Below are 144,179 nucleotides of genomic sequence, written 5' to 3'. Positions count from 1 at the left end.
TTATGTCACAGACTTCTTTCCCCAAGGATGAATGCTAAAGAGCTTCTCTGGCCCTTGCTGATAAAATCTTTAAAAAAACAACAGGAAAAAAACCCCCCAAATGCCCAGCTATTCCATCTGAGTTGGTGAATATCCTGAGAGAGAGACCACGTCAGTACGTAAATTCCAGAAACAACAAATACTGTTCTGTGGAAAGAGCAAAATGTTAAGTCTGCAGGCCTACATTTCACAATCACATTTTAGGATTTACTCATAAGTCAGCAGTTTGAAGCCTAGAATACACGCATATATTCTAAAACCCATCAACAGCACTTAGTTTCCAGTTTAGCCTCTGAAAGCCTGTTTAGCCCATTATATACAAAAACATGGTGGTATTCCAGCTATCCTAATTGCATTTCAATGGGGAGAGTCAAGCCAAAATTCCAAAACACAGCAATAAGAAATATTTCCCCTTCTCAGCTCAAATGGTCCATGCTGGTCCCAGGAAAGCAGAAGGGACAAGGTAGGTGCTATTGCACCCAGTGGCTTTACTAAACCCAACTCCTCAGGGTTGGTTCATCCTTCTCTAGCTGTCCTGACCTGGGGAACAAGGGCACTTGCCCTACAGGGTTGGAGGGCAAACGGCCCTGGAGGCATGGACTGAAGAAGAGCCCAATAATGTTCTGGTTAAAGTAATAGGCTTTGGCCTCATTTTCAAACCATTCTTGCCTGAAATTCTAAATAAAGCTAAAGGTGCTTGTGTCATTGCAGGATGGGAGCTGAAACAGTCTGGGTCTAATATTGTTCAGCACATTCTGAGAGGGCAGAGGCCCTAACTGCTCTCCTGCCACATCTCTGCACAGCAGTGACCAGGCATCCTGAGGGCTAAACATGGTTCTTCACATAAAACAAACAAAAGTCAAAGCTGTACATCTGTGCCTATGAACACAGTAGTCTGGAATGGCACGAACCAACCAGTTAACAGTGGTCTCCTCTGGGAAAAGGAATGGGATGGGAGAACAGAGCAGTAGTTTTAAGTTTCACTGCTTGAATTTCTTTTGAGAAGTACGTTTCTTAAAAATACGCTTTATATATGATTTACATGTGTCATTTAAAAACTAAACTATGACAAGCCATTTTAAAAGTACTTCAAAATCACCATTTCTCTGAATATATGATGTGATCATAGAAAAAAATCAGAAAATAAAAATAAACTTGGATAGGTTCAAAATAGAATGAGTCAAGGAGGATATTATACATTTATACCAGCAGATTCAGCAAACTATAACTCATGGGCCAAATCCAGTCCAACAGACAGGTCTACAAGGTAAAACTAGTTTTCGCATTCTTAAAGGATTATTTAAAAAAAACAAAGAAGAATGTGAAAGAGACACATGTGGTCCACGAAGCTTAAAATTTACTATTTTCCCTCTACAGAAAAAGTCTAAGGATGCCTAATGCCTGATTTACACCAAGACTATTGTGTCTTTTCAAAAATAGTTTCTGGGCTTCCCTGGTAGCACAGTGGTTAAGAATCCGCCTGCCAATTCAGGCGACACGGGTTCGAGCACTGGTCGAGGAAGATGCCACATGCCGCGGAGCAACTAAGCCCATGCGCCACAACTACCGAGCCTGCACTCTAGAGCCCCTGAGCCACAACTACTGAGCCCGCGTGCTACAACTACTGAAGCCCGCGCGCCTAGAGCCTGTGCTCCACAACAAGAGAAGCCACCACAATGAGAAGCCTGCGCACTGCAACGAAGAGTAGTTCCCGCTCACCGCAACTAGAGAAAGCCCACGCGCAGCAATGAAGACCCAATGCAGCCAAAAATAAATAAATAAAAACAAACATAGTTTTAAATTCCTCTTGGAAATGCCTTCAAAATCACAATATGCCTTTTAAACACAATAAAAAATGAGTCATAATACTTAATAGCCTAACTTTTTCCCCCCTAAACCCACAACAGTATAAGTTAGCGTATTCAGCTACCACAATCACCAGATTTAGTTCAGAAGACTAGTGATTTCCTAAAATCAAACACAACCTCAGGATGGGGAAGGAACATTCTCCCTCCTAGCATCCAGAAACCTAACCTCTAATGTGCTGCTAAGACGTACAAGGACACATGGAAAAATCAAACTCAGAAGAACTCTCTGAGTAGGTAAAAATAATTTTAAAAATCTAGCAGTGAAGCTAATTTAACAGATGACAGTTTAATAAATTATTTCCTAAATGAAGGAAGGAAAAACGTCACGTTTATTCTGAATGAAATTTGTATTCCTATCTTACACTCTAATGTAGAGCCCTGAAAAAGGGAGAATGTTTCATTTTGACTACCAAAGACCCTAAGAAATGTACTAAGAATCAAATGCATCCAAATGTAAATAGATGTAAAGTTAGAACTGAAAAAATAACTTATCCTGTAAACATGGGTAGAACTTTCTACATTAAACCAATGGTTCTATATAATGACAATTCACAAAGAAATCTTCATAATCATACTTAGAATTCTCAGTCCCTACTAGGTACTTTAACAGTATGTTATTTGCAGGTTAAGTTCCGCCTTGAAAATTTAAAGAACGTAAAACATAGGCTGATTTGTTTAATAATCTTCTATCCTACTTAATTTGAAATGAAAACAATTCAGAACGTGGCATGCAAAAATTTTTTACAAGGACAGGGTATCAATGGAAAGAGGACGAAGACCATCATTTCAGTGATTTGAGAAAAAACTAAGACAAACATTCTCACTTACCTCTGGAATACATTTTCCTACCCAAGTATGACACAGAAGATACTCTACCTCAATGTCCTGGAGACTGAATTCCTTCTGATCTGTAAAGTTTGCAGCCCCGGCACTAAGTTCCATCAGCATCTTGGCGATCTCAGGCTTTATGGCTGAAGTCAGCCGACTGGCTGCTTCCATGACGTGCTCCTGCACATCTTTGAGTTGCATGGCTGCCTTGGAATAGTGAGAGTTCCTGAACACAGTGCTGAAGAGATCTGTGAGGAAAGTACTGGCACGGCAGAAGACGTTGAGGGCGTCCAGGTATTTGGAGATGCCCTGCTGGATGTCAGCAATGGGAGTGGAGTGGGGCACGGCATGGTGGCAGCTGCCTGCAGCAGTCAGACTGCCCAGGGGGGCGGTGGTGGCCGTAGATGCCAAGGGAGCACTCAGTGCTCGGCCGAGCTCAGGCATTGGGTACTGCTGGTGCTGCTGCACCTTCTGCTTGGACCCGCCAAGCAGGAAGCGCCGCTTGTAGTCCATTTTACTGTCCTGGGCACTGCAGCAATACATGCGGGAAGGGGAACTGTCCCAGTGACCGTGAGAGGGTCGGGGTCCTGATTCCTTTTTTTCCCCCCTAAAACTGTAGCTAGGTATAAAAATGGTGGAGTTCTGCAAATCTAAGTTTTAAAAAAGGCATTTCCATGAGGCAGGTGACCATGTGATCCAATGTAGTTGTGAAAAGGACAATAGGTTTATATAATTAATATTTTCAGTGTAGGCAGGACCTCTGACAAAAAATAAAAGTGTGTCCAAAATGCTATATAAGAAATGTTAGCATTCTACTCTCTTAATAAAAAGATATGTTTGCTGAGAAAAATGTTTACCTAGAATTGCTTCGCAAGAATATTTTGATACTTGTATTTACAATGGCAGAAAAATAACTTAACTTTAAAAAATGTAATATAATGTAATATAATGTATCTTCAATATACCAGAAAAGGTAGAACCCAAAAACCCACAAGCTGATCAACAGCAATTTAAAAAGCAGTACAGAATTACTTCACACTAAGTCTTCAGTAAGGAAGATCAAATCTCTGCAGAATTTTGACAGAGCCTGCCTGCCAAATCCATTTACCTGTAAAATGTCTTCTCAATGCGAAAAATTTCCTGTAATCTTTTCTGAAAACAAGTTTTTTTTTTTTAAATGGCATTTATTATAAGTCCTCTCCTTCTTTCCTTTTGTTTGCTGAGGTAGCAGTTTCCGTATAACATTAATAAGAGGTGCTTCCAGACTGGGTTGGCCCTCAATTGTAAAGTCTGAAGCAAGAATGCACAGATGTATTTGTAAGGCTTCTAAGTCATTTCCTGTAAGGGGGAAAAATAAGATAGAGTTAGGAAAGTTACAAGACAGTGAGTAATTCTGGAACATTAACTCCTGAAATGCTGTTATCCACAAAGGTGGGCTCCAAAGGAATAAGAAACTATACAAAAACCTTATAAAAGCCGGTACAACAGTGAGAGTGGAACCATGATATGATGACTGTTAGAAAATTCCTCAAGTTGTAGTACAAAAATAATGTAACAAAAAGTTTGATTCCCCACTAACCACTCCAAAACTTAGGCTGACAAGTGACACATCAAGCAGGGCCTGGACTCACGTTTGTGTTTCCTCCTCAAAGAGCTCACATATCCACAAGAGGATTAGAAGAGTACACAGATTAGGTGAGGGCTGTTGACAAGGAGAGCACTTACAAAACCTTAAGGGGGATTTGGAAAGGGAGCAATGAGCAAAGACTGAGAGAAATCAGGAAGGTTGTTATGAAGAAAATGTTACTCGGAGGTAGGCCTTGATTGTAGGGTAGGTTTTTTGTTTTGTTTTGTTTTGTTTTTTTTTTTGCTTTACTTGGGCCTCTCACTGTTGTGGCCTCCCCCATTGTGGAGCACAGGCTCTGGACGCGCAGGCTCAGCGGCCATGGCTCATGGGCCCAGCCGCTCCGCGGCATGTGGGATCTTCCCGGACCGGGGCACAAACCCGTGTTCCCTGCATCGGCAGGCGGACTCTCAACCACTGCGCCACCAGGGAAGCCCTAGGGTAGGTTTTGATAAGCACAAAAGGGATGGCTGGGGCTCACCAGATGAAAGGACCACCACAGCAAAGGCCCTGAAGCAGGATGGCTTAAAGACTGTTCAGGATACCCAGCTGGGCTGAAGTGCAGCATACAGAAAGACAGAGCCTGGAGAGGTTAAGTGGCTGGCAGGTTTGTAGACAGGATGCCTCTCATCCTCACCCAGGTACCAACTTTCCCTCCAGATGTTCGAAAGGAAGCCTCGGAGGGTGTGCAGCTTCTTACACCCTGGGGAAGCTTCTATAGAACCCCTGGCTCTGGATAGGTCCAAAGAGCAAGGTCTGAACACCTCTGGTTGCAGTTTCTGAACGTACAATAGTAATGTGATTCTTCCTACACAGCTACAACTACGTTTACACTTGCCTGAACTATCTATTCTTCCAAACATAACAACAGTTCAAACATGTTTTACTAAACGATACATGTAGTCTATATTAAACTTCAATATACATGATGCCTGTATACAGTTTGGTCTACTTATTGATAACTAGGCTTTCTTTCCATTTTCCTTTTTTGATAGATAAAAATAAATATAAGTCATACCTTATCACTCATCATGGCCAAATACCATGCCTCCTTTACAGTTCTACAACTGCATTAGGAACACAGGAAGGCAGTCAGGTTATAAGAGCAAGAGATGAGGAAAGTGCTATGGATACAAACACATATTCTAAAAGTATAGCAATCCTAACCCAGCTAGCATATAAATCCAACTAAACCAGCCACCATTTGTAGCTGTGTTCAAGAGAATCTTTTTTTTTTTTTTTGCGGTAGGCGGGCCTCTCACTGTTGTGGCCTCTCCCCTTGCGGAGCACAGGCTCCGGACGCGCAGGCTCAGCGGCCATGGCTCACGGGCCTAGCCGCTCTGTGGCATGTGGGATCTTCCCAGACCGGGGCACGAACCCGTGTCCCCTGCATCGGCAGGCGGACTCTCAACCACTGCGCCACCAGGGAAGCCCTCAAGAGAATCTTGATTCTTAAAAACTCTCATAAGCTTTTCAAGAAACAAGATATCAAACAACTATATGTAAGAAATCTGTTCCCAAATGTTCATTTTTCAGATTCCTTACAATAAGGCAATCATATCTATTCCTAGCCAAGTGCTCCACTGTTATCAATGTGGCTGTACAAATTCCGATGTACAAAAGCAGCACTCAGCAGGAGTGCTGAAGGACGGAAGTCTGCTCATCACCTTGAATTGGCCACAGTGAGTGTCTTGAGCAACCCTGAGGAGAACCTTCCTTTGTTCTGTGTTGTACACTGGTGCCCCTGGCTCTGAGAGTTCACCCTCATTCCTCTGCCAGATGATCCTAGAAGGTCAAGTAAGACCCATATACTTACTAATTTTTTTTTTTTTTTTTGCGGTACGCGGGCCTCTCACTATTGTGGCCTCTCCCGCTGCGGATCACAGGCTCCGGACGCACAGGCTCAGCGGCCATGGCTTACGGGCCCAGCCGTTCCGCGGCATGTGGGATCTTCCTGGACCGGGGCACGAACCCGTGTCCCCTGCAACGGCAGGCGGACTCTCAACCACTGCGCCACCAGGGAAGCCCCCTATTTACTAATTTTTTAAAAGTCACCATAAACATTAAACTTTTTTCTGCTTTACATGCTTCCAAAGTTTATGTAAATGAAACTTGTAATACTACTTCATCAAATTCATCTACAAATTCAATGCAATCTCTAGCAAAACTTGAACTACCTTTTTTACGGAAATAGGCAAGCTGATCCTAAAATGCATATGGAAATGCAAGGGACCCAAGACGACCAAACGAATACTGAAAAAAATATGTTGGAGGACTCACACTTCCTAATTTGAAAACGTACTGTAAAGCTATAGTAATAAAGACAGCAGAGCACTGGCATAAGAAATGACACATATGTATCAGTAGAATGCAGTTGAGAGTTTAGAATAAACCCATACCTCTATTGTCAACGGATTTTAGACAAGGGTGCCAAAACCATTCAGTTGGGAGAGAATAGTCTTTTCAATAAATGGTGATGGGACAACTAGATATCCACATGCAAAAAAAAAGAATATGAACCTGTATCTTACATCATAAACAAAAATTAACTCAAAATGGATCAAAGACCTCAATGTAAGAGCTAAAACCATAAAGATTTTATAAGAAAATACAGGGACTTCCCTGGTGGCGCAGTGGTTAAGAATCCACCTGCCAATGCAGGGAACACAGGTTCGAGCCCTGGTCTCGGAAGATCCCACATGCCATGGAGCAACTAAGCCCATGTGCCACAACTACTGAGCGTGCGTTCTAGACTCGTGAGCCACAACTACTGAGACCTTGTGCCACAACTACTGAAGCCCGCGCAACTAGAGCCTGTGCTCCACAACAAGAGAAGCCACTGCAATGAGAAGCACGCACACAGCAACGAAGAGCAGCCCCTGCTCGCCGCAACTAGAGAAAGCCAGCGCACAGCAACAAAGACCCAACACAGCCAAAAATAAATAAATAAAATAAATAAACTTTAATAAAAAAGAAAGAAAATACAGGTGTAAATCTTTGTGATCTTAGATTAGGTAATGGTTTCTTGGACATGATATCTCTTTTTTTTGTTTGTTTTTGTTGGAACAGACACATATTTTTTAAGGTTTCAATAATTATCTCTTCTCGCCTAGTGTTTTCAAAATTGGTTGGCCAGTCAAATTTTGACCAAGCTGAAAGGTTGTCTCAGGGTCTCTATACAATTTAAGGTCTTCTGTAACTTACAGGATTTATATTTCCAGTGATACTACTTTGTTTCTAGCTACCTGAAATGAGTTTTTACTTACATTTGAGAACCATGAAAACTTAAGAACAATAAAAAGGCTATCACCTTACACAAACACAATCTGATTAGGTAAATCCCAGTCCAGTTCTGAGGTCAGCTATAGGGTTAGGTGGGTGTGGACAGTATCTGGGCCCCACAGTTTGACCAGTATCCCTAGGGAGTTGTCACCATAGTAAATTGTTTTAAATAAGTTTCTTTTTTTTTTTTTTAAACCAAGTCCATCAGGTGACACAAACTCAAGTTGATAAAAGTCTTGGCCCTCAGATCCAATCTCTGTCTCTGATGGTGCAGAGGTCGGGAAATTGCACCCTGTGTCCTCAGGCTGACTCCAGACCCTCACGCCATCCTGTTCCTGAGATGGCTTCCTTTGCTGCCACTACGATCACTGCTGCTACTTCAAGGACACAGCTCCAGCAGCTTTATCACTAGGCACAATGAGATCTTCTTCACCTTTTAGTGTCCTGGACAGGGGCGTTATCCTCTGTCTTGGGGACCTCACTGCTAGTGTCCGGCTGGGCATGGCCAGTGCCAGGGTCACAGCCTGGCTCGAGGACGGCCCCCTCCATCTTGCTTTTCCTTGCCGGTCCCCTGCTCAGGACTGTGGTCGCCCTCCCCTCCTCCAGGATGGGCTTTGGGGGATCTCCCCCACAGCTCCCTCCTCCAGCCCCTCTGTGTCTTGGCTCCTCTGTCCAGGCTCCTCCTCTTCACTGGCCACCCTCTCCTTCACCTCTGTAGGCTCTTCCGTCTGCTCTTCAGCCGGTTTCTCCTCCGTGGGGCTCCCACACCCGTCCTCTGCCTCTGGGCTGGAGGCTCGGGCTGGACGCTGGCTGGCCCCCTCCTCAGAGTTCTCCATGGCCGTTTTGTGCTGCTGGGCTACCCCCGAGGCCCTTCCCTTCTCCTCTTGCTTCTCTGTCCTGCTGGGCGTCCTCCTCAGAGGAGAGGATCCTGGAGTCTTGCTCTTGGCTGGGAACACCTCGTCCCCATTCTCTTCCTTGGCACCATTCTCCTGGGAGGACTCCACGGCCCTGAGCTCCCCCAGGTCCCCACAATCTGACTGGGACCTTCTGAATAGCCTGGAGGGAGGGCACCTTTTTATGGAGCCCCTCGTCTGCACCTTACTGTAAGAGGGCAGATGACTGCCTTCAGGAGGCTGGTCAAAGCTGATGGGCACCTCCTCTGGCTTGCTGGCCCGAGACCACACGCCAGGGCTGCTGGGGGTAGAAAGCTGGCTGTGAAATGCTGATACCATGGCCTTGAGTCGGGGACTCTTGGGTGAGACCCCAGGCAGCAGGGTCGCTGGATCAAAGGCTAGACTGGCCTGGAGCTTCTTGGTCAGAGGCGAGCTCTTCACTTTCACTTTAGAAGGGGGGTTTGCTGGCTCAGTTCTACCCTGGCTCAGTTCTACCCTGGGGAGGAACAGAGAGAGGGAGCAGGGAAGTTTCCTTCTTGTTGGTTTACTGGCTGGTGTCTCCTTTGCAGCGGCTGCCTGCTCCCTGAATCGCTCGGCCAGCTGGGCCACCGAGGGGGGAGCCAAGTCATCCACACTGGTGTTGGTCTCTGCTGGCCTTCCTCCATGTCCTCCAGGTGCCAACTCTGCGGTGGCCACACGCACTCACTCTGGCCAGGGCTCGTGATGATCCCTGCTCTCTGCTCGGCTCCCGTCGGGCCGGGTTTGGCTGCAGCAGGCACAGCGCAAGTGGGCAGCTGTGTGCCCGGCTTGCTGGCTGCAGAATGCCCCGGCCGCCCGGGCCCTGTGCTAGGGGAGGAGGGAGGAGGGAGGGGGAGCTGGATATGACATCTTAAAGCACAAACAACAAAAGAAAAAATAGATAAACTGGACTTCATCAAAACTAAAAATGTTGGTGCATCAAAGGTCACTATAAAGGTGAAAAGAAAACCCACAGTATGGGCAAAAATACTGGAAAATCATATATCTCGTTAAGGGTCTAGTATCCAGAATACAAAAAGAACTCTTAAAATTCAACAATAAAATGACAAATAACCTATTAAAAGGTGGGCAAATGATACTAAAAGACATTTCTTGAAAGATATACAACTGGCCAATAAGCAAATGAAAGGATGCTCCACATGGATAGTCACTAGGGAAACACAAATAAACCACAGTAAGATACTACTTCATACATGCTGGCATGGCTACAGTAAAAACAAACAAAAAACAAAACAGAAAATAAGTGTGGGTGAGAATGTGGAGAAGCTGGAACTCTCATAAATTGCTGGTGAGAACGTGAGAACGTGAAATGATGCTTCTACTGTGAAAAGCAGTTTGGCAGTTCCGAAAAATGTTAAACAGGGAGTTGCCATTAAGACCAAGCAATTCCACTCTTAAGCATATACCCAAAAAAACTGAAAACATATTTATATAAAAACTTGCACATGAATGTCCATAGCATCATTATTCATAATAGCCCCAAAGTGGAACAACCCAAGTCTATCAACTGCTGAATGAATAAACAAAATGTGGTATAGCCATACAACGGCACATTATTCAGCCATAAAAAAGGATGAAGTGGGACTTCCCTGGTGGCACAGTGGTTAAGAATCCACCTGCCAATGCAGGGGACACGGGTTCGAGCCCTAGTCCAGGAGGATCCCACATGCCGCAGAGCAACTAAGCCCGTGTGCCACAACTACTGAAGCCCGCGCACCTAGAGCCCGTGCTCTGCAACGGGAGAGGCCACCGCAATGAGAGGCCCATGCACCACAACGAAGAGTGGCTCCTGCTTGCCGCAACTAGAGAAAGCCCGCGCACAACAACAAATACCCAACGCAGCCAAAAATAAATAAACAAATAAACAAATTTATTTTTAAAAAAAAAGAAAAAAAGAATGAAGTATTGATAAATGCTACAGTGTGGCTGAACCTTGAAGACATTATGGTAAGAGAAAGAAGCCAGAAACAGAAGGTCATATACTGTGAGATTCCACTGATATGAAACATCCAGATAAAGCAAATCTAGAGACAGATAAAAGTAGATCAGTGGTTGCCAGGAGTTGAGGAAAGGAAGGGAATGGGGAGTGACTATTAATTAATACAGAGTTTCTTTTTGAGGTGATGAAGACATTCTAGAATTAGATGGTGGTGATGGTCGCACAATTTTGTTAATGTACTAAGACTCACTGAATTTCACACTTTAAAATGGTGAATTTTATGGTATGAGAATTATATATCAATTAAAAAGGAGAGAAATAGGGAAAAATATATACTACTGGCCTCCAGAAATGTCTATTTAGAATAGACGAACATCTGCTACATCTGAAAAATGATTTACGGGGTAGATGGTCAACTCTGGGGGTGGCTACCCACTAACCACGGTGGCGATTATCTGGGTATTTACCTGGAGATAATAAAATCAAGCATAGTTACTATAATTTGTGTACTTTCCTATGTGTTATTCTTCAGTGAAAGTTTAAGGAAGAAACAAAGGATTAACTAGAACAAAAAGGAGGGAAGCTTGGGTAAGGAAAGTTTCATTCCAAGTGGAACAGCATGAGGGAGGGGAAACCCAGAAGGCAGTACCGCAGAGACTACCAAATGGCTGGTTTCAATCAAATCTCCTTCCTCCTTTACAATAAGCCAGCGGGGCCAAGAATATGTGCACCGCACTACTCTGAAATGTACATGCTTACATGACTAACTGGGGTATAATAAAAAGTTCTAGATGAAAAGCCTTGGCAAACTTTAAGATTCAGATCTAATCCAAACTATAATTTCAGTACTAAGAAGAAAGCAGCAGATTCATGAAAATAAAAACCTAAAAAGAAAGGGGAGGGAAGTAATGTCATAAAAAATGGCAGAGTAAGAACCTCCAAAAATTCTCTCCTCCATAAAAACAGTGAGAAAACTGGCCAAATTGGTCAGAATCAACTTTTTTTTTTTTTTTTTTTTTTTTACGGTACGCGGGCCTCTCACTGTTGTGGCCTCTCCCGTTGCGGAGCACAGGCTCCGGACGCGCAGGCTCAGCAGCCATGGCTCATGGGCCCAGCCGCTCCGCGGCATGTGGGATCTTCCTGGACCGGGGCACGAACCCATGTCCCCTGCATCGGCAGGTGGACTCTCAACCACTGCGCCACCAGGGAAGCCCATCAACTTTTTTTTTTAACATCTTTATTGGAGTATAATTGCTTTACAATGGTGTGTTAGTTTTTGCTTTATAACAGACTGAATCAGATATACATATACATATATCCCCATATCTCTTCCCTCTTGTGTCTCCCTCCCTCCCACCCTCCCTATCCCAGCCCTCTAGGTGGTCACAAAGCACCGAGCTGATATCCCTGTGCTATGCGGCTGCTTCCCACTAGCTATCGATTTTACATTTGGTAGTGTATATATGTCCATGCCACTGTCTCACTTTGTCCCAGCTTACCCTTCCCCCTCCCCGTGTCCTCAAGTCCATTCTCTAGTAGGTCTGCGTCTTTATTCTCATCCTGCCACTAGATTCTTCATGACCTTTTTTTTTTTTTTTAGATTCCATATATACGTCTTAGCATACAGTATTTGTTTTTCTCTTTCTGACTTACTTCACTCTGTAGGACAGACTCTAGGTCCATCCACCTCACTACAAATAACTCAATTTCGTTTCTTTTTATGGCTGAGTAATATTCCATGGTATACATGTGCCACACCTTCTTTATCCATTCATCCGATGATGGACACTTAGGTTGCTTCCATGTCCTGGCTATTGTAAATAGTGCTGCAATGAACATTGTGGTACATGACTCAGAATCAACTTTTTAAAGACTCTAGAAATTAACAGGACTGAAGCAAACTGGGGAGCATTTATTCAAGAAAAACAGCTGAATCTCAGTAAGAATACAGTAGTACCCCCATCCATGGGGGATATGTTCCAAGACCCCCAGTGGATGCCTGAAACCTCAGGCAGCATATACAGTGTGGATACACTGGACAAAGGGATGATACATGTTCCAGGCGGGATGGAATGGGACAGCATGATATTTTATCATGCAACTCGGAATGGTGTGCAATTTAAAACTTATTTCGGGAATTTTCCACTTAATGTTTTCAGGCTGCACTTAACTGCAGGTAACTAAAACGGCTGAAAGTGAAACTGTGGATAAGGGGGGGACTACTATAGTCAGCTTTGTAGCATTTTAACTTGATCTAGTTCCATCCCCTGCTCTCTAACTCTGTGGTAACCTTGAAAAATAACAGCTGCATTTGCAGTGAAAACCAGAAGGCAGGCAGCAGAACTGGAGGGAGCAGAACTAGGCTAGAGCTCCTTCAGAGTTTCATTCCTAGAAAATTATCATTATCTGACTTATCTGCAGGTACCCTGGAAGATCCCACTTGCAAGGATCTCTATTTGATCTGACTTGGAACTCACTTGGAGAGGGAAGAGAATCTGATTTCCAGTTGCCACATTATATCATAAAAAATGTTCAGTTTTCATTTAAAACTTAACAAGACATGCAAAGAAACAAGAAAGTATGGCCCTTACACAGGAAAGCAAACAAATAAACAAACAAGAGAAACAAATGATGAGGAAGCCCAGATGTTGGACCTACTAGACAGAGACTAAAATCAGCTATTTTCAGTATGTTCAAAGAACTAAAGGAAACCATATCTAAAGAACTAAAGGAAGTCAACTATACTTCTATTTTTTTAAAAAAGTAAAATCATTAAAAAGAAAAAAAAAGAACTAAAGGAACATATGAGAATGATGTCTCAGCAAATCCAGAATACTACTAAAAGAGAGAAATCTTTTTAAAACAGAACCAAATAGAAATTCTGGAGTTGAAAAATACAACTAACATAAAAAAAATTAACTAAAGGCTCAACAGCAGATTTGAACAGGAATCAGTGAAACTGAAGATTAACCAATTGAGATTATCCAGTCTGGGGAACAGGAAGAAAAAGGAAAAGAGTCTCAGAGACCCGTGGGACACCATCAAGCATACCAGCATCATATAATGGGATTCTCAGAAGAGGAGAGGGAGAAAGGCACAGAAAAAAAAATTTGAAGAAATAAAGGCCCCAAATTTCTCAAATTTGATAAAAAGCACATGAATCTACACATCTATGAAGCTCAACAAACTCCAAGTAGGATAAACTCAAAAAAATCAACCTAGGCATATTATAATCAAATTGCCTAAAGCCAAAGCAAGAATCTTGAAAGCAACAAGAGAAAAGCAATTCATCATGTATAGTTGATTCTCATTATTTACAGGCAGTTATAAAAAGTTGCCAGGTACACTGAATTAGCAAATACTGAATCAGTACTCCTAGATTCTGTGAGCCTCTAGTCAAAACATTTTCACCAACCAATCAATATATAACCTTGTTTTATGTGTGTTTCTGTTTAAAAACACCTTAGTTACTGTTGATTCATTAACACTGAACTCACAGGTCATGGCACTATAACTCATGCCTGAATGACACTCATCTAACACGTCTTTTCTCTGTTAGGTACATCACGGCCTTCTTGGGCTTAGGAACACTAGAGAGCACTTCAGCAATACACTTAGGGGCCATTTTAAACAGTGAAACTGCCAACAAAAAGTATAAAAATGCAAAAAATGTGGCACTAAATAGACTATGAAAGGAATACTTGTTTATAGTCTGAGAGCTGAAATAAGAAGGCAGAGCGTCACCCTGTTCATCCCCAGCTGGGGGTGTGCATGTTGTGCAATTCAAATTTTTTGCCACTCTGCACATGTCTACAACTGACCACAAGAGCTCCACAAGTATTGATTTTGTGTTGCAAATAAATTTTAGCCATAAGCTAATCTACAAATACAAGATCTGAGAACCTTGAGGATCAACTATATATAACACTACTTGAAACACTTGTGTTCCCAACATAATGGGGTACTCCTCTTTTTAAAAATATAATATACAAAAACATCAACCTATGAAACAAATAATTAGAGGGTTACTGACCATCTTACAAGATACAGAGATTCCTTTAAGTACTGAACCCATGGTATATTTAATGTAACAATTCAGCAATTCCAGTATGTACAATCTTTCAGGATTTCACTGTGATTTTTAAAGGCTCAAGCCTCTATATTTAAGGTACAATCTATCTGCCAATTTAGAAGTATATAATTTATAAAGACAAATTTATGCTTTAAGAGAACAATTACATTTGGTGAATCACATTCACTCCTTTTTTTCCCCTTCTAGAATGCATTATTTAAAAAATAAAAAATAACATTTGTAAAAGCTAAACAAGTTGAGGAGTTATATTATTATTCATTAAACTTTTTATTTTAGTGCTAAGCTCATGGTGAAATTTTTTATAAAAATGCCAATGGATATTACAAATGCTTAAAGAAAAACCTAACACGGTAAAATATACATTAATATCTCTTCACTGACTAGCTTGCATACAGTTGCTTCATCAAAGATTATTACTTCAATCGAAAAGACAAACAATAACAAGTGTTGGTGAGAATGTGGAAAAACTGGAACCCTCATACATTGATAGTAGGATTGTAAAATAGTATAGCACTTTGGGAAACGGTTTGGCAGCTCCTTAAAATAAGTATAGTGTTAGCACATGACCCAGCAATTCCACTCTAATGAATATATTCAAGAGAAATGAAAAATATAAATCCACATAAAAATCTATACATCAACATTCACAGCAGAATTATTCAAAATAGTCAAAAAATAGAAACCCAAATGTATATCAACTGATGAATGAATAAACAAAATGTGGTATAGCTATACCATGGAACATTAAATATATATATTATGTACATATAAAGGAATGAAGTACTGATACATGCTGAAACATGGATGAACTTTGAAAACATTGTGCTAAGTGTGAAAGAAGCCAGACACAAGAAGCCACATATTATACGCTCCCACTGATATGTAATACCCAGAACAGGCAGATCCATAGAAACAGAAAGTAGATTTGTGGAATGGAGAATCACTGCTAATGGATACAGGGTTTCTTTTTGCGGCAATGACAAGGTTCTGAAGCTAGATAATGGTGATTGTTGCACAACTCTAAATATACTAAAACACATACGGTATGTGAATTATATCTCAATAAAGCTGTTATTTTCCCTATGTAACTTCATTGCCATTTTCCTTATGTAACTTCTCATTTAATAGCAAAAGGTACATAATAAAAAATAAGTTTTCGGGACTTCCCTGGTGGCGCAGTGGTTAAGAATCCGCCTGCCAATGCAGGGGACACGGGTTTGAGTTCTGGTCTGGGAAGATCCCACAGGCCGTGGAGCAACTAAGCCCGTGTGCCACAACTACTGAGCCTGCACTCTACAGCCCACGAGCCACAACTACTGAATCCGCGTGCCACAACTACTGAAGCCTGTGCGCCTGGAGCCCATGCTCTGCAACAAGAGAAGCCACCGCAAGGAGAAGCCCGCTCAGAGCAACGAAGAGTAGCCCCCACTCGCTGCAACTAGAGAAAGCCCGTGCGCAGCAATGAAGACCCAACGCAGCCAAAAATAAATAAATTAATTAAATAATTAATTTAAAAAATAATAAGTTTTCCAGAGATACCTTTAATGCCAGACTTAGTTTCCTTTTCATACTTCAATTAGAAATCTGGATTTAAATGCTGCTATCCCAAATCTGGGAATGTGAGTACTGAAAAGGCCCTTAAAGATCATTTAATTTAAGCCCTTTAATTTACAGATGAGGGAAAAAAAATCTCAGGATACTAAATGTCGTGCACTAGGCCACACAGCGCCCATACCTTGACTCTCAAAACTCTAAATGTATACACAAATATTCTGTTCAGCACTATCCAGGCTGACACATTAAGCTACGCTATAGGAATAAATCCTGAAAGGAGTGGCCTAAACTAAGATTTATTTTTTGCTCACATAAAGTTCAAGGCAGCCCTTCAACTTGTAGGGACATCATTGGAACTTTTGTTTTCCACAGTCACCTTAGCACAAGAAAAGAAACTCATATCGACTCTTTACTGCTTCCCACTGTAAGTGACACATCACTTCCCATCACAGCCCTTTGGCCAGAATTAGTCACACGTGCTAATGTAACCACCAGGTAAACTGGGAAATGTAGGGGGACACATGGAATATTGGCTAAGCAATACAGTCGGCCACAGCTGCCCATCCAGCCCAGCTGTGGGTTGCACAGTTTTTACAAGATGGCGAAAGCAATTCTGATTCCACACAGGAGAGGCTGTTTTGCAATGCGGAGTCCCTACAGTTGCTTTCCAGAGGCCAGGTGATGCTCACATAGGCTGCTCCAGGACATGGTTCTTTGCTGTGTGTATGTATGCAGGGTGGGGGAGTGGAAGGAGGTAGGGAGGGAAAGGTCACAGATTCCTTTGAGAAGCTGATGACAAAACACTCCACAGTCTTAACACTATCCAAAACACCAAAGTTTTCATTCAGTTTTGGATTTAGAGCCCCAGGTGAAGAACCACCTGCCGTCCACACTCGCCGTGTTTCCCTTCCCTACAGAGGAACGCTACACAGAGCTGGAGGCAGCAGGTGACTTCATCAAAACTGAGCCTCTCTTCCTGCACTTAGTGTTGGTCCAGCAATAACCAAATAGGGGAGGCCAAAGGCTCAAGCTAACGCAGTCAGGGGGCACCAAAGAGAAATATATATTGGACCCTCTGTGGGGTTTTTTTTGCTTTTTTGCTTTATTTTTTAGCTTAATTTTTTGTTTATTTGTGTTTTGTTTGTTCGTTTTTTGGCTGTGCCATGTTACTTGTGGGATCTTAGTTCCCCGACCAGGGATCGAACCCATGCCCCCTGAAGTGGAAGCACACAGTCCTAACCACTGGACTCCCAGGGCATTCCCATATTGAACCCTTTGTAACCATATCACTTACTACCTGTGCACCTGTATCCTCAAGGTGTGGTCCTCAGGCCGTGAGCATCAGAACTGATTGCTAAACACCAAAGGTGCACCTGTATTAGGATAAGTCTGTCTATAGGCCATATCAGTGTACAGGGTGTGGTTATAGTGCCCACTGAGCATGTTATTAAGAATGGAAAATTTTAAGCAATTTTTTATGAGATGCCATATTAACATTAACCTTGTTAAGACTAGGATGAAAAGAAAGAAGCCAACCAAAGCTTAAGGACTTCCTTCCCTGACATTAGAATCAGAACATCCCTTTAATGGAATGACTATTAAAATGCTGATTCCTAGAATACAATCCAAATCTAACGAATCAATCTTTGGAGGCAGGAGCAGAGAATATGCATTTTTTACAAGATCCTCAGGTGATTCTAGATGCATGCTATAATTTGAGAGTCAAACTGGTCAGCTAAAAACCTGCTGAAAGCCAGATGACGACACCTGAGCATGGACATCTGAAGTTGCTGACTATATAAACACCACTTAAGGCAACTCAGGTATTTCACCAATATTCCTATTCATCAAGAATCCAGAAAGGGACTTCCACCTCCATGTGATAAATGACTCCATTTCTTAGAACCAAGGGGCTGGTTGGAAAATTCAATGAAAACTTCTGTTTGTATCATAATTGCTTCTAACAAGACCACTCAGGTCCAATAGTCAAGCCTGGGGTTCTTCTCCAGGCAGGAAGAACAAACAAGCCCCTGAAGAAAACAAAAATTGGTTTTTACTTATTCTTAATAGATCTGGTGTTCCTGTGCTGATCTTTGCTGTAATCAAAACTAGATAGTGTTGAATTCAAGGAAATATTATGGAATTGAAATACCATTCAAGTTCTATCATTTTCAAATACGCTTTTGCCAAGAAACAATATGCAAAGAAGGTGGTGACATCCATCTAAGGAGTCATCTTCATGGCAGTGATCATAATATCCCCTGACAAAATACTGATGGAAGCTTGGTGATGGGTACACATGAGATTGATCACATTATCTGCTCTACTGTTGTATATGATCAAAGAGTTCTGTAATGAAAAGTTTAAAATGCACCCAAACATGTATATAAGCACCTGGATATATCTTTTATTTTTTTAATAAAATTATTCTCAATGCTTGTCTTATTGTTTTTTGAAAGCTTTTCCTCCATATTTATCTCCCTGAAGGGCTAAAATATGTTCAATCCATTTAAGGACATTTCTGCTGTGTATTTTCTTAAAAAGAATTTTCACTGGGAAAATATTCACCATTTATGAATCCACTATTCATGCTACATGGAAATAAATATGCATTGTGAAAGATCTCAGAAGTTAGTTGTAGCCAAGACTTGTAAGATTTAAGTACGGTATTCATAAGTTTTCATGCTGCCTAAGATTCTCAAACACATGGCAGAAAAGGACATTTTAGTAGATATCACATCTTTTCAACACTACAATAATTTGCAAAAATTCTCAATAGATTAAAATTGAACTCAGACCTGATTACATCATTTAAAGCATTCCTTTCTGCATCAAAGCCAACAGGAATTTGTACTTCAAACAATAACAAAGAACATGCTTGAAAGTAGACAAAAATTAAGTATAAAAGGGTTTTCTTATACCCATAACTGATAAAATTTTTTAAAAGTGGTCATCCTGAGAAAATTTGAAGAGCTTCCCATTAGAGATGCAGTGGAAAAGAGAGTGGCCCTGGTGGCTGACTAACTGGGTGAGATTCTGGCTCTGCCACTTACCAGCTATGGGACTTGGGCAAGTTCTTTAACCTCTGTGTGCCTCAGTTTCATCGTCTGTAAAATAGGGATAATAACAGTAACTACTGTTATTGAGTTACACGAGTTTATACATACAAAGCATGTAGAATAATGTTTGGCACATATTAAGCACTAATTGTTTGATGACCTTATTATTATTATCATTCCAGTAAGTGAAAGTAAGCAGGCCTTATTATCTTGCTTGTCTGGAAAAACGTTACTGACAAATAAGAAAGGTCTTGTAAAGTCACCCAATCCCTAAACTGAGTGGAAATCTATGTATTCTAGGGTGGGTGGCATCGCATGTTTCAGTGATGTGACAGTGACTATTTGTGAACACAGAGAACAATTTTAAATCCATTTCAGTCATTTAAGCCAACAGAGAAAAAGGAGTGAAAAGCAGTCCTGTTGTCAGACATGGTATGGCACAAAGTAGCTTCATTTCAAGATGACAGGCTAAATAAACAGGCACATGTACTTACCTCCCCACCTTCCTCAAATCCCAAAGACAACATAAAGATATTCACAAGGAAACCACAACATAACAGTAATTTAAATGGCCGAGGGATATAGTCTATCTGAATGCTGGCCACTTTCTAGAAGACAGAAAGGAAGTGGAGGAAATTGTATGACAAGATAGACCAGAGCAGAGCTAGACACTTCTCAGAACATGTAAAGCCAAAGGCGGGCAGAGAAGCAGAGCCCTTTTCCTGGAGGAGCTGGATAAATGCCCAGCTTTGCGTCAGCAGGTACAGTCAGGAGTGGGAAATAGGTTCACCTACCTGATCTCCTCCATACTTCTCACTCCTGGTCACTGAATTAGCCAACTCCTATTAAGGCAAGAGGACTGTTGGAAAAACAGGAACCTCTTGTCAATAACCTATGTAATCAACCTGGTTCTTCACTGATAAGCATCACCAGATAATGAAAGAAAACCAAGAGGACATAAAGGAAAACTAAGATGAAAAGCAGATCAGACTCCAGAAGAAACATATATTTTAGGTCCCAGAAAAACTGGTATCTAAAGAAATTCTAACTGGCATCCTTAGAGAGATATGAGAAGATAATGCAACCTTAAAACAAAAGCAAGCAAATCATAAATGAAGCAGAAATCAAGGAAGAACTCTTGGAAATAAGAGAGATGATTGCCAAGATGAAAAACAAGGGAATAAATAAAATAGGAGTGGAGTAGCGTGTAGGGGATACACACACACACCCCCACACACACTTGCTTATATTTTTAAAAATAAGCAATGGAAGAGTAAACCAAAAACCAATAAAAATGTTTACCTATGAGGTACAGAGAAGAATAAAGGCAAGGAAGGAAGCCATACTTCTCTCAGTCTACCTGGCTTTATATAGTTTTATCTTTAGAACCATGTAAATATATTATATAATTATAAAACAAAGGTAAATAAAAAATAAAACAATCCTAAAAATAAAAAACAGACAAGTGAACCTAAACTATTTATCAAATTGGTGGCATAACCACACAGAGAAGGATTTTTCAAGTTAAAACAGTGTCTTGACTGTACCTCTCTGGTGTTATTGTCAATAAAGGAGAAGAGACACAAACATAAAATCAAAGAAATAAAAATCCTGTAATCCTTCTATTGAATTTGAATCATGAGTTATCTTTTTCTTTCTAAAAAGTACACATTTACTTTATTGAAAAGATCTAAATTCACATCCCAGTTGCAATTAATGCCCTTAATGCTACTTCCTCCCACCAAATAGGATGAGAATTCCTTATAGAAATGGCTGATTCTAGATCTGGGGTCAAAAACAAAAAGATAAGCCCAGGAATTCTTATCAGGCCAGAAATAAGGGAACCCATCTAATACTACCCAGCCCATGTCATAGGACCCAGAGTCAACCTGAAGAGTAAGTTTTTATAATAGTGGCCAATAATGGTAGAATTTCAGAATCAAAAGAATAACTCTTCTGGTGCAAAATTCATTAAGTATATAAAAATTAATGAGCTCAGACTTGGCAATGATTTCTTGCATATGATACCAAAAGCAAAGGCAACAAAAGAAAAAACAGACAAATTTTACTTCATCAAAATTAAAACTTCTGTACATCAAAGGACACAACTGATAGAGTGAAAAGACAACCCAAAGAATGGGAGAAAATATCTGTAAGCCATATATCTGAAAAGGAATTAATCTCCAGAATATATAAAGAACTCATATAACTCAAAAACATATAACCAAACAATCTAATTATCAAATGGGCAAAGGACTTGAATAGACATTTGTCCAAAGAAATAGACAAATAGCCAACAAACACATGAAAGAATGCTCAACATCACCAATCATTAGGGAAATGCAAAGCAAAACCACAATGAGATACCACTTCATATGCATATATGACTATTATAAAAAGAAAAAAACAACACACAGAAAACAACATGCTGGCAAGGATGTGGAGAAATTGAAACCCTGTTCATTGCTGGTGGAAATGTAAAATGGTACGGTCACTATGGAAAACAGCATGGCAGTTCCTCAAAAAATTAAACATATAGTTAATTACCATATGATCCAGCAATTCCACTCCTGGGTACATACACAAAATAACTGAAAGCAGGGACTCAAACAGATATTTGTACGCCTATGTTCATAGCAGCATTATTCATAATACCAAGGCCAAAACAAGCCAAATATCCATCAACGGATGAATGGATAAACAAAATGTGGTATAACCACATAATGGAATATTATCCAGCCTTAAAAGGACGGAAATTCTGATATATGCTTCAATATAAATGAAACTATGTTTATCCATGTGGCAAGTGACCTCTCTACTTGTCAGGCCATAGATCTGCAGAAACCTGGCAGTGGTTGCAATATCTGTGGCCTTAAGACAGGTGCTGTAGGGAAGAAGGTGGAGACCATGGTCTCTACTTCCAAAGTCACAGCTAAATAACAGGATCATCAAGCACCCTGTTTCTTAAGCTCAGGCCTGATATGGGTGAAGAGTGCTGGTTATTTTTCTGGGGAGCCTGTCCTTTATCTTTTACCATCTGTTTACAGCATCTTTCAACACACGTACACACACACACACACACACACGCTTTTCCCTCATTTCTCTAGTCAAGTATGTTCATCTGTTTTTTTACAGTGTCAGGTTTTACAAGTTAATCTACCTTGCCCAAACTGATGATCAAATATAGTTGAACCCTTTGAAGAAGATATACAAATGGCCAATAAGCACATGAAAAGATGCTCAACATCATTAGCTATCAGGGAAATGCAAATCAAAGCCATGAGATACCACTTCACAACTACTAGGATGACTATAATAAAAAGACAGACAATAACAAGTGTTGGCAAGAATGTGGAGAAATCAGAATCTGTGGGAATGTAAAAGGGTGCAAATACTTTGGAAAACAGTCTGGCAGTACCTCAAAAGGTTAAATGTAGGACTTCCCTGGTGGCGCAGTGGTTAAAAATCTGCCTGCCCATGCAGGGAACACGGGTTCGAGCCCCGGTCCGGGAAGATCCCACATGCCGCGGAGTGGCTGGGCCTGTGAGCCATGGCCGCTGAGCCTATGCGTCCGGAGCCTGTGCTCTGCAACAGGAGAGGCCACAACAGTGAGAGGCCCGCGTACCACAAAAAAAAAAAAAAAAAAAAAAGTGGAAACAACCCAAATGTCTAACAACTTAGTGGTAGAGCCATACAATGGAATAATATTCTTCAATCATAAATGGAATGAAGTACGGGAATTCCCTGGCGGTCCAGTGGTTAGAACTCGGCACTTTCACTGCCAGGGCCTGGATTCAATACCTGGTTGGGTAACTAAGATCGTGCAAGCCATGCTGCAGGGCCAAAACAACGGATGAAGTACTGATACACACAACAACATGGATGAGCCTTGAAAACATTATGCCCAGTGAAAGAAACCAGACGCAAAATTCACATATTGTATGATCCCATTAACATGCAATGTCCAGAATAGGCAAATCCACTGAAACAGAAAGATTAATGGTTGCCTATGGCTGGGGCAAATGGGAAGAATGAGGAATGACTGCTAATGGGTACAGGGTTTCTTTTTGGAGTGATGAAAACGTTCTGAAATTCTGGTGGTAGTTACATAACTCTACGAATACATTAAAAATCACTGAGTTATACACTTTAAATGGGTGAACTGTACGGTGTGTGACTTACATTTTAATAAAGCTGTTATTTAAAAAATAAAGTGAACCACTCCATAAACAACTCCTTCTTCAGAGGAAAAAAATACAGAAAATTCTCTGTCCTCTCTAGACAGCAACAGTGTAAATCTAAATACCCACCCTTAATAATCTGGGGACACTACAGGAAATTAGGGAGGTTAGTAAAGTTATTGCCCATGAAGTTCAAAGCCCAACCACTTCCATGGTGCTTTTTCGGTCAGTTCAGAATGACACAAGCCATATTTAGAAATGCACTCCAAAAAAATGCTTTGAAGATTTTTATTCTCAACATTCACGAATTTAAAGTATCTATCCAGACAGGAGAAAATGCCTGAATGATTCAGTTCTTAGTTCTCTCTCTCATTAGGGCTCTACTTTTTTTGGCTCCCCTTGTGTTACCACATTAAAAAGAATGATATGAAAAGATGCTAGTTCTCCTTCCTTTCCTCCTGTTCCTCTGGCCATTCTTAGTTGCCTCTTTGAGCCACTCCCCATCGGACAGACCTGAAGTGCTGTGGTTCCTCAGAGCTCTATGCTGTGCCCTGTTTCTAAGATCAACATATTCTCACTGGGATGATCCCCAAATCCATCTCTCTGGCCCGATCTTTCTCTTGTACTCCAGATCCCAAATAGTCAACTGCCTAATGGACAGGTCACCAAATCAAATGTCCAAAACCAACCCTCCCCAGTCTTTCCATATTCCTTCCCTGTCTTGGTGAATGGCATCACCATTCACCTACTTGAACAAGCCAGACATCTGGAGTTACCCTCTACTCCTTACTCTCCTTTATAGCCAATGAATCATTCAGTCATACCCTTTCTGCCTCCTTAACATCTTGCAAGTCTTTTTCCTTCTATTTTCACTGCCAATCCAAAGTTCAAACCTTCTTTACCTCCTGTCTGAATTACAGAGGAGCCTCCTGAGTGATCTTCTAAATGCCTGGACTGCTCCTCTCTGGCTGCTGTGTGATTAATCATGCCACTCTCCTGCTTAAAATCGATTATGGCTCTCCATTACCTTCCCAACTTTCTCCCAACCTCCCCCCACCTCCCTCACCCCATTTCTGCCTAGTTCTTGCTTGTGCCATCTTTCCTCTCACCACCTACACATTCAGCTCCCTCTGCATGGAAAGCTCTCCTGGCTTACTCTTCTCACTCTTCCGGGATGTCTAACTGAGATGTCAGCTCCTCTGGGAAGCCACCTTGACAAAGACTGAGGTAGAAGCGCCTCTGTGTGCAACCATAAGAGCCTGTCTTTAGCCCTGTCTTAGCATTGTCTTTGTTGTATTGTAACGTACTGCATCACAACTGCGAGTTTCCCCTGTGTTTCTCTGCCACCTCCAACCACCAAGATCACCGAGCTCATTCCAGATATTAGAGAGTGCCAAGCACAGATGTCTGTTGAATGATTAGTTCACCCTCAGTATTTATTTAATGGTTATTTCTATACAGCATTCACACGGTCAGCCTTGCTATCCACAGAGACAGTAGCTAAGTGCTAGATAAAAGGTTCTGCTTTAAAAAAAAAAAAAAAAAAGCTGATGACATGCCATGTTCACGCAAGTATTCCTCAACAAAACTACCATTCATTAAGTGACTACAATGTGTCAAGCATTATACCTGGAGCTTTGGATACATAATCTCATTTAATGCTCACTAGAACTGTAAAATAAAAACAACTGACATTAACTGAATGGGTACTGAGTGCCAGGCACTGTGCTATGCACCTTACATTTGTTACCTAATTTAATGCTCACAAGGATCCTGTGAGGCAGTTAAAGAGCTTGAGTGAGTTCTTCAAGTTCCTGCCACGTAGTCCCCAACAGAGCTGGGTTTGGGGCCTGGGAGCCTGCCACTAGCAGCGGAGGTCTCCATCACTGCATTATTCCACCTCCGTCAATGATCTAGACCAGGACATTCTGTTTATTACCCTTAGGAGATGGCTTCAAGCTATAGGATTCTTGGCAGAAATTGGCAGGAAGTTGAGCTCAAGCAATGAAAAGAAAGGAAAGTGGTCTCTCTTTAGGAGATCATAGCCATATGCATTGCTAATGACCCAAATTCACCTCTCCAGTCAAGACCCCTCTCTCTTGGGACTTCAAATGTTAGTCATCCTTCCATTTCCGGGTCTTCCTCCTGCATTTACTGCCTTGGTTAAAGGCACTACCAACCCTGCAACTAAACGTAAGGTATTATCCCAGATGGTCCCTATCCTGTTCCCTTTCCTTACAATCCCTTACATTCAGTCCTGCCAGTCCTGTTCACCACAGTTCATGGTTCAATCCTGTTCACCTGGTCTCACCTGGTCTATCACAACTGCTGCATAAATGTTGGCTACTGTTACTGTTACATCCTAAATGCCTCTTGCTCTCTCCGTTATGCCAGCACTGTTCAGCTTCCAAAGAACTAGCCTTCAGGAGCAAGCATGTAAGGCCAAGAGAGAATATCTTCTATGAGGACCAAAAGCCAAGCTTCCAGATGCTCAGGTCCCAGATCTTTCAATGAAAGCATAATAGATAGACAACAGCAAAATCTAAGTAGCATGCTAAAAATGTATGAGAATGTCAGATACTGGAATAGAAACTAATAAATAGCTCCAATCCCAAGGAACCATTCTATTTTATTCCATTTCACAAAATTAGTAAGTCAGCATTCAATCTTTTAACACAGTGGCTCTCAACAAGTGAAGATGATGCCACACACACAGACACACACACACGGACATCTGCCCAGGGGACATTTAGCAATGTCTGGAAACATTTTTTGGTTGTCACAACTGGGAGAGTGCTAGTGGGTAAGGCCAGGAATGTTGCTAAATATCCTGCAATGCACAGGACAACCCCCCTGTCCACCTAAAGACAAAGAATTATCCACCCAAAAGGTCAATAATAGCGCTATTGAGCAACTCTGCTAAACAAGTTCCTTCTATATTCAAGTACCTAATACATAAAAAAGTTACTTCTTTCTGGGAAGATGATACAAACTTTCCCCATAAGTTAAGCTACAACAGGTCCATTTGAGGTATCACTGGAAAAGAGGCAGATAAATGCTAAATACCTGGTTGAAAAAACAAATGCCGTGAGTTGGGAGGAAGGAGAGCACCATAGAGGCTGAGGCCTGGTCAGAGACCTCAGAGAGCAGATGGGCTGCTCACTTCACACGCCAAGCCTGCCAGTCAAGGCCCGCCCACATCCAGAATCACCTCTCCAGCCTTACTTGCAACAGGTCCCTTCAACCCACCTTTCGTTCCTGCCACACTGTCCACCCACAACAGCTACTTCTCCACAGCGCCACTGTGTTCTATTGTTACTGCTGGAACAACCTCTCACCTACCTCAAAGAAGCTCTGCCCTCCAGCTGAGCGACACCCAATTCCCCCCAACCCCAGGCTGACAAGGACAGGTGGTCATCTCAACCCAATCACCCAATCATAAGAGCGTGTTCCTACGATTCCTGAAGAAGGAGGCAGTGCAAAGACAAAGGTGTAAAATGCTTTGAATGGCTTAGGCCCTAAGGCCTTGTCCTCTGCCACCTAACATCAGAGCTTAGCAGCAGCCAGCCAGGAGCCGCCTCACTTCCCGTAGTTGCTCAGTAAAAATAGGAAGTGGGGGGAGAAATTCACAAAGCAGAAACAAAAGTAATCACTGCCTAGCTTCCTGAACACAAATCACTGAGCAGGGAGGGTATCATTAAAACATCAAAACGGAAAGGGAGGCATGGAGAGCCAAGGCCAGAGGAAAGGAAGTGACACTTCTGGGTCCACCAAGCCCAGACTACTTCTGTGCCCAGGAGACTGCTCCCAAAGAAAACTATGTGCAAAACTGGACACTAGTTTATATAGAAAGTTTTCAAGGAACACTAACGCATTTTAATTTAAAGAATCATGCAACAATTCCTGAAACATTAAAGTTCTATCAGAGTAAAAAAATGTCAATGAAAAAGTTTTAAGGAAGTCAAGATTAAACTACATTTTTCCTAGTCAAGAAGTGGCTACTAAAACTGCTATTAAAACAAAACAAAAGGAAAATTACTAAATAACTGACTGGTTGACAAAATCTGCAGCCCATGCTTTCCTATACTGAGGTATGAAAACTCAAGTAGATAGAAAAAACCCTACTAAATAAAAATTCTATTCATAGAATTCTAAAAAATTCTAATCATAGCTGGAATCTATCATAGTTAAAATAAAGATGCAAAAAATAAATAAATAAAAATAAAAAGAATAAAAATAAAGATGCTTCTCTACACTTGTGCCCACAAGCATGGCTCAACCCTGTAAGTCGTGCCTGAAAGCTCCAGGCACCAGGATGCAGAGGTTAACAGTCTGATGTCAAGGAGCTTCTGGTCTAATGGAGGAACCAAGTGCTTCCACGTGGTGACACCTGACTGCCCCTTGTACTGACACTTGCTCTAAAACAATTTATCATCACAAAATATGACACTCCTCTATAAAAACAAAGCAAGTTGTCATCAGCAGATTTGAAGAGCTTTTATATTTGGTAATCTACAAATAACTGATAATTTCAGTTAAGCAGAAGAAATAAAGTTTCTAACCACAAAGTCAACAGAGTTGAAATTTAGTTTCAAAATAACACAGGTTAAAAACAAAATAGGCCAGGGAATTCCCTGGCGGTCCAGTGGTTAGGACTCTGTGCTTTCACTGCCAAGGGTGTCAGTTCGATTCCTGGTCAGGGAACTAAGATCCTGCAAGCTGAGCAGTGTGGCCAAAAAAAAAAAAAAAAAAAGAACAATAAAAACAAAACAAAAAACAACAACAAATTAAAAGTTAAATATTAGAACTTTTGAATTTTATTTGAGAAACACTCTAAGCCAAAAAAATCTTTGTTAAACAGAAATCTTCAAAAGAAAAGGAAAAAGGGGGGGTGGTCAGAGCCTTGCCAAGAAAAGGTTTATCTACAAGCAACTATCATACACCACCAAAAGGTGAACAAAGTTGGCTCCTAAACATCTGAAAAAATTTACTCAAGTGAAACAAAGTTTTCATCTGTAAATTGAAATGGTCTCGGACCAATAAAAATTTGCATATCAGGGCCTTCCCTGGTGGTCCAGTGGTTAAGACTCCTTGCTTCCCAATGCAGGGGACTTGGATCTCTGATCAGGGAACTAAGACCCCACATGCGAGTGGCGCAGCCAAAAAAAATAATAATGATAATTTAAAAATTTGCATATCAAAATGCACCCAAGCACTACGAAAACATTTGTGATAAACTGTGCTGCTGAAGGAAATTCGAGTATAAATCAAGGAGTTAGAATAACTTACTTTAAAGTAAATCATTACTTTAAAGTAAAAATCACACTGATTTATTTTTCAAATCCAATTTGTTAAAAAAATTTTTTTTTAATCTACACCTATTAAAAACCTGCAGTTTATTTTTTATTTATTTTTTTGTTTATTTTTTTTTGCAGTTTATTTTTGTTCCAGTGTATTACAGCATGATAAGGCCTTGATCTACTCAGCTCTGTTTAAGTCTAGTTTTAGCTCAGTTTACCAAAAAGTTTCCAAACTTGTAAAAAAAAAAAAAAAAAAAAAAACAAAGCATGCTGAACTAGCGAAAACTAATGTATCCATTAGAAAGTTATTTAAGAACTCAAAGTTGTATAGTGTTACTCATTCTTAACAGCTTGCACTGTGGAACCTATTCCAAAACTAACTTCAAATGGGGAAAAACAAGTATTTATCAAGAAGCTTATATACAAACAGGTAAATCAAACCATAATATGGAAATTATTTCTCTTACTACAGAGAGGAACTATATAAACTTTAGATAAATACACTTCAGCTTCAGGACCATTTCTGAAAATTTAAGGTACCCATGAAAATTTCATCAGTGGGTATTATAGAAGCTCCCTCCTCCAGGCTGGGAACACTGACTCCAATTTTGCACACCCAGCAAGCCTTTCCATCTCTCAAAAAGAACAGCAAATCAGGGCTTCCCTGGTGGCGCAGTGGTTGGGAGTCCGCCTGCCGATGCAGGGGAGACGGGTTCGTGCCCCGGTCTGGGAAGATCCCACATGCCGCGGAGCGGCTGGGCCCTTGAGCCATGGCCGCTGGGCCTGTGCGTCCGGAGCCTGTGCTCCGCAACGGGAGAGGCCACAACAGTGAGAGGCCCACATACCACAAAAAAAAAAAAAAAAAAGAACAGCAAATCAGAGTTACAGCTAGGGAGCTCATTCTTCTCCACAAACATTTCAGCAGGTCAAATATTTAGCAATGAGAACATTCAAGGAGCCTCCTGCCCATCTCACCCCCACCTCCCACCACTTCCTGAGGCAGGGAAGACAGCCCTAGAGAGCAGGCCGGCAGTGGCTCATGTTCCTACCTTGTGGGTAAGATGAAATCTCTCAATGTTGAGAGGTTATGCAGTAGTTATGGGTATGGGTTTGGGAGACAGATTGACCCTAGATATGAAATCCTGCTCTCAGTAACCATCAGTTGAATGAATGGCACTTACTAACTCTATGACCTCAGGCAAGTTACCTGAACTCTTGTGACTCAGTTTCTTCAGTACTGCGGTGAGGATTAAATCCATAAAGGACAGCACTCAATAAATGGAACTACTGCTCTGAAAACAGGCCAGGAACCAGTCAGAAGGCGGCATTTTATCTTTTTTTAAAATTCTTCATTCTGGCCTACTATCAGTAAAAATACTAACTCCCTCTCCCCACCCCCACCCCAAATACCACAGTTACAACAACTTTCAAAAATATTTCTTACCTTCTTGCAGCCCTGGCCCCAACTCCCAAAGTCCTGGCAACAAACTAAAAGGAGTGCTGCCCTGTGTACTCAAGACGGGAAGGAGGTCATGGCTCCTCCCATTTCCCTGCCTACCACTCCCTCTTGCAGCCCCAAACTAGAAAAAGAACAGGGACAGTGCTAAGGAATGAATCACTTCGCTTTACAAAGCACATTACAAAGTGACTTAAGGACAAGGACAGGCACGGTACATCCTTTCCTACCTGGAGACCCAGAGACAAGATAGGTCCTTGTGAGCTGGTGAGAGGAACCACTTTCACCTCTCCCTGCCTAGGTTACCAGCCTACAGCACTCAAGTCTGGGAGCCAAGCCAGCCTTCCTCTACCTGTTCTCAGGCACATACATCCCCCTCTGGGACCTGGGAGTGGGTTAGGGGAAGACTCAGGTATTCCCAGGTTCCCCAGTCATACGACCATCTCACTAGCACCTAATCCCAAAATCATTTTCAATAAGAAAATTCAATTTTTTTTTCAGGTAATATCTAGCTCTAATTCCACACTCAAAAACTTTCACATTATGATTCTTTGCAACTACCAATTTGGAAAAGCACGTATCTGACAGTGGCCTAGACACAAGGAATATAGTCAAAATGGCTTAAAAAAAAAATCAATACCATCTAGGAATGAACCCTAGAAACAGACTCAGTAAATGTAGAGGCCTGCATCCAGGACGAACACTGGCAGCACTGACTATAAGCACCAACCTGGAAGTAACCCACATGTCCTGTATGAAGGGGTTCATTAAAAAAATTACACAGGAACATCTCACAACCACTTGAAGGTTCAAGGTAGAGCTAGCACATTTCATCAAGCCTAAACTCTCATCGCTATAAATCCCATCATTACTTTATATACGCTAAGAAAAACTCTGCCAGCTAACGATGACCTGCCATGGCACGACATATCCCAGTTTCAGGCTCCCTCAAGGCTCTTTCCCGTCTCATTTCTCTGCCTCAGTCCATCTGGGACACACATCACACCTGGAACAAGCCTCTTTGCATCCTTTTCTCTCCTTTCACTTTTTCTAGAAGTTACCCATATTTAAGATCCACTGTTTCGATGACACCATCTTAGGCCCCTTTAGTTCCTATGGAGCCTTTCCTGAGCTCCTGCAGCCTCCACTGCCATTGCTCATCATTAGCTCTGTGTGTCTTCCCTTTCCAGATGAATTGTAAGCACACAGAGAGAGAGACTGGACACATCTTCACATTCACTTTGGTGTAAAACACAGGGCCATAACACTACCACCACCAACAAAAACCCACACCTGTCAGGAACTGTTCTAAGGACTTCACAAATATTAACTCCTTTAAGCCTCACTATAACCCCAGGAGGTAGGTACTATTACTTCACCCATTTTCAGACAGGGTAAATTGAGGTAAAGAGAGGCTATATGATTTAGAGGTTAGTGACTAGTTAAGAGGTAGAGGCAGGACTTGAACCCAAGCAGTCTGGATATAGTCCTTGCCCTTAAACTCTATGCTACATTCCCTCTCTAAGTGACTGCTATGTATATAGCAGACATTTAGATTTTAATTCCTATTACTTTTTAATTGAAAATATACATACACAGTGGAAAAAATTCATATTGTACAAAAGAGTATGCAAGAAAAAGCCAGGTCAGCCTAACAGCCTAGATTTCTGGGGCCTCATCCCAAAGGCAATCACTCTTTCTTTTCTATCATTCGAGAATTGTTTTTCTGCACTTAGAAACCTATTTCATGTGTATCCCCCCTCTCTTTTTTTTTTTTTAACACAAATGGGCACATATACACATTGTCTTGCATCTTGCCTTTTTCATTGAAATGATATTTCTCTGAGTTTGATGCATATCTGCACCTATGCTGCTTTTATTCAGTTCTAAGACACATATTTTCACACTTTAACTAAAGATGATTTCATGAAGTCAGAGAATCTTGGTGGGCTTGGACTTCATCATCAGGAAACAGAAGTCACAAAAGGCTTTTAAACGTACAGATGTCAAGGGTTAGCCCTGTAGCAATGTGCAGGCTGAATAGAGGGGACATCCAACATGTCATTTCTCTTATAATAGTAAATACCTACATCAGAGGGTTGTTATGAGGACCAAACAGGGTATTATACGCAAAGCACTTCACACCAAACCTGGCTAGCACAGTGAGTCTAAGGGATGAACACAGCACCTGACACACTGTTATGCCCAATAAGTTAGAGACTGTTATTAATTATATCTTCAAAAGCTGGCCCCACTTTCCAATCTCATTTCCCTCTACTCTCCTATTCATATCTATCCACCCTTCACCCTAAATCTCCTGCAACTCACATACCTCAAACTTGCTCAGCTCTGGGCTTCCCTGGTGGCGCAGTGGTTTAGAGTCCGCCTGCCGATGCAGGGGACAGGGGTTCGTGCCCCAGTCCGGGAAGATCCCACATGCCGCGGAGCAGCTGGGCCTGTGAGCCATGGCCACTGAGCCTGCGCGTCCGGAGCCTGTGCTCCGCAATGGGAGAGGCCACAGCAGTGACAGGCCCGCGTACCGCAAAAAGAAAAAAAAAAAAAAAAAGAAAAAACTTGCTCAGCTCTATACCTTTACAGCTGTCGTGGCCCCGCCTAAAAGTCCTCTCCCCTTCCTGTGGTGCTGGGCTCACAGTACTCAGCTCAAGCACAGCCTTCACCTGGCAGTCTTCCCTAACAACTGCAGCTGGATTCTCTGAACAAGCTGTTTGGGAAGAGCCTATCTGTCATGACTTCCCACCTTCTGGTTCTCAGCTCTGGTTCCCAGTGCACCCAGGAGCAAGTAGGTTCAGGGGGACTGATTCAGGCTATCTAAGCTCAAAGGGTGAATGATGTATTAACCAGAGGGCCAGTCACAAAGTTTATAAATAATGATGAGAGCTAACACCTACTGAGCTCTTACCAGGGGCTAGGCAGCAAAGAGGAAGGTGCTACTATTATCCCCATTCCTCGGATGGGGAACCAGAGAGGTTAGCCAGCACCCCAAGTCCAGGATCTGATCCAGGAGTCTGGATGCAGACCACTCTCAACAGGAAATCTCCATGTGAAGCCATGTTCTAATCAAAGGGCATTAGGATCATGGAAGAAAAGCAAAGGAAAGATTCTCTCCACTAGAGGCATCAACAGAGATGCACCCATCTGTTTGGAAGAGCAAAGGCCCAGTGGAGGACTGCACAGAGCTCCTCTGGCCCAGGTCCCCAGAAGGTACTACAGACACATCACCCAATTCTTCTCTTGGACCGACCACCCCAATTTCCACAGACATCATCCCAACCCTCTCCTTCTAGAATCAAAATCTTTCTTCTGAGGATATAAAATTAAGTTTAAGCATCTGGCCACAAACACATTCCAATCATGCCTTCCTAGGGTTATAGCTGGGTCATTTTGGTTAAACTTAAAAGTTTTCCCTGAAATTCTCAAAACTACATTTACAAAATGTCTCTTGGCTTGTATCTTTTCTACAGATAGCTGATTTAACATTTATTCTGATTTCATTCTCAGATGATCATTGATTCACTCAACAAATACTTAATTGTTCCCCAAACACTGTGTGTTCTAGGCCCTGGAGATAGCAGCAGTGAGCAAGACAGGCAAGATCTCTAAAACCTGTCTCCTGCTTCTAGGCACTTACGATACTTGATGGCAACTGCTTATTTGGTTTTCTTTCCTAGGCTGTGCCTTCCAGCTCTGTATTCCAGTCCTCCAGTACAGTAACTGGCCTGTACTGTAAATACTCCATAAATGTGAGATAACTAAATTCATGACTAAATTCACTGGGTCTCATTTTTCTAATCCAGGGTGGGATCAAATTATCTCTGAAGTCCCTCAGAGCAAAGGTACAAGGTTTAAATCAAATTGTAGGAACAGAAAGCAAATGGCAATAGAACCCAAATCAAGAAGGAAGAAGAGGGAATTCCGTGGCGGTCCAGTGGTTAAGACTCCTCGCTTCCACTGCAGGGGGCGGGGGTTCAATCCCTGGTTGGGGAACTAGGATCCTGCATGGCGCATAGCACAGCCAAAAAAAAAAAGAAGGAAGAAGAGTTGTGGTAAGTCAGCTGGTAAGAAATTTAGAGTCATGAAGGACAGGCCACCTTGGGAAGCAATGAAGGGCTTCATCACCTGCAGAAAGTACGGTCTCAGAAACATGTCCAGGGGTCAGTTAGAGGAAGAGAAAGAAATTACTTGCATCAAAGTCTGAGTTGGGGTCACCGACTGGAAAGAGGATGAGGGGGTGAAATGGGTCTCTACCTATAAGTCACATGCTGGACAAGGGGGAAGGAGCATGCATTGGGGGAAGGAGGTAGAGATATTAAGCTAGGCCTTAGAAAATGCTTCCAGGCAGATGTGGGAAGAAGAGAAGCAGCAAAGACAAGTGAAAAAGCACAGTCACAAAGTTAAGCTAATGATCACAATAGCTTAAGTCAAGAAGGCCAACCAAGAGGAGATGCACAACAGCAAGAAAATGTGGCTCACCATGCCAAATACTTATGGCCAAGGTCAAAGGAAATGAGAAAGCAGCAGCCACTGCATCTATCAATTAGAGGACCCTCAGGAGGACAGTTTCATTATGGATAAAGACATTTGAAGCACAACCCCTGAAACATTCAGGCTCTTGGTGAACTTATACTAAGAGAAAATGGCATCCTGCTTTTTCTGTAACTCCAAAAAAGCAGTTCCTTATTCAAACCAACATTCTCTCTCCACCTTGGAAGGTCATCATTTTCCACTAAGCAGAAAGTCACAGGAGGGAAAAGGAGAGAGTGGACACTCAACTCATGTGATGCCCCAGTCCACTAGCTCTCAGAAACAATCATTTTCCTATAGACTTGTTAGACCCGCTTGACAAAAAGCTTCTGGTGTATTAGGCTTCGGGTTTTCAACAGAATAAACACTTAGTAAAATTTTCAGCAGAATCATGTGCAACTTGTTTAAAAATTTTTAAAGAGGATGCTTAAAACATGTTGTCTTCCAAAAATCCAGAGATAATTTTAGATTGAAAAATCTAGGCTTGCCAAGGGAATCTGAGAACTTTTCTATCTTGGTCTCCAATGCTAACCTACGTATTCGTGTGCAAAAATAGAGGAAGATTAGAATCTCAAATGCCAGACTGAAAAGTTGCCACAACAAACCTGAACTCTTCAATATGGAGTTTATTATCTTGTCAGCAAGATAGCAAATGAAACAGCAATAACTAAACTTTTTTTTACTTCAAAAGAAAAAAGTCTCAAACATGAAATACATCCTGGACTTGCAAAGGAAAATGATTTTAAAAAAAGATACTGTGAATGGAATTATAAAACAGCATACACAAAATCTAAATATCAAATCTGTAAGTAGTCCTTTACAAACACAAACTTAGAACTTTAGGTCTAAAATATGATAAAACAGCAATTATAGTTTATTCAGTAAAGTTGGGAAAATTAACCTATTTGGAAAATAACTTCATATCTTCAACCAAAACCAAATTTTAAGTAAATTAAAAACAGCTAAAAGTAAAAATAAAACCATGAAAGGAGAAACAAATATGGATGGATGTTATGAATATTGGGATGGAGAATAATTTTTGAAGTGTCAACAAAGGAAAAATAATACTATGTATTTTTTAAATGAATGTTACCTTTGACCTCATTTGTAAATTTAACCCAAAACAACAATCAGACAAATCCTTCTGGCAGAATTGTCTATCTTGTGACGAATTGGAAACAATCTACATGTTAACTTGGTATATGTTGGCTTCGTTAACTTATGATATACAACGGTATATTATGAAGTCCATAAGAGTGATAATATCTGTATTTATTGATATCACCAAAATGTTAGCAATGGCTGTCACTGAGCGGTAGGTTGGTGGATGACTGTCACTTTAAAAAGTATTGTCACAACACTTTTTGTGCTGTCTTGAATGTGAAGGAGAATGCATTGCTTTTATAATGGGGTTGAGGGGCGGAAACAAGCTATTTTCAAATTAACCCCCCCCCTCCAAGCTGAGTATTTATCTGGCAAAATTTGTGAGGAGAATAAACAAAATTCTTATCATGCCAACCAGGCATGCTTCTTTATTCGCACCGCGCGGAGCAGGAAGACACACCCCTGACCCTACGCTCGCCCCTCAGCCGTGGGTCCTTCATCCTCAGCCCCGGCCCTCCGGCGGTCCCCGCGGAACCTCCCCTGGCCCGACTGCGCCAGCGGGCTCAGCGGGGCCGGAAAATCGTGTTCCTCGGGGCCCGGCCCGGCGGGGAAGGTGCGCGCAGCCGACCGGCAGCCGCGGGGCGGCGTGAGGGCCGCGTCCCTAGGCAGTCCCGGTGGACCCCGGGACCCACAGGCCGCCGTCCCTCCGCTGACTGCTCGGCGGGCTTCCGGGAGCGGGTCCCGGCGGCAGCCCGACCGCCCCGGCTCCGGCGGCCCAAGGGAGCGCCCCGCGCCCTTCCTGCCCCGCGTCCGCGGGGTCCCCGCCGCGCCCCCGGTCTCAGGCACGAGCCAGGAGGCCCCTCCAGGCTTCCGTCCGGTCAGCCAGCGCTCCCAGAGCCCGGCGTCCTCCACAGCGGACGGGCAAGGGGCGGGAGCCGACGGCCCTGAGCCCTGCGGCCCCAAGCGGAGCGGCGCCCCGCGAGCTCGTCCAGTCGCCGGCCCCAGCCGCGGCCCACCACCCACCCACCGCCCCCTGAGCCCGCCCGCCCGCGCCAGGCAGCACCCGCTCGCGCCCGCTCCTCACCTGCGACGCTCCCCGGACCCCAGCTCACCGCCCGAACCGGCTGTGTACACCGGAAGTGACGTCTCCGGGCCGGCCCCGCCCCCGCCCCAGGCGGACGCCGGGTGGCTGCAGACCAAGCGGCTAGAAGCGGTCCCCAACCATGCCCTGCGCGAGCGGGGCGGGGACGGCCCTGCACCCCCTTGCCTAGGGACGGAGGACCTCCAAATGGGACAGCCAGGGTGGGGGTTGAGGACCGGTGGCCAGAGCCCGCAGGGTCACCCGGGTTCTCTACTGTGACTTGGTCTCCGGGCGGGAGGGGTCAGCTGTGTCCTCACAGACTTATTATGAAAATTAATTACTGAAGAATTGAGCACTTACTAGATGCCAGGTTCTCGCAGGAGCTGTAGGAACTGGATAATGCCCTCTCCCTCATACGTTTATTCTCTAGTGGTGGAAACAATCATTGTTATAAATGCGCTTGATGATATAGTGCCAATTGCGACAAGCGGTAGGAGGGGAAAGTGGAAGAGGGAGGGAGAGCGTCCCTTGACCTAGTGAAGGAGGGTTATCGGGGAATTCTTCGCTCAGGAAAAGAGCAGGAGTTGAGGGCCTAAGAGGGAGAGGAGTGGGGAAAAGAAAAATTTGAAGAAGCAGGGAGGAAAGGACATTACGGCAGAAGTAACAGCAGGTGTCTTTGGTGGCTTTGTGTTCAAGAAACGAAGGTAGTGAGAAAGTCTTACCTGAGAGCAAGGGGTGATTTTACCATACTTGTGGGTTTAAAGGGATTACTTGGGCTACATTGTGGAGAAGGACTAGAGAGGAGAGGCAAGAGTGGATGTAGACTTGTATGCCCATGTTCATAGCAGCATTATGCATAAAAGTCAAGAAGGTGGAAGCAACCCAAGTGTCCATCAATGTATGAATGGATAAACAAAATGTGGCGTATCCACACAAAGGAATATATTCAGCCTTAAAAAGGAAGGGAATTCTGACACATGCTACAAATGGATGAACCGTGAAGACATTACACTAAGTGAAAGAAGCCAGTCACAGAAAGATATATTCTATAATTCCACTTATATGAAGTACCTAGAGTAGTCAAGTTCACAGAGACAAAGTAGAATGGTAGTTTCCAGGGACTGGGAGGAGGGGCGCATGGGGAGTTTGTAATTAATGGGTACAGAATTTTGGGTTGGAAAGATGAAAAAGTTCTGGAGATGGATGTGGTGATGATTGCACAACAATGTGAATGTACTTAATGCCACAAAACTGTACACTTAAAAATGGTTAAAATGGGGGACTTCCCTGGTGGCGCGGTGGTAAAGAATCCGCCTGCCAATGCAGGGGACACGGGTTTGAGCCCTGGTCCGGGAAGATCCCACATGCCGTAGAGCAACTAAGCCCGTGGGCCACGACTACTGAGCCTGTGCTCTAGAGCCCACGAGCCACAACTACTGAGCCTGAGTGCCACAACTACTGAAGCCCATGCGCCTGTGCTCTGCAACAAGAGAAGCCACCGCGATGAGAAGCCCGTGCACCGCAACGAAGAGTAGCCCCTGCTTGCCGCAACTAGAGAAAGCCCCCGCGCAGCAGTGAGGACCTAATGCAGCCAAAAAAAGAAATTGGTTAAAACGGTAAATTTTATGTATCTTTTACCATGATAGATAGATAGATGGATGTAGAGATCGGTTAGTAGTCTATTTCCGTTGTCCAAGCAAAAGATGATCCCGATGTAAACCAGGACCTCCACATTTTTTTGTTCTTGTACATCTATCAGGTAAAATGTTTGAATATCGTCCAGATTTATTTTACTTATAAATTATATGCACTACACTACTAATATACTATTTACATAATGGAACACACATAAAAAGAATTTTAAAAGGTAAGTCTTAAATTCTAATATTTTCTTCCTCTACCCCAATAGATTGCCTTCTTACATTAGTGGCTGTGTGAATCTCATTTTGAAAGCCATTCACAGACTATGGTAGTGGCAGTGGGGAATAAAGTCAGTGGTGGAACTAGACATGGAGGGTTGGAAAGAGGAGGGAATCCTAAATCTCTCCTGGGTCTCTGGGACGAGCCATTGGAGTGGTGACACTCAGTGCTGGGAAGCTCCTGAAGACCACATTTGGAAGGGAGGAAGACAGGAAGAAGGCCATGAGTGCCGTTGTGAGCATGACATCAAAGAGGAGGCACCCAGTAGGCAGTTGGGGCTGGAGGTCTGGAGCTTGGGAGAGAGATGGAGATGTCACTGGGGCTTAGGGGGCTGTTGAAGCTGTGGGTAGGAGCTGAAGGTGGGTGTAGATTGAGGGAAGACTTTTTTGTGGTTGGTTTTTTAAGGTGGAAGAAACTTAAACATGTTTCAATGTCAGAGAGGAAGATCCAGTTGACAAAAAGAGACAGAATATACAGGAGAAAGATGATGTGATTCATCTCGTGAGGTTCTGAAAAGGCTGGAGGGGGTCTAAAATGCTTGGCCATGGGTTTACGTGAGGCTACAGTAAAGAGTGAGGGGAACTTGCTGACAGAGGTGTGAGGAGCGTGAGAAAGGTCTGAATGCAGAAAGGAAAAATGTGGTAGAATTTCCAAACTGTACCGAGGATCTATTTCAGGTTGATAGAGCCTTCTCTCATATTAACTGCCTTGCCCCAGCAGCTTTCAGGTCAAAGTAAGAAGATGGAGAAAGGCTTCACCTGGGGGTTGAGTAACAGAGAGTGTTACTGACATAACAGGCTGTGGAACCCAAGCTACAGGAGAAGGGATGTGATATGGAAGAGGGCAGCTGGGTTGGAGGAAGTGTCCCCAGGTACTGGTATCATCGTAGCTGTGTAGGCTGGAAAAGGGATCAGAGATGATGGTGCCCGGCTTCTGAGTGGGCCAAGTGTGGCTCCTGCAGTCTCAGGACAAGCCCATCTCTCTCTCTTTTTTTTTTTTTTTTTGGTATGCGGGATCTTGGTTCCCTGACCAGGGATCGAACCCGCCACCCCTGCAGTGGAAGCACCGAGTCTTAGCCACTGGACCACCAGGGAAGTCCCAGGACAAGCCTATCTCTTGTTCGCAGGTTCTCCTAGCTCCTAATGCAGGCCCCTCCAAGCCTCCAGTGGCCATGCCTAGAGGTACCTGATAAACACTGGATGGGGTCTTTAAAAGGGCCCCCTGGCAGGCTCTGACCTGCACACCCAACCACCATTGCTCACTTCACTCCAAGCTTCATGGTCCCAGAGTAATGTGCTGGAAACCACTCGTGCCTGGCACCATCTGGGCCCTTCTCTAGACTTCAGTCCAGGGCCAGGAGGCTCTGGAGACCTATTCAGCCATGCGTGCAGTTTGTTTTTTTTAATAATTTTTTTGACCGTGCTGCGTGGCCTGAGGGATCTTAGGTCTCTGACCAGGGATTGAATCTGCACCCACTGCACTGACAGCGTGGATTCTTAACCTCTGCACCGCCAGGGAAGTCCCGTGTGCACTTCCTACTGGAACTCAGTATGGACATTGCCAACCTTGGGGCCCCTTTGGTGGCGTCTGTGGTGCCCTGAGCACCAGGCTGTCTTGGACCTCTCAGACTTACCTGAGGACATCTTGTACTGTGGATATATCAAGTCTGGTTTGTGAGCACATCTATAACTATCATACCCACCTCCTAGAGGTTTGAACTATTTTCGTTCATCAAACGCACATACATATGGAGAGGAACGGAAAAAACATCCATGTACCCACCACACAGGTTTGGGACATTTGTCACTTCATGTCACCTCTTTATTCCAAGCTCCCTTACACCAGAGTGCCAAAAAAGAGGATGGAGTCCACAGGTCTAGAGGTGGAGGCTGGACCTTCCTGGAGCCCCCATGTCCTCAGGTACAGAAGCTTTGATCCAGCTCTGCAGAGAGGTCTACGGTTGGAGACTCAGCATGCACAGGGAGATGGGATGGTGCCTCAGAGACCACCAGACAAACACCTCAACTTGCCCCTCAGGAAGCCAAGAAGGCCCAGGCCAGGAAACAAAGGCCTCTCCCTGAATCCACCTGCCCTCCTGTGTATTGGTTAAAGGCAAAGTTGGAGCCAGACCCCATGGAAGGGATGGGAGCCTCGGAGGTTGTTCTCTGGCAGGAGTGAGCAGAACAGGGTTTCAGGAGCTCCTCAGCGACCCAAGAGCACTGTGTTAGTGAGATGGGCCAGAGATGCACCTTGGCCTTGACCTGAGGAGCCTCCCCTTGTCGAGGAAAACAAAGCTGATTTGCTACATCTAGCTTTTATGAGGGGTCCACGTTCCTAACATCAGAAGAGCGCAGAATAGGAGCATCCCACATAGAGGGGCTCATAAGGGATTAGAGAAATGATTTTCTTGAACAGCCAAAGTTATTACTGTTGGCTTGTGTGCTCTTTATGCAGTCAAAGCCAGGGCTTCCAGGCTGGGCTTTTACCTGTTGGCTTTAGTGGGCATGTCTGAAAGAAGAGCGTTCAAGGAAGAGGTTTTCACAGCCAGCCGAGTGTTCTTGGTGGTGATGGTTGTGGGGAGGGGGTGGGCAGGGGCAATGGGGTTGAGTTTGGAGAGTAACTTTTCTCCTTTACCTCACTGGTCTCCCTCAGGCAGAATGTGAAAGCTGCAAGATGGGCTGGGAGCCCCAGGAAGGGTAGCTGCATTCCAGAATCCACAGGATTTGGGAGCCAGTCTGGAGAGGGCTGGCCAGACATTCTGGGCACAGAGCAACTGGCTGGCTGCTGAGTACGGAGAGACCTGGGGCAAGGCCAGTCTAGTCTATTGGGTGGTGTGCCCCAGGCAGGAAAGGGGGTGAGGGCAGCATGGGTCATGTGCCAAAGGGGAAACTTCTGCCCCAGTCTCCAGGTCGTCTCCCTGAGGAAGTCGCTCCTCACCCCTCCCTTTCCCGGTAACCATTTGAGCATCCTGTTGTTCTTTCTCCATTTCCACCCTCCACTGGCTGGAAATGGCTGTGCTGTGGCCAAGAAGCCCTTGCCAGGCTGAGCCGTCTGCTTCTGTCTCACCACCACCTCTCAGATCCCAGGTTGCCTTTGACCCTTCTGAGGGTCTGGGGCTGGCCAGGAGCCTGGGAGATCCCTGATGGGTGGGCTGGACCCCAGGATTCCAGGCCCCTTCCCCTGCAACCAGGACAGGATGCCTGGTACCACCTTAGGGAACATGTAAGATATGTGCAGGCAGGGGGAGCTGCCGGGGGACTCCCTGAGGGCTCTCCAGGGTGTGGTGAAACAGAGGGGTCTGGATGTGTGGGGGGTGGGGGAGGGGGAGCTGCTGGATGCACTAGGGACCACCCTAGAGGCTGTGCATACCACAGTTATCAGCTGTGAAGTTCTGCACAATGGAGATGGATATTTTCCAGGACTCACAGACTGTCAGGGATCCAAGGACTTACGGCCAGGAAAGGAAGGAAAGGTGTGCTGCGGAGGGAACCAGGCAAGGTTCTGGTGCTGGTGGAGCCAGAAGGGCTGCACAGCTTGAGGTCAAGTTATCCTGAAAACCAGAGGGAGCTCCAGTCCATTCTATAGCTGATAGACAGCCAAGATCCGGCTCTCCTCAGGTTCCAGTATGTCGACCTGGTGATGGGCACCACCCTAGCTCAGGTCTATGCTGTGGTCTTGGTCCAGAAAGATGTGTCTCCCAAGAACTGCGGGAGGGTAGTTTGCAGAGTTGATTCTGTGGCCTTGTAAAGAGTTCAAACTTGAACACTTGGAGTTCTGAACAATTAAATTTATGAGCATTCTCTCAGATTTGTAAATCTACAAGGGGGCCAAGACTGAGGGTCATGAGTCCCCCAGATGGGTCCATCTGGTTGAAGAAACCAGAACTCTGTCCCCCTTCCTGAGTGTGGGTGGACTCTCCTTTTGGTTATCAAAATGTAATAACCCCAACTCACTGTCACTGAAACAAGAGCGGATTTATTAGCCCAAACAAAAAGAGCACTGTGGCCACTAGAATGGCTGTCCTTGGCAGCAGTCCTGATGCCTGGGAGTAACTTACAGACTGCCACCCTGCAGCTTGTCTGCTCCCGCTGGGCTCCGTGGGAAGGAGCGCCTCAGGGGCTGTGTTGTTTCTTCCGTTTCTTCAACACATCATGTCAGAGTCCTCCGACCCGACGACTTTGAACTTGTTTAGGCCTCCAGAGATTTTTACACGTGGTTGCCCCTAGTTGCAGTTCATTTAGGGCATCTCAATTGGATCTTCAATTTGTAGCAAGCAGGGACAGTAAAGCTGCCACTGGTTGAGTTTCCGGTGTCAATGTTGACCTGACAACCTTGGGCCCTGGTCACAGAGCCTAGACTCCCTCCCAAGAGATCTGGGATACTCAGCTCATGTTATTTATTTATTTATTTGGTTACGTCGGGTCTTAGTTGCAGCAGGCGGGCTACTTAGTTGAGGCTCACCGGCTCCTTAGTTGTGGCATGCAAACTCTTAGTTGTGGCATGCATGTGGGATCTAGTTCCCGGACCAGGGATTGAACCCGGGCCCCCTGCATTGGGAGCGCAGAGTCTCAACCATTGCACCACCAGGGAAGTCCCCTCAGCTCATGTTTGATGGACGTGCTGGATGGTAGGACCACACAGATCGGACTCCCGTTCTCAGACAGCTGGCTGCCTCCCCTGTGGAATTCGGGGCACCCGGTGTTCCAGCCAGGTAGGAGAGCAGTGTGTGTGAGTGGTGAACAGTGAAAGGGGTTTCTCCCCATTCACTCCACAGGGAGAAATGGGCTCGGGGCCCAGACCTCTAGTTTTCTCACTGCTCAGCAATGTTGTGCCTAACCTTAACCCTAAGCCACACAGCTGCCAAATATTCATGCTTTCCATTTAGGGGCAAAACTGGGCAGAACCAAATAACATTTTAAAGCCAAGTTACTAGAAATATTTGAGAAAAGGCTGAGTTTATAAACTAAAATTTGGCTCTTAACCTACAATGATTTCATTGCCATGAAACATTGCTGTTAAAGTGCAAAATAATGAACCATGCTCACTCTGCCGTGCAACAAATGAGTCTGGGCAGCTCTATCCAGTTCTGAGACTACAATGAGGTTCTCAGAAGGAGCTGATGAAACTAAAAGCCACCTTTGACTTATAAGCCAACACTTATAAGAATCACCAAGGAGGGAATTCCCTGGTGATTCCAGTGGTTAGGACTTGGCGCTTTCACTGCTGGGGCCCGAAAAAAAAGAAGGGAGATTGGGCTTATTGAAAGGGAGCTAGGTTGCCTTAAACATATATGGAGAACGCTGAAAGTGAAACTTTATCTCACATAAAGCCTATCAGATCAGTAAGAAGAAATGAGATTACTTCTCAAAAATCCTGTGATCTCATCAAATTAGCAGTTTCCACATCTGCACAGTCATAGTCACAGGCAAATCCAAGAGAACCATGAGTCCAGAAGCTGTCACAAGCTTGGTCCCCTCTCAGGACAGGTCTCTGGTTGTGGGGCTCTTTAAGTTGTTTGAAAGCATGGATCATGGACCTCCTCTTCCAGGAAGCCTTCTCTGAAATCCCCAACACTATATTTTCCCAGTCATGGTATTTATCTCACAAAACAGTTAAGTTTTGCCCCTCCTGGACTGTGAACTTCTATGATATTCATCTCATACCCAACTGTATCTCCAGCACTTGGCACCGCATATAGCAAACAGCAGGCATTCATAAAGTAACTTGCTCACTTATTCAACAAGTTTCTAAGCACCCACCACGGGCCAGGCATGGCGCCAGGTACTGGGAATGGAGTGGTGAATAAGACAAAAGTGATCCTTCCCCAAACAAAAATGACAAAGGTAAAACATAGACATGCAAGCATAGTGAGGACATGTTGCATTGAAGAAAAATAGTCAAGGAGAACTTAACACACTCTGGAAGGTCCTGAAAATGTAATGTTTAAACTGACATTTGAAGCAATGAGAAGCAATTAGTTGGGGAAGAGACCTCCAGGTGAAAGGAATTGCAAAGGCCTTTGGAATTTGACTCATTTTGGAATTTGGAACTAAGGGAAAGTTAAGGGTAGTTCCCCAGGGACTAGATCATATAAGGCAGGCTGGGAAGGATGAAACTTTCTTAAGAGAAACAGGAAATCGCTGGAGAGTTTGATGCAAAAATTTGTGTTTCCATAGCGCTGGGGTGGGGAGGGCAGAGGCAGAGGGAGTTATCAAGACACTCAGGGGTCTCTGTGTGGTCTCAGAGGGCAGAGCAATGCAGAGAATCTAAGGTCCCCTTCCATATATCTTTTATCTTGATGTTTAATTGACATAAAATACACAGGTCTTAAGTGCACAGTTTAAATTTTCACTTACGTACTGTACCCACACCCCCAATCAAGATATAAACACTTTAGCAGGCCCTACCTCCTCCAAATATAACTACTAATCTCCATCACCAAGGTTAGTTTTGTCTGTTTTTGAGTTTCATGTAGATGTAATCATACGGTATATACTCTTCTATGTCTGGTTTCTTTCACTGATCATGATGTCTGTGAGATTTATTAATGTCGTGTAGAGCAAGTTTTTTTTTTTTTCACTGTATTCCATTGATAAATATACCACTATTTATTCATTCTACTGTTGTTGGACATTTATTTCCAGGTTTTGGCTATTATGACTTACACTATGAGCATTCTTACATGTCTTTTGGTGGACATAAGCCAATCACTTCTACTGAGTATGTACCCAACAGTGAAACTGCTGGGTCATAAATATACATATTTAGCTTTAGTAGATCCTGCCCATTAGTTTTCCAAAATGGTTATAACGATTTACACTCCTGCCAATAAAGTGTGGAATGCTCAGTTCATCCATGTCCTCACCAACACTTCACATTATGGTCTTTTTTTTTTTTTTGGCTGCTCGGCTTGTGGGCTCTTAGTTCCTCAATCAGGGATCGAACCCGTGCCCCCTGCAGTGGAAGTATGGAGTCTAAACCACTGGACTGTCAGGGAAGTCCCAACATCATGGGTCTTTTATGGCATCTCATTGTGGGTTTTTTGTTTGTTTTTTTTTGGCGGCACCCCTCGGCTTGGGGATATTAGTTCCCTGACTAGGGATGGAATCTGGGCCCCAGCAGTAAAAGTGCGGAATCCTAACCACTAAACTGCCAGGAAATTCCCTCCTTGTGGTTTTAGTTTGCATTTTTTGATGACAAAAAGTATTAAAAACCTTTTCATATGTTTATTAAATATTTATTAGACAGAACTTATTGTCTGTTCAAGATTTTAAAAATTGAATTGTTGGTCCTTTAATAAAAACTGATTTGTAATTCTTTATATATTCTGGATTATGAGCCCTTTGATGGCTAATATTCCATAATGCAAGTAACTTCTCCCAGGCTGTGGCTCCCATTTTCACTCTCTTGATATCTTTTTTTTTTTTTTTTTTTTTTTTTGCGGTACGCGGGCTTCTCACTGTTGTGGCCTCTCCCGTTGCGGAGCACAGGCTCCGGACGCGCAGGCTCAGCGGCCATGGTTCACAGGTCCAGCCGCTCCACAGCATGTGGGATCTTCGCGGACCGGGGCACGAACCTGTGTCCCCTGCATCGGCAGGCGGACTCTCAGCCACTGCGCCACCAGGGAAGCCCTTGATATCTTTTGATAAAACAAAGTTTTAGTCTTAATGAAGTCCAATTTCTCTTTCATGGTTATCACTTTTTTTCATGGTTATCACTTTTTGTGTCTTCTTTGCCTACTCCAAGGTCTTGCATATATGCCCTTATTTTTTCTCAGAAATGTTTTGTAGTTTTGTAGTTTCCAGTGTAGAGGTCTTGCACATCTTTCATTAGATTGCTAGATATTTGATTTTTTGGCGGGGTACTATTATAAATGGTAATATTTTAACTTTTCATTTTCTAATTACTTGTTGCTTGTGCATAGAAACAAGCAATTTTTGTAGCTGTTGATAATTCACCTATTAATTGCAGCAGTTTGTAGATAGGTTTGGATTTTATACATACCCCACTGTGTCATGTTAAAAATGATAGTTTTCTTTTTCCCAATCTTTATACCTTTATTTCTTTTTCATTCCTTACTGCACTAGCTAGGACAGCCAATACAATGCTGAATAGAAGTGATGCTAATTGACACTAGTCACAAGAGGAGAGTTCAACATTTCACCATTACATGTAATGTACATTACATTACATGTACATTTTTTGTAAATGTCTTTTATTAGATTAGAAAGTTCTCATCTATTCCCAATTTCCTGAGTTTTTTTTTGTTTTGTTTTTTTGTTTTTTGTTTTTTTGCAGTACGTGGGCCTCTCACTGTTGTGGCCTTTCCCGTTGCGGAGCACAGGCTCCGGACGCGCAGGCTCAGCGGCCATGGCTCACGGGCCCAGCCACTCCGCGGCATGTGGAATCTTCCCGGACCGGGGCATGAACCCGTGTCCCCTGCATCAGCAGGCGGACTCTCAATCACTGCGCCATCAGGGAAGCCCATCCTAAGTTTTTAAAATCTCTTTTTGAAAGGCTGAAGACTGTGTGCACACCCAGTTTGTTCATGGGGTGTGTAGAGAGGATCCAATGTGAAAAGATGTCAGCCTGCTCCATTAGGTACCCTGGGGCTCATGCCAGCAATTTTTGGGATACTGCCAGCCTTTCCACCAACAGTCTCTGTGGCTCATCATTGCCAGGTCATCTGTAGCTGTCTGTTACAGACATAACTTGCACCCACTAATATTGGTTCTATACTTCCCTGCCTCCTTAAGTGAGAACAAGGGAAGTTCAAGTTGGGATAATGCAAAAATGAGCATGTCTGACAGTTCCTTTCTATTCCTGGGAAAAGAAAAAGCAGCTATCTTCTGACTGTGCTAGGAATAGACACCAGGACAGTGGCCTATCTCCGTTCAATGGAAGTCTGAAGACTGCAGGATTTCCAGATTTAAACCAAGTAGCAGCTGAAAGAAAAAAGTAAGCTGGCTTAGACACTAGGTATGTTTTGAGCATAAGTCATGACCTGGGATGATGAAAGCTGAAGAGCAAATCCACTGACAGTCTGGAAACCAGACATAGAGAGGCATCTGACCCAGGAACACATCCAGGGAGAGGATATAAGAAGTATGGACAGGCTTGGCATTTCTTGCTTTGTCAAGAAGCCCTTTAGATACTTGCAGAGAATAGGCCTGAGGTTCTGACCATTCACAACTACAGATAAACCCAGTGCCAGGTTACAAGCAGCTCCAAGGCCTAGTCCCTGCGGGAGCTGAGCTGGATCTCCAGGCTGTCTGGAGCGGTAGCAGTGCTGGACACAAATTCACTGCTGCTGAACACCAGCTAGCCACAGAACCAGAGGTGCGCTGCTGCCCTGCTAGCTCACAGCCCTGCGACTTATTTTTACATCTGTGACTCAGAGGCCTAGACCAGGACTGAGGCCTTGGGGAGAGAGAGGCCCTGCTTAGGGGTTGGCTCTTGCGAGCAGCATGTGTTTGGCTGTTTGACACCATGATCACATCCATTTCAGACCATAGTTGTAGTGATACCATTTCCAGTAGGACACAATCTCTTGAGGCCTCCATATTAGATGCCTTCTCTAAGACGCGTGATATAACCTGGCAGTCAGATTGGTATTCCCAAAAATTCATTCTGGCTACTGCATAGAAAATGGTTTGGAAGAGTGTAGTATGGGTAGAGGGTGACCAACGAAGAGGTTATTACAGTAGTACAGGCAAGAGTTGATGGTGCTGGACTTCCCTGGTGGCGCAGTGGTTAAGAATCCGCCTGCCAATGCAGGGGACATGGGTTCAAGCCCTGGTCTGGGAAGATCCCACATGCCTCGGAGCAACTAAGCCCATGTGCCACAACTACTGAGCCTGCGCTCTAGAGCCTGTGTGCTACTACGGAAGCCCACGCGCCTAGGGCTCATGCTCCGCAACAAGAGAAGCCACCGCAGTGAGAAGCCCGTGCACGGCAATGAAAAGTAGCCCCCGCTCGACACAACTGGAGAAAGCCCGCGCGCGCACAGCAACAGACCCAACGCGGTGGGGCGGGGGGGGGGGGAGGAAAGGGTTGACGGTGCTTCACACTCGAGTAGAGGGAAATAGATTTCTGGTTCAAGGCAGTAAACCAGGGCTTCCCTAGTGCCGCAGTGGTTGAGAGTCCGCCTGCCGATGCAGGGGACACGGGTTCGTGCCCCGGTCCGGGAAGATCCCACATGCCGCGGAGCGGCTGGGCCCGTGAGCCATGGCCGCTGAGCCTGCGCGTCCGGAGCCTGTGCTCCGCAACGGGAGAGACCACAACAGTGAGAGGCCCGTGTACCGCCAAAAAAAAAAAAAAAAAAAGACAGTAAACCAACTACAAATTTTACCTTTTCCTTTAAGACTACATTAAATTGTCAGTAAATGACTAAGATGATATTTATAATATAAATAGAATTGTGCAGGGAGGAATCTGTGAGGTATTTTTTCAACAAATTTCTAGACTGATTAGAGCAGATGAAAGAAGTGCGGTGACCCACGGCAGAACAGAGGGTGCTGCCACCTGGACCACACCCAGGGGTGCTATTGTGCAGGGGAGCCACTTGCCCGAAACTCTGAAATGCTTCAGACTCTGAAGCAGGTGGTACGACAGAGGGCAAGCGTGAGAAGGGGGCTTGAAAACAGGAAAACTAATCTAAGGTCTGTCTGCACAACAAGCCATGAACAATCTTGTTTCTCACTGCAGTCGGAATGACCTATAATTTGACAACACACTCCTAGGAAAAACAAACAAGTACAAGGAAGACTCTTTCCTGCAGGTACAGTGTTTCTGTGGATCTGGAAACATTGGCACCTCTGAACAAGCCCTCAGAGACCTCAAAGATAAAGATCACAACTTCGAGCATTTGTCAGATGACAAATCCTGGCCACACCCAGAGCTCCAGGGCAACTCTTCTGCTTCCTTCCAATAAGAGATAACCAAGAATTGTCAGATATTTGAATAAAGTCTACTACAGGAAGTCTACTACCAAGATTAACAACCTTGGTAAAAAAAACTAAGAAACACAAAGCTTCGATTCGACAGCTTTTTAATTTTTACCTTATTTATTTATTTATTTATTTAGCTGTACGCGGGCCTCTCACTGTTGTGGCCTCTTCCACTGCGGAGCACAGGCTCCAGATGCGCAGGCTCAGCAGCCATGGCTCACGAGCCCAGCCGCTCCACAGCATGTGGGATCTTCCCAGACCGGGGCACGAACCCGTGTCCCCTGCATGGGCAGACGGACTCTCAACCACTGCGCCACCAGGGAAGCCCTACCTTATTTATTAAAAAAACTTTTTTTTCTGGCTGCCCTGTGCAGCATGCGGGATCTTAGTTCCCTGATGAGGGATCGAACCCGTGTCCCCTGCAGTGGAAGCACAGAGTCTTAACCACTGAACCACCAGGGAAGTCCTCCTTGATTGGACAGCTTTAACATTTGAGTAAGAGGGAGATCTAGTGAAAGAACAGAGTGGGTAACATCAAAGAAATTATCTAAGAAGTAATAAGAGAAAGAGCTAAAGGAAAGATACGAATCTTTAAGTCAAAAGGGTCTACATGGGAGTTCCCTGGTGGTCCAGTGGTTAGGATTCAGCGATTTAACTGCTGTGGCCCAGGTTCAATTCCTGGTCAGGGAACTCCCACGAGCCATGCCGCACCCCTCCCCACCCTCCAAAAAAGAGGAAAAAACACATCATCTATCATGGGAAAAAAATCAAATTGGCATCAGACTTAGTACCACTGCACGTAAGGTGAACAGTCAGCAATTGAGCTAAGAATGATTTTTATATTTTTAGAAGGTTGTTAAATAAAAAAGAAAAAGAGGAAGATGTGACAGAGAACTTACTATCTGGCCCTGTACGCTTTTAAAGAAAGCTCCCTAAGTAAGCATTCTAACAAGAAAATAGAAAACATGGCATCGAGGAAACTGTGACTCTAACCCAGGAGAGGAATGAAGAGAAATCCCAGGATCCTAAGTTTCCTGAAGATCTCGAAAGCAACATGTTTGTATAACCTTTCGCAGAATGGCGAAAGTTTATAGTACAATAGTCTCTAGGAAAAAATGAGACTTCATAGACTAAATCAAATGATAGTTAACAGTTTGGAAAAACTTTATTATATGATGAAGGCAACAAATACAAGCAAAACAGAACATTCAGAAACTCCAGGAAAATCGAAAAGCTGTAGGGAAAATAATGGTCCAAGGAAAAAGTGGTCTAAATGAGATTTGAAAATTGGTGAGCTCAAGAAGAATGGAGTAGATTCCAATTAATAGAAGATATGAGAGAGAGCACAAGAGAATACACACGTGCAAGAGCCAATCAGAAATTCTACAGATGGGCTTCCCTGGTGGTCCAGTGGTTAAGGCTCCATGCTCCCAGTGAAGGGGCGTGGGTTTAATCCCCGGTCGGGGAATTAAGATCCTGCATGCCGCTAGGTGCAGTCAAAAGAAAAAAAAATTCTATGGAAAAATATCGTGAACAAAAACCAAACCAGGATAAAATACAAACTTCAGGATAGTGGTTTCCTTTTGGGTGAAGGAGAAATGGAATAGGGGAGTGGTAATACATAGATGCAGGTTGTTGGTAATGCTCTAGTTTTTGGGTTAAGTGACAGGTTCAGTTACTCATATTATGGGTCACACATCCTTTTGCATATATTAAATGTGAAAAAGGAAAAAGATAAAGGAAAAACAATCTAAAAATTGAAAAAAGGCAAGGTCCAGTCATGAAGAAAATTAAAATGTAGATGATCTTAAGAAACTGATGGAATCCAGAAAAAGACAATCTATTTAATCTTGATCATAGTAATATATATTTTTGAAAGGTACAGTATTTATGGTTCTAGAACTGTAGAGAAGGCATATCACTTGGCTCTGTGCAGAAGAATTCTTATAAAATCTTATCAGAATATTATTGGTTTTCAGCTTTTAAAGTCAACCAACATGTGAAAAAAAGGCAATTTTTAGTGGTGAGAAGAATAAAACATTCTGTAAAAAGGAAATACAGACAAGGTTTGTACTACTTGGCTCATCCATAAAAAATATTTACTTAGTTGTAATGAGCATTACTAGCCGTAATTAAGTGTTATAGTAAGTATATTAAGAGGATACAGAGCAAGGATGTGTGAATTTCTGTGTGTGTGTATGGGGGGAATTAAGAGAGTAAATCTATATATCAGGAGGTCCGTAGTTAATAAACACATGAAAATAACAAAGTAAAGAACAGTTTAGGGGCTTCCCTGGTGGCACAGTGGTTGAGAGTCCGCCTGCCGATGCAGGGGACACGGGTTCGTGCCCCAGTCTGGGAAGATCCCACATGCTGCGGAGCGGCTAGGCCCATGAGCCATGGCTGCTGAGCCTGTGCATCCGGAGACTGTGCTCCGCAACGGGAGAGGCCACAACAGTGAGAGGCCCGTGTACCACAAAAAAAAAAGAACAGTTTACACAGGCTCTTCCTACTGACACATTAACAAAAGGGGGGACGTGGGTATGGTGCGCACACATACATACACACACGATCTGGAGAGGGACACTTTCTGGAAGAATACAGATAAACTGTTAATAGTATTTACCTTTAAGGAAGAGAAGTAGACAAACCATACTATTTTGTTTCATTTGTAGTAACTATGCACAGGTATTATTGAATTAAAGAAAAACTTTTTTCCCTTAATAAAAAAAAGAGCTCCTGTAAATAACCAAGAACACTAACATCAGAGGAGACAAATAAATAACATTTATAAAAAGTTCACGGTAAAGGAAATATTAATACCAAACTCATTTTACAATGTTCAACCTCCCTCAAAGTGAAATGCACGGGGTACTGAAATAACACTTTTCGTTCATCAGACTGGCAAACATACTCAAAAGTTTGCTAATGCCGTACTGGTGACCATATAGGGTAATAAGCACCCTGAAAAACCAGTTGAAGTGTAAATTGCTATAATCTCTATCAAAAGGGACATAGGAATATTTATTAGAATTATGAAGTTATGTCTCCAGTTATCCAGAATCTCCAGTTATTAGTTTATCTTACAAATACATTCATCTATTTGTGAAATGACTCATGAAGGGTCATTCCAGCACTGCTTGGACTAGCAAAAATTGGAAACAACCTGGCTCCATGTGAAGAGGGTAACTGTAGGTCTGAGGGACAGTGAGAAAAGGGAAACAGCTCTTCATTGGAAATCCTATTATTTTTTAACTGTTTGAATGCATACATTAAAGCCTCAGCCAGAGGAACAATCCACTGAGGAGACCAAACCACAAAGGCCTCTGCAGCAGATTCAGTACTGGAAGGCTAGGCCATATGTTGTTACATATGTGGAGCAGGGAGAACCACTCCGGGTTACTGCACTGGCTTCCTAACTGGCCTCCCTAGTAATTTATTCTCAACACAGCAGCCAGAGATTCTTTTTATTTTTTTAATTTATTTATTTTAAATCCAAAGATGTGCATTTGGAAGAGATTCACTGACAATTGTAGCAGAAGTGCCAATTTTTTGGGGGGGCTGCACCTCGAGGATTGCGGGAACTTAGTTCCTCAACCAGGGACTGAACCCAGACCCACAGCAGTGAAAGTGCTGAGTCCTAACCATTGGACCACCAGGGAATTCCCCAGAGATGATGATGATGATTTTTTAAAATATTTATTTATTTATTTTGGCTGCACCAGGTCTTAGTTGCAGCACATAGGATCTCCGTTGCGGCATGCGGAGTCTTAGTTGCAGCATGCAGGCTTCTTAGTTGTGGCATGCGGGCTTCTTAGTTGCGGCATGCACGCGGGATCTAGTTCCTCAACCAGAGATCAAACCTGGGCCCCCTGCATTGGGACTGCGGAGTCTCACCCACTGGACCACCAGGGAAGTCCCAGAGAATCTTTTAAAATGTAAGTCAGATTGTCACTCTTCCATTCAAAACCCTACAATTGCTTCTCATCTCGGAACAAATGACAATCATTACAGTGGACTCCACTATTCCTTCCCTGTCCAGTCTCCACTGACACTCTAACCTCACATTGTACAAGCCTCTCCTCCCTCACTCCACTCCAGCAATACTAGGTTCACTCCTGCTTCAGGGTCTTTGCAGCTAAAATTTCTTCTGCTTGAACATCCAATCAGCTTCTTGAGTCATTTCTCAAATGTCAGCTTCCTAACCTATTTTAAATTCACACAGCAATCCACCCTCAAGCCCACACACCCTTTCTTGTCCCCCGTTTCTTGGCTTTTTCTCCATAGAACTTAAGCATCTTTTTTTTGGCCACACTACACAGCTTGCAGGATCCTAGTTCCCCGACCAGGGACTGAACCAGGGCCCCTGCAGTGAAAGCGCTGAGTCCTAACCACTAGACCGTCAGGGAATTCCCTTAAGCATCTTCTTAACATACTTTATATAAATTTCACTCATTTCTCTCCTCCCAGAATACAAGCTCCAAGGTTTATTTTGTTCACTGTTGCTTACCCTGCAAATGAACTATACCTCTTCTACATAAGGGGTCAATAAAGATTTGTTGAACAAATAGTTTCCCCTTTTCCACAGAAAATCAGTAAAACTAAAAACAAAAGACTAGGGGTAGCAAGGGATGATTGATTGTTAGCATGACTGAGGGCTTTCATTATAAGCCTTTGTGAAGCATTCAGATTAAAACACATGCATACACATCTCTTACCAAAATAATTAAACATTTTAAAAATAAAAGAGGTATTAGATATATTGAGAAAGTAGTAGTTGGGACTTCCCAGGGGCTTCCAATGCAAGGGACGCAGGTTTGATCCCTGTTCGGGCAACTAAGTCCGCGCGCCACAACTACCGAGCCCGCGTGCTCTGGAGCCTGTGTGCTACAACTAGGAAGAAGCCTGCGCGCCACAACGAAAGATCCCACATGCCACAATTAAGACCTGACGCAGCCAAAAATAAATAAATAAAATAAAATAAAAGTTAAAAAAAAAAGAGAAAGAATTGATAGAAGTTGGTAACAGGCTTGAAGCTGGTGCAGAACTGAAGATAAATGGAGTGTCAAAGGTGACTTACACATTTCCAGCACAGTGGGGTTAGTAGATGGTGTTGCTACATAACTGGATCAAGAACACTGGAAGAAAAGCAGAGGGAACATCACCACTTCAGTTTGGGGAACGTTACATTTGAGAGGCTACTATAAGACCTCCAAGCACAGGTATCAAGAAATCAGATCCAGGGACCTCCCTGGCGGTCCAATGGTTAGGACTCAGCGCTTTCACTGCTGTGGCCCCAGGTTCAATCCCTGGTCGGGGAACTAAGATTCCGCAAGCCTTGCGGCTCGGCCAAAGGAAAAGTCAGATCCAGACTCAGAAAAGATCTGTGCTAGATGAGTGAATGTGAGAATAACTCCATGTAGTTAAGGCTAGAGAGAGTACGCAGCTTAAAAAGAGGGGGGAAAAAAAAGCAAACTTATCTGGCAGGAGAGATAGCAAGATCACAAAGTTGGTTTTCCCAGGGTGAAGCTTTTCCAGATGTGCTGACCCCTGTGATTTCCCCAAATGTGGGAAACTCCACTGCATAATTTGTGGTAGTGTTGTGTGTGGGGAGCAGCGGGGAGAAGGAAAAAAAGCTCAAGTTGAACCCTGAGGAACATTATTATTTCAAAATGGGGTGACTGAAGAATTAGAGTTAGGCAGACCGAGGATCGGGCAGCCAGGAAGACAAGAGTATTTTCAGAAGGGAGAGGCAGACTGTATGGAATGCTTCTGTAAAACAAGCAAGAGAGGAAAACTTTGAAAGGCTCACAGGAGATCATTAGTGACCTTACCAAGAACTGTTTTAGCGGTGTATGAAGTAGAACAAGTGGGTTAAGAAGTGAAAGGGGGATCAGGCATCTAGATAGTTCAAGAGCTAAGGAGGAACTAGTAGGATGTAGGATTCAAGGATAATTTTCTTTAAAAAGAAGTCTAATAATAAATGCTACATAGTTACAATTATAGGCATACTTCGTTTTATTGTGCTTTGCAGATATTGCACTTTTTACAAATGGGAAGTTCTGTGGCAACCCTGCATCAAGCAAGTCTATCGGCACCATTTTCCCAACAGCATTATTTTAAAATAAAGGTACATACATTGTTTTTTAGGCATAATGCTATTATTGCACATTTAATAGACAAAAGTACAGTGTAAATCTAACTTTATATATACTAGGAAAGAAAAAAATTCATGTGACTCACTTTATTGTGATATTTGCTTTACTGGGGTCTGGATCTAAACCCACAATATCTCCAAGTTACACCTGTATATATAAATATATGAATACTAACACATTAATATGCTATATAATATGCTAGCATTATAATTAAATGCGAATGGAAAGGATCCTTTATCAAGGAAGAAGTTGAAGACACAGAGAAAGAGGTAATTCAGTAACGGGAATGGTGGGAGTTAGGGAGCCAGAGCACAAGCAGTTTTTTGCTACGTGATCTTTTCTCTGTTTTTAAAGGACAGCCAGGAAAAGGCTGGATGCATATGTTAGAGAGTGTGGTGAGTGCCTGAGGCAGTTTCCATCCACTGTCTTCTAGTTCTCTTTGAAATGGATAGCAGGGCCTTTTGCTGACTACAGAGAGGTGATTACAGAAAAGTACTAAGTTTTGCTGGCAATGCTGAGGGCCAGGAGAGAGCAGTAATCAGATCTACAGTGGTACTAATGTATTCAATTGTGATTCTCTTCCGCAGGACACAACCCTCTGAGTGAATACTGAACATGTGGGTGGTTGGATGCTTTCAGGGTTGAAGTTTCTCTAGGCAAGAGCACAAAAAGCTCAAAAGAGGTGCAAGGGAGTTTAAGGTTATTTGTAAGATAATGATAGTTCAAGGAGTCTAGGCTGGTTGGAGATGGTGGTAGGGAAAGTAGAAGAAAGATGGAAGCTAATGAATCCAAAGTAGAAAGATTCCTGACCTGGAGGTCTGCACCAAGCTAAACGCAGTTACTGAGCAAAGGAGTGGTTAGGTCACTCTATGTGTGTATGTACTTATTATTTCTTGAGCAAGCCAGTTGGAGGATCAAAGCGTAGGGTGTCTAAATCCATGATTCAGAGATGATGCAGTTGAGGTTGACAGACAAGGTCCAGGTGTGTCTACAGGTTTGGGTGGGAGGAGGTGAGAAGAAAAGGTCACAGGGAAAGGAACAGGGGCCAGGGTGTAGGATGGGTCCAGGAAAGTTAACACAGCAGGCCTGACTCCTATCCTTTAAAAAGACTGCTAACAAGTTTGGCCCTTGGCTGACATCTGAAAACTAGGGTTTGAGGAGGGTTTCCATCATTCCCAAAACTGATAAGGGTGGCTCACTGCGCCTAAACTGCACAGTCAATGATGTGTATTTGTGCTTTACTTCTGGGAGTCTGGGATTTTAGTATGTGCCACGCAGAAGATGCCTAAATAACCAGACCCCAATCAAAACCCTGGGCCCTCAGTTGCTGATGAGCTTGTTGTCCTGGGAGACAACATTCCACATATGTTGGAACAATTCTTTGCTGGGGGAATGAAGTACATACTCTGTGACACCACTTTCAAAGTCCCCTCTGAAAGTCTGAGCCTGGTTTGCTCTAGATTTCGCCCACACACCCTTTCCTTTGCTCAATTTTGCTTTGCATCTTTTTGCTGTAAGAATCATAGCCATGAGTATGATTATCTTGGGGACTCCCAACACAGATGGGTAAGCCACACAGATGAAGTCATATGGAAGGATGGAGGTATAGAGGAAGAGAAAGGCAGGAATAATTTTTTTAAGATGGGAGTAATCAGGTAACCAGGAGAGTGAGAGGATCACATAAGCCTGAATGGAGTAAGTAGGGGTTTTACCAGAAAGGGAGGGAGCAAGGACACCAAGTCTACATCCTGAACATAGTTTGTAGGGCAAGAAATACTCCAGTGCTGCCACTGGGAAGGGTGGTAGGTGGAGCAGCGTCCTTAGGGAAAAGGCTAGGCCCACAGAGGAGGATTAACCCTGCATCTGCTCTAACATACACACCTATGTCTACATCTATAGCACATCATGGTTTGCTAGTATTTTTTTCTTAGTTACAAATTCCTTGCAGTAGCACACTAGTGTGGAGCAGCACCATAGCTGGGCACTACTATCTTTCACAATATTCAAAGTCCTTAAGAGGTATAAGTCAGTGTTCCTCTTACCCACTCTAACTTCAGCTTCTCTTGTGGAGGAAAAAACTGTGCCAGCATTATTTTAACAGCCAAAAGCTAGAAATGATGCAAATGCGGTATCAACAGCAGAATGGATAAATCATGGTCTGTTAACACAATGGAATACTATACTGCAACAAAAACGAACGGTCCACAGCCAAATGCAACAATATGGATGAATCTCACAAACACAATGTTGAGCAAAGAAGCTGAGTACAAAAGCATATATGCTGTATAATTCCATTTATGTAAAGAACAAACGCAAGCAAAAGCAATCTAAGCTGTTAGAAGTCAGGATAGTGCTTACCCTTGAGGGGGTGGGGTCTACTGGAAGGGAGTTTTAAGGGGGCTTCTGGGTACTGTTTACATAGGTAATCATGATATGTGTGCTTTTGTGTGTGCATAATCATACTTTAAAACAAAACAGTGTTACTCCATACACAAAGTGAAAAAAGCAAGTTTCACAACAGTACGTACACTATGAATCGATTTTTGCTGAAAAGCACATGCCTGTACAGAACGACGCCAGGTTGAATATATAGCCAAATGGTGTTACCAATGGTTAGCCCTGAATGGTGGGATGGTAGATTTTCTTTCCTCTTTTATTTATCTATTTTAAAAAAAACCATCTTCCATCCTGCCCATATCCTTTTTATAGTGTATTACTTCTACAAAAATGAAACTATACCTCACTCCTCTGTAAACTGAAATCTGCAAAGCTCCAAAACCCATTCTGGGACAAAAGAAATGCTGTTAAACACTGGGGAATGGAGTAAGGGATAACTGTCACCCAACTAACCCAGTAAAAGAAATTTACAAAACAATTTCAGCACAAGCAAAATCCTGAGCTGCAATGTTGGGATTTGCATTCTCATCAACAATCCTGTGTGAGGCCAGCACCCAAGGATTATAAGGATTAAGTGAGTACCAGGATAACAGAAGCACACTCCAGACATCTAGTAAACATGTTCCTGTTCTCTGTGCTGGGATGACTGTAAACCGTTCACTGGAATTCATTACAATCTTGCCTTGGCCCAGGCTTCTCACACTTCCTCAAACTGGCATTCTTGGCTCTCTGCTCTTCCACTCCCAGGCTGCTCTTCAAGTTTAGAGGCAAAGGCAAGACTTTCTGGGCCACGAGCTCCTTGCTGGCCGCTCTCAGTTGTTTCTCTGCACCTAAACTATGAGTCACTCTATGAAAGCCTTATTATTAAACTGAAATATGCTTTGGCCTCACAGAGCTGCTTTGTTTTTTTATAAACCACAATACAGACACCAGTGCATTTTAAAGCATTTCCCTAAAAATCAACATTCATTATGAACTAGAATCAGATTCAGGTTGATTTTGATATGTTTATGAGCTAAACGTGAAAACATTTTTATCAGTCAGCCAAGTCTGTTGAAATACGAACAGAACTGGAATTTAAAGAACACCCATGTAACGGGCACAGCTTGGCACCATCACTGAGAACAGAAACCACATTTGATTCATAGTCTCATCATGTGCTCTTGGAGCCAGATTTCAAACTGTCTCAAAAACCACAAGCTCACTTTTACTAACCCTGGCTTTGAAAGACAGGATAAAAACTTCTGCGTCACTCCTCCTCAGGAGGTTGGTTTGACCCCCACAACAGCAGGGCCTGGGACCTGCATCTTTAGCTTCCCAGTGTACACACTAGCTGACTGACTGGCTGCTGCTGGCCTCCAAGTCTCTGCTGCTCAAAGCGACACTCTCCCTTACTTCCCTCACCTGACTAGCTCCTATGCCAAGAAGTTGTCTCAGTGTCTCTATACTGGGAGAAGCTAAGGCAGCCTGCTCTGAGCAAATCCCCATTAAGCACACCCAGATTCAGAGATTAATGGTGCTACTTTACTTCCTTAAGTTTGATTCCAATTGTACTCATACTTGTCATCTTTTAAAATCACAGTCAAAGTAGGTAAACTAAGCAAACTGGTTGACATCTGAGCTCCTCTAAGAGCTCACTCACCTTCATTACTTTATTCTGTGACACTCTCCCCACTGTCACTACTTAAACCAGCTTATAGTCTCTGAACTAATAGGGCAGGGGCATCCTGTAACAATGAATCCAGACACGATTAGATGTGAGCTATTACCACAGGGCTGGGCAGAAAGAGCAGCTTTTCTTTCAGACTGACAACCTATGGAGACAGGGACAAAAACTATGTAAAATTGAGACACAGAAACACCACACATTCATTTCCTATATGCTAGGAACAGAGCCTCGGTACTCAAAGCAGCCAAACCCTAGAGGAAACAAGTCTCAATTTTCCTGTTTCCCCTTAGATTCTATCCTGCAGAAATGCACCCCTGTTCCATTTAGTTCTTTCCCACTCTTCATGCTGGAGTCACAACTTAGATATACTGAATTTGGAAGGACAGAGAAATGATAAAATAGTTCAACATGGAAACATCACCAGGGCCCTTACAAGGAGCGGGGCTAGATTAGATGAGTCAGCTGTGATGTTTTAAAATTGGCTTTCTAAACCTGGCTGATCAGAACTACCTGTGGGACTTAGGCAGAGTCCCAGGTTTCACTGCAGAACTTCAGAATCGGACTCCAAGTGTGGGGCATGGGAATTTGTACTTTAAAAAATGCTCCTCAGGTGCTTCTGGTATGAGATTTATGAACTACTGACAGAGAACAGGATGAAATGGTAATTCCTATGTGATAATGAGTTTCCAAAATGTTGACAGTACTCCTGCAAGTAAGGTCCTTTTCCTTTTACGTACCACGTAAAGATTCTTTAGTAAAGTTTTTATTAAAAATTTTTGGGGAAAAATTAATTCCCCACTCATTGTCTTTCCACGTAGAGGGACTTTAGTCAGTATTTCTCAAAGTGGAAGGGTCACTGCTGCACTTTGGGCTGGATAATCAATTATGGCACTGTCTAGCATAGCACAGAACATTTACCATCCTGGCCCTTACTCTTAAATGCCAGTGGTGGTCCCCGAGTCATTGTGATAACCAAAACACCTGCTTTCTCATTCCTAAATGCTCCCTGGATGTCAGTTCACCCCTGATTAAGATCCATTGAGCTGAATTAACATGCCTGACCACTCTCCCTACCCCTCACATTAAGTCGTGCTTCTGGAAAGAGAAATGGTCTATCCAAAGACAAGTTGCAGCGGAATCAGCCCTTCCCTTTTTTGCCTTTTGCATCTGCTTGCCCACAGAGGGTGCATTCTAGCCTAAGGTTTCCAGCTTGGCCTGTGCCTGATGGCTTAGTCTCCTCATGTCGTGGATTGTAACTCAGGAGCTGTCTGTACTCTAGGAGGGGGAGAAAGGGCTTCCAGCTTTAAACACAACACTGTATAAATCCTAGGAAAACAGAAATTAATTTAGCTATTTTAGGGACTATAAACATGACCATAATTCCATTCTTACATGTTAAAGATGCCCTTCACTATACTTCTACTGTAAGAAAATATTAGTGTTTAAAGAGAAAGAACTTTGACGAACATTTTTTATCGAACAGTTTTATTCTGTCTTAGAATAAAAACCTTTTTAATATTGTAAGGTGCACTGCAGGTATGTCATGCTGCCGGTTATTACTGGGGTACCAAATGCCCTTAGTCAATGACGCAGAGGGCTTGGAAAATGCATGAATTCATATTTTCAGAGCGTGTAGAATTGGTATTTACAGTTTTCTTTCTTTTTTTTTTTTTTTCAAATCAGCCCAGGACATCTCTAATAGTCTACACAGGTATTGCCATAGCACTTGCTTTGATGCTCAGAATGCCTCAGAAATGTGTTCAATGCCATGATTTATGGGTCCTCCAAAAGATTTTGTTGTTAACATGCAAGCAAACAGTATTAAACAATATTATCTAAACTATGGCTGCCAAGTACTGGACCTTAATAATGAAACCAAATTACAAAACATTTTCTTGTAGAGCTACACAAAAGATATAAAATTAAAATGAAAAATATCAACCACCTTTATATACTCCAATTCTCCTACAGTGCAATTTTCCATATCTTTACCACTACTGAATATTTTAAGGAGAAAGTTAACAAAAATCAAAATAGATAAAAATATTTAATCTTTGGATCTCTTTATTCCACTGCCTTCATAAAAACACAAAGTGGCCAGATTTCTTTTTCCACTATAGCTTAAAATATCAAAAAGATTTACTAATAATTTTAGCAATGAACTCTATACTGAGTCATTTGTGGGTCACAGGCCTAAGGACCAGTGTTATGATATTTTATAGGTTGCCAAAATAATTTCTAACACTCTGAATCCTCTTGAAATATAATGGAAAGAGTCAAGGTATCACAACAAAATTCCAGGCATATCAGGAAGAACAGGTTAATTGACGCCTAGTTTTTTCTTTCTTTTTTTTTTTTTCCTGCGGTACGTGGGCCTCTCACTGTTGTGGCCTCTCCCATTGCGGAGCACAGGCTCCGGATGCGCAGGCTCAGCGGCCATGGCTCACGGGCCCAGCTGCTCCGCGGCATGTGGGATCTTCCTGGACCGGGGCACGAACCCATGTCCCCTGCATTGGCAGGTGGACTCTCAACCACTGCGCCACCAGGGAAGCCCTGACACCTAGTTTTATTGTCTTAAAAAAGGGGGGGGGGGTTACTTATTTGAAAATCATCTAAGTACATTCTTATCTATGATTATTTACATTTGTATACTGAAAATATTTATTTGTGGATAAGTCCTGTGATATGCCATTTACTACAAAATAAAGTTCTTACAATGAACATAAGTAATTTACCCTTTTTAGATAATGAAAGAATGTATCAAATCTTCATTTACGTCCCAAACATTTAAAAAAAAATCAAAATCAACAATCTTAAGCCTGAAAAGCTATGAAAAAAAGACCCACCCATACCTCTGCTCCTCAGCACATCAACTTCTGCAAGGACACAGTATGTTTGCTGACTTTAAAATGTTTATTCTTTAAAAAATTAGTTGCTTTTTATACAGCTATACAAAGTTCTTAATGTTTCTTTGGCAATGGAATATAATGGAATTTTACAACTATATAAAAAAGTTACCTTTGCCTAAGAAACAGTATTTACTGTGTGTACATAGTTGACTGACAAAATTCTCTACCATCCAGCACCCTAATTAATTGACAAAATAAGCTACCTCAGAAGGGTTATTACAGGATTTCCAAAAAAAGAAAGAAAGAAAGAAAAAGAAAGATACAGATACACAGAAACATAGACACACAGACCCTTCCTTCTGTGGCTCAAAACAGTATCACGGCCCTATCTGCAGGCAACTCACAATAATTGCCAAATACAATTTAGTGATAAGAAAAATCCTTTCAGTGATGAAAAAATACTTATAAGTTCCACTGGAGTACTGCTTTAGTTTAACTATACATAAGAAATTACTTAACCTTCTGCTATTCCAAATATATTTAATGCTCATTTATTAAGATGAGCCTTCCCTCCCACCCCCAAAATTAACTGTATTGTATCTTTGAAATTAAGCAGAAAAACAAACAAACAAATAAACAAACAAAAACCCAGTGCTGGTGACAAATGTACAGCAAATTCATTTTTTCATTCTTCTCAAAGACTGAAACCAATTCTCAGGACCACGAAGAGCTAAAAATCCATCTATTTTCAAAGACTTGTTTGCAGACTATGCAGCAACTTTGTTGTCTTTCTAAAAAGGAAAAAAAAAATTAGCTCATGTTTCAAACTATTGGGGTTTATTAATAAGTATTTCTTTTTAATTTGCTTTAAGTATATTTTTCATAACCTTTAAATATATCCTCCTCTTACTTTCATGTATAAATTCGTTTCACGGATTTCCAGGAAACACTTTTTATAACTTACACACCCAGCAGTAGCTCGTTATTTGTTAACTGTATTTTCCAGTTAGTAGAGGTTAAAGCAGTGGTGCTGTTGGCTTGTCCCTAGCAAGAAGGCCCCCTGCTAAGATGTAGGCACACCCTACTACCTTTGGTGCTGTCCTAATAATTAAAAAAAAAGATTAAGCCTTCATCATAGTAGTCAAACTCATCAAATACAACTGACAACATTTTTTGGAAGAAGATAAATAAAATTCCTGAGTCTTTGATATCTTTACTAAGCAATAAAATATCCAGGTGGTAAAATATTTGGAAATTCATTTTAAAAGGACAACTTTTAAATCTGAAATAAGTTCTGAAAATCAGAGCGCTGCCTGGGAAATGTTTTTAAAAGCAACCAGGGAGAAAGCAATAAAAATCTTAAGGAGCCTCTAGCTTTCCAGTGAGATTAATCCTAAACCAAATGCCTGTACACAGAGCCAAGGGCTTTTCTTTTCCTCAGGACTAGTTGCTACCAACTAGCTGCTACTAGTTGCTACCTGATTTTTACTGCTGATTCTCACCCTGACTGTTAGAAATACACACTGCCTATGTTAAAAACTTAATTTTATCTGCGTATACACCACCAAACCATTTGTACAATGTTATTAAATTCGAATACAAATGGCATGGTGTAAGTTGATAAAGAAAGAAATAAGCTGAAGATGATCCTGATGTCTGTCCCCCACCAATGCCAACCTTCACATGCCCTGTTTTTTTTTTTTTTACCTTTCAGAAAGCTGTATGATCAATCCAGACCTTTTAGGGTTCAAAAGCTGTGATTTTCTGAAAGGTAAAAAAAGAAAGCGAGAAAGAAAGGGAAAGAGGGAGGGAAAAGGGAGAAGGAGACAGAGAAGAGCAGGAAGGCAAAGAGAAAATAAAAGGGGAAAGGGAGAGAGACAGTACCATGCTGAGTCATTTCAGATACCTTGTTGTCTCTGGACCCTCTCTGAAGAAACACAGACTCAAATGAAAGGCAACCTGTCTCACCCACCATGGCGGCTTAACCTCCTTAGCAGCAGCGTATAAAATAGGAGTGGTCCACTCTCTTATTATCCCCAGCCTGATCTCCTAGCCCCCAAAAAAGAAAGAAAAGAAGCACCATAGGACCAAACTCACAAGCTTATGTTTCTAACATTATCCTTAAGGAAAACTCAGAAGCCAAAGAGTAAATTTTGGCTAAGCTTATACCTAGATCAAGAGAGTTAACTCCTCTGGGTCCTTGGTTTCCTAACTACCTACTGGAGTAGGGTGGGAGAGAAGTTCTAGTTTGACTGATATTTCTAAGGAGTTCTAAAAAAATATATGATCCTATCTTTACCCATGTTTTCATTAAACAACCAGATCTGCTTATAATGTTCATGTCAGTGGAGCATAAAGAACAAAGCTAACCCATTACATGAAGGCTGCTGCAAATGCCACTGCACTTCATCTCTAAGAAGAAGTATTAGATGCTTCAGAAACAAGTATAATCTTAGAAGGTAAATTTCCTTTATGTAATAGTGGTCAATCACTACTTCCACCTTTAAAGGTGCCAGATGCTATGATTTAGAAGGAACAGCCTGCTGAGAAGGTCCGGGATCTAGTGGCAGACAGGAGGATCATTCAACTTTGGAACGGACAATCATTGGCTAGCCACACTGATGGACCTTCAGCCTCACTGAAGTAACTTATTCCTAATCAACATGCTAAGTACTTACTTCAAGCCCACTATGGCTCCATGCTGAGATAGGTGTTCTGGTGGAAAGAAAAGTAAAATACATATTCACTAATGCCAAGAGGCTCCCATCTAGTTGGCGACGCAGAACAAAACAAAACACAAGAAACAGGGAATATAAGTATATGTAAAATGTGTGGTGATGAAAGCAGATACCACAGGAGGTCAGAAAAGGAAGAAATCAGTGGAGGAAGCAAGAGAAGTTTCTAAGGATAGAGCAAACCTTAGGCAAGATTGAAAGGAAGCCCCTGTTTTTCAGCTGTGTCTGTCTTCCCACTGGACCATAAACATCAAGAAGGCTGGGACTGCATGTGTTTTGTTACCACCAATGTCCAGCATAGAGCTTGGCATATATGAAGAATTCAATATATTTGGTCAATGGATGAAGTCAGAGTTGGTATCAAGCAGTGTGTATAAGAGATGACTATGAGTCAACTGCTTGAATCAGACAGGTTAAAGGGTAATAATAAATGGGGCTGGATATATCCAGTGGGACCCTTACAGAGTAAAACGAGCAGGCAGTGCAATGTCACATTAGAACCTTCTAGCCATCAGCCTGAGGTCTAGTGAATCTGTCACTCCTTGAAACACCCAAACAGAGGTTGAACTATCTGTCAGGGATACATTAGTGTGGATAAAGACTCATGCAGACAACCTCTACAATGCATTCTAATTCTACAATATATATGATAGGAGTTTTAACTAAAGGCTCAAAATGGCTGAACAGTGAGACACGGCCTCAAAACAAAGGTTTGCATTAATAAGTGCATATTCTATGCACACAGTGGTTACTCAAAGGTTTACTGATGACTGCTCAGATAAAGGGAATTAATGGTCCAGTCTTATACAACATGACAGCTAATTTTTTCAAATATATGAAAAATCATCATGAAGAAGAGTATATATTCTGTGTATAGACAAGGGTAGAGTTAAACTAATAAGTTTAGAAGACAGAGGGAAGAAGATTTTGTTCAAATTATGTGTGTGTCTGTGAAATCCTAATAATTAGAGCACCCTTGGGGTGGGATGGATGCTCTTAGAAAGAGTAATAAGTTCCCAGCCCTCATAAAGGATACCAACAGAAGAGGTTTTTGGTTTGGCCAGGAGGTCACAGCTCTCAGATGCTTTCCAACTCTGAGACTTTAATGGTGTTTAAAAGGTGTATCTGAAAAAAAAACTGTGCAAAACTGAGGGCCAGAAAGGTTTAACAACTCAACTGAGGTAACACTAGCAAAAATTACTAAAATTCTCATCAGGATCAAGGTCTAATTTAAACGTACTTTTTCTCAAACCAAGCTGACTCAATGTGGTCTTCAACAGGAGTTGCCATAGGTTCTTCAACAGGTAGCTGATATGCCTGAAGTGAGGTAAAGAGAAACTGAAGGTCTAAAGACCAATCAGTGAGTTATTATGGTAATTGGCAGAAACGCCTCAAAGGAATGAACGTGGTGATGTGGAAATGGCCCATGATCATGGATATCTCCACAGCCTGGGAGACAAAAAGAATACCAAACTCAGATGATGGGAAAGTGAGAAGATGATGAGGACATTCTGAGGAAGGTTAAGTTTAAGTTGATCACAGGACACAATGCAAGTAAATATAGAAAAATGTAAGTGAAAGCATACAAGGTCCAAGTCGAAAAACTGATTAGAAGCTATGAATAGACAAGCTCAGAAAGGGGAGGGGGAAATTGCTGCAGGAGAGGCGAGAGGGAAAGCTCAAGCCTATGCTAGAGTGCAAACATGAACACAATGGAGCAAACTGAACATTGCAGGCAGAAGGAATGGGTAAAAAGGTCGTGAGATAGGAATAAGCTTGGCACTAAACAACAGCAAGAAGACCCACATATCTGTAGCAGAATGAATGAAGAAAAGGGCAGTCCCACTGGCAACAAGATCTAGAGCAAGTACTAGACCTCTCATCTGGAGAAACAGGCAGATCCTGAAGCACCTTATAGGCTGTGTTGAGGAACATACGTTATTTTTATAAAGAGAAAAATATCAAAAGTGTTAAAAAACCAAAAAGCAGGAAGAAAGACTCCAAGTTGGGTGGGCAGTTATCAGTGTCAAATATTGCAGAGTAGTTAAGGGCAAATATTTGTGAAAAGGCTACTGAATTCTGTAAGCAAAGGTCACTGGCAACCTCAAGAGGAGTAACAGTGGCAAGGAAGAGGACTTCTGTAGTTCCTAAGACACAGTCCCCCTAGCTGGAATGGCCATTTTGCAAGTTAAAAGTGCTGAAGCTACATCAGGCTGCATCTACCATGGCTGGATATCCTGAGCTAACGACGTGAGGCTAATTTTCAGCAGCCTTGGCTGTGATGACACAATATTAAAGGCATCAAAATGAACAGAACAGATCCAAAAGCCACTAACAATGACCCTTCAAGAGGGATCTCAACAATGACCAGTTTTAAATATTGAATAATGAAATTCCTGCTAGTAGGTCTTTTTGTTTCTTTTCCTTTTCTTTTTTCTTTTTTTAATTTATTTTTGGCTGCTTTGGGTCTTTGTTGCTGTGCACGGGCTTTCTCTAGTTGCAGCGAGCGGGGTCTACTCTTTGTTGCGGTGCGCGGGCTTCTCACTGCGGTGGCTTCTCTTGCTGCAGAGCAGGGCTCTAGGGTGTGAGGGCTTCAGTAGTTGTGGCGTGCAGGCTCAGTAGTTGTGGCGCACGGGCTTAGTTGCTCCACAGCATGTGGGATCTTCCCAGTCAAGGGCTCGAACCCATGTCCCCTGCGCTGGCAGGCGGATTCTTTACCACTGCGCCACCAGGGAAGTCCCGGTCTTTTTGTCTCTAGCTGCCCTATGTAATTCCTACTAGACTTCTTTATGATGGGATTTTGATCGTTTCTTTGATTATATATCTTTCTCTCCACTATCCCTAAAATCGATGACTAGGATAGTAACACTGATTTAAAGACCCCTTTAAATATGTTCTTCCTATATTCTCTTGGTATTGAAGCATACTTTGTAATATGAAATAAAGGTGATACAATATGGCTCTTTTTTGTACCGTATAATATCTTTTAGTGATCCCCTGTGCCTCTAACAACAACAAAAATTTTTTTAAGGAAAAGAAATTAATCCTAAGTCAGTCTCTTAACAGGTTTTTGGAAGAAATTTTACCAGTCCATGAAATCTGAAACCATGGTTCTATAACAGAATGATAAAAAAAAAATCACATTTCTCTTTACTTCCTCCAACTGAAAAGAAAATAGTTAAAAAAGAATTAGATTCATTAACCAAGAAGTTACTGCTCCTTAAAATTATATAAATATCCTAATCAGGTACATCCTCCACTGAAAAGTCAAATGGAAGTTATACAAATGCCCTAAAAATATTCACCTCTAATAGATAAAAGTTTAAAACATTTTGAATTTCATACAACTGCAAGCCAACCCCAAAGCACGTAATACTACTTACCCTATATTCGAAATCTGCAAACTCCCTGCCCCCACGACCTCCTCTGAATCCACCACGAAATCCTCGAGGAGTGGCAAAGTTACCACCTCGGCCACTACCACGTCCTCGGCCACCACGGAAGCCAAGACCTCCCCTGCCTCTGTACCCTCCACGGCCACGGTTTGGACGAAGTGGGATTCCAAATGTTTCTGCATTTAATCTTCTTTCTTCAGCCCAGGTTGGTCTCCGTTCTCTATTATGAGAACAAATAATCTTTAGTGTATCAAGTTTTAAAGAACATTTTCCAGCAAAACTATGCAGCACTGATTCCCAAATTAAGGCTAAGCAATTCCTAAGAATCAAATAAAATAAGCACCTTATCTAAGTCATCACAAGCTGTCCATGGCAATATGTTCCTATAATTCATGTGAAAATATGACTGGTATTAAGTTTCTTGCAAATGCAGTTGATAATACAAAGAAACTGACAACAGCCCCAATAAATGGGATTGGCAATTGACTCTACCCTCCAATCAGCCCCAAAGGAAGAAAGGGCAAAGCCAGGAAAGGAAATTCTGTCTCAGGATGTGAGGAGATGGAGGATAGATCCCTGAGTTCCTAGCATGCTCCTGGCCCAACCTCTGAACCTGACGCCTGAAGCGTGTGAATTGCTGCTGCTGGCCCACAGCCCAGACAATCAGAGGATTCAGAATCATCCCCATCCACGTTTAAAGTGAAGTAGAAAACTGCCACCAGGTGGCACCAAACTGCAGCCAGGAGGACAATTAGGATCAGGCAGCAGAAACCCTGCAACTCTTAGTTTGTTACGTTGGATCCTTTAATTAACCAGTTTTCTGGATCCACATTTACTGCAATATAGCAGAGTTTTACTGTATCAGCAAACTTCATCTGAACTACATTGTAGAGGGGTAAAGTAAAAGGTGTTTAGGTGTTAGATGAATGCCTCTTTTTTAATTACTAATTTTCAAATGTGAATGCATCCCCAAACAAAAGTATATGATTATTTATTTTTCTCAAAGAGTAATATCATTTAAAATTTTAGTATAAATTATTTTCTTTTAGCAAAATAAATCATTAAACAATTGTAGTCATTAGATTTTTTTTTTTTGGGCCACACCACGCAGCATACGGGATCTTGGTTCCCCGACCAGGGATTGAACCCGTGGCCCCCTGCATTGGAAGTGCGGATTTTTAACCACTGGACTGCCAGGGCAGTCCCTAGATATTTTTAAGTATTCATTAAACTTTGTGAATTTATAAGAAATCATTTCACACTTCAACCTCCTAAGAGCATAAGAGCAGCTTAAAAGACTGTACCTATTATCATCACAAGAAATATTATCAAAGAAAGATTTAGTTTTGTCATAATAGCAGTTAGGTCCAAGTGGATCTTCTTCATCTGCATTTCCTTCACTGTTTTGGGTATCAACGCCTGAGTCTCCTTTATCTTCACCATTTACAGGCTTCTCCTGTTTCTCAAGTTTATCTTCTAATGAAAAACAAGCACATACCATAAAAGTCAAGACTTGTACTAAACATCCATAATTCACAAGTCAAATAAGAGTATTTTTTGAATAGAAAAATAAAAACTCACCTTTCAATTTAAGTTTATTATGAAACTCTCTGTCGATTTCCTCCTTGTTAAATTGTGCATTTGCACTTTCAAAGTCAAAGTCTTTCTCAAATTTCATTGGACCATCTCGTCGAATACCAAATCTTCCCCTGCCACCTCGATGACCCCCACGCCCTCTCCTTGGAGCTGAAGGAGCACCTGGAACTATATTAATAAAGAAAGAACAAGCTGGTTTAGAGCAGAAGCTATTATTGTGGTCTTTATGGTCAACAAGAGAAACGCTTACAAGTCTCTATACACATGACTATATTTGTATTTTTTAATATAAAAAAATGAAGTTTCACAAACATTTAATACGTAATAGACTGAGAAGAGCACATATAAAATTTATAAACATGAAATTTATAAATGGCACACATGAAATTTATATCTATGGGGTTTACACTCATACATGCTACTGATACAGTATACAACCAAACAATTTGGGAGACTTCTGTACTAAATTACTTTGTTCTGCTTATATCCCTAATACCTACAAAACGTCAAATATACATTGGGTTCTCAAAATTTAGGAAGACTTTTATGGAAAGATCATAGAAATCAAGATTTATAGTGAGAAAAACAGATGAACATTTATCAGCACAAACTGAAAGATAACACAAAAGACAAGAAGTACATGGTCTCGGACTTCCCTGGTGGCGCAGTGGTTAAGAATCTGCCTGCCAATGCAGGGGACACGGGTTCTATCCCTGGTCCGGGAAGATCCCACATGCCGCGGAGAACCAAGCCTGTGAGCCACAACTACTGAGCCTGCGCTCTAGAGCCCACGAGCCACAACTACTGAGCCCGTGTGCCACAACTACTAAAGCCCGCGCGCCTAGAGCCCGTGCTCCACAACAAGAGAAGCCACCACAATAAGAAACCCATGAACAGCAATGAAGAGCAGCCCCCGCTCACTGCAACTAGAGAAAGCCCGCGTGCAGCCATGAAGACCCAAAGCAGCCAAAAATAAATAAATAAATAAATAAATTTATATATTTTTTAAAAAAGAAAAGACGTACATGGTCTCAACCACTCCAACCACTTCCTGCTTCACCTTTACTGTCTCCCTCTAAATGGCTCCATATTTTTCAAGTCTTCCTATATCTATTTTTTCTCTACAATTTAATACAATAACAAGATTTATGAGGTATGATAAAGCAATACCAAAGTAGCATAAATTATAGTGAAAACTTGAGAACCCACATATCCAACACAAGAGGAACAGTTAAGAAGAAAAAAAATTAAAGAGAAACATGGAATAGTATTTGATGTCGGTTAACAGAAAAATATAGAGCACAAAGCACTATGAATTCAATGATTATAATTATGTGAAATGTTTAACACATACTGATAAAGATCAGAAGTGACTATAGAGTAATAGACAGGTTTGTGCTCACTGTTCACTAAAATTTGGCAAACTAAGTTTGAGAAAACAAACCACAAAAACCCACAGCAGTATATCCAGACACTTAAATCTAGACAAGCAGGATGTTTAAACATTCAACTCTACTACTGAAAATGTCTTGGCCAAAAGCCAGAAAGTACAGCACAGTATTTCTGTCTTAAATTTTGAAGGGCAGTGAGAGATACTTTTATTTATTGCTTTACATGATTTATATTTTATTTATTTTTTAAATTGAAGTATAGTTGATTTACAATGTTGTATTAGTTTCTGGTGTACAGCAAAGTGATTCAGATAGATAGACACACACGCACACACACACACACACACCACACACACCACACACACACATACATATATTCTTTTTATATTAAAATATGTAGCACTTCACGAATTTGCATGTTATCCTTGTGCAGGAGCCACGCTAACCTTCTCCGTATAGTTCCAATTTTAGTATATGTGCTGCCAAAGCGAGCACTACTTTACACAATTTTTTTTTTTTTTTTTTTTTTTTTTTTTTGCGGTACGCGGGTCTCTCACTGTTGTGGCCTCTCCCGTTGTGGAGCACAGGCTCCGGACGCGCAGGCTCAGTGGCCATGGCTCACGGGCCCAGCCACTCCGCGGCATGTGGGATCTTCCCAGACTGGGGCACGAACCCGTGTCCCCTGCATCGGCAGGCGGACTCTCAACCACTGCGCCACCAGGGAAGCCCGTTACACAATTTTTGAAAGATGGAAGCATGGCAATTATTTTATCTTGAGAAGAGAGGGGTTCTTTTTTCAAATTAAAAAAAAGTGAAACATAGTAAACCAAACCAAAATCTCTGTAATTCTATGGCACACAGCACAAATAAAAATACATATAGGGACTTCCCTGGTGGTCCAGTGGTTAAGACTTTGCCTTCCAGTGCAGGGGGTTCGGGTTCAATCCCTGGTTGGGGAGCTAAGATCCCACATGCCTCACGGCCAAAAAAACCAAGACATAAAACAGAAGCAATATTGTAACAAATTCAATAAAGACTTTAAAAAAGATGGTCCACATCAAAAAACAACAAATAAAAACATAAACATATAAAAATGTACAGAATAAAGTGTTTATACGTTTAAAATTGTATCTAGCTTTCTAAAATTAAGTGAAAGATCATCTTCCAATTATTATGTAATTAAGGAGATCACCCACTGCTTTTAATTTTTAATTTGGAAGAGTTTATAATTATAATTTATTCTCTGCTAATAAATTTAAAAATAATAAAATGGATGGATTTGGGGTAAATGTCATAGATTACAAAACAGATAAAGAAAGTATACAATCATATTAAATCAATAATAATGAAAGAAAGTTAAAGTTCTTGAATAATTACTTCAAAAAAAAAAAGGAGCCCAGAGCTTAATTTTAATGAGAAAACTTCTCAATTTTTAAGGTACAGATAATTCCATTCTTTTTTAAAAATTTTATTTTATTGAAGTATAGTTGATTTACAATATTGTGTTAACTTCTGTTGTACAGCAAAGTGATTCAGTTATATATATTCTTTTTCATATTCTTTTCCATATGATATATTACAGGATATTGACTATAGTTCCCGATAATTCCATTCTTTTTTTTCTTTTGGCCATGCCACGCGGCTTGCAGGATTTTAGTTCCCTGATCAGGGATTGAACCCAGGCCGTGGCAGTGAAAGCACTGAGTCCTAACCATTAGGCCACCAGGGAACTCCCAATTCCATTCTTAAAAGCATAGAAAACAATTTTATAATGCTAACATGAAACTGACACAAAAACATAAAAAAATACAAAACATAGTACAAAAGAGAAAGCCATAAAACAATGTAAATATAAATATACAAGTCCTACTTGCAGATAACATTCAAGAATATATCAATAGACAACTGCCTACCATCAAGTAGGGTTTATTCTAGACACGTAATGATTAAAAAAAAATCTTTTGAAATAATTAGGTTAAAAAAAATTGAAATAAAAGTAGAGTGGTCCTATGTGCCTATCACCCAGCTTCCCCTCCAACAGCAACATCTTGATTATCTATTATACATTATCAAAAACCGGGAAAAACCAGGACACTGGCACAATATAATTAACTATACTACAGATCTCACATTCAGATTTCAACAGTTTTGGATGTTCTCATTTTTTGGTATGTCTTTATGTACAGTTCTATGACATTTTGCTACATATACAGATCCACAGTACCCCCACCATAAGATAAAGAACTGTTCTGTTACCATAATGAAACTCCCCTGTGCTACTCCTTTATAGTCACCAACCCTTGCTATTCATTTTTTATAGTAATTATGCATCATACATTTCAAATGTTCCCTCTATTGAAAAGCATAGGATAAGGCTTTCAGATCCAAGTAACAACTTACCTATTTGTCTCTTGCTGTCATTTCTGAGTTGCTCATTTTCTGGTCTTGAAACCTTGTGTACTTCAGCTATAGAAAACATAGAAAGTGACAGTTAACTTAGGACACATAGTCAAAAACTTCTGGAAAGTTAGAAATGGAAAAACAAACAAACCCAGAACAAAACCAAAAATCTATATATCCCCACCACCATCACTACTTTGAGTCAAATTTGAGAGACTGAACATTCTATCAAGTTCAGTTTAAACTTTCTAGGATCATTTACATAGAGTAAATGTTTTTAATGCAAGTAAGTTGAATGGAAGATGTTGACCAGTCAATTAAGAAACAGTAAATAGCTAAAGTTCTACCTCGCCTGTGCTCTTGATTCTCTATTGCTTTTTGGCTGGTTGATGGTAAAGGCCTGGTTGATGATACAGGGCTCCTTCTCCCAACAGGTGCCGGAGCAGGTAAGTGGGCCGAGGCTGTCTGCACTGCTTGTTCCATGGTTGGGCTTTTTCTCAAAGGGTCTAACTGAGGGCTTGAACGACCTGAAACGTAACCAAAAGATAAGAAACTATCCCTATCCTCTGGGGGTTTCAAAATAACCTAGACCCTATAAAAAGGTCTAGAGTTTTACTTCTACCAATTCAAATCCGCAGCACAATTTGAATCCATCTACTCGTTAGACCAGAGTTTAAAACTGTTTATCTTTAGTGGGCTGGTCACTTGATCAGTAAAATAAAATAAACCCCAAAACAAACAAACAAAAAAACTCTGGTACAAAATCCCCCAGGAATATTATCAAAGATAATTTAGGCAGGTCAGATGTAGGCTTTCCCCAATAACCACAACCACCAGATTACATTGAGACTTCAGCCATTATTTCTAGAGGCTTTAACTTTTTTTAAAATTTATTTTTGGCTGTGTTGGGTCTTCCTTGCTGCGTGTGGGCTTTCTCTAGTTGCGGAGAGCGGGGGCTGCTCTTCCTTGTGATGCACAGTCTTCTCATTGCAGTGGCTTCTCTTGCTGCAGAGCACAGGCTCTAGGCGCGCAGGCTTCAGCAGTTGTGGCTCTTGGCTCTAGAGCACAGGCTCCGTAGTTGTGGCACACGGGCTTAGGTGCTCCGAGGCATGTGGGATCTTCCCAGACCAGGGACTGAACCCACGTCCCCTGCATTGGCAGGCGGATTCTTAACCACTGTGCCACCAGGAAGTCCTAACTTTTTTAGTACGTTCTGGAGATATGTCTAAAGTGATACCCTTATATCTATAAGTATTATCTGCATTAAATTTCTATTATAAAGGAAGTAAAGAACTAGAAAGTCAGGTGAAGTTCTTCGATTCCTTAGAGTCCTGGGTAATTAAACATCAATACTAAAAGGCCAGCAACAAATAAACCCTTCAGATAATTACACAGTAGCCATACTCACCCTTTGCTGTTTGAATGATCACTTGGCAAATTTTTGCTTAATATGGGTTTTGTACTTACAAATGCCATTTTTTCTTTCATGAGGTCAGCGCCTGGTCACAGTATGAACAGAAGAATGTAACACTGGGTGCTCCCATCACGCTTTTTGTCTCTAATGTTTGCCATGAATCTCTGCTCAAGATGCTCTCACATCCCATGATATTGCACCAAAATAGGTTTTGCTTTAAAAAATTGTCCTCATTTTATGTAAAAAAAAAAAAAATTCCCAAATATGCTGCAAATGTTACTACCCACCTGTGCTATCTGCACAGGCTCCAAACTGGGGAACTCGTGAGTACTGACAGCACATTGGTTGTTGTGCACCAGGTGCTTCAGGGACTGTTTCTTAGTAATACTTCCCAAATATATGGTTAACTAAAGTATGCAGTTACAAATGTGTGTCACCATTTCCAGCATTAATGACAAAGTTTACTCTGCCATTAATAGAAACACTGTAATATTCCCACTGATTATAATGGGAAATCATGGTGGTTTATATAAGTTTTGGTCTAAGAGAAAACATTTTGTAATCACTTATCACCTTATAAACAGATTTATTTGTCAAACAAGTGTTAAGTTTTTGGAAAAGCCTATTGTTTAGGTAATTTTATAATAGTACATTAAATGATCTTATAAACTTACAAAACTTTACTTCATTAAGGCTTTTCTTTAAGATCCTGTGACTCACAATATTACAGAACTGCAAGTGATAGGGCAATCACAATAAGTAATAACTCACTGCTGTGTATTTTTTTTTTAATATTTATTTATTTGGCTGCACTGGGTCTTAGTTACAGCATGCGGGATCTTTTAGTTGCGATATGTGGGATCTAGTTCCCTGACCAGGGATCGAACCTGGGCCCCCTGAATTGGGAGCATGGAGCCTTAGCCACACGTAAGTCCCTGTATTTTAAAAACCTTTGTAATTAAAGTCTAGTACTACATCATGATGGCAATTTTGTTATAAATAGGGAAATACAGGTGATATTGGACATATTAGGAATAAACTCAAAAGCCCTCCTCGAGTTATCTTCACATTTTTATTCTTACAGTTACAAGAAAATTCTAGGTGTTAAAATTTTATAAACTTCAAAATTTTTAGTTGGTGAAATTAAAATGCAGATTACCAGGCCTTCTCTCCCATTGTTTTATTTAAACATACCTCTTTCTTCTAATAAATATGTAATTAAATTTTTAAAAAACATTTTAATCTATTATTTTAGTCTTAAGTATGAGGGAAGGATTCTAGAGTTACTTTTCCAAGTGATCAGGCAGTTGTCTGTTCACAACATCATTTATTGGATGGGTCATTTAGTAGTCTTTCTCTACTAACTTAAAAATAGTATCTTTATCATATACGAATTACTTATTTATACTTGGATCTATTTCTGACTTTTGCTCTATTCATCTCTAAACTTATTCCTGTACTGCTTTATTTTATGTATACTTTATTAAGGAGGTAAGCCCTATCTCATTACTTTTATTTTTAAAACATATCTAGGTATACTTGCATGCTTTTTTTTTGTGTGTGTGTGTGGTATGCGGGCCTCTCACTGTTGTGGCCTCTCCCGTTGCGGAGCACAGGCTCCGGACGTGCAGGCTCAGCGGCCATGGCTCACGGGCCCAGCCGCTCCAGGGCATGTGGGATCTTCCCGGACCGGGACACGAACCTGTGACCCTGCATCGGCAGGCGGACTCTCAACCACTGCGCCACCAGGGGAGCCCTACATGCTTATTTATTTATTTTGTGTGTGTGTGCGGTACGCGGGCCTCTCACTGTTGTGGCCTCTCCCGTTGCGGAGCACAGGCTCCGGACGCGCAGGCTCAGCGGCCACGGCTCACGGACCCAGCCGCTCCGTGGCATGTGGGATCTTCCCGGACCGGGGCATGAACCCGTGTCCCCTGCATTGGCAGGCGGACTCTCAACCACTGCGCCACCAGGGAAGCCCTGCATGCTTATTTATTCCGTGTGTGTGTGTGTGTGGTGTGTGTGTGTGTCCGGGGGTTACGAGGGCCTCTCACTGTTGTGGCCTCTCCTGTTGCGGAGCACAGGCTCCAGACGCGCAGGCTCAGCGGCCATGGCTCACGGACCCAGCCGCTCCGCGGCATGTGGGATCTTCCCGGACCGGGGCACGAACTGGTGTCCCCTGCATCAGCAGGCGGACTCTCAACCACTGCGCCACCAGGGAAGCCCTACATGCTTATTTTTAAGATAGTCTGTGTATCTGTTTTATTAGGTTCTCTTACTATTCCATGTAGATTTATTGAAAGTACAGTAAATTTAATTATTATGAGAAATAAAGTCTTCCTAATACTAAATCTTTTTATCTAGGAATAAGATATGTTTCTTTGATTACATGTAACTTCTTTTATGTCCCTCTATTATATTTTGTATCTTTCATAATAGAGGCTAGCCATATTTCTTATTATGTATTTTATATATAATTTCTATTTCGCATCATTGCGAACATCTTCTTTTATCCCCATTGGTAATCAGTGGGTTAGGTTTTAGGACATCTATTTTTTTATTTATTTATTTAATTTTTGGCTGCATTGGGTCTTCACTGCTGTGCATAGGCTTTCTCTAGTTGCAGTGAGCAGGGGCTACTCTTCGCTGCAGTGCACAGGCTTCTCATTGTTGTGGCTTCTCTTACTGCTGAGCACGGGCTCTAGGCACATGGGCTTCAATAGTTGTAGCATGCGGGCTCAGCAGTTGTGGCTCATGGGCTCTACAGCACAGGCTCAGTAGTTGTAGCTCATGGGCTTAGCTGCTCTGCGGCATGTGGGATCTTCCTCGACCAGGGCTCGAACCTGTTGTCCCCTGCACTGGCAGGCAGATTCTTAAACCACTGAGCCATGGGGGAAGCCCTAGGGCATCTACTGATTTTTATACTTATTCTCTACATTTTACCTCTATCTAATTTAGGTCTCATATTAGTTCTAGTTTTTCAGTGAATTCTCAATTCCAAGTAGGAAGTCAGCATTGGCAAATAATGCTATTCTAATATTCATACTTATTTCTTTTTCATGTATTCCTGACATAGCTAAAAATTCCAGAACAATGCTGAGTAGCAATGAGAAAGGGAATCCTTACTTATGATTTTAATAAGAATCCTTCTGGTGCTTCAATATTAAGGTTAATGTTGGTTATTAATTAAGATAGCTAACGTCTACTGAGCACGCTCTATGTGTCAGGCATTATGTTAAGGGCACTGCATACATTAAAAAAAAATTTAGCCCTTACAATAAGTCTGTTGGTTTATCAGTAAAGTCCTGTTTTATAGTATGGAAAACTAAAGCTTAAAAAGATTAAATATCTTCTCTAAGAAGGAAATCTTTAAAAAAATTAACAAACCAATACATACACACACAAATATACACTTATGTTAACCTAGATGAAAGTCTGGATGTAAATATTTGTTATTTCTGGGTGGTGAGATTATAGGTATTTTTATTTTCGTCCTATGCTTAGTGTATTTCTTTTTTAAAAAATTTATTGAAGTATAGTTGATTTACAAAGTTGTATTAATTTCTACTGTACAGCAAACTGATTCAGTTATACATATATATATACACACATATATATTATATATATATATATACATTCTTTTTCATATTCTTTTCCATTATGGTTTATCACAGGATATTGAATATAGCTTCCCGTGCTATACAGTGCACTTAGTGTATTTCTGATTTACCTACAAAAAATCTTTAGAATGTTAAAAAATTAAAAATTAAGTTTTTTTAAATCAATATGAATAAAAGTAACTACAACTATTTCAAAATATCTAAAGTGAGATACACAGGATTATGTTTAGCATTGGCTTGATTTTACCCTTAAGTGCTTTAAAAAATACTGTCCTGATCATAATAGCATCTTTCTGAAATGACTTTACATTGTTTTATTTAAAAGTAAACATCCATAGAAAGCAATGGGCCAGTTTCACCCACTTTAGCAGCAGATAAAGAATCCTGGGACCACTGAAGGTTATGAGACTGGTTGGTGGAAAAACAGAATTAAAGAAATGAAACAGGATCCTTTAAGCTTATTAAAATGCAGATCTCCAAGCTCCAGGGATTCTGATGTAGCAGTTCTCAGGATCTACATTTTTAAGAAGAATTCCAGATCAGATGATTTGATTGTGAGTGGTCCACACTGAGAGCCACTGCTCTAGATTCTATGAGGATGCTAGGAAAGATGCAACAGCATAGTGAATAGTTTGTTTCCTCAGCTACTATTTCAAATTCATCAAGGATAGTTCATCCTCAGTGGTGAGTCTGAGATTGACCAGTAATATTTAAGTATTATATACAAGTAATATAATTGCTTTGTAAAAAAAAAAAAAAAGTCAAACTTAGACAGTGTTCACCATTTCAGTTTTATGATCTAGGACTATAAAAAGTCTGAACAGTGGAAGTCATTCAATAATGTACTTATTGAACAACGATTAAAAATTTTTTTTAAAGAACTAAGTAGAAATTATACATGTGAGTTACAAGCTGCAAAAGCTCTTACATTCAGAGAAAGGCTACTATCTATAGAAATTTAGAATGGAAAATTTTGAAGGAAAAAACAGCTTACCTTGAGATAACTGTGTTTTTAGAGATCTTGTATCCTGTGTAAAGGCAGAACCAACTGCACTACTTTGGGATAGGGCACCGCTGTTTGATGCTTCTGTTCCAAAGGATGTCAAGGAGCTTCCAGCTTTAAGAAAATTTTTTTGAATGACAAAAAAAATTTTTTTTAATTTTAAACCTTTCAATTATATAAAGTAACACAGCATTTTAATGATAATTGTCCCTCCCGTAGCACCTGTGTAAATTAATAATACTGGAAATTAATGAAACTGAATCAAAAAATAATTTGAGAAATTTTTGACAATATATGAAAAGCAAGCCCATATATACTCCAGCATCTTTGGATGCAAACAATTTTTTTTAACATATGCAATACTCTCCTGGACAGTTATACAGATGAGACAGCAAGGATGTACATCAGATAGAGAAGTAGCAGAAATGGTACATTCAACACCAACATTAAGGTTCAATTATCTTAACACCAAGTATCTGCACAAATAGCCAAATAAGCAGACAGGTCTATGAAGAGCTTTTCCAGCATTTCCAAAGCAGTGGACAATGGACTCCAGTCCATTTTAATGCCTCCCCTCAGTACAGTATTGTGGGGCTGCATTCTGCCTAAAGCAACCACAAAAAGTTCTGGTAATATGAGGAACAAAATCCCTCGAAAGGACCTTTGCTATACTAGGTTATGTCAATCTTCTTTTCTACATTTCTTCAGAATTTATGGATCAATCACTTTCCATATGCTGTGCTCTCTTCTTAATATTTAATCTACATAGGTTTTCTCTAGCAGGAACTGTTTCAATAGCCCCTCTTCCCCCACCTCTAAATCCAATATAAAAGTGGTACTGAGAATAATCTTTTATGAAACAAAAATAATCACATCACTACAGTGCTTAGGACTCTCTGATGGCTTTCCACTGCCCTCAAGAAAAAAGTTCAAACTATTTACCTTAGTTTATAAGGTCCTCCCCCTTATCTGCCTACCTTTTTTCTCATTACTCATTTACACCTCTCTATTCCACAACAGAAGTTTAACTATCTGCTTTTAAATTACTTGAAGATTATGATCATGTTCCTCACATCTTCTAATCTCCAAGCTAAGCAACTCTAGTTCCTTCAACAATTACTCACCTTCACATGCTCTTTAAGCCTTGCCTCTTTTGACTTCTCCTAATTTAATGAATTCTAGTTGTTCATATCTCTTTTAAAACGGGGCATCAGAACTCAGCAAAGTACCTCAGACAATAAGAACGAATGGGACTCCTTTAGAGGTGTAATTCATTCAGGCTGCAGTCCCAGCCAGCTAAGGAGGGGTCTAACATAACCTCCCACAACATCCCCAGAAATGTTGAGACTACTGCTCTCAATAATTCTGTGGGATGCTGAGTCTATCCCATTATCCCTAGTATTTCTGGGTAATGACCAAGACATAAACCACTCTGATGATGTGTATTCAACCTCCATCCTGCTCTGACTCAACCTCCCACTGCTTGCGCCTGCCTCCCCCCCGCCACCCAACCCCATGAGCAAACTCTTCTATATCCTCCGTCTCTTTTCTGAGTTCCCGGTCATACTACACCCACCTCCCTCATACCATTGCTGCTATTGATTTACCTCAAATTATTTTTTATGTATAGTGTGAGACAGGGGTCATTGTTAATTTTTTCCAAATAGATATCCAGCTGCTGCAAGATCATTTGTTAAAAAGATTTCCCCTTCTATCCACAGGCAAATAAAAGTGAAATTTATAATCATCATTCACACACACAAAAAAAAGATTTCCCCGTCTCCATTGAACTGCACTGGCATCTTTGTTTTAAATCAGCATTTAAGTAGGTCTATTTCTGTACTCTCTATTCTTTACCCTGGTATATTTGTGTATTCTTTTCTTTTTTTCTTTTTTTTTTTTTTAGCGGTACGCAGGCCTCTCACTGTTGTGGCCTTTCCCGTTGGGGAGCACAGGCTCCGGACGCGCAGGCTCAGCAGCCATGGCTCACGGGCCCAGCCGCTCCGCAGCATGTGAGACCTTCCTGGACCGGGGCACGAACCCGTGTCCCCTGCATCGGCAAGCGGACTCTCAACCACTGCGCCACCAGGGGAGCCCTATTTATGTATTCTTTTTTTTTTTTTTTTTCTTTTTGCGGTATGCGGGCCTCTCACTGTTGTGGCCTCTCCCGTTGCGGAGCACAGGCTCCGGATGCGCAGGCCCAGCGGCCATGGCTCACGGGCCCAGCCGCTCCGCGGCATATGGGATCCTCCCAGACCGGGGCACGAACCCGTATCCCCTGCATCGGCAGGCGGACTCTCAACCACTGCGCCACCAGGGAGGCCCGATGTATTCTTATATCAATAATTCCCTGCTCTGAATCTTGAAATTGGGTGTATAACTCAAACTTCCTCTTTCTTCAAGAGTAGTTTGGCTATTACAGATTTTGTATTTCCATACAAATATTAGAATCAGCATGTCAATTTCTATTTTTAAAGTGTGATGGGATTTTGATCAGGATTGTGTTCAACCTGTAAACCAATTCTGGGGAAAGTGTCATCATAAAAATAATATTGAATATTCTAACCCATAAGCATGGATTAACTCTCCATTTATTTAGATCTCTAAATTCTCTCAGCAGTGTTTTGTGATTTTTATTGTAGAGCAGAGTTTTCTCAACTTCAGCACTACTGACGTGTTGGGCCAGATAATTTTTTGTTGTGAGGGATTGTCCCATGCATTGTAGGATGTTAAGTAGCATCCCTGGCCTCTACCCATTAGATGCTAGTAGTATCGCCCAGTTGTGACAAACAAAAATGTCTCCAGGCATTACCAAATGTCCCCTGAGGGAGGGGGTTAAAATGAACTCCCCTCCACTGAGAAACACATAGAGATTTTAAAATGCTATCTTTTGTTACATTCATTCCTGGGTATCTGATGTTATTGGTGCTATTGTAAGCTGTGTTGCATTTTATATTTCATTTACCAATAATTTGTTCTAGATCAGCAAACTTTATCTATAAGTAGCCAGATGGTAAATAAAATATTCTAGGCTTTTCAGGCCATATGCTCTCTGTTATAACTATACAACTCTGCCCTTGTAGTGTAAAAGTAGCCACAGACCACATGTAAATAAATGGGTATGGCTATATTCCAGTAAAACAGGAGGCTGGTGGGATTTGGTCCACAGGCCATAGCTTACCAAATTGTCTGTTCTGAATACAAAAATACAGTTGATTTTTGTATATTTACCATGTATTCCCTTACCATGCTAAATTCACTTATTCATTCCAGTAGCTTGAATATTCCTTTGCATTTTCTACATACACAATCATGTCACCTTCAAATAATGACATTTTTAGTTCTGCCTTTCCAATCTCTAAATCTTTTATTTATTTTTTTCTTGCCTCACTGGACTGACTAGGACCTCTAGAACAACACTACATGAAATAAGACAATTCTTTCGCTTTATTCCTTACCTCAAGGGAAAAGCATTCATTATCCCACCATTATGTGTGTAAGCTTTTCATTTCACTGATCAGATTAGGAAATTCCCTCCTATTCCTTAGTTGTTGATAAATGGGTATTGAATTTTACCAAATGCCTGTTCTGTATCTCTTGGGATTGCAGTTTTTCTCCTTTATTCTGTTAATGTGGTAAATTACCAACGATTTTCAAATGTTAAAACATCTTTGCATTCCTGAGATGTCATTATGTAATATCCTTTTTATGAACTGCTGGCTTCCACTGCTAATACTATGTTAAGGATTTTTACATTATATGTTCAGGGAAATTAGCTGCAATTTTATTTTCTTGTATTGGTTTCATTTAGATACCATTTAGGTTTTGGTATCTCAGCTTGCCTTGGTTATCTGGTTAGGAAGTGTTCTTCCTTTATTCTCTCAAAGAGTTTGTGTAAGATTGGTAAAATTATTTCTTCCCTAAATGGTAGAATTTATCAGTAAAGCAAATAGTCTAGAATTTTCTTTACAGAAGATTTTAAATTAGTTTCAACCTCTTTAACAGGGTGATACTGAGATTGTACTTCCTCTTGTGTTGGTTTAGGAAAGTTGTATTTTCAAGGAATTTGTCTATTTCATCTGAGATGTCAAATCTGTTGACATAAAGTTGTTCACAATATCTTCATACTATCCTTTTAGGATCTATAGTGATGCCTACACTTTCATTCTTTTTTTTTTTTTTTTTTTTTTTTTTTTGCAATACGCAGGCCTCTCACTGTTGTGGCCTCTCCCATTGCGGAGCACAGGCTCTGGACGCGCAGGCTCAGCGGCCATGGCTCATGGGCCCAGCCACTCCACGGCATGTGGGATCTTCCCGGACCGGGGCACGAACCCGTGTCCCCTGCATTGGCAGGCGGACTCTCAACCACTGCGCCACCAGGGAAGCCCCTACACTGTCATTCTTGATATCAGTATTTGAGTCTTCTTTTTTTCCTTGTTTAGTCTTGCTAGGGGCTCATTAATTTTATGAAATTTTTCCAAGAACCAGCTCCTGGCTTTGATGATGTTATATATATATTTTGACTTGTTTCTATTTCCTTGATTTCTGCTTTAAATTTTTTCTTCCTTCTAGTACTTTCGGGCTAATTTTCTTTCCTTTTTTTTTTAGCTTCTTAATAAGCTGGCAGCTTAGAGCACTGATTTTAAAATATTCTTGTTTTCGGGGCTTCCCTGGTGGTGCAGTGATTGAGAGTCCGCCTGCCTCTGCAGGGGACATGGGTTCCTGCCCCGGTCCGGGAAGATCCCACATGCTGCGGAGTGGCTGGGCCCGTGAGCCATGGCCGCCGAGCCTGCGCGTCCGGAGCCTGTGCTCCGCAACGGGAGAGGCCACAACAGTGAGAGGCCCGCGTACCACAAAAAAAAAAAAAAAAAAAAAAAAAAAATCTTGTTTTCTTATATATGTATTTAAAGGTATGAAATTTCCACTAAGCAATGCTTAAGCTCCACTCACAAATTTTGACATGTTGTACTTTATGATCATTATATTTAAAAATATCTTATTTCCCCTATGATTTCTTCTTTAATTCATCAGTGTTTTTGTAAGTTTGCTCAATTTCTGTATTGAGCAAACAGAAATATACTATTTGTATATTTTTCAAGTTATCTTTATTAATTCCAAATTTAATTTCTTTGTGGTTTGAGAAGATACCACATATGATTTCAATCCTTCTGAATTTAATGTAACTCGTTTTATGGACCAGGATTTGATCTATCCCATTGATTGATCAATATTTACTTAAAAGAATCTACATTCTGCAATTGTTGGTGTTGGTGTACTATTTTATAAAAGTTACATACACATTTAGGATTGTTATAGCTTCCTGATGTACTGTTATGAAGAATCTTTCTTTATCTTTGGCAGCACTCCTGATCTTTAAGCTGCTTTGTCTGATGTTAATTTTCCTAACATAGTTTTCTTGTTATTAGTGTTTGTATGGTATGTCATGCCTTTTTCTGTTCTTTAACTTTCTGTCTTTTAATTCATCTCTTGTAAACATCACATAGCAGGGTTTTTTAAAAAAAATTCAGTTTGATGATCTCTTTTTAACTGGAATGTTTAATTCCTTTATACATTACCAAAGTAGATATATATATTTATTTATTTATTTATTTAGGCTGTACCACGTGGCATGAGGGATTTTAGTTCCCTGACCAGGGATCAAACCTGTGCCCCCTGCAGTGGAGGCAGGGAGTCCTAACCAATGGACTGCCAGGGAATTGCCCCCAAGTAGATCTTTAACAATTCTTTGTCTGTCATCCTAAACGCATGAAACACGCTCCTGGTTTATGCTAACTTTATTTATTTATTTATTTTATTTTTGGCTGTGTCAGGTCTCAGGTGCAACACATGGGATCTTCATTGTGGCATGTGGGATCCTCCGCTGCAGTGTAGGCTCCTTGTTGCAGCGTGTGGGCTCCAGAGCGCGTGGGCTCCGTAGTTGTGGCATGCGGGCTCTCTAGCTGTGGCCCGTGTGCTCAGTAGTTGCGGTGTGCGGGCTTAGTTGTCCCGCGGCATGTGAGATCTGAGGTCCCCGACCAGGGATCGAACCCGTGTCCCCTGCATTGGAAGGCAGATTCTTAACCACTGGACAACCAGGGAAGTCCCTATGCTAACTTTAAAGTTCATAAGCATGTTAAGTATTCATTAAAGTCAGTGATTAAAAATTAATGTGTACAAAACACTAGAGACGTAAGAGAATCACTGTCCAATGGTTCTGCTATTAAAGCAGCTAAAATGTACCCAATGGCTGAACCCATGTCCAGCCAATATGACTCCATCTTGCCCACAAGAGTAGTATGAGACTTAGCATGTCATGGCTATTTTGATGCTTCAGTTTATTGTGAGATAATTAATTTTTCCTAATTAACGTCAGTAATGACCTAATCTTTGCACATAAAAATTATTTGTGCATCTGCTTAAAAAAAACAACAGTACTTAAATTCTATGCAGTGCATCATTCCTTTCAAAGTATGAGAGTATCTCTTTCTTCACAATCTTGCCAAAACAGAATATATTCAAACTTTTGGGTTTTTGTCAAATTGATAGTGAGAAATGGTGTCTTGGTGATGACTTAAGTTGTATATCTCTTATCATGAGCAAGATTTAAGCATCTTTCTATGTTTAAGCGCCGTTTGTATTTATTTTTTTCTGAAAAAGGCAAAGTCAGTTTCTAATCTTTACAAATTTTTCTGTTGGATTGTAGAGCTTTATTTTTAGAAGCTCTTTAGATATTCAGGATATTAACCCATCACGATATAAATTGCAAATAAGGGCTTCCCTGGTGGTGCAGTGGTTGAGAGTCCGCCTGCCGATGCAGGGGACACGGGTTCGTGCCCCGGTCTGGGAAGATCCCACATGCCGCAGAGCGGCTGGGCCCATGAGCCATGGCCGCTGAGCCTGTGCGTCCGGAGCCTGTGCTCTGCAACGGGAGAGGCCACAACAGTGAGAGGCCCGTGTACCGCAAAAATAAATACATAAATAAATAAATAAATTGCAAATAAAACTATGAAAATTAAAATAGAAAAAATTCCCCCCAAACAGCAATAGTGTAATCTTGATTTATTTAAACTTTCTCTTTACATCAGAATACTAGGCACAGAAAATGAAAACAAGAGGCTTAAATAAAAATCTGGCTTAATTTTACCAACACAAACTATATCTAAGGTAATTCCGTTTCTAAAAAACATCTGCCACCTTAATCAATGCTACAGTTTTCCTCCTCCTCGTTTAACTACTTCTAAATACCATATATATTTCTCTAATTAGCCACTCCAAAAACTGTTCTGCTAGTCTGAAAATCAAACAATCAAAAATAATCTGTCACTGAAAAAATTAAGTCTACCCACATGGAAAACACAAGCAAAACCTTCTACCTTTTTGACACCCAAAGAACACTAAACCAGCAACCCCCAATATCAAAACTAGATAAAAGCATTTATAAGGAATATGTATTTCACCACCACAAAATACTTTGATTAGAGGAACAGGATGTGAAGAATAGCAGAAGCAGTATTTATTATGTAGATACTTTGTGCTAGACCCTGTTCAAATGCATTACACATATTAAGTTATGCAAACTTCACAGTAATGTAGAAGGTAAGTACAATAATCCAAATGTTAGCTAACTATTCAACTTAGTGAAAGGAGTCTCAAAAGGATAATATAATTTGCAATTGTCCCTTATCTGAATCCTCAGAATAGAATTCTAACAGTTATAACTAACGTAGAGTATATCTTGATTTAAGATGTATAAGCAACATTGATCTTCACTTAACTAGGATTAGGAGGTATGTGGACGAAAGCTACCCTATTTCACCAATCCAACAATAAATCTGAAAGTAATTAAATATTTAAATTTTGATTAGAGATGAATGTCTGGGTTACAACCCACCCCCCAACAAAAATAAATAAATTTGAAAAATGTCAAACCTGTGTCAAAATTGAAAGAGGAGTACACTGAATATCAATATATTCCTCCATCTAGCTCACCAACTACTAACATCTTGCCACACCTATTCCATTTCTTCATTTCTTCATGTTATGATATACACACTTCTCTTTTGCCTATATAGACTACAATCAGTTTGCCTCCTCACCCTCAAATACTTCAAAATCGTCTCCCCAAAACAGACATTCTCTCATATGGTTAACCACAATACCATTACCACATCTAAGAAAATGAACAATAACACCACCCAACATTTAGTCCTTACTCAAAGTTCCTCAGTAGTCCCTAAAACATTCTTTACTATCAACTTTTCCTAAAACTCGGGATCCAGTCACATATTATATTTGGATGCTATGTCTCTTCAGTCTTCCCAAGTCTAAAACAATCCCAGGACTTCCCTGGTGGCGCAGAGGTTAAGAATCCGCCTGCCAACACAAGGAACACGGGTTCGAGCCCTGGTCCGGGAAGATCGCACATGCTGCGGAGCAACTAAGCCCGTGCGCCACAACTACTGAGCCTGCGCTCTAGAGCCCGCTCGCCTAGAGCCCATGCTCAACAAGAGAAGCTACCGCAATGAGAAGCCCACGCACCACAACGGAAGAGTAGCCCCCGCTCGCCGCAACTAAAGAAAGCCCGTGCACAGCAACAGACCCAACCCAGCCAAAAATAAATAATAAATAAACTAATTAAAAAAAAAAAGATCGAATGCAATTAAAAAAAAAACAGTCCCGCTGCCTCTGTTCTTTACAACATTGAATCCTTTGAAGAGCCTGGCATTCTGAATATATATCTCAATTTCTTCATGATTAGAGTCTGCATTTTCAGCAAGAATACCACAGAAGTGAAGTTGTTTACCCCCCTTCCCCCGTATCATCACATCAGGAGAATTATAATCATTAATTATGGCAATGCCACACTTGACAACTTAATTAAGATGGTGACCATTAGATCTCTCCATTATAAAGGCACATTTTCTCCCTTTGGAATTAATAAGTAAACTGTGGGATGATACTTTTAAGATCATTTAAATATCCTGTTCCAACACCGTTCACCCAATGATTTTAGCATCCACTGATAATTCTTGTTAATTATTTCACTAGAGATTACAAAATGGTGATTTTCTATGTCCACCACTCTTTCTATTTATTAGCTAGTGTTATTCTAAAAGCATTGTTTCCTCTTTTTCCTCTTCTTTTTAAAAGGGGCCTAGATCCCTTTTAGTGGGGAGAGGTATTTAGAAAGCAAGAACTGGGTTTATACATGTTCTTTGCTACTGGGTATCATTGCTTCCAGGCCCTTCCTATGAGCAGAGTCAGGAAACAACCAGTTTTTAAAAAATGAGTTCACACCCATATCTCCAATTCACATTCACCACCATAGCATTCTTCTTTACCTTTCCCCATTCCATATTTATATCTCCCTTCTCCAAGGTAAGAATACCATTTCTCAACATCAATATATTACTCATTTGCCCTATCCTATAATACATACAAAATAGTTTCAAAATTAACACCACCAATACCACTACCAATAATAAACCCTAAGTCAAGTTTGTTTTTAATAGTTGTATTTATTCCTACAAGATATCTTACTAAGAGTGTAAAAATTTACTTGAATTCTTATTTCTGTGTGGTTATGTTACCTGATATATACTTAGTACCAGTTGTTTCTGTTTGTATTCATTCAATTTTTGGATTTACTTTTTTCCCATTGTTTTTTATTTTGTGAATAAGTAAAACATTTACATACTTGGAAAGTCACAACTATATAAAAATATTCATAGAAAGGAATTAATTTTAACAAAACCTGTTAACATACTAATGAGTTTCAAGATAAACCTGAAACTGGATTTGTGATCAGTGAAATAAACTGATAAGTGATTATTTCAATGGAATTAAAAAAGATTAAGGGCTAGAGTTTGAGATTTAAAACTCTTCTTTACTGTAGAAATTTCAGTAAAGGTGTACTTGAGAGCTAAAATGCACAACTATAAAAATAAACACAAAAAAATCTGATGTGATTATACCTAGCTTTTGTACATGATAACCTTTGTCCTCCAATCATAACTAGGACTGTTATTAGCCTAGCCCTCCGATATTTTCTCCTTATAGTGTTATATATTGATATTGCTCCCTCATAATGGCATTATCTCTGCTTCCCTTTTTGAAAACCCACAATGTTGGAAAAAATGCTTATTTTAAATGGATGTATCTTATGTAAGTTTAAAATAACATTCAATAAAATTTGGTAATTGGATATATGTAGATTTTTTTTTAAATGTTAGCATTCTAAGAGATGGCCTTTATAGAACCACTAATCATTAAGGACATTAAAATAAAGTCTTTAAAATAATAGGCTACAAAAGGAACACCAAACAATATGTCTGAAAATTTGTGGTTTTATATATCTTTGTGGTAAAGACAGGGAAATATACAAAAAAGAAAGAAAAAAAAGGAAAAAAGCACAACATACCAACACCAACAGCCCCAAACTGCTGCCCGACTAATGAACTTGGACTGAACTGACTGTATGTTGGCATCCTGCCGAAAGGTCCATAGGAGCCCACTGACTGGAATGAAGAAGTAGATGAGCCTAGTGAAGACTGAAGAAAAGATCACGGGTTAATTTTCCAGGCTCTAAACAATATGTATATAATGGAAAGAAATTCGGATATTTACATTTTAAAGAAAACTATTAAATTACAACTACTAGACACAAAAGCAATTATAACAACTTGCAACATGCGTTTAATGTTAAAACAGCTGAATAACCTGATTGCAGTATGTATATACATGTGTCAGCTGTATGCAATGTGATTTATAAATGCTTTTTTCTACAATGAACTCCTCCTCTGAGTTCAGTTTTACAACAGATTTAGGAAAGAACCAAAGAAAAGTTACCCGAATAAGTAAACTAACTTTGCTTAAAGAAAAAATATGAGAAAAATCAAATTTCATTATAGTACTAAGTTTCAGTCTGGTGGTGACATAAGTAAGACATCTCACTTTTGATTTTACTCTTATTTTCAATCACTTGAGGTATACTATTAAATTTATGGGAAAGAAATGCAGAAACAAACTATCCTGTACAAAACCACCTACCACTTACACTTCTAAATACAGTTATTATTACGTTAAAGAGCACTTTATAAAAAGCTTCTTACTAAACCTAAAAAAATATATATAAATATATTAATATGTATATATATACATTAATTTATCTTAACATAAAATGTTTTATAATATAAATATGAAGTGTACTAACAGCCACCAGGATACAAGTTCACTGATGGCAGAACGCTGTCTGTTTGTTTGCTGCTAGTATCAGACATATGGCAGGTATTCAATAAATACTACTGAATGAATGAATCAAAAGATCAAAAGCCAAAATTTACAGTGGTTGGAAGAAGTTTTTAAAAATCATTTTGAATTGTGCTCTCTAGGTTATTGTCATTCCATAAAACTGATTGATTAAATAAGTTGCTCTCTGCAGAGTTATCAAAAGATATGAGAGTCCGATAACATCACTCTTCGGTGTAGGCAGCTATTTCTATGAGAATGTGTCTCCTCTCCCTCCATTTAAGAAGTTCGCATTTTCTCAGGATTCTTTCAGACTTAATTCCTCAAAAGTAAGACTTATAAAGCAGGGGATAGATAAGAGTAGAGAATTTCTCCAGTTTATGTTGCAAGAACCAAATTTATTATTTCTTAAAAAGCTTATCTTATATTCAGAAAAATAGTAAGTAAATGTTAAAAGGTACTTTCTCTTTTTTTCCCATTTTAATTTTATATAGCACTTAATATTTTCTTTAGAAGAGTTCATTAGGTATTTCCTTTTAATAGCTGGAAGGCACATTCTATGCAAGACAATAGATATTTTAATAGTCAGTTTTGTGAAAACCTAAGATTTTTATCACTCACAGCATAAAAAAGAGGAAGTTAAAAAAACCTAACAAGCATATTTTACTGCAAATGACCAAAGACTTTTGACAAGAAAAAACCTTGAGAAGAAAATGGATTCAGCAGGAAAAACATATGGGGGCCACAAAGTTTTTAATCATCTATGCCAGTAACTAAAAATACTCATGTTAACCTGCCTTCCTCTGCTGCTATAGTAGAAATTCAGAGTTTCTATGTGCTTCCAATTAACATATAAACAGGTACTATAATGAACATCTTAATTCATAATTTACAATCTTTTAGACATCATGTGTTTCTGTTTTAAATAAAATACACAAATTTTATAATTCCTCGGGCTTCCCTGGTGGCACAGTGGTTAAGAATCCGCCTGCCAATGCAGGGGACATGGGTTCAATCCCTGGTCTGGGAAGATCCCACATGCCACGGAGCAACTAAGCTCATGCGCCACAACTACTGAAGCCTGTGCACCTAGAGCCCGTGCTCTGCAACAAGAGAAGCCACAACGAGAAGCCCGTGCACCGCAATGAAGAGTAGCCCCCGCTCACCGCAACTAGAGAAAGCCTGTGCACAGCAACGAAGACCCAAAACAGACAAAAATAAATTAAATAACTGATAAATAAATAAATTAACTGATTAAAAAAACCCTTCTCTTAATGAGGATACTTAGGATTGTCTTCTTTAATACTTTATTTGGGAACTGAACAACGTATCTGTACATGTTAAATTCCTTTTATGTTTGTGCACTGCATGTATACTATGTAACAAACATATAATATATAATGTGATTTAGCATTTTTTCCATTAAACTTAGTCATCTTACCTAAGAGTAGCCATCACCACCCTGGTTTGTAACATGAACCACGTGTGAATAGTATAGTGGCATGGATCCTGGATTCTAGAGCCAGAATTCCTGGGTCTGTTCAAATTATGGGTCTACTTCAATTTCCTCACTTATAAAAATGAGGATTATAAAAATGAGAATAACTATAGTACCAAGCTGAGAGGGTGTTGTGAGGACTGTCCTATTATATGTGCAGTGCTTTGAATAGTGCTTCTTATAAAGTCAGATCTCAATAAATGTTAGCTATTTTAACCATTGTTGAAATCAGAAAGTATCTTATGACAAAAATTAATTCCTCAGCTATTTCTTACTCTATTTAGTCCCAATTTATTATCTAAAGAGAAAAACCTGGGTGAGAACATTATCCAGTTATTTTGGGTATCCAGATAACTAGAAAATGGTAATAAGCTATATGAACATCTAACTGAGAAAATTTAAAAAACAAAAACAAGGAGAGGCAAAATCCAAGGCTAGTTATGTGCATGAAATTTACTTGAACTCCAAGACAAATTTACTATGTTACCTGAACGATAGCTGGGTCCTGAGGCAAAGAACATTGTGGTTTTGGTGGCTCACAAACAGTGAGGTCTTTAATATCACTCCCACGGAATATAATGTATTCAAAGACTTCATCTCGAGGTGGTATTGGACGATCTGTTGGTCTGTCTTCTGTACCAAAGGACCGAACTGGTGAGAAAACAGAGGATATGAGATACATGTCTACTCACTGTATTCAGGTAGTGCCTCTTACAATGCACTGTTTCAAGTACTGAATAGCAGTTCTTAAATGCCATCCATGAGAAAGTATTCATTAATTTGTAGCTAAGTAAATTTTTTTTTCTTAAGTGGAAAACAGAGTGGGTTTTGCATAGAGCTAAATGTGTTCAATTTAAAAGACTATTGGCGGGGCTTCCCTGGTGGTGCAGTGGTTAAGAATCTGCCTGCCAATGCAGGGGACACGGGTTCAAGCCCTGGTCCGGGAAGATCCCACATGCCGCGGAGCAACTAAACCCATGTGCCACAATTACTGAGCCCTCGTGCCACAACAACTGCAGCCCGCGTGCCTAGAGCCCGTGCTCCTCAACAAGAGAATCCACTGCTATGAGAAGCCCACGCACTGCAATGAAGAGTAGCCCCCGCTCAGCACAACTAGAGAAAGCCAGCGCAGCAACAAAGATCAATGCAGCCAAAAATAAATAAATAAAAATAAAAGTTCCCTTAAAAAAAAAAAAGCTACCATACAGCAAAAGAGGGAAAATGAAAAAGTATGAAAACAGAGACCATGAAGAATGATTTGCACACACTAAGAGTTTGAGAAACAGGCTCTAATGATGGAAACTGATTTGATCAGGTTTAATGTTTTCAACAGACAGTTCTTGTAGCGTTATAAAGAATAAGTTAATTAGAAGAGCAATGAGAAGGGAACACATGTCTGGAAGATAACAGAACAAATGAGAGGCGGTGAAGGTTGAAACCTGGACATTGAGAGTGGAAAGAGAGAAGGCCAGACAAACACAGAAAAGGTAGAAAATTACTAGTACTATTCTGCTACAAAACATTTCAATACATGAGTTAGCTCATGTGCAACTGGTTAGTAAGGGAATTATGTCAGTACAGTCAAAAATCACATGACTTCTTCCCTAATTTTTTTAACCTGTTATTTTTATTTATTTATTGCACTTTAGGGGGCAGCAGCCAAACAAAGAAAGCCACAAAGTAAGAGTATATGATGCCTAATCACCCCAAGTTTCCTCTTGGCTCAATTTGGCTATATAATCAGTCTTATAAGTGCTTATTGCATGGTTCTGCCTGATCCTGATGCACTCTTTCATTGTCTCCAACAGCAGATTCAACTCTTTTTTATACTTTCTTCCACCAGGCTACCTTACATTTTTTTCTTTCAAGCTGGCAGACGACTTCATTGTTAGGTTTACTTCACCAGCATTTTTGTTAATACTATCATTTCCATTCATTTTCTTTTTTTCTTTTTTTTTTGGCCGCGCCACTTGGCTTGCAGGATCTTAGTTCCCGGACCAGGGATTGAACCTGGGCCCCATCAGTGAAAGCACCAAGTCCTAACTAACCACTGGACTGCCAGGGAATTCCCTATTTTTCTTAATTGTGGTAAGAATACATAACATGAGATCTACCCTCTTAATAAAATTTTAAGTGTACATCACAGTATTGTTAATTATAAGCAGAGCTCTACAACTTTACCACTTTGCTTAACTGAAACTTTATACCCATTGAACCACAGTGTATCATTTCCTCCTACCCCTAGCCCCTGGCAACCACTATCCTCCAGAATTTTTTCTTCTGTGACTTGGAAAATAAAATGAAAAAGGAAGCAGAGGGCCAGTTTGGAAATTACTGGGCAAGTGCTGGTGAAAAGGTACCTAAAGAAAGAGGTCAAAATATAAAGATTTAGCAAATGTAATTTCTTACTTAGAATTCTACAACTCTGTCCACATTTTTTCAAAATAGACTGCTATATTATTTGTAACATCAAATAATATATTTGATATACAATAATATATTGTAGGGGGGCTTCCCTGGTGGCGCAGTGGTTGAGAGTCCGCTTGCCAATGCAGGGGACACGGGTTCGTGCCCCGGTCTGGGAAGATCCCCCATGCCACGGAACAGCTGGGCCCGTGAGCCATGGCCGCTGAGCCTGCGCGCTGCGCGCCCGGAGCCTGTGCTCCGCAACGGGAGAGGCCACAACAGTGAGAGGCCCACGTACAGCAAGAAAAAAAATATATATATATATTGTATATTAGGTAAATATACAATAACATTAAACATGCTATGTATGAGGCAGATTATAAAACTATTATTTTCAAAAGATTACAACTATCTAAAATAAAAACATATATGTGAGTGACATCATGGAAGATGGTAGAGTAGGAAGATCCAGGAATCGGTCCCTCCACCCAAACAACTATTGGGCTGGCAAACAGTCTGAATTAACCTTTTTGGAACTATGGAATCTAGTCAAATGCCTGTAGCATCCAAGGGAGCACCTAATGAAGAAAGAGGCCAGTAATCTTTGGTGAATGTTGGCATTTTGCAGAGTAGCTGGCTATTACCATTCATCATCTCCCATCTCAGTCAAGGGCAGCTATGGGGACAGTGGCCCATGTTTCTGGTGCAGCTTGCTGATGCCAGGTGGGCAACAGGGATCCTGTCCTCCAAAAAATTAGGGTTGTATGACATGATCTGCCTGAAAATTCACTGAGGGGCCAGCACAGAGGCTGGCCATTGTTTCAACCCTCAAGGGGAGGGCACAAGTGGCTTCCCTAGTAGTGCTGGTGAAGGCATTTAGAAGAGTTAGCATATCCCTTCCCCCCTCAACAACAGCAGAATGTACATTATTCTAAATTGCACATGGAACGTTTTTCAGGACAGACCAAATTTTAGGCCAAAACCAACTCTCAATAAATTGAAAAGGATCGAATTTTATGAAGTATTCTCTCTGACCACAGTGGAATGAAGCTAGAAATTAATAATAGAAGGGAAACTGGAAAATTCACAAGTACGTGTAAATTAAACTGACTCTTAAAGAACCAATAAGTCAAAGAAGAAATCACTAGGGAAATTAAGAAAAATCTGAAGACAAATGAAAAAGAAAATACCACCTGCCAAAATTAGAGAATTTTGGCAAAATTAGAGAATGCCATACTCAAGCAGGAAATTTATAAATGCTATACTAAAAGAATCTCAAATGATCTTTATTAAGAAACTAGAAAAAGAGCAAACGAAACCCAAATCCAGCAGAAGGAAGGAAAGAAATTATACTGGATTAGGGCTGAGATGAACAACATAGAGAACAGAAAAACAGAATCATCAAAGGCAAAAATTGGTTCTTTGAAAAGATCAACAAAATAGACAAACCTTTAGCTAGACTAGACTGACTAAAGAAAAAGATGAGCATATGTAAATAACTAAAATCAGATGAAAGCAAGGACATTACTACCAACCTTATAGAGATTAAAAGACTCAGGAGAACACTACAGACAATGTATACCAACAAAATAGATAATCTAGACAAAAAAGAAAAATTCCCAGAAACATACAAATTACCAAAACTAACTCAAGAAGAAATAGAAAATCTCAACAGATCTTTAACAGGTCCAACAAGAGACTGGACCAGTAATCAAAAACCTCCAAAGAACCAGGTCCAGTTTCAATGGTGAATTTTACTAAACATTTTAACATCAATCCTACACAAACTGCTCCAAAAAAACAGAAGAAAAGGGAACACTTCCTAACACATTCTATGAGGCCAGCATTACCCTGATACCAAGGTCAGACAAAGATACTGTAAGAAAACTACAGACCAATATCTCTTATGAATACAGACACAAAAACCCTCAACAAAATACTGGCAGACTGAATCCAACAGTACATTAAAAGGACTATAAACCATGACCAACTGGGATTTTATTCTAAGAATGCAAGGGTGGTTTAACACACAAAAAAATTCAATGTAATATGCCACATTAATAGACCAAGGTAGGGGGGAACGCCACAGGTTTACTGCAATAGATGCAGGAAAAGCGGTTGTTAAATTTAACACCCTTTCATGGTAAAGACACTCAGCAAACTAGGAAAAGAAGAAAACTTACTTTACATGATAAAGGGCATATATGAAAAACCCACAGTTAACATCACATTCAATGGTGAAAGACAGAAAACATTCCCCTCAGAACAGAAATAAGACAAGGATGTCCACTTTCACCACTGCTATTCAACAATGTACTAGAGGGCTTCCCTGGTGGCACAGTGGTTGAGAGTCCGCCTGCCGATGCAGGGGACATGGGTTCGTGCCCTGGTCTGGGAGGATTCCCGCACGCCGCAGAGCGGCTGGGCCCGTGAGCCATGGCCGCTGAGCCTGTGCGTCCGGAGCCTGTGCTCCGCAACGGGAGAGGCCACAGCAGTGAGAGGCCCACGTACCGCAAAAAACCCCCCAAAAAACAATGTACTAGAAGTCTTAGCCAGCACAATTAGGCAAGAAAAAGGAATAAAAGGCATCCAAATAAGAATGAAGTAAAACTCTTTTTGCAGATGACACGATTCCATATATAGAAAAGTCCATAAAATCTATTTTTAAAAAAACTACTAGAGCTAATAAATGAAGTCAGCAAATTACAGGTACAACATCAGCACAAAAATCAGCCATGTTTCTACCTACCAACAATGACCAATCCAAAAAGGAAACTAAGAAAACAATCCCACTTACAACAGCATCCAAAGGAATAAAATATCTAAGAATAAATTTAACCAAGGAGGTAAAAAACTTGTACGCTAACAATTACAAAATGTTGCTGAAAGAAATTGAAGACCTAAATAAACGGAAAGTCATCCCAGGTTCATGGATTGGAAGACTTAAGATGACAATGCTCCCCAAAGTGATCTACATACTCAGTGCAGTCTCTATCAAAATTACAATGGCCTTCCCCCTTCCCCCAGAAATGGAAAAGCTAACTCTCAAATTTATATGGAACTTCAAGGGAGCCTGAATAGACAAAAGAATTTTGAAAAAATTGGAGGACTCATACTTCCTGATTTCAAAACCTACTACAAAGCTATAGTAGTCAAAATAGTGTGGTACTGGCATAATGACAGACATATAGATTTATGGGATGGAATACAGAGTCCAGAAATAAACCCAAACATCTATGACCAATTAATTTTAGACAAGGGTCCAAGACTGTTCAACAGGGATAATAGAACAGTCTCTTCAAAAAATGTTCTGGGACAACTGGATAACCAAATGTGAAAGAATAAGGGTGAAATCATACCTTACTCCATATACAAAAATTATCCCTAAGTGGGTGTGATATTGAGATATGGTAAGAAATACATATATATATATGTCTTTGTCTCTAGCTCCTGGCCAGAGTGCCTAAAACTTCTCTAATTTCCTAAGAGATAAAGGTACTAAGAGCATCTTTTGTTCTAATGTTTGGTCTTTGACCCTGGTTTCTGACATAGAGCTCCTAAATCTCTTGGCATTTCCTGGGTGATATCAGAGCATCTTTTGCTCTAATGAGGAGACTCTTGGTGAACTCCTGGATAGCTTCAGGAAGGGGGCTGGACATCAGAAAGAGGAAGCTATGATAAGGAGCTTGAAACTTTCAGCCTCACCTCCCACCCTCTAAGGAGGGAGAGGGACTTGAGATTGAGTTAATAATTGATCACACCTATGTGATGAAGCCTCCATAAAAATCTGTAAACTATGGGGTTTGGAGAGCTCCCTGGCTGGTAAAGATGTGGAGGTCCTGGGAGAGTGATGTGCCTACAGAAGGCACGGAAACTCGGCACTACTTCCCACATTTTGCCCTATACATCTCTTTCATCCGACTGTTCCTGAGTTGTATCCTTTTATAATAAACCAGTAATCTAACAAGTAAACTGTCTCCTGAATTCTCTGCACTGTTCTAGCAAATGATCAAACCAAGGAACGGGTTGTGGCAACCCCCAATTTATAACCAGTTGGTTAAAAATACAGGTCACAAGCTGGGACTTGAGACTGGTGTGGGGAGTGGGTGGGGGGAAGTCTTATGGGACTGAGCCCTTAACCTGTGGTATCTGACACTAACTTCAGATAGACAGTGTCAGAATTGAGTTAAATTGCAGGACACCCAGTTGGTGTCCAAGGAGTTGGAGAATTGACTGATGTGGGAAATCCGCCCCCCACCCACAATTTGGAAGCCAGAATGGAGGAGAAACACAGAATTTTTCTTTTAGTGGGTCAATAACCTAAATATAAGAGCCAAAACTATAAAAATATTAAGAGAACATAGGAGTAATCTTTATGACTCTGAATTTGACAACGGATTCTTAGATTTGACACTAAAAGCAACAGCAACAAAAGAAAAAAAACAGATGAACTGGACTTCATAAAAATTAAACCCTTCATAAAAATTAAACCCCTTCTTAAACAGTATTAAGAATATTATTACTGAGCCTGCACGTCTGGAGCCTGTGCTCCGCAATAGGAGAGGCCGCGATAGTGAGAGGCCCACGCACCGTGATGAGGAGTGGCCCCCACTTGCCACAACTAGAGAAAGCCCTCGCACAGAAAGGAAGAGCCAACACAGCCATAAATAAATAAATTAATTAAAAGAATATTAAAAGACAAGCTATGAAATAAGAGAAATGTTTGTAAGTCATATATAAGCATTTAATATGTAGAATATATAAAGAACTCAATAAATTGTTAAAGACAAACAATCCAATTAAAAATGAGCAAAAACTTGGAGACACTTCTCAAAAGAAGATATACAAATAACCAACAAGCTCATGAAAAGATGTTTAATATCATAAGTCATTATGGAAATGCAAATCAAAACCAACATGAAATACCACTTCACAACTACTAGGATGCCTTTAATAATAAAATCAGAAAATAAATATTGATGAGGATGTGGAGAAATAAAAATCCTTGCACACTGCTGGTAGAAATGTGAAATGGTGCAGCTGCTGTGGAAAATAGCTCGGTGGTTCCTCAAAAAACTAAACATATAATAACCAAATGACTCAGCAATTTCACTCATATATAAAAAACCTATGTCCACACAGAAATGAATGTTTCAAGTAGTATTATTCATAATAGTCAAAAGTTGGAAACAACCCAAATGCCCATCAACAGATGAACAGATAAATTGTTTTACACACACACACATTATCCAGTCATAAAAAGGAACAAAATGCTGATACATGTTACAGCTAGAAAGAAGCTCCAAAGCATTATGCTAAGTGAAAGACGACAGACACAAAAGTCACCTATTATACAATCCCTTTTACATAATATACCCAGAATAGGAAAAGCCAGAGAGACAGAAAGCAGATTAGTGGTTACTGAGGAAAGGCGGGGAAATGGGGAGGGAATTACTTAATGGGTAAGGGGTATTTTCCCAAGGTGACGAAAAAGTTTTGAAATTAAGAAGTAGTGGTTACACAACACTGTGACTAAACTAAATGCCACTGAATCATACACTTTATAATGGTTAATTGTATATTATATGAATTTCACATCAATAACATACACAGGGACTTCACTGGCAGTCCAGTGGTTAAGACTCCGCACTTCCACTGCAGGGGGCACAGATTCAAGCCCTGGTCTTCCTGGTACGGAAACTAAGATCCCACATGCCGGCTTCCCTGGTGGCGCAGTGGTTGAGTCTGCCTGCCGATGCAGGGGACACGGGTTTGTGCCCTGGTCCGGGAAGATCCCACATGCCACGGAGCGGCTGGGCCCGTAAGCCATGGCCGCTGAGCCTGCGCGTCTGAAGCCTGTGCTCTGCAACAGGAGAGACCACAACGGTGAGAGGCCCGCGTACTGCCAAAAAAAAAAAAAAAAAAAAATCCCACATGCCACACGGTGAGACAAAACAAAAGCAACCCCCCCCACACCTCCCTACAAATATAGCTGGTAAGAGAATACACAAAGTGATAATAATAGTTGGATCAGAATGTTAAAACTAGGGGTGGTTGTCCTCTATATTCTCAACTTCATCATGTTGTTACCTTGCTTTAATACGTATTCTAGTTTTTCTTATTCCCCAAACTAGAAAAGCCCAAATTTTAGGCCAGTGTTCAAAAGAGGGGGAAGTAGGGAAAATACTATTTTTTTCTGTTAGTCTTAAAAGAATATAATCAATTCCCCACTCTGGCTACAAATAGCAAAGATTTATTAATAAAAATGTATACCATGATACTCTTTTTTTAAAAAAGAGATAGGGTCAAAGTTCTGGCAAAATCATTTATCTAAAATATCTCTACCTCTAAATCAAGGCAAGCTCAAATATCACACTGTCAAACCTGGTTAACAGTATAGTAACACCCATACCCATAGTCATAGTACATGACTACAGGGAAGAGCTATAGTGACCAAATTCCCAATACAATACCTCCATTATAAAATACCAAAGCTTTCTAAGTTTAAATGATAAATATGTCCAGAGTTAAGTATGGTTATCATCCTCAAAATAACATTAATATTTTCCAAAAGCCTTAACTATTTTTTTAAGTCTTTACTGAATTTGTTACAATATCGCTTCTGCTTTATGTTTTGGTTTTTCAGCCCCCCCGAGGCATGTGGGATCTTAGCTCCCTGACCAGGGACTGAATCTGCACCCCCTGCAATGGAAGGCGCAGTCTTAACCACTGGACCACCAGGGAAGTGCCAAGCCTTAACTTTTGGACACAAACTAAAAATTATAAATTAGGCTCTAATACTGATTGATAAAGAAGAAAAATAAGTCTGTTGAATACTAAAATGGGAGAGCAATAAACAAAAGGTTGAATTATTCAAGAAATGTCCAAAAGTTAGTTGCAAAACTAAGGCTAAGTTCAAATGGAAATCTAGAATAACATTTACAGTGTAGTTTTTAAAAAAATTATTTTTTAATTTATTTATTTAATTTATTTATTTTTGGCTGCGTTAGGTCTTCATTGTTGCGCGCGGGCTTTCTCTAGTTGCGGTGAGCAGGGGCTACTCTTTGTTGCAGTGCACGGGCTTCTCACTGCGGTGGCTTCTCTTGTTGCAGAGCACGGGCTCTAGGCACATGGGCTTCAGTAGTTGTGGCTCACGGGCTCTAGAGCGCAGGTTCAGCAGCTGTGGCACACGGGCTTAGTTGCTCCGCGGCATGTGCGATCTCCCCACATCAGGGCTCGAACCCGTGTTCCCTGCATCGGCATGCGGATTCTTAACCACTGCGCCACCAGGGAAGCCCCATGATGTAGTCCTAAAGTTAAAACTCCTGTCAAGTATCAGTTGTAAGACCTGGTCCCAGACACTTACCCAAACTTAAGTTCCAACCAAGCTCATTATTCTCCATACACGGAGCAGGTTTTCTGTCCTCTACCAAAACAACTCCCAACATCTGACCTACCCTAAATTTCAGCTTGGATACTACTTGTATTCATCATGGTTCTCCAGAGAAACAGAACCAACAGGATGCACGTATACACACACAGACACAGAGAGATTTATTTTAAGAAATTGGGCTCATGTGAAAATCCAAAATGTGCAGAGTAGGCCAGCAGGCTGGAGACCTGGAGAAGAGTTGTGTTTGAGTCCAAAGGTGGTCTGCTGGCAGAATTCCTTCTTGCTCAGAGGAGGTCAGTCTTTGTTCTATTAGGGCCTTCACCTTGACTGGATGAGGCCCACCCATGTCCCACATCATGGAGAGTAAACATGCTTTAAAGTCCAGTAATTTAAATATGAATCTGGTTCAAAAAACACCTTCAGAAAGGTCCAGAATATCTGACCAAATATCTGGGCACTGTGGTCCAGCCAAATTGACACAACACTAGCCATCACACAACTCCACCAGTAATATTCCCAGATGGAAGTAACACTTTCAATTGTGCCGTATATTGCTGATCAGTCAAGTAGACTGAGAATAGGAACCAACCACTGAATTTAGCAACATGGAAGTCTTTGGTAACCTTAATGTAGACAACTCCTTCAAGGAGTTCTGGTGCAGAGGGAAGGAGGGAAATGGGGCAGTAGATAACAAAGAACTGCATTAAGAGTAGTAGTGCTTTTTTGTTGTTGCTGTTTTTTAAGATGGGTGAAATAACAGCATATCTGTGAGTAGACAGGAAGGATCTGGTAGAGAAAGAAAAACTGAATACATAGGTGAGATAGAGTAGAGAACTGCGAGAGCAATGTCCTTGAATCATCAAGAAGGGATGAAATCTTGCACAAGTGGAAGGGTGGCCTTAGAGAGAACAGTTTATCTATATTGACCAGAGAAAAGGAGAGGTTTGGAGCAGATGCAGGTAACTAGGTACATGTGGGATGAATGTTGATAAAAATTCTGTTTGCTGTTCTCTTCTCAATTAAATAGGAAGCAAGGTTCACAGGCTGAAAGTGAAGATGGGGGAAGAGGTGGTGGAAGTCTGAGGAAAACAAGGAACGGAACAGTCAGGCAGAAAAATGGAACGAATGGACTATGGAAATACAGTATATATATATATGGGAAGTAGCCATGACTGCTGGGCTTAGTGAACATAAATGTACAGTGAAATTGGCCAGCATGTCTGTGTTGACACTTGTACAAGAAAGTGGGAGAGGGAAAGGGGGATTGACAGTATATGCTCTGTACTGACTGTAACAACTCCTTGTGGAATTAAAGCAGGAAGTAAAGTTATGAGGGGAGTGTGGGGCAGTGAAAGGTAGTAAGATCAACAGACTATAGACTACAATAGATCTGAATGACTGATGGAGTTGGGGTACCTAGACAAAGATGGAGACAGTGGTTGGAAATAAGACTGAGATAGCTACTCTCTCTTAAGCACCTACAATAAAACAGTTAACTTTTGATATTATCTCATTTAATTCTGAGAATGACTCTGAAAGATGGGCGTTATTATTCTTATTTAAAAGATGAAGTTAAAGCTAAGGTTAAATTACTTGTCCAAGGTCAAAGAGCTACTAAGTATTCCAACTGGCCTTTTGGGTCACATTTTCTTTCAGAAATGAACACCCCAGAAAACTAGAATAAAATTCTTGTGAATAAAATATTTTACAGACTAACTCACACTTTATCCATTAAAAAAACTTACTTCAATGATATCCAGTTTTTAAAATGGCTAACTGAAGTATTACTTTAAAGCATCATAGAGAAAATAAAAGGTAAATTGTTTCTATAGAAAGCACCTTCTACCATGGAGTAATAAATTCAAGTTAAACTGTCTACAGTTACTGCTATTATTACTTTGGCACTGAGTTAAATATAAAATTCTTGCTATGTGTCATGCACAGGTAAGATCTCTTTACTCTTAATATTTCCTTCCTTCTACGATTATTTTCTTCAGGCTTTACGTTGTTTTCTTTACTTCTGATTCAGAAAGTCATTGCTTATTTTACTCCACTGGAAAATGTACAGTTAGTTTTTGGCACTTGACCCGAGACTCCCAGAATTACCAAGAATTTCTGCGGACTATGTATGCAACAACAACAAACTGTTTCCAAGGCTCCGAGTTCTGGCAACCTCACTAAATAGGGCGACCAAAAGAAACTGCAACATTAAGTTTCGCTAGATCTTTGCTGTTCTAGGTAGTGATTTTGTGAATTGCTAGATTTGGATCCCCAACTCGTGCAAGAATGCAAGAAATCAATAAAGCACTTCACAGGCATTTCATCCATCACACAAAACTCTCCCACTCTCTGAAGTTTATGACTATGTGGCTAGTAAACAGTCAAGAAGTAGGTAAGCTATGCCAATGGGCAAGACTTAGCAGATAAGTAAGGAAATAATCCATTACGAATTTACCCGCTTTTATATTCCTCCACCAGTCACTTGATTTTAAAAACAAATCATTTTAAAAGAAGCTGGCTTATATAATCATTCTTCTTCACAAAGTCTCTTTTCCTAATTCAGTGGCAACCTGGTTTCATTTGAGGGGTATATTATCCAGGTACAGCTAACTAAATATACGTTAGATAAGAATTTCATTTAATTTTATTTAAATACTTTTAAAATCTACATATATAATGTTTATAGAAAATGTAAACTTCCTCTAACTTTGAGATTCCCATAATTAGAAACCTTCAATAACTACAAGTATCCTTTTCATTTATTCAAATACTTACCAAGGGTCTGTTATGTGCCAGGCACTGTTCCAGGTACTGAGAATAGAGCAATGAATGAGACAAAACTCTCTGCCTTCACGAAGCTTCCATTCTGTGGGAAATCTCTTGGTATCCAGGATCTAGTATGTGTCTGGGCATCATATTCACAAACACAGGCGCAAATACAATTGGAAGTATCCCACAAACTATTGATGCATGTCATCACTTTGCAATTCCCTCAAACGTCCTGAACTGATTCTTCTCTTAAATTTTAAATGAAAACTATAATTGAGCTTGAGTCATAAGGTGAAACTCTGTCTCCCCAACAATGTCATTTAAATCATGTCATAAGATTTTTTCCTCTTATATCCCTATTCTCCAAAATTTCTTACTGTTGGGGGAGGGAACATACCTATGTATTTTAATTTTAAAGAGAGATACAATTGTGAACATGGAATTTGGAGATATCCTCAAGAGACTTCTATAAGATTAATAAACTAAAATGCTAATTAACTTCCATTTATTCATTCATTTAATAAATATTCGTTCATCCCAGGAGCTCAGACTCTACGTGGGGAGCGAAGGTGGAGACAATAAACACATGCAAATAAACAAAGATGATTATGTGTAGGTCATGATCAGTATTAGGAAGAAAAAAACGCAGAGCTGTGACAAAGACTATAAGAAACAAACTACAGCCCAGGTTATCTACTAACATACTTAGACCTACATTAAAGTCTTTCTAGGTTGCCTTTAAAACTTCCTGACATTGATTCAGAAGATTGAGTATTAAAGTTCATCAAACTTACCTCAATTTCACTTTATAGAACTAGAGCTAGTCTGTGAAATCTCTAGCAGAAAATAAAAGACATCACCCATTCAGCAGTACCTCTGGGATTGGGCTTTTGATTATATACAGTGTGACCATACAATTTATTATCCAAACTGCAATATTTTCAAGAGAGAAAAGGGATGTTTTAACCATTACGCCAGAAAAACAGGCACAAACAAGGACTTTCCACGAGGGCAAACCAGGCCATATGGTCACCCTAATTACATACTACTCAAACAGAACTAGTCCAAAATTTCAGGAGTATTTTATAGTTCCAGATGGATTTAAATTGTAAGTAATATCCAAGTAAAGAATCTAAATTATAATCTGGACCACATAAGCCAAGTGATGCCCTTACTAAATTTAAAGATTTAAATACCTCACAACATATACAAAATTAATTACAGGCGTATTATAGACCTAAATGTGAAAAGGCAAAATAAAAAAGTTTTGAAAAGATAATCAAAGTAACTCCATGACTTGGGATAGGGAAAAACTCCTTAAAAAAAAAGGAAAAGAAACACTAGCCATAATGAAAAAGAGTGATAAACATGTCTACATTAAAAGAACTTCTATTCACCAAAAGAAACCATTAAATGGGAAAAGAAACTTGTAACAGATACATCCAGCAAAGGATTCATATTCTAAATACTGAACTCTAGAAAAAAAACATGCAATTCAATAGGAAAATGGGCAAAAGATTTCAAAGGCACTTCATGAAAAGATGAAATCCAAATGACCAAGATGTGAAAAGGTGTTCACCTCATTAGTAATCAGGGAGATTAAAACCAGGTACAAATACATACCCACCAGATTGGATAGAACTAAAACATAAAATACCTTATACTAAATATTATTGTTGAAGGATGTGGAACAACTATAACTTTCATATACTGTACTAATAATTGAAATAAAAACTAGTAAACAACTACTTTGGAAAACTGTTTGTCATTATCTAATAAAGACACACAATCCCCATGATCCTGCAATTCAAAGTATACACCATAAAGAAAATTACATAAACATGCATCAGTAAACTCAAACACAAATGTTCACAAAGGCATTGTTCATAATTGCCAAAAACTATAAACAATTTAAACAACTGCAGAATATGCAAAACAACTGCAGAAATAGATAAACATATAATATGCATGATGGAATACTATCTCCCAACAAAAGCCAAAATAAATATATAGAAGATGATTCCATTTATATAAAGTTCAAACACGGACAAAACGCTATCATTTAGAGATGTAAACTTAAGTGATAAAACTATGAATGTCAGAATAACATTTATATCTAGCTTAAGAGGGTAGTAGTTGATGGGAAGATGGGGTGGAAGGCTTGTAGGATGTCGGCAATGCCTGTCTTACCCTGGATGGTAGTTACAAGGATCTTTGTTTAAAAATATTTCATTTTATCTACTTATCTTTTCAACATGTGTGGTTATATTTCACGATAAGAAAAAAAAAAACAGCTCCCTAGAGGGGGAAAAAAATTAACATCCTAAAAAGAATTCTAAGAATGTTAAAGAGATTAACTCACTCCATAGTTTAAAAAGAGTTAACAAGGATCTCTAAATCCAAATACACACTGTATCCTAAACATACAGTATTCTAAAATCCATGAATAAACTTTTGGCTTCAATCGGTTATACTGCCACTCTTCATCCAAATTTTGAAAAAGGTGGCATTTCAGATATCAAATTACTCAACAAGTCATGTAAATTCTAAAATTTTAAGACCAAACACCCCACTTCTAATTTTGAAATTTGAAATAAGTGCCCGGTTGTTGACTGGATAGTTATAAAGTAGTTTTAGATTAGATACTGCTAGGTAGAATAATATCAAGATTTGATAACTCCAATTTTTTGCAAACACAAATTCCCAAACCTCTGTTACACATTAAATAACTCATATTTCTTAAGAAAAAATGATATATTATGTATGTGGGGTTAAATATCAAAGCCATAAGTAGAGACATAAATTCAATGATTAAAAAAAATCTTTTCATTGCTGTACTTATATAACATATTTATCAAGTCATGATAAAAAGGACAAATTATGTTTTGCATATGATTTTAACTATTACAGACTAACAAAATGTTCACTGACCCTAGAAGCTGTTGAAAGGATAATTTGTAAAAATGTGGATCGTTATTAAAATACACTTTTTAGGTTCTTGCATAAAAGAGTGTACAGATTTTTTTAAAAGACTGAAATGAACACATTAGAAATCTTTACAATGTACAGATTTTTTTCTTTGTGAGGAGTGAAGGAACTAGCAAGACACCTTAAAATTCAGATTAGGTAAAACAATGCCTTTTTTAAAAGCTATTAAACCACTTTAAAGAGAAATACTGTTTTCAGCTTGTATGTGGCTCCCACCAAGAACTTTAGAGGACCTTTTTCACAATTTCACAAAGTCATAAAAATTAAACATTATACAGCTAAATATGCACGCGGGGGGGGTCGGTGGGAGGGGAGAGGAAAGAAAATTAAGATAAAATAATTTAAGGCTCCCTACCCAGATATAAGATTTGTCCCAACACGAGTGCTATTAAAAAGGATGTACCAGAGAATCCAAAAAAATGTCATTAAATACTTGCGTGATACCGCGAAATGACTCTCCTGGGTCAAAGATTAATCTTTAAAAAAAAATAGATTTAGAAAATTTGTTTCCTGTCGCCGGACCTCTCTCCTTATCGTGCTATTCATTCTATAACTCTACCAATGTGCTGCGAAAATTATCAATACCTTAGTTATCTTGCTTCCCTCTCCTAAGTGTTCCAAAAACTTGTGAGGTTTCTTTTAAGATCAGGAGCTAAAGTTTATTTTCTTCCTGGTTTCCTGGCGGAGCTAAAGCCCAGACGTGTAAACGGAAACAAAACCCACAAGACTGTGGCGATGCTAAATATTTGGGGGAGAACACCTTCCTCCCCGACCCCAGAACTCTGTCCCAGGGAGCCTCCACGGGGGTCGGTCAGCGCCCACTGACCACTCAGATATGCCTTGTGAACAAGGGTCCTGGAAAAAGCTTGAACATTTCTTCCCCCCGGGCTTCCAGAAACAAGGCCGAAACGAGAGCAGCAAACATTTTTAAAGAGATGGTTGCACAACAGGTTTGGAGAAGGATTCCGGTCTAACAGGTAAATACCACACAGGAGACAAGTGGGATGTGATCTGTCTGCTCCATGGTACCAATGGCATTTCGAGACCGTCTGCGTCGCAGAGGAAATCCAAAGTTTGGGCACATCACTTACAGTTCACCTGAGGGATATGCAGCGAATTGAAATTAAGAACGCGAGAAAATGGGTGCCGGAGAATCAACAAATCAGCACTTTAAGACTAGGCGGAAAAATTCTTTGAATACTCAGGCTTTGTTTGATGCTAAAACGACAGAACCACCGAATTTCGGAGTTGGAAGACGCGTATCTCCTTGTTCTTCGGCCCGTTCCCGGACTTCAGGACCGCCGTGCCCGCCCCGCTCCCAGCCCTTAGTCCCCGGATTGAAGGCGCGGACCTTGGGGCAGAAGCCTGGGAGCCCGGGGAAGGCCGCGGCCGGGCCCAGCCCGCGACGCCTGAGCCCGGAGGGAGGGAAGGGGGCGGCCCCGCTCAGGAGGACGGCGGAGGGAGTAGGGAGGGAGCGAGGAGGTCGCGGGCCGAGAGCCGGGCGCAACCCCGAGCGCCCGGCCCGGCTCCACACCGAGAGGCCCACCCCGGCGTACCTTTGGCGAGAGCTACGGTAGAGTTCTCGGTGTCGATAGTGTAGAGGATGCCCTCGTAGCGGATCTCCGCCTTGGAGATAAGGCTGATCTTGCTGCCGATGTAAGGGGTGCCCCCGCTCATGGCGCCGGCGCCGCCGCCGCTCCCGGCCGCTCGCAGAGAGGCGGATCCCGCGTCGCTGTGGCCGCTCCGCACGCCCGCTTGCTCCGTAGGCGCCTACAGCAGCCGCCTCAGACCCAACATGGCGGCAGCGCCGCCTCCGCTACCCTCCCCCAGCCTCCCGCCCTCAAGCCGCGGCGCAGCGGCTGCGGCGGCGGCGGCTGCGGCGGCGGCAGCACCAGCGGCGGCGGCGCGAGGCATGCTGGGCCGGGGAGGCCGCGCTCTCGCGAGACTCGGCCGGCTGTGGGCAGCTCCGGATTTCTTGGCAGCCTCAGTAATTCTAGCTTCGCCGCTTGGTTTGGTCTGTCGGTACGGTGCCCGCGCGGCCTGAGAGGAGATTCACGGAGAGGCCAAGTTCCTCGAGACGCCAGGACACTGTGGGCTGGAGTGGCGGCGCGCGCGACCCTCTTGACCTCAGCTGCGGCCTCCGCCATTTCCAGACCCATTGTATCTTGTTCTGAGTCCGGTGTCATTGCAAAAGTGGATCCCTCTACCTGGAAAGTTTCCAACCCGCCTCCAGTCTCCTGGTGAGCCCCTTTAAGACCCAGGCACTTCGTCTTTGAGGCAGCTGCGCCCCTCATGGAACCCTCATGGCCCCATTACAGCATGTTACCCAGCGAGTCTCCCCTCTTCTCCACTTCGCTGCTCCTGGAGGTGGGATTCTGTCCAGCACTTTCAGATTGCCTTATCCAGGCTCATTGCTTTCAATGCCATTGCACACAGACCAATCCCAAGTGTTTGTCTGAAGTTTTGTTCAGTTCTGTGAACTCTGGATTCATATAAGCCATAGCCTTGTTAACTGAAAAAAAAAAAAAAAGCATAACCTAAGGGTTGAGAATTGTGTTTAATTTCGGGATTTTGCTGAGGATTTAAGCCTGGAGATAGCCTCTGAGATAGCTCTGAGGGCCTACTGGGAAGAGGTAAGGGAGGAGCCAGGATATGTAGGAGTTTTTGAGAAAACGAAAACAAAAGATCAACCCAGGTAGCCTAACATCAAAAGATTACTCTTAACTGAAGATAAACCAGGCATCTCAAGTTAATGAATTTACCACTTCTCTATGTACGGGAAGATGTAAGAGACTGGGCTCATTGAAATCATCCTTTTGATATGCACCTTAACTATCTAGGGTTAGTAAACTGTTTTTCTCCGTCCTGAAGCTCCTCAGGGTGCACAGTTGGGGGTGGCTTCTGTGACTGACGGCTTGATAGCTGTAAAATCCTTATATTTACTTATATGGCAGGCGACGTCCACAGCCTCTTCAGCATCAGCATCTCCAGCTGAATGTCTAATCGGCAACTTTGTGTGTCCGAAGCCATAATCCCGATTTCCCCTGTAAACCCAACCTTTCCACTCAACTGTTCACGCCCACATCTGTCCTGACTGCAAAATCCTGTCCATTTCACATACAGAATATATCCTGAATCTGAGCACTTCTCACCATCTTCACCCCTACCCTACAATAAGCCACCCTTACTCTGGCCAGAATTATTGCAGTAGCCTCCTAAAAGTTCCTTCTACCTTTGCCCATGTCCCCAGTAGTTTATTCTTAACACAACAGCCAGAGGGATCTTGTTAAAAAATCTAAGTCAGATCATATCCTTCCTCTATTCAATACTCCTCTCCCCAGTGATCTCCTATCACACAAAATGAAAGCCAGACTCCTTACTTTGGCCTATAAGGACGTACATGATTTAGTCCCTTGTTACCTCACTTCACCATTCTGTTCTAGCCACCCCTTTTTTACCCAGAACTTTCCCACTTTATTCAGCTCTCTACTCAAGTGTCACCTCTAGAGATGACTTTCCTTACTGTTTGGTTTAATACCACCTAGGACTTCCCTGGCGGTCCAGTGGTTAAGACTCTTCTTCCACTGCAGGGGGCACAGGTTTGATCCCTGGTTGTGGAACTAAGATCCTGCATGATCCCATATGCCGCATGGTATGGCCAAAAAAAAAAAAAAAAAAAAGATAAAATAATACCACCGTCATCACTTTACATACCCTTACTCTGCTTGCTTTTTCTTCATATCTCCCTCCAATATCTTTAATTATTTGTGTCTTTCTCCTTCACTAGAATGTAAACGTTTTGAGACAGGGATGTGACTTTGGTCACTGCTGTATGATCAGAACCTAGTACAGAGCCTGGAACAGGGGAGCTTTTCAGTAAATTGGATGAAGTTGGATAAAGGCAGAGCACAGGCAGGATGTCTGGTGAACTGAGTGAACAAATGGTGAGAAGTCTGGCAATAAAGAGAAGGAAGCAGGAGAGAAGACTAGAGGCTGTGTTGGGTCTGGTAGCTTCAAAGGAAGGCTATGAAATACCTGCTTCAGTGCAAAGTCCCTGCCAGGGAGTTGAACTCTTATTTCTCTTCTTTCCTCCCCCTTCCAGGCCTGGAACCCAGCTTATCTTCTCATGCTTCCTGAGTGAGCTCATGCTGTTCCATATATAAGCTGATTCCCAAATTTACATCTTCATGCCAGATCTCCTGATTTCCAGGGTCACACTAACTACATACTTACTAGATGCAGTTGCTTGGGTGTCCCTCAGGCACTTCCAATTCAACATGTTAAAAATTACCTGCATCTGCTCCCCTCCATCCCCAAAATAAACCTGCCCTTTATCCATGCTCCCTGTCCCTATCACTGGCCCCAGGACTCACTCAGGTGTCCAGTCTTGAAACCAGAGTCCTTATCTGGCTACACGCAATCAATCACCAATCTTGGTGATTCTAGTTTATGTTTTTCAATTCATACCTTCCTGCACCCTAGGGCACCGGGAACTGTGCATAAATGCAGCTGATCAGTGTGGTAGTCCATAGTGTATTATGCATGTGAATCTCTAACTTAGGTGCTAGAAAAAGGTTGAGAAGGTGACAACTTTCACTACCATTGCTTCTGAAAACCGAAATCTCATGTTGCTCCCCTGCTTAAGACCATCAATGATTTCTGGTAGCCTACAGAAACAAACAAACAAACAAAACTACTTCTCCAGTGAATGTTTGCAGCAATAGAAACTCAAGAATTTCTACATTGGAGGGCTTAAGGAGAGGCAATCAAGTTGAAAGAGGAGATGAAAAGGATGGGAGGCTTGTCCAAAGCTATGTTTCTAGCTGGTACACTGTTTTTTTTTTTTACATTTGTGTTTGCTTGGTGAGGCTGGGGAGTGGCTGATGGAGCATATGGGGGAAATAGACTCATGCCACTCACCGTCTTTTGGTGTGGCCACAGTTATTCATTGTAACTCCCAACATACTCTCTGCATGCCTTAGGCTCTGGCCACACTGAATTCATTGCTTATCAGAACATATGTATCACTCTCCCACTTCTAACCATTCTTTCATCTCCTGTTTGATATGAAAGACTCTCTATTCCATCTCCTCTTGACAGGCAAGATTCAAAGTCACCCTCACAGTACAGATAAAAATCAGCTCAGAATAGATTAAAGACCTAAATGTAAGAGCTAAAATTATAAAGCTCTTAGAAGAAAACATTGGGGTAAATCTTCTTGACCTGGATTAGGCAGTAGTTTCTTGGCTATGCCACAAAAAGCTCAAACAACCAAAGAAAAAATAGTTAAATTAGATTTCATAAAAGTTAAAAACTCCTGTGCTTCAAAGGACATTATCAAGAAAGTGAAGAGACAACTCACAGAATGGGAGAGACTATTTGCAAATCATAGATCTGATAAGAGATTCAGAATATATAAAGAATATATTGATATAAAGAATTCTTACAACTAACAGAAATTAAAACATTAAATTAAAAAACACAAATTAGGGCTTCCCTGGTGGCGCAGTGGTTGAGAGTCCGCCTGCCGATGCAGGGGACATGGGTTCGTGCCCCGGTCTGGGAAGATCCCACATGCCGCGGAGCGGCTGGGCCCGTGAGCCATGGCTGTTGAGCCTGTGCGTCCGGAGCCTGTGCTCCGCAACGGGAGAGGCCACAACAGTGAGAGGCCCATGTAACGCAAAAAAAAAAAAAAAAAAAAAAAAAAAAAAACACAAATTAAGTTGCCCAATTAAAAAATGTGTAAACCATAATGGAAAAGAATATAAAAAAGAGTGTATATGTATAGCTGAACCACTTTGCTGTACAGCAATTAACACTGTAGATCTGTTATACTTCAATAAAAAAAATTAAAAAATGTGTGAGGGATTTGTATAGACTTTTCTCCAAAGAAGGTATACAAATGGCCAAAGAAGCACCGAAAAAGATGCTTAACATCATTAATCATTAGGGAAATGCAAATCAAAACCACAATGAGATGCCACTTCATACCTACTAGGATGGCTAGTAATGAAAAAGATGGTCAAGAACACGTGTTAGTAAGGCTGTGGAAAAATTGGAACCCTCATACATGGCTGATGGGAATGTAAAATGTAAAATAGTGCAGGCTGTTTGGAAAATAGTTTGACAGTTCCTCAAAAAGTCAAACATAGAGTTACCATGTTATACACTGTTCCATTCCCAGGTATATACCCACAATAATTGAAAATAATGTCCCCACAAAAAACTTGTGCATAGATGTTTATAGCAGCATTATTTATAATAGAGTGGAAACAACCCAAATATCCATTAACTGATGAATGGATAAACATAGTATATCTATGGAATGGGATATTATTTAGCCATAAAAAGAAATGAAGTACTGGTACATGCTACAACATGGATGAACCTTAAAAATGTTACGCTAGGGCTTCCCTGGTGACGCAGTGGTTGAGAATCCGCCTGCCGATGCAGGGGACATGGGTTCGTGCCCTGGTCCAGGAAGATCCCAGATGTCGCGGAGCGGCTGGGCCCGTGAGCCATGGCTGCTGGGCCTGCGCGTCGGGAGCCTGTGCTCCACAGTGGGAGAGGCCACAACAGTGAGAGACCTGCGTACCGCAAAAAAAAAAAAAAAAAAAAAGTTTCGCTAAGTGAAAGAAATCAGCAGGGAAAGACACATATTGTATGATTCCATTGATATGAAATGTTCAGAATAGATTAGTAGATTAGTTGTTACCAGGGGCTGAGGGGTATGGCTGGGGAGTAGGAATGGGGAGTGACTGCTAATGGGTGCAGGATTTCTCTTTCAGGTGATGAAAATGTCTGGAATTAGATAGTGGTGATTGTTACACTACATTACGAAGATTCTAAAAACCACTAAATTGGGCTTCCCTGGTGGCGCAGTGGTTAAGAATCTGCCTGCCAATTCAGGAGACACGGGTTCGAGCCCTGGTCTGGCAAGATACCACATGCCGCAGAGCAACTAAGCCCGTGCGCCACAACTACTAAGCCTGTGCTCTAGAGCCCACGAGCCACAACTACTGAGCCCGTGCGCCGCAACTACTGAAGCCTGCATGCCTAGAGCCCATGCTCTGCAATAAGGGAAGCCTGCGCACCGCAACGAAGAGTAGCCCCTGCTCGCGCAACCAGAGAAAGCCCGCGCGCAGAAACAAAGACCCAACGCAGCCAAAATAAACAAACGAATTTATTAAAAAAGAAAAACAAAAGTCACTAAATTATACACTATAAAAAGTGTATTTTATGGTATGTGAATTGCATCACAATAAAAAATATGTCTCCTCATATTATGACTATATTACACTAAGGTTACATAGCCGAATGGACACATGCTTAAAAGAGAATAATTTTTTTATTGCAGTATAGTTGATTTACAATATTGTGTTAGTTTTAGGTGTACAGTAAAGTGAATCAGTTATACATAAGAGAATATTTAAGTTAAAAAGCTAAATACAAAATTGTATGAGTATAGGGGCTTCCCTGGTGGCACAGTGGTTGAGAGTCCGCCTGCCGATGCAGGGGACACGGGTTCGTGCCCCGGTCCGGGAAGATTCCACATGCCACGGAGCGGCTAGGCCCATGAGCCATGGCCACTGAGCCTGCGCGTCCAGAGCCTGTGCTCCACAACGGGAGAGGCCACAACAGTGAGAGGCCCGCGTACCGCAAAAAAAAAAAAAAAAAAAAAAAACTGTATGAGTATAAAGACTTTTTTAAAGGAAAACAACAGGCAGCATATGAAAATAAAGCAGGAAAGTAGTAACTTCAAAATGCTATTGTGTCAAGGTATTAGATATAAGATTTAATGTTAATTTTTTTCTGTATTAGTTAGGAGATGTGCTCTGGTTATCTATTGCTGTATAACAAACCACCCTAAAATTCAATTATTTATTTATTTATTATTATTATCTTTCTTTCTTTATTTTATTTATTTATTTTGGTTGTGCCGGGTCTTAGTTGCAGTAGGTGGGCTCCTTAGTTGTGGCTCGCCGGCTCCTTTAGTTGCAGCATGTGTGCTGCTTAGTTGTGGCATGTGAACTCTTTTTTTTTTTTTTTTTTGCAGTACGCAGGCCTCTCACTGTTGTGGCCTCTCCCGTTGCAGAGCACAGGCTCCCGACGCGCAGGCTCAGCGGCCATGACTCACGGGCCTAGCCGCTCCGCGGCATGTGGGATCTTCCCGGACCGGGGCACGAACCCGTGTCCCCTGCATCGGCAGGCGGACTCCCAACCACTGCGCCACCAGGGAAGCCCGGCATGTGAACTCTTAGTTGTGGTGTGCATGTGGGATCTAGTTCCCTGACAAGAGATCGAACCTGCGTCCCCTGCATTGGAAGGTGGACTCTCAACCACTGCGCTACCAGGGAAGTCCCTAAAGTTCAATAATTTAAAACAATTACCATTTTGTTATATTTCATAATATTTAGAGCAAGGCATGACTAAGTAATTCTACTTCATGTAGCATCATCTAGGATCATTGGGTGGCCACTTGCCTGGTCTAGCGGGTCCAAGATGGCTTCATTCACATGACTGGCAGGATAGAAGCCTGGGACTTTTATGACACTGTGAAGCCACCTTACCAGCTTGGACTGTCAACTATCTTACTTGTGTCAGTGTTTTATATATATATATATGTATATATATATATATATATACATATATACATATATATATACATATATATACATATATATATATATATATATATATATATATATATATATATATATGCCGCACAGCATGCGGCATCTTAGTTCCCAGCCAGGGGTTGAACCCATGCCCCCTGCAGTGGAAGCAGAATCTTAACCACTGGACTGCCTGGGAAGTCCCATGTTAGTGTTATTTTGTCTCTCTTAACTAGCAGTCAAATACATTTCCTAAGTGATGCAAAAAGAAAGGCAAATGATTGGGTCAGTCATTTTATATACATTGGAGGAGCCACATCTTAAACAGGGTTGAGTTCTAAACTCAGCATGTGTGTCAGCTGGTTCTCCTCAGAAGTAGATTCTGAGACATAAGTGAAAGAGGTTTATTGGAGGTAATGCCTGTGAAAGATAAAAGGGAGAGGAAGCAGGATTCAGCAGGTAGAGTTTGCAGATCTGACAAAGTCTCAGGCAACCTAAAATGGGGTCCTTGAGCAAAGATTGCTCTTTAGAATAGACCCACATCAGGCAGAAACTGTCAGGCCCTAGGACCCTTGCTGTGCTCTGTCATTGGCCTGGGCTACCCAGGAAGAGCAAGGACTTGGATTGAAAGCTGTCCACTAACTTCACTCCTTGCAGTAGATTGCAAATAAAAATTAGGTAGAGTCAAGTAAAAATTAGGTAGAGTCAACAATTCCCTAAAGTCTTTTTATGTGATTACATCTCACTTTAGCAAGTGTTAGTGAATTTGATCCCTGATTTAATAAGTTTCTCTTCTATAAAAATTTACATTCATAGAATAGAGTAGAATCTTTGAGATTTTCTATTTCTTCTTATGTCGACTTCACTAAGTTTTTTTTTTAAGGAATTTGATCTGAGTTGTGAAATTGTATTGGCATAAACTTATTCATAATACCCTGTTAATTTGCATTTAACGTTTGTAGGCTCTGTAGTGATGTTTCCCCTATAATTTGAGTCTTCTTTCTTTTTTCCCTTGATCAGTCTTGCTAGGGTTTATCAGTTTTATTAATCTTTTCAAAGAACTAGATTTGGTTTTGTTAATTTTATCTATTGTTTGTTTTCCATTTCATTGACTTCTGCTGTTATCTTCACTATTTCTTCCACTTATTTTGGGTTTAATTTGCTCTTCTTTTCTCAGCTTCTTAAGGTAGAAGCTTAAATTATAGATGTTAAGCTATTCTTCTTTTTTGTATAAGCATTTAAACCTGTAAATTTCCTTCTAACGACTACTTTAGCTGCATCCCACACAATTTAATATGTATTGTTTTTATTATTATTCTGTTAGAAACATTTTCTAATTTCCTGTTGTGACTTCTTCTTTGACCCATAAATTATTTCCAAGTGTGTGGCATAATTTCCAGACTTTGGAGAATATTCTAGATGTCTTTTGTTAATAATTTTTCATTTATTTCCATCATGGTCAGAGATTATGCTCTGCATGCAATGCTTTTAATTTCCGGAGACTTGTTTTACAGCCCGACATCTTGATGAATGTTCCATATGCAATTGAAAAGAATATGTATTCTGCAGTTACTGGGTTTAGTATTCTATAAATGCTAAGTCAAGTTGGTTGATAGTGTTCTTCAAATATTTTGATTTTTTTGGTCTGTTTGATCTGTCAGTTACTGAGAGGGGTATGTTAAAAGTCTCTATGATTATAGATTAATCTATTTTTCTTTTTATATCTATCAGTTTTTGCTTCATTTATGTTATGAAGTGCATGTAGTTTGGATTGTTACTCTCTCCTGATGAAGCAACCCTTTTATCACTATGAAATGTCTTTCTGTCAGGTGCTTTACCTGATACTAATAAAGCTATAACTGCTTTCTCATGACTAGTGTTGCTTGGCATATATTTTTAGTCCTTTTACTTTCACCTATCTGTATCCTTTTATTTATAATGTGTACTTTGTAATATCATATAACAATGTTCTGTTTACATTCAGTTTGACAAGTCCTAACTTTTACTTGGAACATTCAGTCCATTTATAATTAATATAATTATTGATATGATTATGTTTAAGTTTACCATTTTGCTATTTGTTTTCCTTTGTTCTACTTTTTGTTTGTTTTTTCTTTTCTGCTTTCTTTTGTATTAATCAAATAATTTTTATTATTCCATTTTTTCCTCCTCTATTGGAAATTTAGTTCTACCTTTTTGCATTTATATAGTGGTTACCCTAGAAATTGTAAAATACATCCATAACTTAGTGTAGTCTAGACTGAATTAGCTTTTTATTACATGTCTCTCATGGCCTGTTCTATTTGCTTTTTCTTTTTTTCCTCTTTGCTTCATTTTGGGTAATTTCTATTGGCCTGTTTTTTGGCTCACAGATCCTTTCTTCTGCTGGTCCCAATCAATTATTCATCCCATCCAATATTATATTTCTTCAGTTCTAGAATGTCCATTTGGATTTTCTTAAGAAAGTGTATTTTTCTGGGCTTCCCTGGTGTTGCAGTGGTTAAGAATCCACCTGCCAATGCAGGGGACACGGGTTCAAGCCCTGGTCCGGGAAGATCCCACATGCTGTGGAGCAACTAAGCCCGTGCACCACAACTACTGAGCCTGTGCTCTAGAGCCCGCGAGCCACAACTACTGAACCCCACGTGCTGCAACTACTGAAGCCCACGTGCCTAGAGCCCATGCTCTGCAACAAGAAAAGCCACCGCAGTGAGAAGCCTGTGCACCACAACGAAGAGTAGCCCCTGCTTGCCACAACTAGAGAAAGCCCACATGCAATAAATGAAGAACCAACGCAGCCAAAAAAAAAAAAATTAAAAAAAAAGAAAGTGTATTTTTCTATTGAAAATTTGCATCTTCTTATCCACTCTGTCCAACTTATGCTCTTATTTCTTTAACATAATTGTGATAGTTATTTTAAAGTTCTTTCCTGCTTATTCCAGCATCTGGGTCATATGAGGATCTGCATGTATTGATTTTTCTTTCTCTTGACTATGGATCACATTTCTCTGCTTCTTTGCATCTCATAATTAAAAAAAAACAAATTTATTCATTTTATTTATTTATTTTTGGCTGCATTGGGTCTTTGTTGCTGCATGCAGGCTTTCTCTAGTTGCAGAGAGTGGTGGCTACTCTTTACATTACATTTAGGACTCTAGGCACGGACTCTAGGCACGCGGGCTTCAGTAGTTGTGGCATGTGGGCTCAGTAGTCGTGGCTCACGGGCTCTAGAGCACAGGCTCATTAGTTGGGGTGCATGGGTTTAGTTGCTCTGTGGCATGTGGGATCTTCCCGGACCAGAGCTTGAACCCGTGTCCCCTGCATTGGCAGGTGGATTCTTAACCACTGTACCACCAGGGAAGCCCACATCTCATAGTTTTTTATTGTATGTTTGGACATTGTATTTAAAAGAACCAGAGTGACTGGAACAAAAGGTTTTTTTCCCAGCAAGGACAAGCCTTTTCCTCTGCCAGACAACTAGGATGAAGGGCTGATCACTCAGACTCAATCAAGAGTTGAGCTGAATTTGGGCTGGATTGCAGTTTTAGTTAGTTTCAGTTCACCTGGGCTTCAAATGTCTTAAGGGCAAGATATGATCTGTGTGTATTTCAGGCCTCTCCTTCTAGTGGGACTTGGACCCAAGCGTTGGGAGTTGATGGAGATCTGTCTCTTTCAGTCCAGGCCCCCGCCGCCTGTACTGCTACACATTTAACCAAAGAGGAGGACTAGCTTTGTGTTTTAAGTCCTTATATAAATTCTCATCTGTTGCTCTAGCCCATGGAGATGTTTAATCTATCAGTGGTGCCTTCTTAGCCAAGCAGGGACCTCTGACTGTGGCAGGTCCCATCATCTGCCTGCCCATGCCCAGACTTGGCCAATGCCCCCAGTAGCCACTAATCTCTTCTCATCTATGAAGTTTTGTCCCCCTTCTCTAGAATTTAGTTCCTTTAGACTAATTTGTGATATCTGTAAATATAAATATGATATTGTATTTTATCCATTTTCCCCCTATCTTTACAGTAGAAGTGGTGGTCTGTTGTGACATTTTATTAAAAATTTATTTATTTTGGCTGTACCGGGTCTTAGTTGTGGCACGCAGGATCTTTTTCTTAAGTTGCGGAGTGAGAACTCTTAGCTGTGGCATGCGGGATCTAGTTCCCCAACCAGGGGTCGAACCTGGGCCCCCTGCATTGGGAGCACAGAGTCTTACCTACTGGACCACCCCGGAAGTCCCTGTTGTGACTTTTTATAGCCTAATTGGAAGGGGAATTTGGAAGATTTGAGGGCCATATATATCCATTAGGAATATGTCCATTATACCCTCACAGCCAGTTTTTCCTCCAGAATTGGGGTGGACTGCTGGTCCTTCAGTTAAATAACATATGACATATTTGACTGGCCTTTAAGGGCTGTGTGGGTTTTTTTTTTTGTTGTTGTTATTATTTGTTTTTTTAAAAGTATGTCCCTTCAAGTACCAGAGCCACTCTCAGTACAGTGAGATACTTATTCTATGAGAGATGCACTGAAACTGAGACTAATTACTGGTGCTATGGAGGATGTCTTCCATCCCATATTTGCTTTGGGTGTGTGCACATTGAGTGGAATTGTTACTGATTTCTGTCTCTCTCTCTCTTTTCAGAGCATGGTTGTTGAATTTACATAGTTAAATGCACAGAAGACATAATTTCATTGTTTTAATTTACAGTAGCCCTCTGAGTTATGTATCTTCCATGACACAAGGTCGAAGAGTGGTGAAATCAGGGCCAAATCTCTTTCTATAACCATCTGCCTCTTAAGTGTATGCAGTGAGAGTACATATGGTAAAGCACTTTATACACTTAATAGCACTCTATAGTTAGTTATATATTCTTACCACTACTCAAATATTTGTCCAATGACCTTAACAACAAACAATAGAAATGGGTAAGAAGTGGGTCTGATTGGAAAGTATTTTCTTTCCAAAATAACAGAAGTTAATCTATAATGAGTTTATCTGAGAGAAATCTTTCTAAAATGCAAATCTGATGATGCCAGACCTGGCCTGCAAGTCCCCGCCCCAAAACTTTCAATGGCTTCTCATGGCTCTATGCTCTATATTTTTAGAATAACCCAGCGTATGTTGTTTACAAAACCCTGTATGAATTGGCTCCAGCTTAACTCTCCCATCTCACTCTCCCTCATTGTCTCCACTTCTCAGACTTTGTCCTCCATTCCAGAAGCTGTGTTAAATTTCTATCAGATTCTCTCCCTTGAGCCTTCCCACTGCAGCTCTCAGCCTAGGTACCACGTCAATCCAGAAGCTTTCTCACTGCTGTCCTGAGATAGTTGCTCCTCCTAAACCATCCTATTCAACCTGTACTAAGTCCTTTGTGCTGTCACATTGTGGTGAAATTGCCTATTTACATATGCACATTTTACCCTAGTCTGTAAGTTGTGCTGAGAGCAGGGACTATATGTGCCTTTCCACCACTGCATTCGTAGCACCAACTCAGGACCTTGCACAGAGTAGACATGCAAAACCTCTCTGTCAGATGAACTAATAGATTTTTTCTTTTTTTTTTGTATTTTGTGAATTTACAACAAAGATACAGTAGGAGGTGACTTTTTAAAAAACAGAAGCTATAGAAGGAACTACTTGTAGTTTTGAAGATTCTATTTTAATACATGAAGGCTTAAAATGAGTTGTGTAGGACATCAATTAACTGCACCTATGTTCTATGTTTGTTTGTTTGTTTTTATAAATTTATTCATTTAATTTATTTATTATTTTTGGTTGCGTTGGGTCTTTGTTGCTGCACGCGGGCTTTCTCTAGTTGAGGCAAGCAGGGGCTACTCTTTGTTGTGGTGTGCAGGCTCCTCATTGCAGTGGCTTCTCTTGTTGTGGATCATGGGCTCTAGGCGCAAGGGCTTCAGTAGTTGTGGCGAGCGGGCTTCAGTAGTTGTGGCGCGCGGGCTTCAGAAGTGTGGCTCACGGGCTCTAGAGCACAGGCTCAGTAGTTGTGGCACACGGGCTTAGTTGCTCCATGACATGTGAGATCTTCCCAGACCTGGGCTCGAACCCATGTCCCCTGCATTGGCAGGCGGATTCCTAAGCACTGAGCCACCAGGGAAGCCCCTGTTTGGATTTTAAAATAAAATGTTTTGCCCCAAATCTAAGCATTTTTATTCATTTCTTATTGTGTACTAAGTTAACATGCAAATTTCAGTTGCCAGTTGAGTAGTTCTATATGGCAGACACCCATGGCTTTCTCATTCACCCCATCTGGGCCTCCAGTGTGGTCTAATTATCCTGAAAAGCCAAGATGTGTTAGAGCTGAGCTTGATTACTCTAATGGCACACAATGTTTTTCCTGAATAATTATCATTATCATGTATATGTGTTTAGCCAAAAGCTTAATTGGAAAATTCCAGAATGAAACAATGCTACATGAGAAAAAAACCTTCCAGTCATTTTCTTTGAAAAAAAACCGTTTTTTAAAAATCAAATTACCACTAATACGTGCATAAGTTTAAACCATCAAATCATGCAGAAGGGCTTATGGTGCATAACAATTATTCCTAGCCTACCTCTCCCCAGCCATGGACCTATGGAGGCCTCCACTTCTAACTCTTTTTAGCTGTTTCTCCTGGTGGTTATCTTTGTCTCTAAATAATATGCTTACATCATCAATCTTGATTCATCCGTTTTAGACATTATCTATTAATTTCCAACTATGATAAATGAAGATTTATCTCACAGGGCAAGTACTTAGAGATTTTTTTTTTTTTTTTTTTTTTTTTTTTTTTGCGGTACGCGGGCCTCTCACTGTTGTGGGCTCTCCCGTTGCGGAGCACAGGCCCCGGACGCGCAGGCTCAGCGGCCATGGCTCACGGGCCCAGCCGCTCCGTGGCACGTGGGATCCTCCCGGACCGGGGCACGAACCCGCGTCCCCTGCATCGGCAGGCGGACTCTCAACCACTGCGCCACCAGGGAAGCCCCCTTAGAGCTATTTTAAAGTTCGTTTCCTGAGTTGCTTTTATTTCCTCCATGCAGGATGGAGGTCTAGCATGGGACCTCCAGGGAGGTCCCTGTTGTGACTTTTACCGGCCTACCATTGTCAGGTAGGCCTGCTATGTCCTGGTGGTCCCTATTTTGACTATGTATAGCCCCTGCTGTACTGTCAGTTCCGTAGTATGAAGATGCCCCTTGCCTCTTGGCTATGATACTGTTTGCTTACCTTAGAGTCAGTCTTTCATGTTGGAGGCTTTCGTCAGAGTATGGTGACCATTGGAGCATATGTAAGAACGAGGTCATAAATCATCTCTGTGACGGGGCCTTTGTGTTTATAGTGGACTTGCTGACTGAAGGACTTCCCTTATGGTCATCAGGTGGGAAGCCACTCATTTATTTATTTAAAACATTTTTATTTTTTTGTACAATTTTTAAAGCTTACTTTCCATTTACAGTTACTATAAAACATTGGCTATATTCCCCATGTGGTACAGTGTATCCTCGAGCCTACCTTACACCCAATAGTTTCTGCCTCCCATTCCCCATCCCTGTACTGCCCCTCCCCACCCCCACTGGCAACCACTAGTTTGTCCTCTATATCTGTGAGTCTGCTTGTTTTTGGTTTTATTTGCTAGTTTGGTGTATTTTTTAGAGTCCACATGTGAGTGATATCATACATTATTTGTCTCAGAAGCCACTATTTAGATGTTTAATGGGTACACATCTAAGTGACAGGTTATGGGAGTTTTGAGGCATTCAGTTCCTTTTTAGAGCACTCCTGTAGTTTTTCTGGGGGGTGCATGTCAGGCCATCACGAGGCAGCTAGGTGAGAGTGGTGGGGGAGGAGTGACATTCAGCCCCATGTCTTGCTCCTACCTTTTGCTGTACTGCGCACAACACACAAGCCGCTTGGACATCTGAGGGATGATTTGCTCCCACTGGGCTGCTGTTCTCCTTCCTCCTGTCCACCACATGTGTTCAGTCCTTGGCCTCCTGTACTTGGCTTCATCAGTGACCTCTACTCTCTATTTTTGTGTATCTGTTGTGAAATATACATAAAATTTACCATTTTCACCATTTTTTCCCTTTTTTGGGTGTGTTTGCTTTTTGATTTACTTTTTTAAAAAAATTGAAGTATAATCTATACTCATGCTTTCCTTCATAATCGAGTGACTCTTTAGTCTTTCACTAAGGATTCATGTGGGGAGGGAAAAGCACGACTGTTGCTTCAGTTTTTTGAAGCCTTGTGGAAATAAAAAAAAATTGAAGTATAGTTGATTTACAGCGTTTTAGGTGTACAACAAAGTGATTCAGTTTTATATATCTATCTAGATATTGCTATCTATCTATCTACCTATCTCTATATATTTATCCTGCACTGTGCGGCATGTGGGATCTTAGTTCCCCCACCAGGGATCAAACCCATGCCCCCTGAATTGGGAGCACAGAGTCTTAACCACTGGACTGCCAGGGAAGTCCATATGTGTGTGTATATATATACATATACATATACATATACATATATATATATATATATATATATATATATATATATATATATATGCTTTTCCGGTTCTTTTCCATTATGGGTTATTACAAGATATTGAATATAGTTCCCTGAGCTATACAGTAGGTCTTTGTTGTTTACCTATTTTATGTATAGTAGTGTGTATATGTTAATCCCAAATTCCTAATTTATTCCTCCCCCCCCTTTCTCCTTTGGTAACCATAAGTTTGTTTTCTGTCTGTGAATCTATTTCTGTTTTGTAATAAGTTCATTTGTATCATTTTTTTAGAGTTTACATATAAGTGATATCATATTTGTCTTTCTCTGTCTGACTTACTTCCATTTTCACCATTTTTAAGTACCATTCAGTGGCATTAACTATGCTCACATTGTTTGTAACCATCACTATTATCTACCTGCAGAACTTCTTCAGTTCTTTAAACTGAAACTCTGTACCTATTAAACAATACCTTCTCATTCCCCTCTCCCCACAGCCCCTGCCAACTACCATTCTACTTTCTATCTCTATGAATTTGACTACTCTAGATACCTCACATGAGTGGAATCATACAATATCTGTTCTTCGTGTTCACCCTTTACTTTACATCCTCAATAAATCTGTTGAAATTTCTTATCTCTTGGTGGTTTCCCATCTCTTGTTGCACCTTTTACCTCCTTTACTATTATTTTAGTGGGATATTGGGAAGGCATGGAGATAAAAATGTGGGTTAAACAGCCATCTTTAACCAGTAGTTTACTCATTTTGAAAAGGGGGTGTTCTAACAAAAGGACAAATACTGTATGATTCCATTTACATGAGGTACATAGAATAGTCAAATTCATAGAGACAGAAAGTTGAATGGTGGTTACCAGGGGTGGGGGCAGGCAAGGAGTAGCGGGGAGTTTTGTTTCATGGGTATGGAATTTCAGTTTGGGATGATGAAAAAGTGCTGGAGGTGGATGATGGTGATGGTTGTACAACAATGTGAATATACTTGGGGCTTCCCTGGTGGTGCAGTTGTTAAGAATCCACCTGCCAATACAGGGGACATGAGTTCGAGCCCTGGTCTGGGAGGATCCCACATGCCACAGAGCAACTAAACCCGTGCGCCACAACTACCCAAGCCTGCACGCCTAAGAGCCCGAGCTCTGCAACAAGAGGAGCCACCGCAATGAGAAGCCTGTGCACCACAACGAAGAGTAGCCCCTGCTCGCTACAACTAGAGAAAGCCTGCATACAGCAACGAAGACCCAACACAGCCAAAAATAAATAAATAACCCCCCCCAAAAAAACCAATGTGAATATACTTAATGCCACTTAAAAATGGTGAAAATGGTACATTTCTAGTTATGTCTATTTTACAAGCAGAAAAACTAGAAAGGGTTTATCTTCACTGTATATGATTTTGCTACAATTAAGTGTCTAAGGAAAAGTAGCTCCTTTATTTATTTATTTTTAAAATCTTTTTTAAAATTATAGAAGCACATAGATTTAAGAAGCAAATAATTCTATAAAGTTTCTACCAAGAATTCTACAAAACAAAAAACCTAAATGGACATCATACTCAGAGGCACTTCTTTTAGCCTTCTTCTTTTTTCTTTCTTTCTTTTTTTTATGTCCCCACAATTACCCCATGACTTTAAGTGACATGTTGTTCGTGAATTTTCAGTTTTAGTGTTGTCCATTGTCTCTCCACTATGGAGAATGAGGATTCAGCTTTCTTTCTTACCCTGTCTTGATTGGACACTGGTATTCAGCCTGCTTCCCATCTTTTCCAAGGGGCCTCCCTAAGGAGTTTTTAAGGGCTCTCAGGCGGCATGCCAGGGCAAGCTTCCCAGCATCTCACCTGTTGTGATGCTCCACGCAGAAGCAGCCCCTTTAAAATGCTATGGAGGGCTTCCCTGGTGGCACAGTGTTTAAGAATCTGCCTGCCAATGCAGGGGACATAGGTTCAAGCCCTGTTTTGGGAAGATCCCACATGCCGCAGAGCAACTAAGCCTGTGCACCACAGCTACTGAGCCTGCACTCTAGAGCCCAGGAACCACAGCTACTGAGCCCAGGTGCCACAACTACTGAAGCACGCACGCCTAGAGTCTGTGCTCCGCAACAAGAGAAGCCACCACAATGAGAAGCCTGCGCACCACAACCAAGAGTAGCCCCCGCTCGCCACAACTAGAGAAAGCCCATGTGCAGCAACGAAGACCCAACATGGCCACACACACACACACAAAAATGCTATGGAAGGTGAGATTTTAATTTTGGAAATGACAGTATCTTGTATTGAACTGACTTATCTGTTGATAATAATTATTAACCCTGGATCAAAAAACTCTTTTAAGTGCTATTACTTGAAGGCACTGGTGAGCAATCTAAAGCAGGCAGGAATTGAAGAGAACATGGGTCTTGTAAGAAGGGAAGGAAACTGGGTTACTTCCAGTTTATCAGACTTTTCCTCCAAGGGCACTTCCATTTTTCAGCAACACATGACACATGGTAGAATAGAGCTAAAATAGAAAGTGGTGGGGAACTATACTCAATATCTTGTAATAACCTATAATGGAAAAGAATCTAAAAAAAGAATAACTGAATCACTTTGTTGTACACCTGAAATGAACACAACATTGTAAATCAACTATATTTCAATAATTTTTTTAAAGTGGTGGTCTTACTAGCTGAAGAGACTGAGGTTAGATTTTAGGGCTGCCAAAATAGCTGGAAATTGATAGAGGACATCCCAGAAAGGAGAGAGTCATAGACAGAAACTACAAAATCTGCATATATATTCCCCTCAAATCCCTGGCTGACTTCTAACAGGAACATGTGCAGGGCAAGACCTCAGCGAACCCAGCTGAAAGTTTTAGCTAGAATTTTAGGCAGAAATTTCTGTACTAGTTTGAAGTTCAAGTCTTGACAAATAAGAGGGGCTCACTGAACTCCTAAAGCTTTTTATTGAAATCCAAAAGGGCCACGTCTTACAAGTAAGCCCAGGATTAAGGATTATCAAAAACATCCATGGGATAGACTTAATAGCAGAATGGAACTGCAGAACACAGGAGAGTCAACTTGAAGACAGGTTGGTAGAAATTATTCAAATATAGGGAGAAAACTATTGAAAAAGATGAACAGTCTCGGTGACTTGTGGAACAATATCAAGTCGTCTAATACATGTGTAGTTGGAATTCCAAAAATAGAGGAAAAAAATATATCAAAGACCAGTGGTCCAGAGCTCCCCAAATTTGGTGAGATACATGAACCCATAGGTCCAAATTCAAAAGAGAATCTATAGCAGAGCTTCCCAGTCGCTCTTGCACTTTTTTTCCTGAAGTGTATGTGCCGATGTAAAGCAGACTTAGACAAGATGGGACATGAAGTTAAAATCCAGTGACTTCTAGGCCCACTGTGAGCCCAATGCAGAGGAATGCAGAGGGTCAATCCCTCTGCAATGGAACTTCAGTACCAGGGCACAACAGACCAGGAAACGATTACATTGGCTTATGCCTGCATCTGCAGGCTTTGTAAATGTCTCCCTCCAACGTATCTGGGCCAGGGATAGGGTGAGACAAGGTAGGCACCTAGTGTGCAAAATTTAAGGAGGTGATCATTGTCAGTGTACACTTCCAGTAAAAGAGAGGACTGCTCCAGCACACTGCCCCACCACTGCAGCATTAGGAATCATTATCTAATGGACAGATTTTGCATGCTGTGGGATGATCACAAATAGCGCATTAATGTACTGTTAACAGAGCATTTTTATCTGTTGATCTTCATACGATTTCATGTGTAGTAGAGCAGAGGGTCAGTGTTATCATGCTCCTCTCTTTACACTGGGAAAACCAAGGGCCAGAGGAGGTGATGGTTTTGACCTCAGGTGGACAATGGTTGAGCCAAGACTTGTACTCAAGTCTTTTCAGCTCAAACCTCAGCACCCAGCTAGAGGAGAAAGCAGTCTACTCAATAACTGATTCAGCTCTACTGCTTTGTGTGCAAAATTCCTGTTTTGCTCTACTGCGTATCTTGACTGATTTTGTGTTCTGATAGTTGACCAGAGTTATTGAAGATATAAATAAGTTATGATAAGTAATAGGCATAACTATTGGCAAATAAAAATGATGGAGTAACTAATCAATGTGTTATTGCAAAACACTTTCATACAAATTGCCTTCTTCTGGAGATTCAAAGCATCATAAAAAGAAACAAATTACAATGGAACAACTTTTAGAGTTTACATATATATATATATATATATGCCACACTCTCGCAGCTTGTGAGATCTTAGTTCCCCGACCAGGGACTGAACCTGGGGCACCGGCAGTGAAAGCACCGAGTCCTAACCACTGGACCACCAGGGAATTCCCTAGAGTTTATAGAAAGTAATTTTAGGACAAAAGGAAAAAAATTGAGCAAAATTATGAAAAGAACAGTAAATTATATAACAATAAATTATATATTACTATATTATAGTAATTATGTAAATCATGTAGCAGTAATTCTTAAATTTGGATGTTATTGGCTGCCTTACCGACAGTATTATATTATTGGAGGTGATATTTACATAATTTATCTCTAAAAAATATTAAAAGTTAGAGGTACTTACTGGGGTAACATTTTAAAAAATTGCTCATTTTTCCAGATATACCTCGCTTCTAAGATCTGGGCACCATATTGGTGTTATTTACTTAGTTGGAATTCCAAGGTGTCTTGGACATGAGTGTACACTAGTGTCAGTAAGATGTAACCCCCCACGATGTCTTTTGGCTTTGGAGAGTTCTGGGTAAGGGAAATGTGCCTTAAGGCCCTGTGCTGACCAGAGGCAGTGGTGGCAGTGTGGGTGGCTGTAGCCATGGTGGTGGGGTGGTAGCGGTGGCAGTAGTGTGTTAAATGAATGAGAGGGAGACACAGAAACCTCCAGAGGTCTTAAGTCCGTCATAGGGGATTTTGTTGGTCAAATATCAAGTGGTTCAAAGAAATTAGACAAATCAGAAAGAAAAGACATTCCAGAGGTAGAGGGTAGAAAGAATGAGGAAATGGCCAGTTTGGGGTCTGCCTTGAATTTTTTAAAAAATATTTATTTATTTTTATTTATTTATTTTGGCTGTCCCAGTTGCAGCATGAGGACTCTTAGTTGTGGCATGCTGACTCCCAGCGGCGGCACACATGTGGGATCTAGTTCCCCGACCAGGGACTGAACCTGGGTTCCCCCATTGGGAGCATGGAGTCTTATCCACTGGACCACCAGGGAAGTCCTTGCTCTGTATTGTTGAAAGGCTGAGCACTAAGCCTGGGGCTTGTTGCCAAGCTGAGTGGCTGCAGGCAAGGGAGGCTGGGAGGCATTGCCACAGACTGCTCCTGATTCTCCCAGGGACAATAGGAGCCAGCTTGCAGATTCCCTTTGCAGGTGAATACCTGTGGGGACCAGTTCACCCTGAGACTGTTCTGAGAAGTGTTTGTGGTTTCTACCCAGGCTGCCTCTTGCATTATGGAGCAGGGGCAAATTACAAATGAAGACCACATACCATATGTCTAAATGTTTAAAAATGGTAATTCAAGTACTTCCCTGGTCGTCCAGCGGTTGAGGCTCCACATTTCCACTTCAGGAGGCATGAGTTCGATCCCTGGTTGGGCAAGTTCCACATACTGTGCAGTATGGCCAAAAAAAAAAAATATATATATAATTCAAGCAATAAACAGTTACATAAGATACGTTATTTCCTTTTTCTCTGGATAAACTGTACCTTCAAACCGACCAGGAAGGCCAGGTCAAATGCAGACTTCTCAGACTCCTTGGAGTTCCATGTCAGAACATGGTAAATCCCAACTGTGGCCTGGTCCCCCTTCTCTTCTCACTCTCAGCTCTTTCCAACAGTATAAAGGCCCCATCTGTGTGGTTAAATCTGTCTACATTCCTCCAAACAGCCACCTGAGGTCACACTTAAGCCTAGGGAAATGCACACCCTAAGTGGCAATGTGCCATGCCTCAGGATGGTGGACATGGGAAAAGAGGCCCATGGAGGCCCACCTAGAAATGGGCTCGAGGCTGTTTGGGCATGGAATTCTGGAGTCCTGGGCCAGTGGGACCTATGGAAATTTTCATAGGTCTCTTAATTAGGTAATAGCATTGTATTGATGCTAATTCCCAATTTGAGAATTATACTGTAATTATGTACATAGATGTTTTATTTTTAGGAAGTACACAATAAAGTATTTAAGGGATATGATGGCTGCGACTTATACTCAAATAATAATAATGATAATAAAAATACCTATATATGTAGAGAGAGAAAAAAATAACAAAGCAAATGTGGCAAAATGTTAACAATTGATCAATCTTCTGTGAAGTCTTTCTAGGAGTTCTTTATATTCTTTTTGCAACTTCTATATATGTTTGAAATTATTTCATAATAAAAAGTGAAACAATAAAATGTGGGGACAGGGCATTCCCTCTCCCCTTTTCACCCCTGCACCCCTCTCCCTCCCTTCACCATTATGCTCACTATAATTCAATGAATTGTAACAAATAACAAATGAAAAGGAAATGAGCATAGTTATGGAAAACAAAAGTCATTTTTGGCAGCTGATATAATTACCTATGCAAGGCCCACTAGTGGTCTCTTAGGCTTATTCAGACTCACAAGATGACCATAGGTCACACTCAGCCTCTTTAGAAGGAGATAGGGCAGGGGAGCTTTAGACTTTCCCTGCAGCTACAGCCAGTGTCCTTGCTACAGTTCACTCGGTAGGTGCAAAGATGCTAGATACACATTGGGCCTTAATGAGAGCTGCTTTGATTTAAAAGTCCCATGCCTCACAAGAGACAATCTCACAATTCCATAGGCATAGTTTCCAGGGCTTCTGCAAGGAATGTGCCTAGTTATGAGTTCTACACTCATGAAGCCCAAAACTATGTTTTCCCCATCAGGTAGTTACTGGTCTGTCAGTCCAGATGCAAGTTACCTACGATCATTTTTAAAAAATTAAAAATAAATTTTTGGCCGCACCACACAGCATGTCGGATCTTAGTTTCCCAAACAGGGATTGAACCCATACCCCTGTGTTGGAAGTGCAGAGTCTTAACCACTGGACCATCAGGGAAGTCCCACCAATGATCATTTTTACCATAATGTAGCCTAGCAACATACTTAACATACATCCAGGGAAATAAACCTAAGGTTAGATTGTCATGCAGAAGTGTTTTGTTAAATCTTTGCCTATAGTCCATCCCCATGGCTTTGGCCATCTGTCTTTTTTTTTTTTTTTTTTTTTTTTGGCTGCATTGGGTCTTCGTTGCTGCACGTGGGCTTTCTCTAGTTGCAGAGAGCAGGGGTACTCTTCATTGCAGTGCGCAGGCTTCTCCTTGCAGTGGCTTCTCTTGTTGTGGAGCATGGGCTCTAGGCGAGCGGGCTTCAGTAGTTGCAGCGGCATGCAGGCTCAGTAGTTGTGGTGCACAGGCTTAGTTGCTCCGTGGCATGTAGGATCTTCCCGGACCAGGGCTCGCACCTGTGTCCCCTGCATTGGCAGGCGGATTCTTAACCACTGCGCCACCAGGGAAGTCCCAAGGCCATCTGTCTTTACAGTGCCCACAATACCTCCTTTATTCTGGGATTTCTAGGCATTTTACATCTAACAATATTACATGATAGTTTTTAGCAAATGGAACCTACTACATTGAAGTTTATTTAACTTTTTTAGAAAAAGAATCTGTTCCCCCTATATACCATTTGTAAATCAAAGTTTTTATCCAGTCTGAAAGTACAGCTTAGGCCTTTAAAACAACCAATTACTGCTTTAACAATCCCTTGTCACTTTAGAAAATGTTTGCATTCCCATCAAGTTTTCACTAGATGGCAGCAGAGGACACTGGTCAGGCTCCCGCGTAGCCTTAAATGACTTCAAGCATTCTTAGTCCACAGCTTTTACCAGACCCATGGATGATGTTCAGGTTGACTTGGGATTATCGCTTACCACTTTCTTTAACCTTTTATTGATGACGCCAAATGCTATTACGCTGTTGTTTCATGTAGCCCTGCTCGGACCTGATGGCCACCATACAGCCAGCTGTCTGCTTTTGCCCTCTACTGTCGTGGGCACTCTCAAACATCGCTCTGTAGATTACAGTTTGCAGGGAGTCAGTATACTTGGCAGTTCCACCTGGTTTATCAGGTGGCAGCCCCATCACAAGCATGGTGTCTTCTGGTTCATTCTCTTGTCTTTGCCACCCCTGTCCAACACCCACCCAGCCAATGTCTATTAATCAGTTCCTGTGGTGCAGCTGCAGTGAGTCCCTTTAAGGACAGTGAGCAATTTCTTCTCTCAGTGTGAATTTGGTTTTACTCTAGCCCACATCTACCCCCACAAGGGGATGATTTATCCCCTGTTATATACGGCAGAGTTTTCAACATCAGAAAATGGGTAGATGGCTTCTCCCACACAGGCATTTAGCACCTTGTCAGAATTTCCTTCTTCCTTCCTTTCTCTCACAGCCCACTGGTCAAATTGAATTGATGGTCTGAAAGTCTAGCCTACTGCTGCCGCCACTCTGCAATGCCCATGGAGGGGTCTTCTTAGATTTGACTAAATCTTCAGACTCACAAGACTATCGCAGGCCACACATGACATTGGCCTAGTCAGGGACATAGGACAGGAACCACACGTGCCAGCAAACACGATCAGGTATTCCTAGCAGTGGGAATCTTTGCAGCAGTTCACTCAGCAAGATGGCTCTGGGTCCCCACCAGGGACCTTCAGATTAAAAAAGGAACCCAAGGCTAGGTGATTCCCAGTCCAGATAAAAGTTACAAACTTGTAATTATAAACAATGTTGCCTAGTTGACACATGCCATCTTCATCTGTTTCCAGGAAAACATTGTTAGAAAATTAACCACAATTCAGATTCTCATACAAAGGAGAAAATGTTTTAACACTTTACCACAACCTAGAAATGGAAAGAATCAAACGAAAAACTACAAAAATGAATGAAGGAGTTCAATAAGGTGGCCAGATATTTAAAAAAGAAAAAAGCCTTTTTATATACCAACAATAGAGAATGTAATGGGATAAATATTTCCTTTATAATAGCAACAGAAACCATAATTGTGCAATTACATCATATACGTATCAAAAAAATGTTCAAGCCCTACATAAGAACACTTGATTGAAAATTCCTCAATAAATGAACCATGTAAATTGAATGGAAAAACTCACTATTGTAATTGCTTTACAAATAAACTAAATATATGGCATAATCCCAATAAAAATCACGATAGAAATTTTCTAAGGAATTTGAAAAATTGATCCTAAAATTCACCTGGAAGCATACATGTGCAAGAAATTTTTGAAAGAAAAGAGGTGGCCTTATTTTGTAGATTTCAAACCTACTAGAAAGTTATAGTGATCAAAAGAGTACAGTTTTGGCCCAGAAATAGGCATATATATCAGTGGAATTGAATAATTATGTTCATAAACAGACACTTTAGTTTTCTTTTATGTTGATATAACTTACATACATGAAATATGTATATTTTTACATGTAGAGAATAGTGAATTTTTACATCTACCTATCTATCTGTCTATCTATCTATCTATCTCAGCTTAGCCACCACTCAGATCAAGATGTAGAGCATTTCTGGTACCCCAATAGGTTTGCTTGTACTCTCTCCCAGTCATTATCCCTCCCTCCGCCAAAAGTAACTGTGGGTTAGTTTTGCCTGTTTCTGAACTTCATATAGATAGAATCATACAGATGTAATCTTTTGTACCCTGCTTATTTTGGTCAACTTTATATTTGTGATGTTCATTTGTGTGCTTGCATGTAGCAGTGATTTGTTCTTTTTCAGTGTTGTAGTATTCCATTCCATACAACAGCATTCCATGATATGACTATAACACAATATAGTTAGTTACCCATTCTATTGTTGATGGATATTTGGGTTGTTTCCAGGTTTTGGTCATTATGAATAAAACTGCTATGAACATTCTTGTACATGTCTTTTGGTGGCCATGAGCATGGATGTGTCAGGTATACCCTGAAATGGAACTGCTGGGTCACAGGATGGAATATGTATATTTAGCTTTTGTAGATACTGCCAGTTTTCCAAAGTGGTTGCTCCATGGTAGGGGTTGGGAGGTTGGTTTGTAGTGATATGTCAAGTGGGGCTTTAATTTGCATTTTCTTCGATGACTAATGATGCTGAATGCTTTTCTCATCTGCTTATTGGCCATTTGGATATCCTCTTTTTTTTTTTTTTTTGTGGTACGTGGGTCTCTCACTGCTGTGGCCTCTCCCGCTGCGGAACACAGGCTCCGGACGTGCAGGCTCAGCGGCCATGGCTCACGGGCCCAGCCGCTCCGCGGCATGTGGGATCTTCCCGGACCGGGGCACGAACCCGCGTCCCCTGCATCGGCAGGTGGACTCTCAACCACTGCGCCACCAGGGAAGCCCGGATATCCTCTTTTGTGAAGGTCGGTGCAAGTCTTCTGCCCTTCTGCTCCCCTAAAGTTGATTCAGATGTTTTCTTAGAAATTTATAGGCGTCCTCTGTCAGATATATGTTTTGCAAATCTCTTCTCCTGGGTGGTCACTTACCTTTCCACGTTCTTCACGGCATCTTTTGACGATTAGAAATTTTAGTAATTAAACTAATATGTAAATTAAACTTATTTAATTCATACATTAAGTTGGATTGATTTATTAATCATTTATGGTTACTGCTACTTGTGTCCGATTTAAGAAATTTTTGCCTGCTCTTACCCATTAACATAGCTTCTTATGTTTTCTTTAATAGTATTATTGTCTTGTCTTTCACATTTAGATCTATAATACTTCTCAAATTAATTTTTGTGTATGGTATGAGGTAGGGGTCAACGTTCATGTTTTCTTATATGAATATCCAGTTGATCCAGTCTCACCTATTGAAAAGACCATCCATTCCTTACTGAATTGTACTGGAGGTTACAGCTAGTGCAATAGGTAAGAATAAGAAATAAAAGTCATCTAGATTGAAAAGGAAGAAGAAATTCACCTTTATTTACTGACGACTGATAACATGATTGTATCTACAGAAAATCCTATACAATTTATAAAAAGCTACTCAAACTCAAGCGAGTTTAGCAAGTTTTCAGGATATAAGATCTATATACAAAAAACCAGTTGTATTTCTATATATTAGCAATAAGCTATTAAAAATTTAGAAACAATACTATTTACAATAGCATAAAAAGTATGAAATACTTCAGCATAAATCTGACAAAAGATGTGCAAGACCTGTACACTGAAAACTACAAAACAATTCTGAAAGAAATTATAGAATACCTATGTAACTGGAGATATATAACATAGTCATAGATCAGAAGACTCATTATTTTTAAGGTGTCAGTGTGCCATAGATTTATCTACAGATTTACTGAAATACTAATCAAAATCCCAGCAGGCTCTTTTTCTGTTGTTGAAGTTGATAAACTGATTCTAACATTCATTTGGAAATGCAAAGGATATAGAATAGCCAAGACAACTTTGAGACCAAAGAACAAAGTTGGAAGATTGAAATCACCTGATCTTGGGACTTCCCTGGTGGCACAGTGGATAAGACTCCGAGCTCCCAATGCAGGGGGCCCGGGTTTGATCCTTGGTCAGGGAACTAGATCCCACATGCGTGCCACAACTAAGAGTTCATATGCCACAACTAAGCAGCCTGCGAGCCACAACTAAGGAGCCCGTGAGCAGCAACTAAGGAGCTGGCGAGCTGCAACTAAGGGAGACCACGTGCCGCAACAAAGGCCCGGTGCAACCCAATAAAATAAATAAATAAATGACCTGATCTCAAGATTTATTATAAAGTTTTGGTAATCAAGACCATGTAGTATCAATGTGAAGGCAGAAAAATAATTCAATGAACAGAATAGATTCCATAAATAAACCCACATTTATACAATCAATTGATTCTCAACAAAGTGGCAAAGACAATTCAGTGGAGAAAGGATAATCGTTTCAACAAATTGTTGAAACAATTGGATTTCTATATGCAAAAAATTTAACTTCAATCCATATCTTGCACTGTATATAAAAATTAATATAACATAGATTATGGTCATAAATTTATAATTTAGGACTATAAAACTTCTAGAGAAAAAAATAGACAAGATCTTTGGGGCCCTGGGTTAGGCAAAGTCTTCTTAGATATGACACACAAAAAAAAATCTATTGATAAGTTAAACTTTATCAAAATTCAAAATGTCTGCTTCTGAAACATGCTTTTCAGAGAATGAAAGGACAAGCCAGAAGACTGGGAGAAAATATTAATAAATCACATAATCTGAAAAGATATATCCAGATTATGTAAAGAACTTTCAAAACTGAATAGTAAGAGAATGAAGAACCTAATTTTAAGAAATGGGCGAAAGATCTGAATTGCCACTTCATTAAAAAAAGATATATTGATGGCAAATAAGCTCATGAAAGGATGCTCAACATCACTAGTCATTAGATGAATGCAAATTAAACCTACAATGAGATATCACTATGCACGTTTTAGAATGTCTAACAAGCGTTGGTGAGAATATGGAAGATCTAGAACTCTCATCCATTGCTGGTGGGACTATAAAATGGAACAACCACTTTGAAAAATAATTTGGCTGTTTCTTAAAAAGTCAAATGTAAACCTACCATATGATAGCCATTTCACTTCTAGGTTTTAATCCAAATAAAAGCACACTTGCATACAAAGACTTGTACATCAACGTTGATAGCTTTGTTTGTAATAGCCAGAAACTGGAAACAACATAAAAGTCCAACAATGTGTGAATGGATAAACAATTTGTGGTATATCCATATAATGGACTATTACTCAGTAATAAAAAAGACTGAACTGTTGATATACTCAGCAACATGGATTATTGATATACTCAGCAACATGGATTAATCTCAAAATAATTAAGCCTGACTCACCCCAGCCTCCCCTAAAGCACATAGTATGTGATTCCATTTATATTCAATTCTATAAAATGCAAACTAATCTGTAGTGATCAAAAGCAGATCTATGGTTCTCTGAGGAGTAAGTATAGTAGGTTGTGACTGGGAGGAGGGATTACAAATGGGCAGAAGGAAACTTTTGGGGGTGATGGGTATGTTCATTACCTTGGTTGTGATGGTTTCAGAGGTGTATACATATATACGTAAAAATCAAATTGCACAATTCAAATATGTGCAGATTTTGAGTATATCACCTCAAAAAAGCCATTTAAAAAAGTGTGGAGAAACACAGAGGCCACGTGTGACCCAGGTATTGCCACCAAAGTTGGGCTGGTGTCCTTGGGCAAGTCACTGAAGAATCCTCAGCTGTGAAGATAATACTGCCCTCGCAGGACTTAAGAGACAGTGAAAACTTATGTTTAGCATGTGACACTTGGCTAGGCATTCTGTTGTTCCATTTGAGGTGGAAGTGTGGTAGGCAGCCTGCAATAAACTTCAAGCTCCAGCACATGTTTGGGTATGTGACTTCAAGCAAGTTCTTTACCGTCTCTGTTTCACTGTCAGTTGCAGAGGGTATTAAAGTGACACAATACATGGAACTAGCGTAGTGCCAGGTACATAGGAGGAGAGGAGGCGTCAGTAGCGTTAGACTGGTTGCTAACTGGGTGGTTGCTGGAATCCGGCGGAGGGTCGCGGCAGGAATGTTCTGGGTTGGTGGCCGGTAATGCTGGGAGGCTCAAGACGGGTGGAACAGGAGCTGTGGCAAAAGCGACATCGAGAAGCCGCGACAAACACCTGAGCTGCGCAACAAGTAACCCAGGCTCCGATCCAACCAACAAGCCACCGACACCTCCCAACCTGCCCCGCGGCTTCGGGCGCAGGCGCAGTGAAGTGGGCGGGGGCGGGGAGGGCGCAGTGAGGTTCGGCCCCGAGGGCAGGTAGGCGTGGCCTGAGTCATCTTCCCGCCTCCCGACCAGGGCAGCCGCAGGAGGCGCAGGTGCTGTGTTCTGACCGACAGTCCGCCCGCGGGTGAGTGTGGCGGGGCAGTTGTGGGCGCCCGGGGTTGTTCACACCAACTGGTTTGCTGAAGGGAAGGCAGGGTGTTGCCGGTGTTGAGTGGGATGATCTCCGGTTCCCTCAGCTCAGTTAGGACCGAGCCCCTGAGTCCCGCCGCGAGTGGGACAACTACGCGGGAGGTGCTCTCCGCGTCCTCTCGCCGGCTTCAGGAGCATTGCTGAAAAAGAAGTGCAGCACTTGGGTGGTTTGCTTCTTCCTGGGTGGGGAGTTTTCGGTTTAAATACAGTTGTTCCTTCCCGACCTAATATATAGTATATGAGTGCGTGAGGAAACTGAGGCACAGAGAAGAAAGGTTGCCTCCCAAAGATTTCACACCTGTTAGTGGCAGAGTCAGTCAAGGTAGGAATCTCCACAGCCTGGCTTCAGAGCTTCTGCTCTTTTTGACTGTTCAATATTGCCTCCAGGCTAGTTCCTTGTCAAACTGTAGTTAGACATTTACTTCAATTGCTTAAAAAAAAAATAATAAAATGTCTGGATCCTCGATACTAATTTGCTTCACTCAAAGATGAAGCAAAGGTTACTCAGGGCAACCTGATGTGTTCATTCATACTTGAATTTAAAAAGACATGGGTTACAGGGAGATCAGCTCGGTGCTTTGTGACCACCTAGAAGGGTGGGATAGGGACGGTGGGAGGGAGACGCAAGAGGGAGGAGATATGGGGATGTATGTGTATGTATAGGTGATTCACTTTGTTATAAAGCAGAAGCTAACACACCATTGTAAGGCAATTATGCGCCAATAAAGATGTTAAAAAAATCAATAGGTTTCCATTTCCAAAGAAAGGGAGAAAAAATCATATTCACAATAATATAAAAAAACCATAAACTTCTTAGCAATAAACTTAATGAAAAATGTGAAAGACTCTTACATGTAAATCTATAAGTGTTATTGACTGAATAGAAGAAGACCTGAATAAATGGAACATCAAACTTTTAATGACAAAAAAAAAGACATAGATTAGGAAATTGCTATTTTATTTGCCATCAAGCTATGAAAAACTTAGTGGTCCAAAACACTCCTCATTTCATTTTTGTCTTAAAGGAGTCAAATCTGTATGTGAGAATACCTGCAATTTTATGGTAATTTTTATCCATTCCTTAGAGTTACAGCACCTCCCCTTAAAGAGGAGACCCATCTTCACTTCCGGCTGGCCCCATGGTCCTCTCCAGGGCCGCACTGTAGCTGCTGGCCTGCTGAGTAGACTCATAAGTAGCCATGACCATCAGACATCTCCTGATGCTTGGCAGGCTGCTGAGTTTTGTTTCTCCGCTGTAGTACTTGTTGAACACTTTAGGAACAAGAATAAAAACTCTCAATAGATGACAAACCAAAGCATAAACTTCCATTACAAAATAGCATACTACTGCTTTTCTTCTACATAGGCCAAGCATTGTAGATGGACTTTGGAGGTTCTGGTTATGTTCAGTTTCAGTGGTATATGTTTCGTATGTTGTCAGGAGTAGATACACAGTTTTATGGATGTGTTTTCTATTTCTTTCCTGCCTAGTGGTTTTAGGGACATATAGTTGCCATCACATGTTGTTCCCTGCCCACCCCCAGCCCAGAACCAGATCTTCTTATGATATTTTGCTGTTCTTGTTTTCTGATCATATTTGGGAATCTCGGATCCAGCTTGTCTTGGATTCTCTGTTCCTCACCTCCCCAGGCCCATGGCTACCTGTGACATCAGGACACCTAGCCCCAGTTGGCAGCTGCCTTTTTCAGCTTCTTTTTAAGAGGAAGGGCCTCAAGCCTCGAGTTTGGCTTGGGACTCTATTCTTGCAGCGAGCATGACTTCTTTCCCCCAGTGGAATTGAGTGCCTGGCTGCCAGTGCTGGGCTCCATCCCTAGGCCCCAATAGCCCTGGGGCTGTCCTTCTGCCACCACTGTGTACCTATATCTGTACTTTGTCTACTGAGATACTTTTCTTATTCTTGAGCCCAAATGTGGCTTATTGATTTTCTCTTTTGATATTTTATCACTCATTTTAAGCTCCCAGAAGGCAGGAACTGTCAGTTTTGTTCATCACTTTATCTCTAGCATTCAGAATGGAACCTGACACATAGTGGGTATCCAGTAAATATTCATTGGATAAATAAATGAATGAAATGCTTTGTTTTGAGAAAGCGTGAACTTAGGAGTCATCCAGAAGTGGAATTTGACATGTTCTCCCAGATGTGCATTCTGAAGAGCAAAATAATGGTAGAATTCCAATATTAACCTCCAATTCTCTCTTTTTTAAAACAAACTTCCCACTTTTATCTTTGTTTCATATCTAATAGGTTTACTCTATGATTTCATAAAGATATCTGAAAAGTATAATCAGATTCTTTTCACTAGCAGTATATTTCTGTAGAATGGAGAATTCTGTTTAAAACTTATAATGCTATCAGGTTTTTATTGTACCAGCTATCAATTTCTGGATAACAAACTACCCCCACAGGTGAGTGAAAACAACAATCATTTTGTAATTTTTTTTGCAGTTTTGTGGGCCAGGAATTCAGACAGAACGCAGTGAGGAAGATTCCTTTATATGTACTCCATGATGTCTGGGAGTTGGCTGGGCATCTCTCTCTACTGATGTAGTCTCACAGCCTCTTTACATGTGTCTCTAGCATAGTGATCTTAGGATAGTTGGAATTTTTACATGGTGGCTGAGGACTCCAAGAGTCACTGTTTCAAGACACAAGAAATGGAGATGGAAGCTGCTTGTCCTTAAGGGCTGGGCCCAGAAACTGGCATAGCATCACTCCTGCAGTATTCTATTGGTCAAAGCAGTTATAGAACTTGCCCAAATTTAAGGAGAGGTAACAAACATCCCACCTTTAATGGGAGGAATGTCAATTTATGACCATCTTTTTTAAAAAAAATTAATTAAATTTTGGCTGCATTGGGTCTTCATTGCTGTGCGCAGGCTTTCTTTTTAGTTGCGGCGAGTGGGGGGCTACTCTTTGTTGTGGTGCTCGGGCCTCTCATTAAGGTGGCTTCTCTTGTTGCGGAGCATGGGCTCTAGATGCACGGGCTTCAGTAGTTGTGGCACGTGGGATCAGTAGTTGTGGTGCATAGGCTTAGTTGCTCCATGGTGTGTGGGATCTTCCCAGACCAGGGCTCGAACCCGTGTCCCCTGCACTGGCAGGTGGATTCTTTTTTTTCTTTTTTTTGAGAGGTGAGCATTTTTATTTCTGTTTTACTGATGAAGCCAAGTGGGACTCAAGCATTGAGCAACTTACCCAAAGGCACCCAGCTAAGAAACACTCAGATCCAGTCTGCCAAACACCCATGCCTCTGCTCACTGGCCCCTCCAGGTTTGCAGCTGCCATGTCTTCTTTCAGGACCACTCTCGTCCCGGCAGGTGGATTCTTAACCACTGCTCCACCAGGGAAGCCCTATGACCACCTTTAATCCGCCACATTGAATATTAGAAAAATATTTTAGGAAGAAGGCATCCCAGAGGTAATATCTTCTAATCTGCCATGCTCTGGACATTTCTTTTATAAATAGCATCCCCCCAAAAAACAGTTCAATTTATGCTTGAACATTTTCAGTGAGGTGAAAGTAAGCCTTTGTTTTGGTGTTAGATCAGCTTCTGATGTTAACTTTGAGATAAAGGGAATAATAAAAAAAAGGACAGTTAATTTAATTACTAAGAGTCCTCATTTTTTAGCTAATCTTTTTGAAGTTTGTAATACAAAACTCCAATTAAAGCAACAGGTATATGGTGATATCCAGGGAAAGTGGGAATCTCTGAGATGCTGAAAATCTGAAACATGCAGGGTGTTAATGTGTTGGATGTGAGTCTCTAAGTTGCATTTAAAGTGGAGAAAACCTGTTGAGAGGCAACAGCTGTAATCTTAAAGAGAGATGACACAGTCCTGACTGTCGAAGAAGGCAGCCAGTGTGGACCTTGTCACCTCTCTTTAAGATTACAGCTATTGAGGCTGAATGGGCAGGACTTTTGTGCCTGGGTGTGAGAGAGGAGGGGAAGGAAGAGCTGGTACCTCCAGGCTCTGAGTTCAGGTGGCTGGAAATGGAGTCTCCTTTCAATGAGGCAAATAGGGAAGAGGATGAGCATTTGTTACTGGACTGAGGTGATTATGAAATCCAGGTTATCACAGGTGAAGCTGAGACATGAACACATAGGTTCACCAGATAGAAAACGAGGGCTGCCAGGCCTCTAATTGGGGATTAGATGACTTTGGACATCAAATCCCTTGGGCATATTCATAGACTAGACCGGGTAGCTCTTGGCTTGTTGTTCTCCCAGGGGTTTAGATATTCTTTTACAGGTAGTGTAAATCTACTGAAGAAGTTTTAGTGAGGGAGTGACCAAATAAATTAAGAATTTTAG

At 41.1% G+C, this 144,179-nt stretch overlaps 2 protein-coding genes and 1 pseudogene across 7 annotated transcripts in view; all 3 read right to left on the bottom strand.

Moving 5' to 3' along the window:
- The window catches only part of GARRE1 (granule associated Rac and RHOG effector 1), an 81,368-nt gene extending 44,437 nt beyond the window's left edge, over window positions 1–36,931 (bottom strand). The window contains exons 1-3 of one of the 2 annotated variants that reach the window (XM_081217039.1): window positions 36,886–36,931; window positions 19,213–19,266; window positions 2,784–4,073 (exon numbers count right to left, since the gene is read on the bottom strand). In XM_081217039.1, the coding sequence (XP_081073165.1) occupies window positions 2,784–3,278 (495 nt within the window). In that variant the 5' untranslated portion in view covers window positions 3,279–4,073; window positions 19,213–19,266; window positions 36,886–36,931. The remainder of the gene's footprint in view (window positions 1–2,783; window positions 4,074–19,212; window positions 19,267–36,885) is intronic. The other variant, XM_081217038.1, reaches the window with a different exon arrangement.
- Window positions 7,784–33,119, bottom strand: LOC308605738 (capZ-interacting protein-like; annotated as a pseudogene). Its single transcript has 2 exons — window positions 33,076–33,119; window positions 7,784–9,380 (listed from the first exon to the last, which is right to left on the bottom strand). The product of its transcript is annotated as a capZ-interacting protein-like (transcript).
- An 18,820-nt stretch (window positions 36,932–55,751) lies between the features above and the next one.
- On the bottom strand, window positions 55,752–110,559 carry LSM14A (LSM14A mRNA processing body assembly factor). Of its 4 annotated transcripts, XM_081216914.1 has the most exons (12): window positions 110,236–110,559; window positions 93,611–93,774; window positions 90,799–90,928; window positions 80,370–80,492; window positions 74,689–74,868; window positions 74,342–74,407; window positions 70,536–70,718; window positions 70,259–70,430; window positions 68,943–69,174; window positions 66,800–66,876; window positions 65,503–65,539; window positions 55,752–63,615 (listed from the first exon to the last, which is right to left on the bottom strand). In XM_081216914.1, the coding sequence occupies exons 1-12, from the start codon at window positions 110,354–110,356 to the stop codon at window positions 63,592–63,594; spliced, it is 1,509 nt and encodes a 502-aa protein (XP_081073040.1). In that variant the 5' UTR covers window positions 110,357–110,559; the 3' UTR covers window positions 55,752–63,591. The 4 variants fall into 4 exon arrangements, with proteins under 4 accessions (XP_081073040.1, XP_081073041.1, XP_081073042.1 ...); XM_081216915.1 differs by lacking the exon at window positions 65,503–65,539; XM_081216916.1 differs by lacking the exon at window positions 66,800–66,876 and having other exon boundaries at window positions 110,236–110,558.
- Window positions 110,560–144,179: the final 33,620 nt, after the last annotated feature.

The sequence above is a fragment of the Mesoplodon bidens genome (assembly GCF_964165515.1).
Source record: "Mesoplodon bidens genome assembly, chromosome: 18".
Taxonomy (NCBI): Eukaryota; Metazoa; Chordata; class Mammalia; order Artiodactyla; family Ziphiidae; genus Mesoplodon; species Mesoplodon bidens.
Note: the sequence above shows the minus strand (reverse complement) of the source record. Positions and strands in the feature narration are given on the sequence as shown.

Coding starts and splice junctions, on each gene's coding strand:
- LSM14A (XM_081216914.1), bottom strand. CDS start 110,356: ATGAGCGGGGGCACCCCTTACATCGGCAGCAAGATCAGCCTTATCTCC. Junction 69,175..70,258: donor ATTTCTTGTGATGATAATAG/GTACAGTCTTTT, acceptor TTCTCATAATAG/AGAACGGAGACCAACCTGGG. Junction 63,616..65,502: donor GGAGCCATAGTGGGCTTGAA/GTAAGTACTTAG, acceptor TTTCCTTTTTAG/AAAGACAACAAAGTTGCTGC.